The 119,213-nt window shown below is 33.6% G+C and overlaps 4 protein-coding genes across 4 annotated transcripts; 1 reads left to right on the plus strand and 3 right to left on the minus strand.

Annotated features, from left to right (window-relative positions):
* The first annotated feature begins 12,639 nt into the window (after positions 1-12,639).
* On the plus strand, positions 12,640-43,028 carry LOC128986618 (nose resistant to fluoxetine protein 6-like). The gene is made up of 14 exons (XM_054407073.1): positions 12,640-12,749; positions 16,685-16,859; positions 21,279-21,430; positions 24,282-24,463; positions 31,497-31,588; positions 31,989-32,185; positions 33,050-33,210; positions 33,713-33,881; positions 34,642-34,835; positions 35,358-35,493; positions 37,752-37,941; positions 38,870-39,012; positions 40,389-40,494; positions 41,978-43,028. The coding sequence occupies exons 1-14, from the start codon at positions 12,747-12,749 to the stop codon at positions 42,070-42,072; spliced, it is 1,995 nt and encodes a 664-aa protein (XP_054263048.1). The 5' UTR covers positions 12,640-12,746; the 3' UTR covers positions 42,073-43,028.
* Positions 43,029-44,675: 1,647 nt separating this feature from the next.
* LOC128985039 (protein croquemort-like) lies at positions 44,676-82,421 on the minus strand. The gene is made up of 12 exons (XM_054404415.1): positions 82,301-82,421; positions 67,558-67,708; positions 61,143-61,303; positions 60,752-60,896; positions 60,127-60,336; positions 54,755-54,820; positions 52,638-52,783; positions 49,043-49,196; positions 48,885-49,009; positions 48,082-48,199; positions 47,360-47,433; positions 44,676-46,783 (listed from the first exon to the last, which is right to left on the minus strand). The coding sequence occupies exons 1-12, from the start codon at positions 82,342-82,344 to the stop codon at positions 46,555-46,557; spliced, it is 1,623 nt and encodes a 540-aa protein (XP_054260390.1). The 5' UTR covers positions 82,345-82,421; the 3' UTR covers positions 44,676-46,554.
* LOC128986017 (vacuolar protein sorting-associated protein 53 homolog) lies at positions 72,832-79,543 on the minus strand. The gene is made up of 2 exons (XM_054406094.1): positions 79,169-79,543; positions 72,832-75,498 (listed from the first exon to the last, which is right to left on the minus strand). The coding sequence occupies exon 2, from the start codon at positions 75,486-75,488 to the stop codon at positions 72,954-72,956; it is 2,535 nt and encodes an 844-aa protein (XP_054262069.1). The 5' UTR covers positions 75,489-75,498; positions 79,169-79,543; the 3' UTR covers positions 72,832-72,953.
* Positions 82,422-83,377: 956 nt separating the features above from the next.
* LOC128985685 (ribonucleoside-diphosphate reductase large subunit) lies at positions 83,378-107,803 on the minus strand. Its single transcript, XM_054405457.1, has 14 exons — positions 107,603-107,803; positions 105,284-105,372; positions 104,749-104,926; positions 102,190-102,350; positions 100,046-100,248; positions 99,152-99,377; positions 97,128-97,369; positions 95,594-95,795; positions 95,244-95,393; positions 89,299-89,520; positions 85,891-86,103; positions 85,248-85,343; positions 84,778-84,966; positions 83,378-84,074 (listed from the first exon to the last, which is right to left on the minus strand). Exons 1-14 carry the CDS (start codon positions 107,664-107,666, stop codon positions 83,844-83,846), a joined length of 2,466 nt encoding a protein of 821 aa, XP_054261432.1. The 5' UTR covers positions 107,667-107,803; the 3' UTR covers positions 83,378-83,843.
* Between the last annotated feature and the right edge of the window lie 11,410 nt (positions 107,804-119,213).

Below are 119,213 nucleotides of genomic sequence, written 5' to 3' on the forward strand. Positions count from 1 at the left end.
AGTGTTAATCTAAAAATGTTAAAATTTACTATTAATAAGGCTCTATGATAATGTCAATGAAAATTAATAAATGTTTTTAATTAATCATGGCCCTTTTCCGTTAAATTACCGTCATTATTACAGTGTTCGTGCTTATAAAGGCTCAGAAATAAAATCAATAAATAGTTTATTTGTTTCTTATAACATTTTAGGTTTGAAACCATACTGTAACAAGTAAAAAGAAATTTCTGTGTTCACCCTAATTGCAAACGTCAAACTAAAACTTATTGCAATAGAAAATAGGAAAATTCCCTAGTTATTTGCCAGTTGTTTCAAGGTAACTACCTACCAGCATTACAAGTGCAAATGCTGGAAATAACTCATTTAAATGAAAACTAGTTTCATCACATGATAGTAACTATATTGCATAATGTTATGCAGGCAATTAGCAAAAACAATATTGTAGGATACAGGATAGGTCAGAAATAATTATTGTTATTGACGAAAGTTGTTCTGAAAAACAGTTGTACTGAGAAACGTTTGATAAATATAGACATTTGTATTTATTATTTATTTAAGTAAAAATATTCAATCAAATATGAAATTACAGTTGAGCATTAGCTGATATTGGCGTAAAATACTGTCTAAGACTATAAAGTAGTTTGGTATTATTAACATTTCGCATTTTTCGATATATTAAAAATCAGTGTTGATATGCATTTTCCAGTTTTCTAGCCAACAAACAAATCAATTCCAAGATATTTTCACTATATGAAACAGTTTTAAAATCAACCAATTTACATACTGTATAATTACAATGGTGATACACATTTTGGTAAGCAAACATAGGCATTGTGTTTGTGTGATGCATTTACTATTGTTAAGACTAAGGGTAAAACAAATACAACACGTACATATATTGTTATATTGTTTTTAACAAAATTTACGTGTGAATTAGTAAGGCCAAAGTAGTAGTACCCTTCTGTTTAACGATGAATGATAATGCTTTTACAAAATAAATACGCACTTCAAAACTCATGCTTAGTATAAATATTATAGCTTTGACTTTTCTTGTATTATTTACCATAATTAATTGCATTTGCTGTCCACAAAATAATTTGCCTGATTATTAAACAACTAAATAAAATAGGAGTATTATTTGTCCATAGCTACGCAATCACATTTTGCCTTATTTTACCTTATTGTATTGACATAAGGCTTATGTGTCAAACTACGAGGTTTAAATGCACAATAATGACATTACTAGACTAAAATATTTTTAGCATTTGTCGCTTTACATCTTTTAACATAATCTTAAAGTTAATTTTTCCTTTTACAACTCATTCAAAGAGTATGTAGTACTTTAAAATATTGCATCTAAGAGAGGATACAAGACAATATTACATTTGCTATTATGTCAGCAGTAACAATACCATGCCTTTTCGTTATTATCAAAATTTGATTTAATTTGGGCTTAGAAAAAGAATGACAGTGATATCGACAAATTTAAATGAATCGACGAAAATAATATTGCATTTATATACAAACCTGAATGGTGGTAGTGTTCAGATCACCCAGCAAACGAACATTATATCCTAAACAATGGTGTAAATACCTGCATTTATGTGATCAATTTGTTGCTAAATTGCAACCGGTTTCGACTCACAAAGGAGTCATCGTCGGGCCAGTACAGATGTCTTCTTGCTTCGTTTTTAGCCCTAAATGTTTGTTTTTACGTTCGTGTACGTGTGCGTGTTAAATGTATTTATTTATTATGAATTGACGACCTTCAAATGAAGCAAGAAGTCATCTCTGTACTGGCCCGACGATGACTCCTTTGTGATTCGAAACCGGTTGCAATTTAGCAACAAATTGATCACATAAATGCAGGTATTTACACCATTATTTAGTATTTAACTGTGATCAGGAGGCTAAAGTTCAATATAATGAACATTATATCTTAATCAAATGGTAAATTTGTTTACCCTTATAACACACACTATAAAGATTCTATCCACAAAATGTTTTGAAAATCACTTTTACTTCTTTGTAGATTAATCAACGTCCTAAGATTTGTTCAGTAGTACATTCCTGACCAGTTTACAATGGCTCATAAAATTGCATCCTTGCGTAGGCCTATCTTTTGTCTTTCTTACCGCACTTCTCGAAGCTATAAAGTAATCGGTTAGGCACTAACAATGAAGTCTCACACGATAGATTCTAAGTTTCGTTAAGGGTCTTGTTAAAGTTTTTCTTTCGGTAGACGTTAATTGACATTTTCTGGAATATTTTTAATTTTTTTACACTTAGGTTGCAAATAGAGTTTGCATAACATGTAGTAATGCTATGCTTGCAGTTGGCCAAGTGAATAGGTTATAGCTTTTAAAAAAAAATAAATTAAATATTTCACTGATTTATGAATCAAGTTTACTCGTGGAAACTGTTTGTAAGGTTAAATCTACACGGATCCTACTACAAAGACTATAGTTGTAACACTTTTGGTACTATCAAAAACAATGTAATATGAAAGCTGTTCTCTTTCTCCGCCACATTTAACACTTTTGATAAGAAATGGAATATCCATAGAAATTTTAGTATAGTTTTACTAATATTTTTACTCTTTGAAACCACTCTAAAACAAACTCTTAAAACAAACACTTTAAAACATTCAAGTATCGTGTTGCTTTTAGAAGTAAACAAATAACAACTTATTTCTGTAGTTACATATATCGGAAATCGTTTGCATTTTCTTGCAAGAATGCTGTTCTTTACTAAGAATATATATTTTACTGGCAAAGTACGCGTATGTAATCAGACATTCTATAGAATTACTAGGAGATCTAGACAATGTCAGAAATGAATCAGGAAAAGTATATAAAAAATCTCATTATATACTTTGCTTTGTCATTCTATGGAATGCCTGGCAAACCTTACGCTGGTGTAAGACTTTTAAGACTTCAGTTTTCTTGTTTGCCATTAGCCTATCTAATCTAAAATAAACTAACCCCTAACCATACACAAAATATTTCAATGTTGTACAAAATAGTTGTTTACAAATAGCTTTATTTTATTGCCTTACACAACTGTAGACGTTACACAGAGTGCTATATACAAGGTGCATAATCATGTATAAATCCTATCCTTATTACTCCATTTTATACTGTGTCTAAAAACAAAATGCAATGTATAAGCTTCAGTATCCAAGAGTGGTATAAGTTATAGTATCTATATACACCAAAGTAGCTATGTTGGCTTATTACCATGTAGATTTACTTTATCGACTTGCTCTTCGTGTAAGCTCTGCGTTAACCTGATCTGTGTTATTGTTTACTATATTGTAGCTGTTTTACCATTTACCTGGTGGCTGTGAGCATTTGTTTACAAAACAGCTTTTGTCCAAAGTAGCGTCTTCTTTATCCGAGACCACCGATATAAATTCACCATGACGAAAATTGTTTACAGTTAAACATCTTTTCAGACAAAAGAAGCTAAGCTATGAGCTACCATTTTGTATTAATGCAACCTAAATTGTAAATCACCAAAATAAGGGTAAAACTAGATATTTACCTTGGTATATTGAAGTAGACATCCATTCTATTTGGACCATTTGTAGCAATGAACTTAGTTGAATCAGGCACTCATAGAGTATGATACAAAGTGAGTTCATTTATCCTTAGTTTTACTGTCTTTAGTTACCCTGTCACTTGGTGTGACATAAAAGATGCCTTAGTATCAACATAGACAAAAACATAAACATTAAATAAAAAAATAATATAAAATACAATAAAAATATAAAATATGAAAGAGTAATATAAGATATAAAATATAATTCTTTGTCTGTTGTATAAATAATAAGCCCCGTTGGTAAAAATTGCTATATTTGGCAGAAATCAGTAAATTACATTGGCGCTCTCTAGTTTTGGCTGAACATTGTTATTCTAGAATTGACTACCTTTAGCCTGGGAATGGAGCATGTGTATATCCATAAAAAATTCTATAAAGTAATGCGAGAAAGCTTGTATGAGTTTAACGTATGGTTTTGGTAATAAGGTATTGGCTTGTTTTCTAAGGTCATACATGGATGGAAGTAAAGAAAAATGTTTGTCATCATTTCATGTAGGTATAGTTAAATAAGGCAATTTAAAACATGTTATGCCAAAAGTTATAATTTTGTCCTTTTACGCAACTGATTCATAACCGTGTCTACGTCAACTATACACGCACAACTATACCAGCCTATTCATCATAGTTATTCAAATCTATTTCAGTATTTACACCTACAGCAGTCTAGGATAATACGGCGGTATGTAAAAAAACAAGTTGCGCAAAGTACTGACGCACGACGGCTACTCCAGGTCTTATCGGTAAACTGTTTGTGTTACAAAAAATGAGTTTTTGTTGTTTATTATTTTTTTTAATCTTTTGGTATAACACATTTATATTTAATTACAACTGAAAATGGAAACATGTAGATTTTTGTTTGATTTTGTTGTGACCTTGCTTGGTCAACGGATCTTCACATTTACCGTTGTCTTTTTTTCAAACCAGTGAAATAAACTAAACAGAATATTGTTAATCGGTAAAACTTGTTGTACACTTGATTGGGTCTCAATTTAGCTACCATCTTGTGCAGACATGCTATTGTTTTCGCCTAATATCATATTCGTAGGTATTTGGTGATTTTAAAGCTTTGACTGGTTTTCTTTACTAATCTTGTTAATGTAGTTTTTACAGGTTAAACATAAGTAAAGACGAAGAGGTTTTAGCTTTGCCTCTCATTTTTTAGTATATTATTTCACACATGAGAGCGGGATCACATTCCAGATCCCGAACACTGTATTTTCTTTTTAAATACCGTAACAATTAATTTATTTAGTACTTAAATTTGCTGCGACAGAGAAGGTAATAAATTGTGTTTTTTATGTTAATATTTTAGTATGAAATAAATTTTCGAGATTTTATCAAATTGTATACCTCTAAAACAAGCAAACTACAAATATATATCTATCCGTAAAAATGACATGGGAATATTTAATTTAAATTTTTGTGGGTTAAAAATGGGAAAACACCATTTTTACCCCATAAAACCCCGTCCCCATAGAACAATCATAATGGTCCACGAACTCGTTTGAGTAAAATGTAGTTTTACACATTTGTAGGCCTACCGAATTCACCAAAATCGATTTTTAATCCAGTTATCGTGTCCGTTGAATAAGTGAATTTAACGTATAGTGTTTTTTTTTTTTTTTATCTCTGGGGATATCAAAACGAAAAGTAAATCGGTCTCGGGTGTATGTATACTATGCATTACACCTACGGTGATAGTTTATTCCCTGTAAGGAATAGAATATAAAAATAGAATATCAAGGAGAAATAAACAGGTGACTAATTTTCGATACTGTAAAACAGGCACACATACACCTACACAATATGTTAACCTATTCATTTTCTAAGTAACGATCATACTAGCACAGATTTATACAAATGTTGTTCACTGTTTGTTTTCGTAACGCTACACCTACATTACGCACAAAAAACTGTTAGAAACCTTGGACTTGAACCAGGTGTCTTGCCCTTCACACTAGCTTGAGTGAACTTAATTGCATCACACAACTACTCATAATTGCATGATGCAAACGCCGCGAAGCACTGGACTTTATATAATACGTGTCGTGTGTTAAAGGAGAAATTTACCTCCGACCTGGGACCCACGCAAGGTCAAATGACAACTCCAGCTTAACAGTAAGGCAACCGCCCAAGTAAGTAACTTCCTGAGTATGTTATTAAAATGTCAAAAGGAAGTATGTTTGGTGGAAATTCGACCTGAATTAATCGCTATGGTTTATAAAATTGGTTTAGTTTGTATCTTTGAATATTGAAAAAAATTTACATTCCATTCCCATGTTAAAGTTTGTCACTAGATTTTAAATCAAAGTCGTCGTATTTGATGTGAGCCACCGACATATTGTGCGGATGTAAACTACTTCTGTCGAATACACCAACATTTTTACCAAGTTAACGATTTATTGTGAGATATAGCTACACAATAGCTATGTCAGGGACAAGGTATAAGATAGAAAATATAATGTCTGACACTAGCGCATTCTATGACTGGCTCACTCAACTACATTGTTTTTTTTTGTTTTTTTTTTAATGGCTTCAGCTGGACCATATACAATAATTTTGGAAATCTACTTTAGTATCCTATACGGTTTGGAACAAATCGTTAGTTCGAAGCTTGACTATTTAGGTCTTGAGAAATTATCCTCTTATGTTTTTAAATATTTTGGTAAATACTAAAATTAGCCCATATTAAAGGTAATAATCGGGGGTTGTTAGGATAAAAATGTGAATTTCTTATACAAGTAGAAGTACACAATCAATTGGCAGTTGAATGATTAGCAATGCAGTCTGAAATGTCTAGAGTATTTGGTGCGTGTTTAGTGCCGTCTGCAAAAACAACCAAGCTACAAAAATTTTTTTCGGTTAACTTGTAAAACTTCCATACTTTAGAATCGTGTATCTTCTCTTGCTGTTAGCTTTCTCAAAATTAGGGTTAATCTCTGTTCAAGATTGCAGGAAACCACATTTTATTTCGTGAACTGTACAACCATAAGTATATTTGAATAATTGATTCAAGATCCCAAGAATAACAGGAAACAATTCTACATCCACAAAAGCGCCAAGTAATTAATTTCTGTCACAAAAGAGCTGTGATAAAATTGGTACTAAAATTAAAATTAACCTAAATAAAAACCTACTGACACGAGCGTAATATATCACAAAGAATTGATTGAAATCTTTCTCATCGATGGTCATTAGGCCTAATGAGATAAACAAAGGACATTAAAGGTAAAGGAGCAGTCAGTCGTTAACCTGATTGAGGCTGTTTTGACATATCTTAAAGCACTTTCTATTATGTTTTTGATACATTATACATCATGAGGTATTCGCAATCTGATCTAGGAAGAACGGAAGACCCGGAAACTCGTTACCTATCCTGAGACACAAATATTAAATCTAATCCAAAATATTTTGGGGACCCTGTTAAAAACACAATAGCAACATTTTGATTGATCACAGATAATTTACTTTGATCTGCTTTTCACGTCGCAGACCATATACAAATCTCAAACAGTAATTCTGAGATTGTTTTTATGTTTAAAATATATAAAAAACTTTACCAACATTTTATTAATAAAATAATGGGGAAGTTTTTATTTGAAATGTTATTGAAACCAATGTTACCAGTTCTTTGTGAAGAAAGTGTGTAGTTCTGAGACCGCTGGAGTCACAGTCATTTCATCGACAATTAGTTGTATAAATAGAAATGGGGTGACTAAGTGTATTTTCATGTGTTGTGGTAAAAAAAACTCTGTAATATTTTTAGTGAATGCACGGAGGCATTATTTTCCATTAACCGTTGAGTCCCAAGTGATTGAAGAGTTTTATGATATTCCAAGATTTTTACTCTTTCACAGTATGGAAGTCCTTTCCGATTCACTGACTGTATATATTAGTACAAAGGTCAATATTTATTGTTAACCTTTTTTCTGTAGAACATACTTACATGTTACAAAGAAGACACAAATAGAAAAGACCACGCATCAAGGTTAAAAGTAAAGTCAAGTTTACAGTAGGAAGTACATAGTTTTCCGACAGTAGGAAGTATCCATCGTGTTTGCCAATGTCTGTATTCCACAATGTTTGTTTTAAGTACCTTAACACCGACATAGGCTTTTCATTTCACCTTGAACGGCACTCCATTAACAGAATCTTTCATTTAATTAAAGGAATATTTCACTTATTTAACAGCACATAACTTACTCAATCTTACCAATTAACAGTACATCTCAATTCATTAACATAATATTACAAACAATTAACAGTATATCTCAATCAATTAACAGAATATTACACACAATTAACAGTATATCTCAATCAATTACCAGAATATTACACACAATTAACAGTATATCTCAATCAATTAACAGAATATTACACACAATTATCAGTATATCTCAATCAATTAACAGAATATTACTCACAATTAACAGTATATCTCAATCAATTAACAGAATATTACACACAATTAACAGTATATCTCAATGAATTGACTGAATATTACACACAATTAACAGTATATCTCAATGAATTAACTGAATATTACACACAATTAACAGTATATATCAATCAATTAACATAATATTACACACAATATTACACACAATTAACAGCATATCTCAATCAATTAACAGAATATTACACACAATTAACAGCATACCGGTATCTCAATCAATTAACAGAATATTACACAAAACAACATGTCTCAATCAATTAACAGATTATCACACCCAATTAACAGCATATCTCAATCAATTAACAGAATATTGCACACAATTTACAGAATATATCAATCAATTATCAGAATATCACAGTCAATTACCATAATATCATACTCAATTAGTAAATATCACTCAATAACCAGGATCGCACTCAGTCAACGAAAAATTGCATTCATTAGAAGGTTACACTTAATTGCCAGAAAATCACACTTTATACTATAATACATCACTCGATTACCAGAATATCAAACAAAAATCAAAAGTATTCACTCTATTAACAGAAGATTCCACTTAGTTGACAGAAGTTTATGATCAATTAATTCTAAAATATAATCACACTTTATACTCTCAATTTTACCAGAGTATATCACCATTGACTATTGGCTCAACTACGAATATATCAAACTTAATTACGTAATGCACCATTCGGCCAATAGAGGCTCAAATACTCAAGAAACGGAATACCACACACCCAAAACACAGAAGTTCACACTAAAAAACAGAAGTTTACAATCAATTGACAAAAGTTCACACAAATCAACAGAGGTTCACACTCAGTCAATAGAATAGCCCACTCAATTAGGAAGGTAAGTAAACCTTCTAAATAATAACTTATTATTCAAAGAGACTTCTCGGCCAGCAGCCTCTCCAAGAATATTCTCACAATATTGAAACTGTTCCAAACCTACCTTTGGATGTGGAGACACTATCACTATTATGCCACCCAAAGACATAAGATAAGAAATTACCCCCGAGAACAGTGATTAGTCCCCGTTAAGTGTCACCAAACTATGGAAACGCTGTTATGCTCGTCATGCTTGTTTATGTTTTCTTACATAAGTGGCTGAGGATAAGATTCTGATCGTAGACATGTCACCCTGACGCAGCAAGCCTTTAGACTCAATGGAATGTGTTCATCTAATTTAATTTGTAGATATGAATGGTGATTTTTACTTTGACGTAACGTGAATTTCCGTGTGATATGGTTAGTAGATTTAGATGACATGGCGTAAATTATGAAAAGCGATAAGTAAACTGGGATATAGTTAGAGGTTTCCTAAAAATCATTCAATGAACCCTATAGGAATAAACATAGGGTATGCTATTGATGTATGGGAATAAACTTAATATATTATCAATTGCGCTCAAATTTTGATTAGTATCATTTTAAGTCTAGTTTAAAGAATTTACTAAGGTATAAAATAAAATATATTTCTCCAAATTACTGCAAGTACTTAATTTATACTTAGGATTTTACAGAGATTTAAAAAGTTGACTCTAATATTTAACGCTTACAAAATACTTTAAAATAGACCAATGCAACAGAGCATACAAGGACACTTGGACATAAGTTTCCGCTGTCGACGTTGAATGGAAAATCTTGGTCTTCGTGTCGTTGAACCCGTGAAAATATCGGTCAACGTGTCGAATGCGTTGTAGCGATTCACCTTTTGAAACACGCTACAATTAAACTGAATTTTTCTAATGTACTGATTGAAACTGAAACTTTAGTTAGTATTTTCGCCACTTCTAAAGGGTCACCTTCCGAGGACCATAACCCGATAACACTATGTTCAATATGACTGCTATTATAAGAGCAATATTTTGGTGTATTTAAAACGGCATTTCTATAGTTTAACATGCTCAACTAACAAAACAAAATATATAAACAACACTTTTTGTAATAAAAAATGTCCCTAATATTTTATCGTTCAATTCTCATCCAAGCCAGAAAATGTCTAAAATCGTACTATTATTGAACAGCTTAGTTTAAAGAGTCAATGGGACAGTTTCAACTTATGAGTTTTCATACCAAAGAATATAAAACCAAAATTAAGTTCACTATACTTAAAACTTTTACTCGTCCTTGAATCGCTAGATTGGCTACCGTTGCATGTATTATGGAATGACCCGGTTTTATTCTTAACATCTCAGCGTCACATGGTGATACATCCGCTGAGGTGTTTTGTAACGGAAGTAGCCAATAGCAAGGTTTGTTTGCGAAGTGGGTGGATCTGCACGGGCAAGGCCGCGGATGCCCAGAAGCTCGGTTGCGAATTACCCGGGCACTAGGACAGCCTTGGAACCGGGCAAACAACGGGAAACCCAAGCATTCCACCGACCCCGATTTTTTGACACCGATTCTCAAATGTTTGCCGGATTGTTTTTATCGCTTGTTATTTTGTATTACCAGATTTGAAAGCAGATTCTTGTTAGCATTGCGATTACTTAGATGGCAATCGTGTTGAAAGGGAAACCTATTTTGAGAGGGTATTACAAGTGTATAGAAATATAAACCTGTACATAACATTGTTGAAGATGAAGTTTGTTCTATTGAGTTGTTTTAGAGAAAGGTTTTAAAATATTGTCTTTTCAATATGTATTAAAAAAATACAACCTAATTTGTAAACATATTTTAACATTATTTTAGTGCTACTAGTTTTAAAATATTATGTGGTAGCTATAACTAATTAAACTTAAAAATAATTAAAATAACATTCACAAATGTATATACATGGAGGATCAAATACAAAATAATATTATCTGATCGTAAACTTAATTACTGACACATCAATACATGGGATATTATATCAGTTTTGGCAATTTCAAAATCTTCAAAATGTACGTAGTAAAATTACAATCCTAAGGCGTCTCGTTTTCTTAGCCAGATTCTTTACCACACTGGTATTTTTGTCAAATTGTGAAACAGAAAATAGCTTTAATTCTATATCTTTGATAGTATTTTGTATAGGTAAGATAGTATTGCTGATGAAATTTTAACCGTTTTCCAGTCCCAGCAGACTGGGCCTACCTTGTAACTTTTGAGTCTTAAGTAATTTTTCAGAGGAATTTCAAAAAACCAAATAAGTGTATAAATGATCAATAATAACCTTGTTTTACCTTATTAGCGTTATATTTATTCATTTTAAGATTATGCCCCTATACACAGCACTATTATTATTATTAACGAATGAGGTCATAGATTATTTGAGAGATTTTTGAACTCTTGATAAACTCATCGATTGCTATGAAATTTGTTAGTGAAAAATATGCATGTTTAATGAAACTTTATTTCATTAAAAATTGACACAATATTGCAGTAAAATATCAATATAAAATTACATAACGTGACTATTTATGACAAGAGCTCAAGTTTAAGATACGAGGCGACTTCGAGGTCAAAAGTTGATCGAGGATCGATAATACACTAGTGTTTACATACGGAACATTCTTTTTGAAAAAAGTAATGCTTACAACTTAAATTTCGTACATTGTTGATCTTTATATATCTGTTTCTAAAATGGTTTCTGTATTCATAATACACGAACTGTTGTTGCCATGATTTAGATGTATTATTGCGTATTTATATTAAATGAATACGTGTTATTCCGCAAACAGATAAATAAACTCATATTTAATAATATCTTTTACATTTCAATCGGTCTGAGTATCGATAGTGAATACGATAGTATTTTTCTCAATCAAGACTACATTCATTCTTCGACAAAACCAAGAGACTAAATTTGCAAAAGATAATAGTTCCGATTGATAAAAATATTATCAAAACGTTTTGTGGTTATTATCGTGTCACATTGTACAGTGTGTTAAAATACAATACAAAACAATTGTAAATAAATAATATTTCAATGTATTATCATGCTGGTGGAGTATATTTTGTTATTTCTAAACAACGGTAAAAGCTGTTCGCATACAATAGCAAACAAGACAACAATAATCACATGAGATAAATGTAAAAATTGATGAAAAATAATAGTTTTGAGATTTAGTTAGCTTAAATTATGTATCAGTATTGTTTTTCGCACGGGCCAGAAATTATTTCCAGCCTTCACTCATATTCCGACCTCGGCTTCACCTCGTTCCTTGAACTTCATCTCGTGTCGAAAAAGAGTCACTGTACGCCCCAGTGATTAAATATATTTCGCTGCGATATAACGAAAATATTTTTAAATGTTGACAGCTTAACTATCCCTCTTTTAAATCAGGACCTAAACTATAATATTGAATAAATAAATAAATAAACTTAGGCCATTTTATAAAAATAACCTCAAACTTCTTTAAGGCATCAACGTATCTAATATTAAATTTGAGATCACAACATTGCAACTTCCAATTAAACTTCCACCTCTCTGTAACGAAACCAAACGAATTCGCTGGCAAATTTGCATACGAGCAAAACCCCTTGGCAAGCCGTTCCATAAAGTAAATCAGACGACACTTGTTGATATATGACCCGGTTAAAATGGCTGCCATAATTACGTATACACCAGAGGCGATGCCTGTAGACTCTGGAAGAGTAGAACTAGTGTCAGTCGGTGTTCGGGGTTGCTACGGTAAACACTGTGAACTGGACACCATCTCGCTCACACACAAGCATACGGTAGACGGAATCAGCTGTTTAGAATGGTGAGTCGTGTATGAAGCTGTTTTTATCTACTAATGTTTTTAATTAATGTGTGGCCTTTTTTAATGTTTAGAACAGATGTTTTAAAGGGTTTTTACGTTTCTCATTTTATTCATGATGTTTTTAATTCGATGTTGGACTTTTTCGTATTTATTTAATTTGTGTATACATTTTATATACTTGTGAATTTTGTAGATTATTAACTTGTGTGTCTTTGGTTGGGGTTTTAAATTTTTGTTTATGTTTTTTTTTTACTACATTGTGGTATACGTTTTTGTTTTTACTTCATTGGTATATACATGGTACAAACCTATGACTTTTGGAGATTAAATTATAAACTTGTGCGTATGGTTTGTGAGTTTTCGATTTTCGTACATTTTTTTTGTGTACCTACTTAAATTTTATTAGACATTTTAGTAGTTTAGATATTTTAGTTTTTTTTATTCCATTGTTATTCTGATTTTGTAAAACTATTACTTTTGCAGATAAAACTACTACCTTATGTAATGTTTGCATGTTTACGATCTTTATCCAAATTTCAATACAAATTTCAGTAATAATTTTCGAAAATGATTTAAATAAGTCGGTATAATTTTTGAACGTAGTAAAAAATATACATGGCTAAAATTAGTGAGAAAATTAGTTTTTAAAGCTTATAAATTACTTGTTACCTAAACTTTTGGTATAAAAAGCAGTGTTTAAATCTAAGGCTTAAATACCTTACAATCCAATTTGTTTACTTTGGAGACCTAGGTTTCAACGTCGTAACGTTATCATCAGTCCTTTTTTCCTAGGTTTAGTTTAACTGTTACTTTTAGAAAACTTATGAATCTATTTCTAAAAGTAACAGTTTAGCCTAGGACCAAAAAGTTTTCCTAAGGACTGATGAAACCTAGGTCTCCAAAGTAAACAAATTGGATCGTAAGGTAAGCCTTAGATATTAACAGTGTTCAATAACAATCCAAAGGCTATATCTCCAAAATACTGTAAATAGTATACTAACTATTTTTTATTTGTGTTCGACATTTTCATCACGAAACTAAAACTACAAGTAGAATGTATTTACTCTTCTCTATGAATCATAGTGTTATAATTTTCCAAATGACATGTTATAGACCTTATCATCGATTTATTTACAAAAACACATTTCTTTTGTTAACCATTTCACTTTTAAAATAAAGTAAACAATGTTAAGAGAATTTAATTTTCATGAATATTAAAACATTACATTTTTCGTATACTAGCTTTCTGATAGAATCTACCGTAAACAGTTTTGTTATTTTATAATAATAACTTCTTTGTTCCGGTTGGCCCAGTTTTCCTGAGAGTAAAAGTGCTAAAGATTTTAAATATGGAAAATCTATGGAAAGTTAGGAAGTTTAATCTGGAAATAGAATACATCACAGATTTGGAAAACAAACAAGGCTAATTCGTCTCAACGGTTATCTACCTGAGCTTAACTTGGGTAAGGCTTGCATCACATATGTTGTGTACTTAACTTTTACCAAATTAACACTGTAACTTTTAATGAAAAATATCACACGGCAAGCGTATACAGGCGAATAAAATTTTGTTTTTCGTAACAGGGAGGGAACTGTCTAGTAGAACACGGGGCTTCGGTCCTCTAGGTCCCGGGTTCAAACACAGTAAATCACCAATGTAATTTATCTAAGTGGTGATTCTGCGACCTCTAACATAATGCTTGGAATATAACAAATCAAGCAAAGAATTGTCTTTCCGTTTTACAAAGTAAAAAAAATTAATACCACCGTGGGTTTAGTTTATTTTGTTTAAATTAATTCGAACAAAATACCTATAGCCTAATAATAGACGGACAAGAGCTATTTCAATTTATAGAAAAAATGTAAAAAAGAAAAATGTATAGTGCGATCGCGGATCACAAAACCACCCTTTTTTAAGACGTATGAAATCAAATACTTCTCATTGCTGTTTATGTAATATACGTTTTATACTTTTAATACTTTTCTTTCTTTTAATACTTTCTTACTAAATGGCGACCATACAAAGTAGGTATTTTCATATACGGAATACTACCGTTGACCTTTGAACTTAACCGTTTAAAAGTGGTTCATGCGTTTTAAACATAGGCCTGATATAATTTAAGATTTATAAAATAAACTAACTTCAATTGAGATTTACTGATATTTATTCAGAGGCATTTATTTATAATCTATAATTATTTATTCAAAATTAGAAACAAAAAGGACGTGAATGAAAGAACATAACTTATACTATAAAATAAATAAATGTTAGAGTTCAAGATCGCACAGAGAAAAAAAGGTTATGGCAATGATTTGAAACGATTAATCTAACTGTATTATTTAATAACTAGCGTTTCACAACTGTATTTCTAACGGTTCAGGCGATTGGAGGTGAATGCGGGAGAAGGCATTTAAATCTTAAAACAGTTATATAAATCATTACAATATAGTCTTAAAACTATAACATAACTATTAAAACATATAATTTTATCATAATTACAGTTCATCCAGTAAGATAAAAAATGTATTCTAATTCAAATTTACATGTTTAGAATGTACATGACAAATTTAACTCTTACAACGTAAAAGATTTTTTTTTAATTTTTATAATATGAAATCAGTTGAATTCTAGAAACACTAATTTAGTAGAGCTATAGGAAGAGTCATAAAAGCTCGCCTAAGCCCAGCTCCCTGAAAGGCCTTTAGCTAGAACCTAAAAGGAGCAAAATCAAACTATTTTTTCACTGACTTCTTGTCCAGGTTTTTACAATGAAAAACTCTAAAATAGCACATTACATGGGATTAAAATATAGTGTTATCGAGAGGATCTTGCTGCAATCGTTTGTTGAGTTACCACACTACATTATTCCTGCAGTCTCTGCCTATAAAAACTGCCTGTTCATTTTCCTAATCAGGATATGATGTCAAGGTCTTTTTTCGTCGCAAGATGTTTTGTCGTACGATACAATGTCGGACCAATTATCGAACTCTTTGTAGGGTCAACATGACCTAAACCGGTAGATGGCAACTGGTCTGGTGGGGAAATCGTTTCATATCAGCCTGCGTGTCTCCTTGTTTCATTATTATTCATAGACTTGTCCCATTTTAACCATCCTGGTTATCGAAGATCAAGGTAATTTCGCCTCCAACGGTTATTCTGGCTGCATATTAACATCTGACAGGATACCGCGATTTTATTAGTTTTGCAAGTGAGCTTTTGATTGTAAGTAGAGGTTTAATACACAGAGAATATAAATTGATGTATATTCAAGTGGTTTGAAAGTCAAGATAAAGGACGACTACGAGATAAAAGCGAATTGTAGAAATTTATTTAGCTTGATAACTTTATATCCAGGATTATCTGCTGCTATCTCAAAATATGTACTTAAACAATTTGTAAAAGTATTTTGTAGAAAAAAACAAATATCCGATTGCAAGCCACTCTTGAAACTGTATTAGAAGTGATGGCCATGAGTAAAGGTATTGTTTTATTCCTCCTTTAATCGAAGGTTCTTAAAACTATCCCGGGTGAAATTCATATTCTTCAACTTTATTCAAATATGCTGCTATTCTTTTGTAAAATTTACACTCACAATCATGTATACGTGGTCACTTAAAACTTTGGAGGGTCAAATTTACCACAATTCCTTCAAAAGATAGTTAATTATGAATTTCTATCCACAAACGAAAGCCACATCAAACTTTTCTGTAAATAATTTTTAATGTTCAATTTTAAAATGCAATTTATGGTTTTAAATCATTCCTGAAAGTGATAACAAAGCTAATTTAGTTTTTAAACTAGCATGAGTGAGCGTTTACTTCATTTAATACTATAGTCCTAGATACTATTTTTGCACAATCAATCACAGAGCTCGCCTAAGTGTATATCACTTGTTATGCTCAAATTATCTGACTGATCAATTTGGACCTTCCAGATGAAGTTACCAGCCTACCTACTGTTGGTGGTGGTGTCTTGTGCGTCGGCTTCCTTCGGGCCTCTGCCCCCCTCGCTGGACATCGCCCGTCTGGAGTCCCTGGAGCCGGGATGCCAGGAGGATCTAGAGAAGTTACGGAGAGGGCTGGACACTGGGCAGAGGTGGGCGCAGACCAGTGAGTATTGCAGAAACCTCTACTTTGGTTTAGATTCATACCATTACCCTCAATACTGCTTATTTTAAGGCGAGCGTGAATGGAGTATTATAGTTCGGCCGCTTAGAAAGCGACCTCCTTCAGCATTGGTTTAGCATTAGCGCGCGGGTTGTTTTCTAAGCGGCCGAACTATAGTGTTAATGAAGGTGACTTTGTTACTTACTGACCAAAATCAGCTGATTTTTTGGGACCATTTCTCTAAAGTACATCAAGGTCAGATGGGTTCAGTTTTCCAGCTGGGGTTCAGGACCAAAAATAAACTTCTGACTTTTCTCAGGATCGAGCCGGCAACGCTATGAGTATTCTACCATAGACAAAAATAATTGAATATAGACTGTCAGCCGTGCTGCGGTTACCATGGTTACTAAAGGTTCTGGCGCACACCGCTGGGAGCGCCGTGTAGTTTCGTAGCGCGTACGCCGTAACTACATGGCCCTCCCAGTGGTGTGCGCCAGAATCTATGATAACCGCAGCACAGCTGACGGTATGTATTCTACCTATTCTACTCAAGTTATTTCTTAGGTACCGGTAGTAGTGGGATTAGCCCACTATTTTTGGTGGAGTCTCATAAGAAGATTGTATATACTTAACCCTTAGGTAACTTGAAGTGTAGAGAAACCAACATATATTTACGTAGAATATAAACCAATCATAGAATATAAAACATAGAGAAACACGCCAAAACCCCTAAACAACCTCTTTAACTGACCCCACACTTTTTGATTTTCAGAGTTTACTCAGGAAAAAATCTGTCATTTTTACTCAAATCAATTTTTGTCATAAGTTTTTCTCAAAAAAATACTCTAAATTTCATACAATTCAATTCAATTCAATTCAAATGTAGGTTATCAATGGCACTGATAGGTTTACCGCGGGGTTTCCATTGACGTAAGTTTACATAATATTACAGACACCGACTAGAAGATTCACCGCCAGACATTTGATGACAGTCATTTGGAGAAGTATTTTCACATCTTTCGATTCCTCTGATAACATAGAGGTTGCTATTGTTTTCGTTGAGCGTGTGTCAACTGAATGGTGCTGTGTTGTTGGTTTCAAGTCCTAAACGGTGGTTTTAGCTCGTTAAAAAAGTAATAAAATTTACTTGTTTAGCAGAATTAACTATTTGTTTTGTTGTTGACAACCCAAATTACTACAAAAAACTAGCGCAAAATGTGTGAAAATAGTAGGCTAAATAAATAATGAATTAACAAAAAGTAATAATTTCCCTATTATTATGCTCCCTACAAAGCTTCTTCGTAAAACAACTACAAAGATATGGGGACATAAATTCACTTGAACCCCATATCGTTTGGTTAATAATTACTGCGTTATAGTTTGGTTCAAAAAATTTCATTTCCTAACATATATCTGTATTTTTTTAGTGTAAAATAGTTACTGAGAGAATAGGCCTACACAGTTTGTAGGAACATAATTACAATCTTGATTTGTGAAGTTAGTTCTTTGATTTAATAAATAGCTAGGGCTCATTTTGGTAGTTTACACATTCTTAGTGTATTTTTGCGCTGCTTTACATAAAATTCTTAAAATTCCTATTTAGTTAGATTTGGAATATTAAAAAGAATTAATAATGATCCAGGCTGTTACACATTTTTCATCGTAAACACAGTCATCCTTTTACAACATTCTCATGACAAAAAGTACTTACCAATGGTAAATATCTACAATATTTGACATTTACTTACAATATTATAAAGTTACAATATAATCTTACAATATACAGGGTGTCCCGTAACTCTCTGGACACATGTATATAGCGTTATTGCTTAGGTAAAGACAAACAAATTTCACCATAAGAACATGGGTCTGTGGTGTCTAGTTTACCGACTGTCGGCATTTATGTGTTCTAAACATAAACATTAATAACTCCTAAACGGTTTGAGATACAGCCTTGAGATTTTGCAGAAATGTTAATCTGATTAAGGCCTATTATCGTTAGAAATTATGCTAAAAAATCATTAACCGTTGGTTCAAAATGGTGGCCATTTAAAATATTTTATGCCTAATTTCACGAAAACCGTTAACTTAACGAAAAACTTGCATGAGACAAAAGTTTTAGTAAATTTTATGTAGTTTTCAATGATACCTTATTTGTTAAGAATGGATCAACAATAACAGATAAATGTCTTCTTTTCCAAATGCATGACCACTTTTCTCCATTCAAACAATGCTAAACAACGTAAAAAGAGTGTCCCTTCAACGATGGTTGAATCCAACCCGATATAATAACTTCGTAACCATGCTCTCCCTCACGCTGTTTGCGATGTTTGACAACAACACGGGTGAGTAACCCCATCAACATCTGCCAGGACAAGGTGAAAGTCGCCCGAGACCTTGGGTCGCCGACGTTGGTCCTTGAAGGAGTTCTCGGTCTAGGATGTCAAGAGTTTATAAAACTGTCATAACAATGTCAGTAATACTTTTGCGCGTGGAAACTCCGGGCCTTGGCAATTATTGCAGCTTGAAATAACTGTTATTGACGTTTGTCTGGGTGTTTTTATCTTTGTAAAGAATGGTCATCGCAATAGCATTTCAAGTAGAAGATTGTTTAATTAGTACAAACCAGTGTCATAATTGGCTTACTAGAGTTAATGTTTGGTTTAGTTGGTATTTAGTATTTACGTTTGCATCAATAAATAGCAGGCAGTGTCTTTTGAGGTGTTTCAAAATCAAATCGTTAGAATGTTTTAATATGATTTAACGCTGACAAGCAAGATCATAAAGCTTTAAATCGCCAAGATTTAAAAAATACTATACAAAATAAATATTGGATTAGCTTGATAAATGTTGATTAATAATAGTTAACATTACAAAAAGTTGGGGTTTTATTAAATTGTTGAGGTGATTTACGCATAAGCCTATATGTAGAGATGCATGAAATTAATTGAAAACTACAAGATTTATCTTAAAGAGACAGCTGTTTCGTGGTTCACTAACCATCATTTATATCGTAAACATCAGTGAACACTGTGTAATAATAATTCAATAAAGTAGTTTAAATACCTGCATAAAAGTTATCCACAATGTTGCTCACGGTTTTATGCAGGTATTTAAACCACTTTATTGAAATATTGGTTATCCGGAGGCTAAATCACAATGTAATAATAATTGCTTACCGATACCGAAGCTATACATTATACAACATGCAACCTATCTGAGCATGACACTTAATATAAAACAAAAACCTCGACCACCATTTCGAATTTGCCCTTGGATTGTGTTTATTTCCGTAGAAAGAATCTGCCTCCGGGAAATTCCAAGTAATATTTGTAAGGGTTTAAAACGAGTTAAAAGAATTGTTACATGAAAACAAATATTGTACGTGGTATTTCTAACGTACCGTACCTATTTTGTTCACTTCACAAAAACAACCGAAAATCAAATAAAAATGGTAATTGGTTTAATTTCATAATACAGATCGACACGTAAACGGTATGCATTATATTACGAGTGCTAATTATAGGACCGATTCAAAAGCTTTTGGAAAGTTATTATGTAAATTAGGAGAATTACTAGAGGTGTCAAATTCAAAGTGGTCAAAAGATGATTCATTGCTTCAAGGCTTAAGAGGTTTGATATATGAAAACGATCAATATACGATAGTTTGGGATTTACCGCTGACTTCTTAATACCGAAGGTTACCCGTTTGATTCTAAAAGACGACAAATTCTTATTGACAGTAATGTCAGTTCAAAATACAACTTAAGTGTCCTCAGTTGACTCATTAGATATGTAGGTTGAAGAATCAGCTGGTTTTTAGTCAGTAAAAAAAAGCTTATTTCTTTAATTTCTACACTCGTCCCTCATTCATCTTCACCCTAAATTGCGCACTATAGTATCGTGGTTCCACACCAATAATTCGGTACCGGTGACAAAAATGTTTAACTGGCGTTTATAGAACGATACAATGATAGCTGGGGTTAGGTTTTGGGTTAGCTGTAGGATTTCCCAACTTTGTAAGATTCGTAGTATATGGTAAATGATTTCAATGCCATAGTGAGGTTAAATTTTATTTAACAACTTGATATCGTAACAATGACATTGATGATTTTTTAACTGGTGGTCTGGTTCATTTCGAGGTCCAGATTTCTATGGTTCAAAATACTACCAGAGGGGTGGGGCTTGGTTAAAACACGGGACCTCTGTATTTAAGGCGTAAGTTCAAATTCCGCCAATATCCAAACACTTTTAGATATTCGATGATTCCGTGACTTATTGACTGAAGGGTACCTAAACAAAAAATAACATGAATCTCATCTAAGGGAATGTTTCAGTAATGAATAACTCCCTGCAAAAAACCATATGATAAATAATAAGTAGCATGCGTTTTACCCCTGATGTAGTCATTTCTTGTTTCAGTGTGGGACGCTTCGGTCAAATCTCCTGTAGGAATTCTGTCACAGACAGCTGTACAGTTCGGAGACTTTGACGAGTGTTTGACTGTAGAATCTCCAGTGGCCGCTCAGTTCTGTATGGCTGATGTAGCTCCGGGAAGAACTAACATCACTTTGGTAAGTGTATCAAAACATGTTGTATACAGCTGTTGGTCAGTCATTCTACTCCTAACCAGAATACGAAATACGTTCAACACCATGAATATATTACTTTAAAAACACAATTAACTAACCTTAATGGTTTCATTGCCTTCCTTCAAAGTGCTTGGAGAAGTATGCCGTTTAATTGGTAGTTTATTTCCATCATCCGGTGATAAGTCTCAACTTAAACTACTATATTTCAAAAGGATAGGTTGATTTATTTTTCTAATAAAAGTTTTTCCCGAGCGGAGAGCGGGTCAATCAGCTAGCTCAAAGTTAGTTAGCTGAATTCTATGAAAATACTAGAAGTTTTTTGTATTTTACCCATTGATTGTTACTTTTGAACCTTTCTGTTAAAACTCTGCAACATGGGTTTTGCTACAAAACCAATGAATCAACAGTAGTTTCTTTTATAAAGCAGTCGACATTGCTACACAATTTCTACGAACGCGTTGCAAGTTCTATACATCCCACTTACACAGATAATTTTCATCCTGCGCAACTCGTAGTATTCCATTGTTAACCTATAAAAAAATTAAAAGGAAGTGAACTGTGAGTTAGTTTCAACTGATGTTTTCCTATGTTGCATGACGATAATGTTTGAGAAACCCCTTCAGTTGTATGTAAAAGAAAATCTCACGTAAAGAATAATATCCGTTCTTATGAATAGTAATTAAAATTCCAGTTTGTTGCAAAACCTGATGCGTCGACATTGAAGCTAAAACTAGTCACGGTACGTTATACAACCAAGATGCACAATTGCCATTAATTAAATAGTGGATTTAAATTGCGTAAAGCATAAATAACTAGTTGGTCATGTAACAGCTTTATTATAGAATCCCCAGAGGGTTAAAATATGGAAGAGTTTGCATAGATCATAGAGATAATTTATCGCTTCCTCTATTCTGCATACTCTATTCTTTGGTGCTGTGTGAAAAGTGCGCTTTAGGAATCAAAAAAGATGTCATGTAATTTATGTTAAAAAAAGTCCATCTAGATTATTAAACTGCCTTTTTTGATGATTGTTTTAACAGCAAACTCAAAACCGATCGTGAAACATGCTCCAAGACATGCTTCAGATTGTAAAGCAGGATGAGAAGTATACACGCTGTGTTATTAATAGTAAAAATCTGGCTTCATCTAGTTGATATAGATGGGGTGGCTACTTTAAAGTCAATGATAGAACATTAAACAGTTACAGCCAAAATACAAGAGGTTGGCCACAGTCGCCTTCGAGGACAAATCTGGAGAATGTCCTTGAAGTTTGAATATCCCAGTAAGATTAGCATCGGAATAGTACGTAATTTATTTGAAATGTTTATTGCTGTAAGATTTACTAGTCAGGTATTCACATCACGATGGGGAAGTAATTACACAGTATCATCGTTTAGAATAATTTAATTGATAATTATGATATAGTGACTGAGGATTGTCAATTATACGGTATCAGTATTATATAAAATGGGAGGCACGATTTAAGAATTAAGAAAGGATGGCTTCTTACCTTGAGACTAAAGTTCAAATTTCTCAAATCGCCAATGGATCTATACTGAGTTGTGTATTTTAGGCCTATGTATGTTTACGTAAGTGTAAAGAAGAGAGTAATATTCTCTGCATTGAAGATCACCCCCAAAAAATCAAATGGTTAACATAAAGATTAACTTGATAAGTAATATAAGCCTGAGTTCCCCTCGGGTATAAAATTAAAAATTGATTTTTGTTACTATTTTGAGTTCAGCTACTATCTTGAACGTCACAAAGTAAGCACGTAAATGAACGCCCTACTCTGAAATTGTTAAACGTAATTTGGAATATTAAAACCTGAAGGTTGTTATTTTTTTAACAGTTATTGACTTGTTTACGGAACTCTATGAGCAGTATTTTGGCAACCTATGCCTTGCTAGCCTTGGAATTTATTTGGATTTTGTGATTTATTTCATTGAGGATAACATCAACCATCTCTATTTCTTTGTAACACCTTGTTGTGTAGTTGTTTACTGTCCGTTACGTAAGAGAGACAATTTTGTGTGAATTATGCAATTCCAGTTTCACTTTGTGATCCAAGCTGGTCCAATCCTAACCTTCAAAGCTTGCCTATTTAGTCCTGCATGCTTCAGCTAAACAACCTTGTTTGTAACGTGAAACCTTCAGTATCATCAAGAAACAAACTTCCTATGTGCAAATTAGGAAGAATACCTCCCATTAAAGATTACCATACATCGGTAAAATTTCAAAGGCTTTAAGACTTAAGGGACAGAAAAGTATTTCACGTTTAAGACTTTTTGCATTCTATCAAAATTCTAAATCCTCCAACTATTCCCTTAACATTTTTCTCCAATGAATTTCCAGACGTTCAATTTGAAGTTTGTTTCTACTAACTACCTCAAGAGCATAAACTCCCTATACTATATTTATTTTGCCCAAATCTCAAAAAGTTCAGTAATTTGTGTCTACGATATCAATAACCTATACTTCCTCATATTCTAAATTTTCGACTTTGGTCTGATTGTACCCACATGAACTTCTAAAGGTTGAGTTTGGATTTGTTTCTTCAATATCAAGGAACTAAATCTTATCGTTAATATTCTTTAATTCTTTACCATAAAGATCAAGGCGTAACCATAAAAAAAAACTTGAATGTCTTTTTTCTACATCTTTAAGACTTTCTCACCACTGTTTAGTGTATCGAACTCCGGAGCAAGATAAACCACAGTGCATCTATTCGACACCAAAACATATTAAAAATGTTTAAGACACCAAAGTGCTAAAATCTTACAAACAAAACATCTGTAACACCATACAGTCATAACCTAAATATGTTGTACAGTGGGCACCGTTCAAGATGGGTGTGTGTGTGCCTGCATCGTGCTCAGCTCGTGGACTACAAGACTCACTACAGATTCTATTGGCCAATGGCAGCTCTGACGTCACAGTGCACGTCATCCCAGAGGCTTGCACTACCAAGGAAACAGTGTCGAGACCAACCACCACTAACGATCTGATATTCATGTAAGCAATTTTCAATAATTTTTTTTAAGTTTCGCCATAATTGACTCAATCTTTGTAAAAAGAATTGCCTTTTATGGAAATGGTTAATTAGCTCAGCAATAAGATTATAGGAAACCGTGACCTGTTTTAGTCAGAACCGCTTCAGTAAGATCCTGTACTACTGCTATGTAGATATGTAAGAATTTAATTTAGGCTTATGTCAATCAAATGTGTTGCCTCCAAGGCATTGCCGTACTGAAATTATAGGATGCAATCGGGCTGGTAAATCTCGAGACAGATTTCCCAGAAGCATGGATTGCTTTTTGCTTTGAGATAAAGCCGAGGACTGTTAGAAATTGGAGCAACTTTAGATGGGATATGTAAAAAAAACTATGTTAAATATTTATTTTTTATCCGCTCCTGGAATCAAAAAGATTACTTATACAAATGAGAAGTATGAGAGTATTAAGTCTTCACGGCAACAAATGAAAAATGCAATGTTTAAATTTTCCCATATTAAAATTTTATTTTATTTTGAATTCAACACGAGCTTAATACACCAATAACAGAAATAGAAAGTGTATCAATGTTAAATACAAGTTTAAAAATAAATTTGAGGAGTTTTATAGTGCTGTGTTATACCATTAGACTACTACTGGTAAAAAAAATTAAACAACGAATTATAGTTAACTTCATCCCGTTACGTTTATTTATACTCAAAGCTGTTACCATTAAGACTTTATCAACCGACCAAAAATGCATTAATACGAATTAAGGACAACCGATATTTTATACCTGTATCAATCCCAGATTAAACTTAACACGAAACTGGTTTTAAAACGCATTAATTGATATATCTCGTCCGATCTGACATAATAAATAGCTTCTGGATTTGATTAGAGACTATTGTGTGATTTTAAAATGTTTGTTTCTTCTTTGTTCTATGAAAGCGTTGCGTATTCCCAGAAAAAGTCATTTTGTAAAAATTAGTAGAAATACTTATCTTCAGACTGATCTTTTAATAACAAAGATTGAACCTACAAATATTTAGTTTGAAGAATCATTTGCCAAAGTAACCAATGGAGGCTACAATAATAGCACTAGTAACCAAGAGTCAAATGATCGTAATAAAGTGCTTAGTACCTACCAACACATTCCGGAGAGCTGCCCAAGTATACAGAGTACACTTTACGAAATTAATGTCACTTCCAAGCTTTTTAAATTATTCTTCAATGCAAGCAGTAGGCACCGGTGATACTGCTCAACGCTTTGGCACTGAGGTGGTAGTTGGATAAATGTATTTACAGTATTGGAGGTTAAAATGGGGAATGAAAGGCGGTGTTAAGGTGTACCATAATTTTATATCTGTAGCACGGCGTTTCATACCATGAAATACATAGTCAATTATTGCCTTTTGATGACTCTTTACAGGTGAATTAATTGCCTACTGGGCTTCCAGTAGCTTAGCTTTGTAAAAGTGGAATTTTAATTTTGTTTTGTTTTATTTTAACACAAATGTGTGATTACACTTTCCATCGAAACTGAAACAATTTCAATTAATAATTCTCGTTTGATTACTTTAATGATCAATATTTACAAAATAAATTAAGGAGAAGCGTTGCTTCTAATATTAACTCTCTTAAACAACAGGGACATTCCAGGTTGCAACACAACCGTATCCGTGATAATGGGATGCGCCGGAAGCAGTAATCATACACGTATGTAATGACAGTTATCTAACGTGTCTAGGGTATGACCTTGACATTGATATAGCGCAGGCGCGGTGTCGACGCATCTATTGCGTAAGCGCTCTTCCCCGGCCACACCTGTCGTATGTTGACAGTGCAAATTACGGTGCGAGTCGTGATTATCGTACAGTTTGCCAAATGTAGGATAATTCTACTGCTACGATAATTTTTTGTTTATCTTGAAACGTTTTTGAATGGGGATGTCGCAATTATATGACTGTTTTTTTTTCAACTAAGTTCACGTGCATCTTTTATTTTTTGATTTGCAATATTCAAGTTGGTGTTTTATCTATGACATAATTTACTCTAATTAGGCAATTTCATGGTTAAAATCATTAACCGAGTAGATAATGGGTTTAGAGTAACAAATAGGTGAAATATCCATATCCGGGAGATTTAAAATTAGGGAAATGAAGCGCACCCTGAGCCCAGACCAGCTATGCCTTACTTTGTCTTAATCTACAACTAAGAATTGTAATATTTCAGCTACTTGTTATCCGATGTTTTTGGACTTGGTTTAATTTGATAAGATATTTAAATTCCAAATAAAAGAGTTCTTGATACTTTTTCATAAAATCTATTATTTTTTGTAATTTAACTTATAAAACTAAATAGCTACCATTTTGGAATGTTAACTTGAACCAAGTTAATTTTTTACTAACATATGTATCTTTTACCTTAAAATACATACCAAGTTTCATAAAGATTGGGTCAAAATGTTTATTCAAAAAATACAAAATGGCAGATATCTGGTTAAAAAGAAGTGTTTTAGGAAATAACTATTATTTATTTTCTCTTTTTATTGATTCATAAACCAATTCCAGGAGATAAGCTAGTTTTTTTTTGTACAGCCTGTATACCAGTTCTTTTTTTACCTATACATACAGGGTGGTAAAAAAGTCCCAGGACAGTTAAATATTTTTAAAAATAATGTAGATAGAGCTACAATACTTGGTACAAAGTTACAGGGCATAAAACTCTATTTTAACACATATTCAGGGATCCAATAACTCTTCAGGGGGACGGCCCACAAGGAGTCGGAAGGAAATCTTAAATGAAAGCATAGGACAATATGCACATCAAATTAAAGGTCGTTTTTAGTAGAATACAATGCCGCAAACCGCACTTAAAAAGGTTGATCCTGCGCAAAATGGCAGATGTTCAAAGATTTCTTGAATCCGCCATTTTGAATCTTTGAACAACTGTCATTTTGCGCAGGATCAACCTTTTGAAGTGCGGTTTGTGGCATTGTATTCTACTAAAAAAGACCTTTAATTTAATGTGCATATTGACCTATGCTTCTATTTAAGATTTTCTTCCGACTCCTTGTGGGCCGTCCCCCTGAAGAGTTATTGGATCACTGAATATGTGTTAAAATAGAGTTTTATGCCCTGTAACTTTGTACTAAGTATTGTAGCTCTATCTGCATTATTTTTTAAAATATTTAACTGTCCTGTGACTTTTTTACCACCCTGTATAGCTTTGTATATTCTAGCCACCTTTCCCTAAGGTTATTTCCTTTCTTATAAGGAAATAAGAAGTTATATAATGAACATAATATGAAATTACACAACGGCCTAACCATCAATATTAACCACCGCTACTGCGCTTTCCATGATTCATTTTTTGTTGAGGAATCAGTAATCAATGCTAAAGTTAATTGTAGGCCTATTCTTGACACATAGCATTTTACTCAGTTTTCCCTAACATGAACTGTTTCCATTCACAGTTTTCCCCAAGCACTTAATGAATGGGCATTTACCACTTTAATAAAGTGGTAAAAGGGTGTTTGAGAGATCGTAATCCGATAAGTGATAATTTACCTATGATAACAGCAATAGCCATTATAGACATGGAATTACATAATTAACCTTTAATTACATAATTCTAGCTCAGATTATATAAACAGTTGTCAGTTGCAATTTTTCCAATTCCAGAATACATCAACAAATCAACAAATGCTTAAAACAACAAAAGTTCTAAAAACAAGTACTATTCCGTTTTATTTTTAGATTTTAATAAATGTAAAGCTCCTAAGAGCTTAGAAATATGAAAACTTAACAAACAAGTATGAGAAAAGTACCAACATATTTACTGAAAACCTCAGTTTTTAAATTCTGTTTATCTCATTGGATACAGAAAAATACCCCCGCCGCAGCAAACCTGCAGACTAAGCGAATTTCCATTTGACTGATTGGATTTACACTGAAATGTCTACTTAAAAATATAACATTTATTCCTGATTGAATAGAATTAGTTTAACAAGTACTTAGGTTTGCTGCATCAGGGAGGGTAAAGCTGTATTTTTTTTTTTTTTTTTTTTTTTTTGTAAAATGGTAATAGTTAGTAAGAAATTAAAACATTTTCCAAATTTGATCAAAATATGTTCATAAACAAGCAAACTACAACAGTTTACTTATTCTCCATAAGAATAACATGGGAATTTTAAATTTACAATTTTTTTGAATTTTCTCCGTAACCATTAGGCGCATAATAACGCTTCAATATACTAAATTATTTGTTTTTTTAAGCTCTACAAAATGGTTTGGAAATAAATTGCTAAATTTTATGTTTTTTTGGGTCAAAAATGGGAAAAACCTATTTTTACCCCATAAAACCCCCCGTAAACACCTGTTCCCATGGTCCGATCATGCTGGATCGCGAACTCGTTCGAATAAACGTAGGTTTACACGTTTGTACCAAATTTCATCAAAATCGGATCATTTTTGCTCGAGTTATCGTGCTGACGGACACATATATATATATATATGAATTTGAACGGATGGTGTTTTTGGCCTCTAGGGACCTCAAAACAAAAAAAAAATCGGTCCCACGTCCAGGTCTTACCATGAGTACTACGGTAATAGCTTATTCCCTATATGGGAAATTCGCTAAAACACATATTTCATCATAATATATTGCTGCTTTGACATTTTTGTTGTTTAAAAAGGCTTTAAATCCAGCTAATTATTCCACAAACATTTTTTACATTGTATTATTGCAGTTAAATTATTTTGATGATTTTCTTCCTGTGTCCTGCAAAATGAATGCTATGTAAATTCAAACTTGATCAACCGACTCGGTTTTAAAACAATAATTATACCTTTTCCAAATGAAAAACTTATTCCTACGTTTGTTGTTGTTTTTGTTGCCTCAGGACTCTATTTTAGAACCTGTATTTTTTTCTATTTACATAAATGACCTACTTAAAAAAATTAGCTTGAATTGGGGTTTCTTTATAGATTAGATTTTTCTAGCTTATATTTATTTTTTTAAATCCAACATATTCTTAGATTGTAAACAAAAGTGTCAAAACAATGAAAGAAGCAATATATAGCAAAAGTTATTGCCAAGGACAACAAAGATGTAAATACCAATGATTGCAGCAAAACTTGCTTGTCAGGTCAGTTAACAACATTGTATAATCTTTATTCTTTGTGATCAAAGTTATAGCAAGTCACTACATATTCATTGTTGAAACACAATATGACAATAATCAATTGTTGCAATGTAACTAAACCAATTTGACTTAACTTTAACAAGGTCAGTCTCAATCATTTTCTACAAGTGTACATTCAAGGTCTTTGAACAATACTACTGTAACAACATTACATTGACATTCAACTATAACACGTTGGATTATAATGTTTTAACCTGTTTACTTTTAGTATATTAGATACTAGTACTGAAAATAGGTGTTTGGGACAAGTGTGGTCGTCCAATGGGAGACAAAGTCAAGTGGGGATTAAGGCTGAAGAGGTCCTGGTCCTATAGCAGCACTGTCGGGGGGGAGGGGGGGGGTTGTTTCGGCTCTCTGGACTGAATATCACAATATTTTTCTCCCAAACAGCTCTTTTCTGGACTAAATCCTTGCGTGGGAAGCTCGTCAAACAGTGTAGTGTGGTGCAAACAATTTTACCAATTTAGATGTTTGTTCTGGGCTCCTGCGAGGGATCTTAGGACTAGAACGAATTTTGTAAAATGCTTATTAGTATATCCTGTACCATGAACAATACAGGATCAAACAAATTACCTATAAAATCTATTTTGATACTGCTAGTTTAATTTAAAGCAACGTCAATTATGAAACTAGCACATAATTCGACATTGGGCTATCAATGGACAATGATGTTGGGTAGGTAACAAGGACAGGGTCCCCTTTGGAAATCTGAAGAGTGAAAATGAGATTGAAAAAACACATAAAGAGTGAAAACTCAATCAATTGAAAAATTGTGGGAAGCATTTCAAAATATGTAACCTTTAATAATGAGTATGAAATTTTCAAACTTTTTGTATGAAATAAATTTGAATTAAATTATAATAACTGATTCCGGAAGGAGGATTAAAAAATTTAAAATTCCAAGATTAAGAACAGTTGAGTCTAGTTTCAATAAACTTCCTGGCTTTACTTAAAATCACACTGGCAAATTTCCTGGTTGAAAGGCAAGCATTTAACCATCTGACTGTAAGCCTTTGTAATTAAGTCAGCTAAAATGGCATCCAAGCTGTAGACAGTTTTATAGTTTGTTTAAATCAAGACCATCTTATTTTGTTCCCAGCTTCATGGTTTAATTTGACTTGAGTTGTGTTCCTCTCAACTTCCAACACATTTTATAGTTCAACATTTTTGTGGCTGATGCTTCATTCACAGGTGGTCGGGTTCATTTCAATAATATAATGCTAGCAAGCAATTTCTGTATCCTGTTAGTCTTTCCTGAAGAAGTCGTCATGCTAGGTGTTTAGCCTTTAATATTTTGTTACCTTGACATTTTGAAAACATTGGAGTTTCCAACAATATGACACGAGTACAGAATACAGAGTAAAATTATTTCCTCCTGTCCTGGCATTCAGATGTATTAAAACAAATAAATCTTCAGTACAAAATCAATTAAAAAATTGTTTCTTAAAATTAACGTTTTTTTATATAGCCTACATTTTGGAAAATGAAAAACTATTTTTGAAACAAAAAATAGTGTATTGGGCATAAGCAGTATTTTTTCTTCTTCTGCAACTTCTGGAAATTTAAGATTGAAAACCTCATTTTTACCTACAACATGGGGTTTTCAATTCATTTTAAACCTGATAGGAACTTTTTTATATCAACCGAAAAATTAAAAGCCATACATTGCTTCAAAATTAACATGACAAGATTTTATGTTGATACAATTTACAGTAATATAAGTATTATTCTTGTTTCCATGTCTTTCATTGAAAGTGGTTTAGCTTTTGTTTTAATATATCCAACAACAATATGCATGTTATTCTTGGTTCCATGTATTCTTGTAACAATGTATATTTGATTGCAGCCTAATCGTCACTGGTGCAATACTGATTGTCTCTGCTGCCACTGTTCATGACATCATTCTCAACCCAGACTATGACAAAGTTTCTCCTCCTCGTAAGTATGAAGATTAATGTTGTATTTTGTATATTTTCCTCAAGTTTGGTGGATTACAAAGGTTATAGGCACCTTCATCTTTGGTTTTAAATAAAGAACTGTTTGGAATAAATTTTTCTTTCAGATATGTCTGTGGCTAACCGCGACATGGAGATGGGCTAATGTGATTAAGAAGTTGTACAAAATTCTTACAGATTACATCAGTGTCAGAGTGTCTGTAGGGGTTCATAAATTAGGACAAAATATCATCAGTGCTATGTTTTGTGTATCTATTAGCGCCTTGACTCTCATTTACTCAGGCAAGCTAAATGAACTCTATCCCTTAAAAATCTTCAATCACTTTGGCCTTTAGTAGTTTATAGTAACCCTATATTGATCTATATTCACCCTCTCCCCGCAGGTCGGCTGGTGGAGTGTCTCTCAGCACGTAGGGGATGGTACAGTCTGTTCCGAGCTGACCCTGACATGGTACCAGGGGTCAACCTTGGGTCACTCTACGGCCTCCACGCATGTGCCTTCTTTTTCGTCGTGCTCGGACACCGGTTTGGAGTTCACTTCTTCTTCATGAGTCTTACAAACTATAGAGGCGTTGAACATGTAAGTGTTAGGATGGTATTTGAAAAATTACAGACATAAACTGTATCTACCAACCACAGAAGATGTTGTATCTAACTGTGAAGCAAGTGCCAGCTCAATTCAAAGGATTCTACACAAACTTTAATGCCAAGAATAAAATTGTCCAGTTGAAGAATCTGCTAATTCTACGGATTTTAAGCTTCATTAAAACCAACATGATGTATCATTCAATTCATACACTCCTAGGGTATCTTTCTTGAGGTTAATACCTAAGGAAGTAGATGTGCTTGATTAAACATGCAAAATAATAATTCTGTACACGTTTTAAAGAGTTGTTCTGGTGTGCGATTAATTTTTCTATTTGAATTTGTCTCTATTCTATCCAGCTAAACTTCATAAGTAATTTAATTATACAAAAGTATAAAATATATATATTTTTTAATTTTGCAGTTTATAGTTGTTTGTCTATTGATAGGAGAGAGTATCACAAAGTAATTTCCATTATTTTAAATGAAATAGTTTTGTGCTTGATAAGGAGCAAATTTTTCAACTCATTTTTGCAAAGTATATTTTTTGTTCTACAGTGATTAAGATATTTAACTACCCTGACTATTAAAATGTTATGATATGCGATTCCAAAAAAGTAACAGCTCTCATATTTTGGTAGATAGAGGTTCTGATTCACATTAATTTTTCACACTACTCTTTCTGCGAAAAGAACAGTTTTATAATAGCAAAGTTGTAACTTTCTTATTGTCAAATTTAAAAAAATACTGTGAAAACTTTGACTTAGTTTTCTGTATTATTTATTACATAGTACTAGTTTATCAGTACAAAATCAATGTGAAAAGCTTGCATAGCATTTATAAATTACTTTGTTTGCAGATGTTTGTTGGTTCCTGGTTCTCAATGTGGGTGGGTCACATGGATCTCTTTGTTGACATCTTCTTCTTCATGTCTGCCTTCCTCTTGTCCCTTGTTTACTATTCCGAGCTCCACAAACGCTTCATCAGTCCAGTCATGGTCTACTTCCACAGGCTCTGCAGGTACATTACAGCATTCTAATTAATTGAATATGGTTGATCCCATCAATTAACTTTTGTTGAACACCTCACATTTTGATTGGATGCTCAATATCACCTAGAAAAATACAATTGAAATACCATTACTTGGACAACATAAACTTGAAAGTTTTTAAAATAACTAATCTAAAAAAAAGTTCAGAGAGTCACTGCTTAAAAACAATAGAAAGTCAAACGTTGGCAACCCAGATTCCTTCACTTCATTACCAATCAGCTGATATGGACAATGTATTCTTGTCTTCTTGTTCATTGGGAATTTTGTGACAAAAAGATATGCAGCATATTTTTATCTAAAAGCAACTCATGTTTAAGATTGATAGTGTTTATAGAAGGGAAAAAAGTATTGTATTATTGTTCTTTACCCTTAAACAATGAATCTCTGTACTAGTAATACTATTTGGGTTGTGGTTTACAAAAATACCCTGCATAAGCTGTAACTTAATGCCACGTTTACTGCTGTTTACAGGTTAGTACCAGCATACGCTCTGGTGGTTTTCTTCTACGCCACTCTGCTGCGACAACTCGGCGATGGACCAATGTGGAACATGTTCATGGATGTTGAACAAAGCAAATGCAGAGATTACTGGTGGACAAACCTGCTGTTCATCAACACCTACGTCGAGAGTGAAAATATGGTAAATGGTTGAAAAATTACCTTCTTGTGCCTATACTTGATTCAACTATGATGATTTTTTTAATCAAAAGCTTTAATTTATTTATTGATTTCATAACAGTTGTCTTGTGTCATGTAAGTACATGGAACTTCTCAATGTCGTTGAAAATCTTGCAAGATAATGTTCCATTGCTTTTCAAGTTCTATCTAGCTTATATTAGATTAAACGTGGTAAATAGTGTTGAAAATTATTTACAGATTTTTCAACTCCTTAAATTAAATATTTGATCCTTCCTAAGTCCGATATAGTTTCATTATGAATACTATTAGCAATCTGAATTAATAGTTTATGGGCCCTTCACACTATGAGCAAGCAGAACATTATTTTGTAAGTTGTAGATTTGTTTGGTTAAACTTGTTAACATCATTCCATTGTCAAAATTTGTTTAAAGGGGTAATAAGCACTGTTATGATTTTGTGTGACAGCTGTTAAAGTTCAGCCACTACTTAACAACAATCGTTCATTAAACACCACCATTGACTATATACCTTAGGGTTATAATCATAATGACACCGTCCAGGGAATACATTTAACCTAACAATTTTTTTTTGTGACAGAAGCGAACAAGGGAGTATGTTTAATCTATGGTTTATACTTGATGGGAGTAACTAACAGTTAGAACAGTTTTAAATTTGAACAACACAATTCAGCGGGTTGAAAACAAGACCAGCATAACACCTCACCATAGTTTTGATCTGACCAATGTTGTGTTTTGTTCCAGTGCCTCCTACAGTCATGGTACATCTCCTGTGACTTCCAGCTGTTTGTGGTCGGCACCATCTTAGTGTTCATGCTCCACCAGAGTCCCAAGGCGGGTGCAGTGACTACAGGATTGGTGTTTCTAGCATCAACCATCACTCCCTTCTTGGGTACCTACCTGTACGACAGACCTGCACTACTGCTCTTCTACAAGGAGTATGTACCTGATTACAAACTTACCTACTTACATGAATGTTTATACCCAAGAAGGTCCTCACAAACTATTTTATTTACCTATTGTGCTCATGTGATTCTTCTTCATTCTTGGCTATCATTCTTATGTTTTTGATTGCTTCCATATTTTCTCTTGGTGTCAAAAATTTCTTTTTCCGTTCTAATTTTCTTCTACATTTTATCATAGTTTTATATAATAATAATTAGCTTATTAACATAATCTTGACTGGGTCGTTGTCGTTGTGTAACCCTTTGTTGCCATAGTAGGTTTTATATTGACATGATTGTTATGCCTGTTTGAAAAATCAACCACGTCTCGGTGCTGGAAACAGAATTTACCTCCCTACTAGGCTTGATTCTCCATTTCCTTTATTCGGTCCAACAACTTTCCTTTCAACAAGTACTTCATTTTCTTTTTTCTTCTCTACCTTTGATGACTTGCTAGGTGGAATTTTACCCATAGTTAATGTCTATAAACATTTCTAAAGTGGATGTTTTGTTCAGTTTCTGGGCTGATCCTCGCCATCATGACCTCTTCACCTCTATCTACTCCCAGGGGCATTACCGAGGCACCTCCTACCTGATGGGTCTGTTTGCTGGTCTCTACATCTACAAGCACAGAAAGGAACCTCTGTCTCAGGTAGCGTACTACTTTCTTTATAATATGATCAGGTGTTTTGAATACATTTGAAAGCATTATAAATATGTGCTGGAGCAATTTCAGTCGTAAGAAGATGTTAACCCTCCAGTATACATGCCGCGGACTCAGAGTCCGCACATTTTAAAAAGCGTCCTGAAAGAAGTGAATCCGCAAGCAAATTACATGATGTGCCATCTACCTTCCCCCGCTACCTTTCCAAGGTCAACGGCGGTGTTTTGACCGTCTTAGTGTCAGTTGACCTTGAGCTATGAGGGTGTAAAGTTAGGCGCGTCATGTTTCAAGAGGATGAAGAAGAGGCCAGCGATTGACTGATTGGTTTTCAACAGGATATTTTCAATTTACAATATTTGTAATTATTTTGAAATTTATCTATTTACCTATGTTATTATAGATAATAATCTACTTACGTATCACGTGTGCCAGTAGGTGTCAATTGTAGTTGATTATGCTGTACATGTTTCGAGCCTAATAATACGGCTCATCTTCAGCAGCATTTTTGTATGTAAAATTTTCACATCGAGAGACGATTGTCGACTATATATACAGGAACCACATATATACACAATCACAGAACATTTTAGCATGCTATTTTTATTTACATGTGGTTTCGTAGCGTACGCTCATTTAGATAATACCCGACCGGACGACAATAGTAGTAAAATAAAAAAATATTAATAAATAATAGTAAAATAAAAATAGCATGCTAAAATGTTCTGTGTTTGTGTATATATGTGGTTCCTGTATATAGTCGACAATCATCTCTCAATGTGAAAATTTTACATACAAAAATGCTGCTGAAGATGAGCCGTATTATTAGGCTCGAAACATGTACAGCATAATCAACTACAATTGACACCTAATGGCATACGTGATACGTAAGTAGATTATTATCTATAATAACATATTAAAGGTGTCAAGGCTGATTAAATTAATACTATTTACCTTTATTTGGATTATTTCAAATTTTGATGCTATATGAACTTTATTAGGTATATAAGAGAGCGTTTCCAGTAAGAAATAAGACACGGAATGTCAGTCCGCGCCTTGTGTACTGGGGTTACTATTAGCTGCGCGTGTACTGGAGGGTTGATAAATAAATGTAATTTTTTTAGAGGCAGAGAAAAGTGCTCAACTATTCTTAGAGTGATTTTTTATAGCAGGTATTCCGACAGATATCTCATCCTGAATTTTAGTAAAGTCAATAATATTACTATACACTCAATAAAAACTGTGCATTAAATAAAATGGGAGTAGCTAGTGAAAATCCTCCTTAACCACCCTACGATCAATGTATGCCTATGTAGTATATGGGAAAAAACAATGTCACAAAAAACGAATAACATAAGAACCAAATTAAATAATACATAGCTTGAAATATGAGGAATATATATTTTATTTTTCTTTAAATACAAAAATAAATTTAAACATTCACATCTGCGCTGCTGCAGAGCAAAATCAGTGCTTTCTGATAATTGTTCATAATAAATTTGAAATGAGACAGTCATACTAAGATAATTTTTATCTTTTACTCATGATCAAATAAATAACCTATATCATCACTAAACCATAAAGACACAAATAAACAGAAAATGTGTGGTTTTAATTCAAATCAGATATTAAACAAACAGAACTGATTACTGTAACTGTGCACCTACTTCAAACTCAAACTAATTGAAACCGTTGGTTGTACTGTAATAGGATGTGTACATTGTCATTGTTAGAACATTATTATTGTTTAACTTGACCTATCAGATAATTATGTTACTAGATATGCCTATCCTTAGAATTCAAACACATTTTACTGACTATTGTTGCAATTTTCTGAATTATTAATTTGTGGTAGTGGACTCCCATAATTTTTCTTTTAATCTTACATTTGTGTTTCTCTCTTAAGACTTAAAACTTGTGAAGGGAACATAGCTGTATCATTGACGAAGTACCTCAATAAAAATACTTGGCAAAAAAGCACTAAGCAATACTCTTTGAATAGTACTCAATTCAAATGTTCTTAAGTCAGTGAAATAAAATGTGTAGACTTAGAGGAGGAAACCCCCATGGTTATTATATTATCTTTGTATATATAGAAATAGTAAGGAGAAAGTATTGTTTACCCAAAAAAGTGTTTTTGAAGTAATGTCTGTCGAACTTGGAATCAAAATTAGTGACCTTCAGATTTGAAAGTTAACATAACCACTACTGCTACTGAATTTACTTACAGTAACTGTGGTGGTTTACAGGCTCGTAACCGGGCGCTGCAGATTGCTGGATTCGCTTGCTGCTTGTCTGTTTTCTGGAGTGGTTCACTGTTCTACAACACGTCGGCTCCGATAAGTCCCCTCATTGCAGCAACCTACGCTGCACTACATCACTCTGTGTTCGGCCTAGGGTTGGCTCTTCTTCTGGTCTCTTATACCCTTGGCACCTCTAGTGAGTAAAGTACCTATATTGACAGCAATTATTGATTTTAGTAAACAATAGAGTTTACCCAAATAATAGAGAACAACTCATAGTTATAATTATTGTACACTGTGTCCAAGTAATTAAATTGGGCCCTGAAACCTCTTAAGAAGACTAAAAAATTCTTTTAGATAAAATTATCAATGTGAGAAACTAACTTGCATTGTAATTTTTTAACTTTATCTCTTATTTGGACTCTATTTAGAAGTACGCCAGAACCTTTAACACAGAAAATATGTTACAGTATTGAAATGCATTTGTATTGTTCTCTAACTAGTGTATATGATTCTCATTTTGGTTTGGTTTGAATAAGGGTGTCAATTTAATTTTATCATAAATACGGGTTCAAAGTGTTTGAGAGATTACTGCGATCATTTTCCATCACTATTAGTTTACAATTATTAGTTACAGTTATTAGTTTTTACAATTAACGTTTTGGGATATTTTTGTTTTTTACATGTTGTTCTGACTACTATACAGTTTTCTGTGTGGTGATTCTAGCTTAAGCTGGGTTGGTTTGCCAATCTTGTTATGTTTTATGTGCTTTCTTATCTGAGGACGGCATCAGATTTCATATCCCATGAAAATTTGTTTTTTTTTTACTAACCGTTATGGAAAATGTAATCACTCAAACACTATAAGCCCATCATGACCAAAAATGAACTTCAAACAATAACTGTTCAGAATGTTGCAATGATTGTTTACTTGGGCTTGGCTCACTCCGCTTTGCTATAAATAAGTTCCTCAAACAGGCCTTTGAGACCCATCTAATAGGGCAAAATTTTGGTTAAAAGGCCATACTGACCTTTTTCCAAAAAAATATACAAAAAACCTAAACTGATTTTAAAAATAATAGGACTAATGTATACTAAATCACTATATCCTGCTTGTTTTACAGCGTACATGTCCCAATTCTTCTCCTGGAGAGGGTTTGTACCGTTCAGTAAGTTGTCTTACTGTGTCTACCTGATCCACAACATCCCACAGTTTGTGTGGATCGCTTCATCCAGAACTGCAGTGACCCTCAACACTCTTGAGTTGGTAAGTTTATCAAATTAACAGTGAATTTATATTTAATTTAAATATAAATTAACAAGGATTCCTTGATCATTAGTAATTTAATACGAGGTACATTCAGAAAGTAAGTTCCGTTTCCCCTACTCTCCGGGGTAGCGCTGCGATTGCAGTTTAGCGCATGCACAGTAGTTACTCTGTGTCAACCGGAAGGAAATGACGCCATTTTGAACTAGCTATTGTTGTCCTACACTTCTTAGCGCTTGTTCCTAATGGCTGCGTTAATTGAGAATCCCGCCCATTGTGAAATTTGATCAATCACTGAGAATGTAATGAGTGATGTGAGTGGTGAGAAGATGGGTTCAACAGTTCAAAGAAGGGCGAGGTACAGTGCATCATGAGGAACGAAGTGGAAGTCCATCTGTGGTAAACGATGAACTGATTAGTGCAGCCAATGATGGAAAATGATCGCAGTAATCTCTCAAACACTTTGAACAGTAATAATGAGAAGATTAAAGAAAATCGTAAGTTTATGATAAGTGCTCTTTCACGTGAATTTCCACAAGTTTCACAAACAGTAATTTTCATTTGTTTTGCAATCTAAAGTCTTTTCTTGGCGGTCAGCGATTAATCTGTGATGAAGAACCGAAAGAATGTATTACCTCATGGTTAACTACACAGGCGGCAACATTCTATGAGGAGGGTATACTTAAACTCGTACGACGCTATGAAAAATGCCTCGAAAATCGCGGGATTTATGTCGAAATACAGCATAAGAGTTGTAGACTTTTTAAAATACATTTATTTCCTGTATCTGTACTCGTTATTCTTTTATTTCAAAACGGAACTTACTTTTCGAACTTACCTTGTAGATGGTCTCTTGCCTAAACAATTATGTGATCTTAGTCAGTAACAAGGCTGTCTCATTAACTCAACATTCATCCTTCACTTATCTTTACCCTGGTTAGCTAGATTGTCCTAATCAACCCTTTAAAACTGCAGCGCACACAAATGTGAACATGAATGCAAGGTGAGTGTAGAATGGTGTGTGTGTGTGTGAGATGATCTGTGTAGCTATTGCTGACTAAGAACAGGTGTGTCTTAGCCAGGACCATTTATTAAAAGTCCAAAGATAATTTACAGCTTGGTTCAGTTTCAAAGTATCAAAAAGCTACTCTTTCCTTAGAGCAGAACCAGCAGCCTTTTGATTTGCAATATTTCTTTTCTTTATTCAAATTTTTTGTTCCAACTTCTCTTTAAAAAATTCAAATCTTAATTTTGATAAGATTAGCATTGAAATAACTAACTATTTACTTATTAAGGTGAGTAATAGCAATACTTACCTTGATGTTGACTAACAGTATATTTCTGAGTAGTTGTTGTATAGTTTGATATTTTTGCAGGTCAGCTGGAGCATTGCGGATGTTGTCATCAGTTTATTGTTCTCTCTCGTTCTTTTTCTCACAATTGAAACACCTGTTAGATACTTCATCAAGTTCATGGTCACAGGTAAATTAGTTAACATACATAGCTACATAACTTACATATTGTTAAACTATCTATAATTTGATAAAAACAAGTTTTATTGCATTGTTAAGTCATATGACTGAGGAGATGGCATTCTGACCAATGAGTCAGCTTACCAATGAATACAAAACCTATAAGAAGCGCCTATAAGAAGCCTTCCCCATTTTTAATTAATAACAATATAAATATAAATCTGTTATTCTGTTTGTGTATTTTTAAGACGTGATGAAATATATCTTTAATCAGTGGTGTAAATAACACCCCCGCAGTGCGCGGGGGGGGGCACCGAGGTCCAGGGGGCGCTGAGGTCTGATTTTCACCAACCACCGCAATCGCGAAAAAATGTGACGTTTCCGTGACCGCAGGAAACAAAGATGATGTATTCAAGACATTAGAATATATGAACTTGCCGCAATCACGGAAAAAGTTGACGTCGTTTCCGCGACTATGGGAGATGAAGATGATGTCTAAAAAACAAAAGAATATATTTATGATTTTACCGCAATCACAGGAAAATATTACGTTGTTTCCGTGACTGTGGGAAGTGAAGATCATTTCTTCAAGACCAAAGAATGAATTCAGGATTTTGCTGCAATTGCGGAAAAAGATTACGTTGTTTGAGTACTGCGGGAGACGACGTCTACATGAACGCAGAAGATATTCAAAATTTGTCAGTGATCACGGAAAACGATGATGATGTTTCCATGACCAATGGAGGCAATGAAAAAACCTACGCGAGAGTTTTTGTGTTTTGCTATGACTACGGCTTTTGCTGAGAAAAACAAATAACAAATAAGTGGTGACGTTTTGGAAGGGGGGGGGGCACTATCCACATGTACTGCGGGGAGGCTCATTGTACTTACGCCACTATCGTCAATACAGTATCTTGCACCCAAAAGAGATATCTGGTACTTTCTCCAATTATTCCTATCCTCAGCCTCACCTCGGCGTGAAAGATTAGGTGCTCCTGTGATTGGCTTTGCCACAAAAATGAAACTTGAGCGTGTATCAGCCTCGAAAATGCCACTTTCATTTCAGTACTTGTAATGAAACATACTAGCCTATTACTTTATTACAAAGTTTTGCAAAATAAATTATGCTAGGCAGTTAAATTATGGATGTTAATTGGGAGCAAACTCATAATATTTAGGTTGTAAATTGAAAACAACTGTGCACCCTGAAATTAAATTATTTTCTTAAAGTTACAAGTTTTGGAACTTAGTCCATTTTGAATTTACAACCTAATATAAAAGCAGCCTATTTTGTGAAAATCAAGAGCATTACTTTTAATTAAAAAAAAAAGTAATTTCTTTAGTTTTAGATGTTTTCTTTTGCTAAATTTTCATCAAAACATTTCACATTGTCCATTACCTGAAGTTAGTTTGTTTTGTATCTAAGTATTGGCAAAATTGTAAATGTTATTTTTGCAAAAACATATTTTTTATAGTTGTCTTATAATTTTCAGCCCCTGCACCTCCAAAGTCCCAAGTTCTTCCTCAGACTGCTGAACCACAAGAGAGGTATATCAATCAAGATCCTTTCGGCTTCCAAAAGAGGTGATACATCAACTTTTAAACATCAACATCGCCACTATCTTGTACATACAGCATTTTTCATTCTTTGAGCTTTATTACACTGTGTAAAATTTTTATTGTCTATTTTTAAGTTAGTTTTATCTATTTTACTTTTTTATATTGAAAAATTAATGTATATTTTTTTACTGAAATGTCTTTTATTCATTATAGTTTCAGTATATCAAATTAAACAAGTGCATGGTAAAAACATTACAATCCTGTTGTTAAGAAGTAGACAAAAAAAGATTGTTTCCAAAATACTATGGTAGGATAATTTATATACATTTCAGAATTGAATAGAATAGTGAAAAACATTAATCACAATTATTAATTCTAGATTATAATATAGCTAGACATTTTCTAGTCATTTGTTGTTGTTCTTTATAACTGAAGAAACTTTTGATTTTTTACCCGATATACTTTTAAATTATCTGGTTGTTACTGTATGTGGTTAAATTAGCTCAAATCACACTTAGTTGTTAGCCTACAAATTGGTGTTTAATTACATAAACTTATTAGTTTGAATCGCCAACTAACAGAACTTTGATCTCCAACTTTGAAATGACCATTTCAAATGAACATACAGAGTTTCTCTCCCAATTTAAACGATATACCAATTTTAAATTGTTTAGTTGTAATTTTATTCTCCCTGAGTAATAGTTTTACTTCCTGAGTTGCTAATAGATTTTTTATGAATTCCAAAGAAATATGTTTATTATTTGCCTTTAAAATTTATGTTTTATCGTATTGGTAAATCATGTAGTGTATGTAGATACCACTTATGCAAAAAGCTAAATTTGGAATGCTTTTAAATTTATCCATTCTAGAGCTATTGTACTGTAGAAATGAAATTATTTGTTGTTTGTTCAATCATAAGATACACAGTTGCATAGTGTTTACAAATTCTAAAAAAAATTGAATAAACTAATTTTTATTTTGGTATTTCTGTTATTTTATTTAAAACTAAGCCTGTAATTTTAAATTTTAGTTTAATAGTTTACAACCAAAATCTAAGTCAAGAATAAACGCTATGGCATATAACACCAAAGTTTATTGAGTATAAGCATAGACTAATGATTTATCCATGGTATAAGTTCTATTTTAACCTTAATTTTTAACTGTTAGTGGCATTTCGTGTATTTTTAAACTTAAATAAAAACAAAAGTCAATTATGTGAACACAGAATTGAAATTGCTAAGAGAAAGACTACCCACATATGGTGTGCCTCCATTTCGTTCTGGCTGTGAACTTGTCGCGAAGGAATAAACAACTATGTTTAACAATAGTCGACTAGTATTTTATACTTTTTTTAATCTTTCAACACACCTCTTTAGGCAAGAATAGTTCTTATTAGGATCAGACAATGGCGTACGCGCCACTATGCGCATAATCCAATAGGGTAAAATTGTACCACAAGGCGACAAGAGGTAATTTAAGCTTAGAATACATTTTCATTAGTAAGAACTCAAAACAAATTTACTTGTTTTCCCTACTGCATTTAATTTTTTTGTTTTAAAAACAGGTGGATAAGGGGCAAGATACAATAAGAGGGTGGATAAAACCCTAACAAAATTGTTTACAATTTACAAATGCATTCCAAATAGATAATCTGATTTTAAAATGTCCACTGTTACAAAACGTGACTTCTCTTCTTTTTGCACATTAGTGAAATCAGCTAAGTAAATAAGAAACACATATCTACTAAAAACCAAATATACTAACTGCCAACTTCCCGGGTACAGAATCGTAATATTATTGTGAAAATATATCGTTAGTCTAGAATTGTTCCTGAAGATGAGAACCTAAAGCTCCACTTATGGTCAAGTACAATTGGAATGTATTGTCTATATCAATGGGACAATACCTTGGCAATGGATATCAAATGGCATCAGACATTGTTAGCAACAACATTACAAGTAGGTATTAGGGGTTACATAGATCAAATATCTCTCAATATCGGCAACAATGCTTTGTACATGTAATCACCTTGATATCCTCATAAGCTGTTATGCTGGAACTCATTGACCAAAGAATACCCTCAGGGTAGCAAACCTGCAGACTGAGCTTATTGTAAAGTGGACGCTAGAGGTATTGTAGTATGTCTTTTTTAAGTAAGGGGATATATCAAATTTTATTAATATCTAATAGACAAAGAAATAGAAACAATTATTTAATTTTTATAATATTTCAGATAGGTATTACCATAATATTTAAAACCATACTGATTAAAAGTAAATTGTTGTGCTAAATTGTTTAGCTTTTTAGTTCAATCGGTTGGAGGAAAGAATCTTTTATTTTTTAGTAAAAATTTGATTCAAAATATTTTTTTAGAAAAGAAACTCTTCTAAAAACCACATTCCAGTGGTTAATTAATTCAGACTGTTTTACAAACCTATTTTGATTTAAGTCTCATTTAAAAAATTTAAGAAAGTTAGAATTTTCTAATGAGGAAACTATGCAACCGACATACGTAAAAATTAACTTGTACATTTCAAAATTAATATAACACGTTTTTTTTTACCTAAGAAGATAATGGAAACCAAATAATAATTGTAAAACAAGAACTACTTTCAATTCTATATTTCTTAAAGAAATTAGAAATAAAGGTTTGTCTGTTGTCTATTAAATTCAGGTACACCGTTAGGTACAAGAACACACAATTACATTTTTTTACAAAAATATATATAAGTTTATATTTATTTGCAACAGTTTTTGCTTATTAGTAAAAGGCAATGTTACAAAGTATCTTAAAACTAGGATTAATATCACTTTATTAAAAAGTTATAAACAATATGTACAATGTTTTGACTATAGATACACTTTGTAAGTACTGCAAGCTAATGGTTGAATATAAATGTTATGAAGATGGAAACACAGTGAAATACGACCCAATACTTTATACGATTTTAAGGCCTATTGAAATATTATCGGTACACAATTTTTGATCTACCGTCTCAGTTTTGTACTTACTAAATTTGTGTCAGAAAATTAAATCATGTAATTTACTTACAAGTTGCATTTATAGTCTAAGAGAATGATAACTTTGGTTTACTAAGCTAAATTAAAAATAAATATTGCTTTATAGCTGCACGTTAATTGCACTTAGAACTAAATGTTTTAACTACACATTACATGATGTTTAACACATATCACATATTAGAAATTATTGTATTTAAGTGAAATTGTGTAAAATAACCTACACACGGATTAACAGTTTTACAACAGTAAGGCCCATTGATGATGTTAGGCACTTCATTATTGCAATACATTTTATAATTTGTGTGATGTTGAAAACTTACTCATATTGTAAAATAGTAAACACACAGTGATAGTAAATGAATAAATTGTCACTTAACAACAAAGCTTTAAGACAGAGATTAGTGTTTAGCTGCACATTATCTTTCCTTTGCTGAGTAATGCATTAATCTTTTAACATATAGTGATACCATAGATAGACAAATAGAATAAATATAGACTGACAGGCAGTGCCGTGTAGTTACTAAGGTTTATAGTTTATAAGGTTTGGTAAGAGCACAGGTAGTCTACAACAAGGGCAAGAATTGTTTGTTGTAAAAAAAACTACCGAATATTATGAATTTTTTAAATCCATCTTATTTATACCGTTGGAGGGATTGGTGGGTTATGAATGTTAATCTACCCTGATCCCATCCTTGACACAAAAAAGCATGAGTTGATCTTGGAATGCAAATCTTTTCCCAAGGGTAAATCTGTTTCCCCGAGGGATTGGCTGTTCATTCTACCTATTTTAGCATTACAAATACCTTTGTTTTGATGTATAGCCTACCCAACAACCAAGTTATTTAGGCACTGTCAGATAATTTATAAATATCCAAACTGAGAAATGTGAATACCTTAGTTTTGTAAAGCATTAATAAACAATATAGGCTATTGATGTAAAAGTTTAGAAAGAAAATTTAATTTGAGTCAAACTATTTAAGCATACTCTACCATATTTGAATTTAGAGGGAATAGCAACCTGGGCTTCAATAGATTTGCCCCCCTCCCCCCCCCACATTAGAAAGGGGGTCTAGAATATTGTGACGTAAAAGTAGGATTACCTTTGCTAATTGATTACAAATTGCTTGCAAATTGTTTTGTTTGCTTTTTTTTATGAATCATTACAACAAAACTAATATTGTTTAAAATAATTGGAAACTTCGTGCCCCTAAACATATTGCGCTGCTAAGGCCCAAAAACATACAAATAGGGTCTATACTTCCTCATTCCACCAAAAGGCTTAGTTAAAACTCTAGAGTGAGTAAAAACACTACAAATTACATTGGAATGTATGATTTGATGTAAAAATCACAAGACTTACGATAATGACTACACAGTATATAAAGATAAAGGCAAGTTTCAACCACTAGAACCATTCATCTTAAACCAAAAGGTAACTCGGCACCTTACTGCTAGGGTAACAAGGAACAGTAGAGAGACACAAGTTTCGTCAGTGGAGCAGTTGTTCGTCTGAATCTCCAAAGCAACTGCGGGACTGACAGACGACGGCCAGTGTTATCAACACGGCACCGACACCACCCATGGCCAGCAGCAGCCAGCGACCCCACTGTACCAGGGTTACCAACACGCTGATCTGTGACGACAACTCAGGTGTCAGTGTTGCCACCTGCTCGAACCACAACATTGGCATCACTGTGCGCTTGATGCCTTTGTACAAACTGTAAAACAAACATTCATTAAGGCTAGGTCAAGGTTAGGCAAATGTTAGGGGAGTGATCAGGTCTAGTAGTGTTCGGTCCCCGAGATCTTGAAAGAATTTTGTCTAAGTGATTATGCCTCAAACCTCTAGCCCTAAACTGAACAAATTTCAAAATTGTTTCAGGCTAGAGCCTAGCATCCTTAGATATATTTATGGGACAAAAAAAACCTAGCTAAAATGTTAAAATATGTTTTTTTTTAAAGCAATGGGATGTAAAATTTTGTAAAATAGGGATGCATAACTAAGCTATGGAATGTAACTTATATTTGTAGGATTTGTTTGTTTAGAGTAGTAAATTAGGAGTTAGAATACCCGAATCCGATTAACTTTGGAACATATTCACGATTAGACATCCAGTTGTATCACAACTTGCTGTGTCACTACTTTGGTTAGTTAACTTCAGAATAATAGAAAAAGAAACTTTAAAATATTGTACGGTTAGTTTATTTATGGTAAACAGTTAAGAGCTAATCACAAGTAAATTTTCAAAAATATGCAACTATAAAACTTATACTATAAATAATTATAAACTCACTTCATGCCAGGTATAGATTGCATCAACATGTTAAGTTGCATCCGTCCTCTAACATCCAAAGTAACTGAAGTCACCTGTAAATAAAATATTGCGTAAAACAGTGTGTTATCAAAGATTAGACAATAGACAATAGACAAGAATCTTAAGTAGTAATTTCATCAAGAAATACAATGGCATCATGTTTGTTTGGATCTCTCGGTTTACAATTATTTTCTGGCCATCTATCTTTATAAGAGATTAAAGAATCCTTTGATTGAGTAAACAGGTCGTTCCACCAGCCAGTCTCACGAGTTCTTGTTTTGAGGTCTTGGAGCAGTGCATTGCAGGTATGGACATTAACAAAACACAATTAAAACAATAATATATCAAATTTAAAAATAATATTGACATGACAAGTATGTATGCCAACATGTAAAGACAAAGTAAGGAGGGCCCTTTAAGTTTGAAATCTCAAGACTGTGCGGAAGATTTAATGGCAAAAAACAAGTAGGAAAATTACTCGGATTGATTGTGCAAGACAAAAAGAAATAACCTGAATGTGCCTCCCTTTAGTGGACTTGATTTTTGTTCACTGCAAGGACCAAGATTAAGATAGCATGATTAAAAAAGACGAAGAGGAAATTTAGAGGAGAAGTTGATGTAGTGGAAGATGGAGATGAATTGTTTGTCAGGTAAATAATTGATTGGGATTCAAGTATTGGCAGGACTATGTAATCACATACCTCAGCCAGGTTCATGTAGAACTCATGTTTCTCCTGTTCAGGTGACATCCCCACCACAGCCTCCCTGTAGCTTGGATCTGCCAGGTAGAAGTGGGGCCATGACACCATGGCAGGCGAACTGTATCATACAGTAACACATTAAACAGACAATTTTGTACTATTTATATTTAAAAAGTATGTATATGGGTTTCAAACTACTTCTTGAGCCGCATGGGTTCTCTAGTAAGTAAGACTAGGTGAAATCCGTTGATTTTGAAGGTTACTGTTTAGGTTTCAAGCAAAATCATTTAACTATCAATTGATGATAGATAACTCAATTTTGGAACAATTTGGGTTGTTTGTGATTCAGCAGCGAGCTTTAAGTACATCCGATCTTAATAACTTAATCAATGACTCAAATTAAATCTGGTAAAAAATGGAGTGGTGTAAAAATGTAAAAGACCTCCAGAGATGCAATGGAATTGTTAACTTACTTGAAATCACAGCAACGCACGACGGGTAAGCTAGTTAGTAATAAAACAATAAGTAAGTATCAATCTGATATTGTTGCATTACTATAGATGCCACTAATCTAGCTGTTTAAGGATCTATAAATTCTACAGCCTAGTTTTGGGATGGCCAACTGGTTCAAAATAAGTATCATGGCTAGGTTTTGAGATCTCAGACAAATGCCGCCACAACAATAAATGCAAGATTTTGCCACTAATTATCTGATCAGGACAAAAAGAATTTTTTTTGCATTATTTATTAAGAACAAAATTATAGAAGAGATAGTTTAAATAAGCAAACTGAGCTTCACTCACCTATTACACATAGACAGGTCCCTCGCACCACTGGCTGGACATGTAGTGTTAGAGCGACAATAACACAATGTCTTGTTGCTGAACACATCCTCTCCTCCAGCAAACTTGACCATAGGGATACCAAACTGTGAGGTACTGAGCTTCACTCACCTATTACACATAGACAGGTCCCTCGCACCACTGGCTGGACATGTAGTGTTAGAGCGACAATAACACAATGTCTTGTTGCTGAACACATCCTCTCCTCCAGCAAACTTGACCATAGGGATACCAAACTGTTTGGACGACTCCCTCCGACTTAGATTGATCACACTATAACAAATATAACACCTTAAATACACAAAACACAAAACACAAAACAACAGAGCAGTGAATGGTTATCATTTTGTTTACTTAATACTTAAGCCAATTTACTGAGAGGGAAACAGTTTTGATAAGTTTCTATCTAGACCATATAATAATCTAGTACCTTACTGAAAGTTTGAAATAGCTATGCTCAATCACTCATGTAAACTCACCTTACAATATTCATTTAGGCTAGGCCTATTCTATAAATGTTTAAAGTTAATAAGTTGACAAAGATATATGAATTACAAAAGGTGTTTTATTTAAACAAATGAACAAACATGCAATGAGAAAAGGCTTAACGTTACAATGCAGGACTGACAATCGTGTGTGGGGTTGAAATTAAAATGAAATAAAATATAAATTTGAATAATAAAGGTTCAAATAATTTAGATGTGATATATCTCAGGGTAGGGTGTCTTGCTGGCTTGAATGCTAAGAATTAATAAATTTAACAGTGTCCAAATAGGCCTAAGTTTAATTAAGGTGTTCAGCTCTGAAAAGATAAGTTAGGATCAGTATTTTTTTGTTTTTTATCACTTATGTAATAATATTTCGTTCTCTCTTATATCTTTTCTCTTATGTCTTTATTTCAGAAATATTAATAAATCTTTTTAGTGCTCAATAGGCCTACTATTCTAATCTTAAGTAATGGAACAACTCTAGTGCCAACAAAACAGACGGTTATTAACCATTGTTTTTATGTGTCTGTGAAAAAAATGTATTTATGTTCTAAATTGTACAATAAAGCACATTTTCATTTCATTTCATTTCATTAATTAAGGTGTTAATTTTACAAATCCCAACAATGAAAAATCTAATTTTGATGTTGTCCAAAAGGTAAGTCCAATTAGCACTGAGTTTAAAAGAGTTTAAAAGAAAGTTTATACTTAATTTTGAAGATAACAATGATGGAGTTGAGTCCTCTTGAGGTTTAGGCTACTGTGATATAACTTGATATAAACTGGTTTTCTTGATGATATTAATGAATTTGATTTAGATAAAATTTGGACTCCTTCTTCTAACTAACAGTTTCAACTTCTGCAATGGCTTCCTTCTCTTTCAATTTCAATGTTCACATCATTCATTGTTGAACACACGGATCACTTTCACTGCTTCTTAAATTTTGATTCCTTAAGGACTAATTTTGAAATGATATAAGAAATTTTGATATATTGCAATTCTCTTACATATTTAGTAAATAATTAAGTTGTGGGCTTTGTAAAAATAAATATATATATATATATATACAGGGTTAGTAAAAGAGACCCCCTGTTATTTTTTTAACGGCCCATACTAGAAAAACTAAACTCGGCACACCATTATGGCATGTTATGAAGTACTTTTTGGGCATAACCGCCACTTGGCGTTCATCCCCAAAATGGGGGATTTTGGGGGAAACTAAAAATTTTCAAATACAAAGACCCATCGAGTGACCCCTCATTTTGAAGGTCCTGGTAAAAGAAAACCAACAACGCAAATTAGAGGGGTCTATCTCAGTTCAGTAAAAAATGGCAGCCAATTGAAATTCTCATAAGTTTCCAAACCCAAAATGGGGGATTTTGGGGGAAACTCAAAAATTTTAATTGATAAGCCCCATCGAGTGACCCCTCATTTTGAAGGTCATAATAAAAGAAAAGTAACAACGCAAACTATAGGTCTTACTACGCAAACTATCTTAACACAGTAAAATATGGCAGCTAATTGAATATAAAATTGCAAGTTATTTCCAATTTCTAAAGATTTCAATCAGCTTCCATTTTTTACTGGATTGAGATAGAAACCTCTAGTTTGCGTTGTTAGTTTTCGTTTACCAGGACCTTCAAAATAAGGGGTCACTCGATGGGGCTTATCTCTTAAAACTTTTGAGTTTCCCCCAAAATCCCCCATTTTGGGTTTGGTAAGCAAGTGGCTATTAGGCTTAAAAAGTGCTTCATAACATGCCAAAAAGGCGTGTAGAGTTTAGTTTTCCTAGTGTGAGCCGCTACAAAATTTACAACAGGTCTCCAGACTTGGAAAGCTGTAAGTTAAATTGAACTTCTGAGAATTTCAATTGGCTGCCATTTTTTACTGGATAGAGATAAAGACCTCTAGTTTGCGTTGTTGGTTTTCTTTTACCAGGACCTTCAAAATGAGGGGTCACACCATGGGTCTTTGTATTTGAAATTTTTGAGTTCACCCCAAAATCCCCCATTTTGGGGATGTACATCAAGTGATGGTTATGCCCAAAAAGTACTTTATAACATGTCATAAAGGTGTGCCGAGTTTAGTTTTTCTAGTATGGGCCGTTAAAAAAATAACAGGGGGTCTCCACACTTTTTACTAACCCTGTATATATATATAGGCTATGGAATGAATATTATTAATGATTAATTGAACAGATTAATGGAATTATATAAATTAGTAAATACCCCCGCCGCAGCAAACCTGCCGACTAAGCGAATTTCCATTTGTCTGAATTGATTTTCAGTTAAATATATTTTAATAACATTAGGTTTAACGAGTACCTAGGTTTGCTGCTACAAGGAAACTAATTAAGTGTGTTTTTGAGTAAAATATTGATAGCTTAGTACAAAATAAATAAATTTGCCAAGTTTGATCAAAATGTATCCATAAACAAGCAAACTACAACATTTGACAATATTCTCCATAAGAATAACATGGGAATTTTAAATTTAGAATTTTTTAAATTTTCTCCGTTACTAATAATCGAACAAAAATACTTTTACATACTAAATTATTTGTTTTTTTAAGCTCTTTAAAAAGGTCTAAAGAGAAATCGGGAAATTTTGTGTTTTGAGGGTCAAAAGTGAGAAAAACCAATTTTTACCCCATAAAACCCCCCGTAAAGCCCCGTTCCCATGGTCCGATCGTGCTGGTTCGCGAACTCATTCAAGTTTATCCCGCTTTACACCTTTAAACCAAATTTCATCAAAATCGGACAAAAATTACTCAAGTTATCGCGTTCACGGACGTATATATATATAAGTCTATATATATATATATATATATATATATATATATATACATATATAAAAATTTGAACGAACGGTGTTTTTGGCCTCTGGGGACATCAAAATGAAAAAGTAAATCGGTCCCGGGTCTAGGTTTTACCGTGCCACCTACGGTAATAGCTACTTCAAATTCGCTAAAAGGAATGAATATTAGGCCAGCCTTTCTGAGGAGTGATTATTAACAAAGGTGTATGAACAAAAGTTAAGATTTTAAGAAACTTAATACTAAAAAATTAATTAAATGAAATGAAATATTACACTCATTGATACTGCAATAGGATTTCCATGTGTTTTAATTTATATTCAGGATTTTGTGATGCCTTGCCTTCTGGATACTCTATTTAATTATGATTACAATGTTACTTATTACTAACCACTAAAGTGGTTTACTAACCTGCACAGGTCGTTAGCAAAGACAGTAATGACATCCTTATCAACATAGTCCGGTGGGAACTCCTCCCCATAACTCCCATGAACCCGTCCACACTCTCCCGGATACTTGGTCTGATTACTGTAGTCCCAGGAACTCAACAACCCCAGCTGCACCACAAAACATTAGTAGAACGCAAAATTAAACATCCCAAAATAAATTACGCAGCAACTCAAAAGACAATATATATTTTTAGCACAAATATATTATGAACAAATATAGGTTTGGTTTTTATCATTTTTATATGTTCGGTTAGGCATTTTTAATTCCAATGTAGACAACTATTTTTATTTACGGGTCACTGGTGATTGGTTTAGAGTATTTTAACTAGTGGAAGTGGGCTTAACCTTCCGTCAGGCGCATTGATTTTCAAACACCAAAGAGCGGTCACGGAAGCTATCTCTGGGAATACAAAAACTATACAATGAAGAGTAAAAAACATTTTAATATCAATAAAACTGTAAGAAAAACATTTTTTATGAGTTATTACAATAGTGTAATAACTCATAAAAAATATTTTTACACACATTACAATGTTGTGTTAGTAATTAGAGTCGGGACCACATAAGTTTGCTGTTGAGGGAGGAGCCTATTTACCATATGTTTTGAATGAACCAATGAGAACCGTGCGGTGTTGCCAAATCTAATAATACCAGCTGATTTGAAAATATTGCTTAGTATATTTTAATTAGTGTTGTCAACGGGTGATGTGGCAACGTCGCACTAGCCTTGTCTTGTGATTGGCTGCCACCAACTGCAAACTTACGTGGTCCCGACTTTAGGTATATGGTTTGGTTATAGAACTTAAGTTGTATATAAAATAGAAAATTTTATGATAAACAATCAAAATATTTAAGTTCTGTGGATAAAAAAAGACTTACTTTTTGTAGATTACAGTAACTTACTATCATATAAAATTTGAAAAAATGCATTAGTGTATGACATAAAAACACCTATGGTCTAATGAAAAAAATCATTTGTTACAAGGACAACTCATTTTGTAGGCTAAAATTGTTGAAATTCAACAAACTGTACATGGAGTTCAGTATCAAGACAATTGACAGTGAATAGAGGAGTGCCACAGGGCTATGTCCTGGGACCTTTTCTTTTCATCCTTTTTACCAATGACTTTCCTGGTTTCATAAATGACAACAATATCAAAACCATTATGTACACAGATGACACAACACTACTGTTTAGAACACAATCACACAGCACAAGAACTACATTCAGATATTCTGTTATCAACAGAAAAAGCTTATAATATTGACTAAAAAATTACTTGGCTATAAACCCCTCTAAGACGATACAGATTAATTTTAGCAGAAGACTGGAGCAAATACCTAAAACACCTGATATTTCAGCTGAAAAAAGTTCAAACTCCTGGGTGTGACTATTGATGCTGATCTTTCCTGGACAGACCATATAAACAACTTAAGAAAGAATCTTTTATCTGGGATCCATGTGGCTAAAAAGATGAAATGGGCTGCAGGCATGCAAGCAGCAAAGACAGCATATTTTGCTTTGGTTGAGTCCCATCTCAGGTATGGATTGATATCATGAGGAGGGACATCTGAAACCAACCTAAACAAAATCCTGGTAATGCAGAGAAGGCCATTAGGGCTCTCATGGACCTTGACCTCACAGATAGCTGCAGAGAAGTCTTTAAATCGCTAAAGCTTCCAACCGTCATAGCACTTTACATCAGTGCAGTTGTTCTATACACTGACCAGATGGACCTTCCCAGGAATGGAGATTTTCACCCATGCCAGACCAGAAGAGCAACAGACTTCAGCCTTCCTGCACACCGTACAACACAGTTCAGTAAGAAACCATCATATATCGGCTGAAAGACCTCAAGTCTATGAGAGGAAACACTAAAACAGGGACTGCAAGACTAGCTGGTGGAACAACCTATTTACTCAACCAAAGAATTTTTTAATCTCTTACAAAGATAGAAGACCAGAAAATACCTGTAAAGCAAGAGATCTAAACAAACATGATCTATTGTATTTCTTGAAGAAAATAATAAAGAAATTTGTATATATTGTCTACAAAGAGAAATACAAAAACATAATTACCTGGTCAATGTCCCCTTTGCCACTGCCCATTGTAAATACTCCATCTCCATAAGAAGACATGTTGCGCTGGAAGAAAATATTAAATACTTGGTTCAACAAAATATTAAACATACATCTATTGATCTATTATGACAGAGGTTTAACTAAGGTTGTATTACACTAGAAACTAGTGGTAGTATGCCCTCATTCACTCGAATTATAGTTTTCACTAACAAAAACGTTCCACAATCGACTTGATAATTGAACAACTAACAAGAGTCAAGAGTCAAGAGATTTATTGGTCTAAGAACACAAAATTTACAGTGCATACGACCTTGTCAAGTACAATTATTAACCCTAGCAGTGGCCAATGTTAGAAGTGAGGAATGGCCAACCCATTTTGGCGATTTTGCAGACCATTTTTTGAAAATTCGTAAAAATTCAACCGTACAAGTAAACCTAGCCAACCTCATATTCATTTTGTTCGGAAAGAATAGGAGAATCTAGAAATAGTAATATCATAATGATTTAGACAGTGTATTTTATCGGTAAAGTGAAAAAAATAAAAAAAATTGAATTTTTTTTTTGAAATTTCAAAAGCGGCCTCTGCATTTTTTTTCTACGGATTTTTTTATAGGAAATTCATTATATACATTTTGTAGACAATCTAATTCCCTACATAGAAATATATAACATGTTAGGAAAATATTTTTTTTTATAAGTTTTTGGGGCGAAATATAATGACAAACGGAGAACCGAAAAAATTGAAAACCGTACAGTGTTAGTTTATGTTGTAAAAAGTTCTATAATATATGTGTATACTAATAATGATATATACATGTTTGTAAAGCTAATGAAGTAAGGAATCAAAAAAAGTCATAAAGTTTATGGTAAAAATAATTTTTTACCTATAAACATACGTATATAAAATAATGTTTTTATATTTTAGCGATTTCTCGAGAAAAAAATTCACAGTACTTAGTATACAACTTTTGTACCAAATTTGTTTACTTCAAACCAACATAATAATCTTGTAGTGTATTCAATTACCTACATAAAAATGTATAACATGTTAGAAATATTTTTTTTTGTAGGTACGTAATAGGGACATAATAATACAATAACCGCAAAACCGCAAATAAGTGTAAACTATAGCCTACAGTGTTTGCTTGTGTTGTGAAACATTATGTAGGCTGATGATATGTAGCCTACATATTTGTAAAGCTAATGAAGTAAGGAATCCAAAAAAGTCATAAGTATGATGGTAAAAAGTTATTTTTACCTATGATTATGTATCAATTTGAGAACGTTTTGAATTTTTTGCGCATTTCCAGAAAATGGAGTGTACAGTATTTAGTAGCCTATATAATTTTTTTACCAAATTTTTTACACCCAAACCAATATAAACATGTTGTAGTGTATTCATTTACCTTTATAAAAATGTATAACACCTTGGGTAAATCATTATATAGCATATATAGCACCTCTGAATGTCAGAATCGTCATTTTTGAACATGATGCTAACAAAATACAGTAGTAGGCCTATTTAGTATAGGCTATAACTTTTTTACAAAATTTTTTACCCCCAAACAATTATAAACATGTTGTAGTGTATTCATTTACCTTTATAAAAATGTATAACACCTTGGGTATATCATTATATAGGTACAACAATCTCTGAATGTCAGAATCGTCATTTTAGGACATGATGCTAACAAAATACAACCTTTTATGAACACTATTTCACACAATTCAGTAATATTTATGCATGAAGATTACTGTTATACACACACACAACACTTCACTAACACTAACACTACGAAACTAATAACATATTTAGTAATAAATCGCGGATAAAACTATTACGGCAACAACACAAACAAACAATGGCAATACAAGACAGCTGACAGACTGTAGCAGTAATGACTCACTTGTCGTCTACATGCGAGCATACAGAAATAACCCTGAGTGCAGGGCTGCCACTCTCTGAATCTAAATTTCTTCCTCTTCAAAATGATATACTATATGACTAGTAATAATAACTTTCACTGTATATAATTCGTATTTTCCATACTGTCACCAGACGACTGTTGGCCATTTGTTAGAAATTTCGAAAACAGCTGTTTTCATAAAATCGTACCGATTGTGCAATCAATATTGAGTTATAAATATCACTACCACAATGAAGATAAAATCAATGGCTATCCAGTGGTACCACCCGCAATATCCCAAGACGAAAATTACCCGAGCAGGGTAATGCCAAACAAGACGTGTTTTGCCAGTTCCCAAGTGTCGGCTGCAAAAGTCGTACCGCGCCAAAATTTCATTTGATTTCTAATCGTCGTGACATTGTTATATACCTGCTACAGGGTTTGTTTATGTAATCAAATGAAAGTTCAGAATGTGATCTTTCGAATGGTATATATATTATTCTCATCTGAGTTGATTGTAAGTGTTTTTTTTACCGTTAAAAAAATTTCGGCCCATACCGTCACCAGACGACATTGGCCATTCTAAGCATCAACGTCATACCGTCACCAGGCGACGGTTGGCCACTGCTAGGGTTAAAATAACATCATTTCTACTAAACTAAGCCAATAGAAAATTATTTTTATTCATACTAGCTGTTACCCACGGGCTTCATCCCGTTTGACTTTATAAGTATTAATAAAACTATTGATTGGTTAAGTTAACCTGAAATTAACAAAATACAGTAAAACAAACAAATAATCCCACCTGATTTTAATAAGGTAATAAATTGAAAGAATAACAAACAAATAAGTAGGCCTACAGCTGAGGTATTTTTTAACATTAGATATATGGAATGTTCCATTTAGAAAGGAATTACGACCTTAAAGGGCAATTTATGAAATAATGGATAGTTTTGCGCAAGGTTTCTCGTCATGACGAACATTTTAAGTATATGGTTTATGGGGGTGTGACTTGTAGTTTTCTCAAAAGTTCATGGGTACTTTGGGCTGTATATATAGATCTAACAAAAAACCACTAAGTGGTAACACTTCCCCCGCCAAGTCAGCAACCCAAAAAAGACAATAAATCACCACTTTTCCGCCAAGTAAAACAATGTAATGTATGTAAGTTTGGCAACTTGGCGGCAGACTTTTGCTTGTTTTTTTTTCATTAAAGTTACGTTGGTGGATAATTTCACAAATCAACTTCTCTAATTAATTAGTCCAACTAAGTATAATAATTTCGAGGTAATCAGTAAATATAAAACCATCAATATTATGATTTTATGAAATTTGACACAAATAAGGTCAAATTTTGTAAAATAAGCTCTCATCTAGCAATGTACTATTGGGAGAGATACTTGCTCAATGAAACTAATTTTATGGTATTTTTTAAAGGGATCAAGCAAAAGTCTGCCGCCAAGTGGCCAAACTTACATACATTACATTGTTTTACTTGGCGGAAAAGTGGTGATTTATTGTCTTTTTTGGGTTGCTGACTTGGCGGGGGAAGTGTTACCACTTAGTGGTTTTTTGTTAGATTGTATTTATTTTTGTAGAAAATTAACAGTTAAAATAAAAATCCTCTTTTCTCTTATATATAGACCAGGGCACAACTACACATAAAATGCATTGGTGTTACATAAGTGTTCCGATAATTAAACCCGTATATCTAAAGACTAGTGTAAATTGAGCCCTTATTAGAGAAGTAAAAATGTAATCAAACAGATTAGGTTTGTTAGAAATAGCATAAGGCAAAACAAATATTGAAAAACTCATTTTTATCATAAATTTACATATCACTTTTTACATTCACTTTTTTGCTTGTTTAACATACGTAGACGGATTTTCCCGATTGTTTTATTTGTTTTAGTGTATCAAAACATAAAACTAACCTTATTTAGTTAAATAAATTTTGGCAATATTATGAAGAAACAATGTTAAAACTAACCTTAGTACTAGTACTAAGTTTCAAGTTCCTAGGTTTCATATGTTTTGATAAGTAGTATTAAACTGTTAAAAATGACGAGCTGCTGTACCAGTGTACCATCGGTACACTGCATTTTTCAATGGAAAGTATCGGGGAATATCACTGCTCTAAGTAATTTTATATAGTAAGTAGCTCAAATCATTCAGTATACCTGAAAAAAATACTTTATAAAAGTTTTAAAATAATTTTTCAGCTGATCCTATGAATTTCTCTAACATTTTAAATTAATTGAGATTTAATCGCAGCTGATCCTTCTTTTGTTTTGATTTTAATCCCATGTTATTTAAATGGGCCAAAATCGTACTTTGAGGGCTTGCCAAGGGTTTATGGGTCAACGCACCGACTTGTGACCCTCAAAAGGCACATCTACACGCTAAGGGCTTTCAAACAACATAAAAAACATTAAAATTGAGCCAGTGGTTTGGGCTGTAGGTCCGTCAACATTTAAGGAGAAGAAGGAGAACACGGAAAATTTGTGAATTTTCAAACTAGTTTTTCTTGGCTCAAACACAACCTTTTTTTAAATTCTTTTTTTTATTTTGCCAAGAATGATTGCCCCTATCCAGTGGATGAACAATTATTTTAATAGCTTTTGTTTCTTCAGAGCTATAGACAAGTAAAAAAGCCACTTTGTCACGTCATGTATATATACACTGCAGCAGCTGTGTACCGCTGGGGGACTTGGCGGGGCGGAACGCTGCCGCGTTCCTTAATACCACGATTACTAGAAAAATACCGGTATGGATCATAAACATAAACAAATGACGTTGTTGGCCCGGATCCTATACTAATAGCATTGAACATATGTTTTGGCAGTTCCATTTAAGCAATGTTAAATAATGTTTATTTTCGGGCAAAAAACGTCATTTGTTTATGTTTATTATCCATACCAGTATTTTTCTAGTAATCGTGATAGATACTATAGGAACATTTACACCCACAATACTCCAGTCAATACTGTTTAACTGGTATGATCTAGTCCTGCACCACACAGCTCTACTATACATTAGTCTTAAATATCCAACCTAAATCGGCTTTGGGTTGAAAAAGCAAAAAGGTCAGATAACACAGAAATTGTCAAATAATGAAAAACCATTTTGAACAAATAAAAAAACTATTAAACTAATAAGGTTTTTTCATAAGCAAATCCTATCAAAGGCTTTAAGTTTGTAAATTGCTACTTCGAAGCCACCAGCACAAATAACTAAAAATTTAACCTATGAAGTAAAAACACCATTACTCTAACTGTAAAATATAAGATAAAGTGATACTCGTCTGCTTGATTTAAACCAAATACAGATAGGTGGCCGAAAAAAGTTGTCTTGACATGTTCAATACAGAAATATCTTGTTCAGTTGTATACAGAAATATCTTGCGATTTCTAGGTACTCCCTCAGCACATTGAATTTTCAAGACTCTCACAGTGTTCTTACCTTATAGAACCAGGCAAACTTGTCCATATCAGGAAGAGACTTGATGTACCTGCGCAGCAGGTGAGCGATGGTCAGGAGGTAGTCGTCACTGCCGTAGAACAGAAGGTTGCCTACAGTGTCTGTCTTCACTAGCTTCTCATCTATAGTGATCAGAGTGTTGAGCGCCAACTTGGCCAAGGTAGGTACTGACATACAGTGCCAGCCTACTGTCTGTGTGTTGGCAGTGGATTAGAATAGTACAAAGCAGTGTTTTTGTTGAGGATAGCAATCTCGCACTAATACTGCTGAAAGATGTCTGCAGTGTTTACACAGTTAAAAACTCACAATTCCAAGCCCATTTATTTTTAGACAAATCGTTGTTATGGCGTGGGATGATCATCAAAGCCACAATTAAAGGAAATGATTACCACAAATATAGGACATCAAGAAATTACTAGGAATGTGGGAGATGACCACGACAGTTGGATAAACTGCAACCATGCCACGATCATGGGTTACAGTCAAGATTGTGATTGTAATAAACGCACAATACAACATATGTTCAGTACGTCGTGTTAACTTTGTAAATTAACTACAGGATTGTTTATCAAAGATTTTTAAACACAATATATGAACTGCAACTTACCATTGCCACTGGATTGAGATTGGTCACTTGGTCATTCAGAGTTCCGTTGGACATTTCCGGTACAAAGTGCCACTGCTTCTGGTTCAGGTACGTGATTGTATCGTTATTGTCATTCCATTGAACATTTTTCTTAGAATGGTGTTCTCTGCAAGGTAAGAAATAACATTAGATTAACATAAATCAAATATAACTAATGATAAACTATATAGAGTAGAACTCAGGAATTATTATGACTTGGGAGTTAATAATGGAAAAATTTGGTTCAAAAGATATTCCAGCATTTGTGATTTTAGATGTGGTTATATATTAAACATTTACAGAGAGGGTTTCCCTAACACATAGAACGAGAATTCACAAAAAAGTCTCATGAGCCCCCTGGGCCATAGCTCACCTGAACACATAAGGTCCCATCTGGGTAAAGGCGGGTTTGTCAGGTCCCTTTAATGAAGAGCCAGGGTTGGTCCAGTTGAACATGTAAATGTGGAAGTATATAGGGATGGGAGTCTCTGCCCACATGTTGTAAGACCTGGAGCCTGGAGACAAGGCCAGTTGCTGCAAACATCATCACATTTAGTCACAGATAACACAATAGATGGATAATGGATAACCTATAATAAATGAGAACCTACACAAACAACAGTGACAATACGAGGGGACCTGTGCGCTAATTGTACATTTTTACAGGTTTTGAATCCGAGGCAAAATGAATAATGCAATACCTGTCCCTTTTACATTTCAAAGACTTTATTCTTTATTGACAGTTATTAGGTGAATAAAACTAATTATTTACAATAGATTAAATTTGATGCTTCTAGTTCATTCAGATCTACAAAATTTTTAATAAACCTTAGCTCAAGTTTTGCTAGTATAACAAAAATTTAAAATCCACAATTTTTAATGAACAAAAGCGATTTAAATGTTTAAAAAATAAGTAATTTTTACATTCACAAGACCTTCTCAAGATTCTTCTCATGAGTGTGAAGTTCAAAAGATGAGATTTAATCTCACCCACTTGTAAAGTCGAATGACCTTTTGGTAGCTCTATGAGGTCAGGTTGAACTCTATTACTCCTTGTTATAGTTTAATACAAGAAATTACGTGGGAAGGCAGAAATTACAGGCACCTAATAAAGGGTCGGATTGAATTGAACTTTAGAATGTAGCTTGAAACTTTTTAACATGTTCAATTAAACAGTGTACATTTTGGAATGTTTTGTTTCGTTTTTCTGATAAATCATACCATTAAACACCATTGAATGCAAGGCAAACATTGAAGAGATATATTATATTGTAAATAACCATTACTAGTTTTAAGTTTTTAAGTGAACATATTTTTATCACATGCTTAAGGATGTCATTGCCCCTTTCATAGTTTGGGTTTTGCTAGACTTCTTCGCATGATTTGGTTCTTGAACCAAAGCCAGTGTAGTTTAGTTTGCTCAACTTATACTGAGGTCAAGAATCTTGCTTGGTCGACACTTCCAAATCTAATGCTGGCCTACTTTCTCCGTGCTCTGACACAAAAACTACAAGTGTTTCTAAATTGTTTTGGAACAGCAGTATATCAATGGAACTCATAGTTATAAACTTATACTCGTAGTTATATTTAAAAGCAGGAATTTTACTATCACAACTTTCTATCCATAACAGATTTTCTTCTGCTAGTAATCTTAGAAAAATCCATAGGGAAATTACATTATTTGTTTTTTCTCCGGAATGAGTTTATACCCTTTTTGTTAACAATGACATTTGTTTTGATACTGTAATTTAGTTTATACTGTAATAAAAACATATTACGATTTTGTCCACATAAAACCACAGAATGGTGGATCACATACTGAACATGAAAACTATTAGGCTATGCATGCATTACCATTATACAATACTGCATACAAAGCTGAATCATCGGGTTTTTAACAGAATCATCTATTTGAGCGATGAATCAATCTCATGCAAAGCGACTGGTATTTATCTACGTCATGTCATAATCAACAATAATCATAGGGTGCAAAGGTTAAAGTATGGGTTATACTTCTTGACTCATGATCACAACAGTAGTTAACAAAGAGAGGTGTAATCTCATCTAGGTGATTTGGACCTGTGGCATTGATTTGAAACAGAAACTGTTTTATAAGAAATGTTGACATTTTTTAAAGCAAATAATGATTAGACAACTTGACCTTTCTGCATATTCCCTTTTCATCCCGTACACAAAGTACGGTAGCTATTTTTAATGACAGCTGATACCAAAGAAAACAATTGTTTTCATAACTCAATAGAGAAAGTAGCTATTTTCGATAACAGCTCATATCAAAGAAAGTAATTGGTTACCAAGCTCTAATTATTTAGAGCAAGGGAAAAACAATCAGCTTGTTTTTCCCTTACTCTAAATTTACTTTACCTTGTTAATTGCATTCTTATTGGAAACAGATAATGTTGTGTACGTGAAAAGACATGCTCGGCTAAACCTCGTAATTAATTAACTATGAACACCTGAACCTTGAGTACGCCCAGGAAAATGGCACTTTCGTACCAATAATGTTACATACTATTATTTTGTTACAATACTATGCTACAAACAATACTTTTCCTGTCCTAACGATTGGAGCCCCGGTTTGCTTAACAGCAATGCTATTGTTAAAACACACCTGGGTGATTTATGTTTGTTTTAAAAATTCTTTGTTGAAGCAGTTGAATTTCAAACCAATTAATTGTAAAACTTTTGTATTAACTTTTAGGTAATGAAAGTTCCCATAGCTTTCATCAACATATTTTGGAATTGAACTGGTTGAGTAGTTAAAGCATGGATGCTAGAGTGCTTAAGTGTAAAATTGATAGTTTAATTTATCAAGCATTGACATACATGAAACAGTTATTTTGACGAATAATAATAATAATCATAATAATCATAATCGTGTTTATTGGTACAAAGTTTACAGGTAAATGTACAGGTGCTTCGTCATCTTCTTATAACATTAAAAAACAGTCCTTTCTTAACCCTCCAAGTGTTATGTGTTGAAAAATCGACACATAACACACTTTGTGTAGTGTTTTGTGTCGATTTTTCGACTCACAAACACTGTTTACGGCGAAGGCTCTATGACTGACAAAATCAGATTGAATTGGATCGAGTTAGGTATCGTTTAATTTGGCAGATTCTAAGCTTTCTCCCGAGGTCTGTCTCTAAGCGCTTTTTTTTCTCGAGCCGATCATAATTGTAGCAGACAGCTGACGTGCGTATTTGTAAACAGCTTGGTTAACCTCGCACCGATGACTGATGTGATTTATTACGTTTATCATTGTTTTAGTGTTAAAAATCAAAAGTAGTGATATACGTGGTGCATTATAAGAAGATTTAAGTGATTTTGAAGGGCTGGTTGATGATCCTGAAGAAGTAGGTAGTGATATTGATGTAAATTATCAGCCAGATTCCTAGCTATGGTTAGGCTATGCATTCTCAGCTAAACGCTATGTACTGAAATCTGTTTTTTGCCCATAACTTATTTATTTGCAAATCTACTTTCCTTATATTATTATATATTTGTAATCCTCATAAAATTTAGAACAAAGTGGCTGTTTTCAAATATTTATAGACCTATAATTTATACAATTTCATTGAGCGCAAACTAATTTTTTTTTTAATTTTCCAAAATATTTTTTTTACCTAAAAATTTTTTTGAAACAAATGTTCCTTATGTTTTATGTATAATATTGAAGCCCATGATTTTCCAAACAAAATAGTATATAGAACAGTATAATTAACATTGTTTTTAAGCTTCTCAGATCCGTTTTAATAAAACCTTGCAAATGCGCAAAAAATAGGCAAACATTAAGGCCAAAACTAGGGACACTCGGAGGGTTAAAACTAAATAACAGTCTTAAACGTATTTAGTATTAATAACCAAAAATTTTGTAACATCTAAAAAACATTCCATAGTCTATCTGAAAATTTATAAATATTGTCAAGCTTAAAACTAAATAACAGGATTTATATAATTTAATAATAAAACATATCTGTAAAACATAAAAAATGTACAACAAATTTATGTAGTCAATAAAATATTTGTAAAATTGCATAACAAAAAAAATATATATCTATCTTTGTAGGCTAAATTCGACTAAATGTGAGACCAAAATATTTTCATTGAAAAAACATACATTGCCACATGAAATTCAAATATATGGTAACTTTCTACCTTGGAACCCTGATGACCAGGCCATAAAATATCTTGGAGTATGGCTGGACAATAAACTTAATTGGAACTACCACGTTAATCAAAAACTGTCCCAAGGTTATGCACGCCTTGCAAAGCTTTTCCCTTTAACACATTTGCTGCTGAAAACCTTTAAACAGGCGCTCGCCAATTGCGGCGAGGCCCGGGCGGAGCCCCGACGCGCTAACTGAATCAGCGATCGCTATTGGTATTGAAATATCTCAGTAAGACGAATCACAAAAGAGCAGTGGTGATTGTTCTGCGTTACTCCGAAAGTGGACGTAGTTCACTGAAACACCCAAAGGTAGCAGCACTGCCTGGATCAATAACCAGAGTCTTTGTAATACGGCTCGAACTGAGAAAATCCCCGAAAACGGGACAAAAGCATTGCCAGGCGGGATTTTACGGGAAATCTTTGTACCAACCTACACTAGAATAAAGCTCGCATTATAAGCTACAGGCTGGTAAAGATTACAACGTTCCCCCGACAATGGCTGAACCACACTGATCCGGCAAACAATGCAATGCGCGCTCCCCCACCGGTGGACCCCCCGCATCGAATGTGTTAATCAATAGGAAATGTACTCTGAAGCCAGCTTGTACAGTTCTAATCTATAAATCAATAATTCGGCCCTTGATTACATATGCATCTCCTATCTGGGGATTAGCTATATCAAAAAACAAACTCTTCAAAATTCAAGTGATTCAAAACAAAATTCTAAGAATAGCGGTGAATGCTCCCTGGTTTGTTAGAAACAGATATATACATGAAGAACTAGGAGTGGGGTCTATCTCGGCCTTTATTGAAAAAACCACCTCAAAATTTCTAAAATCTTTAAACAATGTTCCTGGTGCATTAACTTTTCATCTTGGTGAAGCAACTGGGAACAGGAGGCTACGTCGAAGGCTCCCTCAAGATCTATTGGAGGAATGAAGCCTAAAGAAGATTAAATTATTTCCCTAAATTAATGTTACAGGGTATCTCAGGTTTGGGCGAACCCACGATGTTATTATAGTTAATTTCTTTTAATTTTGTTAACACTTCTGTGTATAATGTCTACATTGAACCAGAAATAAATGATGCTATAAAAAAAATCTTTGTAGGCTAACATTAAAAAATCAACAAGGTTAATATTGAAAAATCAATTTTTACCTATCATCAAATGTTATGGCGAGTAACAGGACCAGCTTATAATATTTGAGATAATAAATATATTTAATATCATGGTATGAATTTTGTCACAAGTATTTTGTCTTTGTACATTTTTTAATATTTATATAGCAATAAGATAATACTAAAGTCATATTTCTCTTACATGTCTCATATATAGTGATGAAACTTAATGACTTTAAAAAGAGATGGTATCTAAATAACTCTCCACCCTCATTTTGCATTTGGTTATTTTACTAAATATTGCTAGTAAATTGCCCTCTATATGGAATATTGTTATTTGTATTGTATGTCAAATGGTTTAAGATATTTTGAAACTAAAAATTCAAAATTGACTAGATTTGTTCCGTTAAGGTTTCTTTAAATAGGTATTCCACACTAAGCTAATTTCAGTGGCCTCTTGAAAAATTGTGTTATCTGTATATGTTGGCCTAATAAAGTTAAAAACACACACACACAGTTTGAGAAAGGAAACAATAGTACTTGACCAAATGTAGGCCGATTGTTATCAAATGCAAAGGTTAAAAGTTACAATGTCCCGGTTAAAATAGTTCATTCAACCAAGATTTTAGGATTCGGCGTTTCCTTTGAAATTTCATGGTTATTGGTTATTATGTTTTTTTTTTTTCAAAAGTCACATTAAAAAAATCAGGTGTTATCTGTGAAACTACAGTTAAAGAGTTGAGTAATACAAATACTTAACTTCTTCAACATTAATTAGGCCCATTACATTTTTCTTACAAAAATAGTATTGGTTAAGAATAAAATCCGAGTTTAGTTAAAATTTAACATTACAGTATATGTTAACCAGATAGTTTTCATTTAAGGAAAAAGAAATTGCATGTGTGTTAACACAGTTTCTATTACTTATGTATGTACGGTATTTTTAAAAACTTAAATGAATTTACTCATTGATTTGCCTGTCATGTTGAAAACAACCGAATCCACAAAAACTAAATTAGTTTTGTGATTCTTATAGGCCATTTTTATTCTCCATAGAGAGTATTTTTAACTACAATTCACTACAATTCTTAATTTATTATTTAAAAAATTAAACACTTTTCTTATTCCATCATTTTTGTAGGTAGGTATTTGATTTAATTATTGTAACTTTGAAGAAAACGAAACATTATTTCTTTTTAGAAGCAAACTTTATAGAGTGTTAGTATTTTTTTTAAGTTAAATCAATACTTTAATACTTTTAATTGAAATTTTGTTCATCTAATTCTAAATTAGAATTGTTTTACTATCATGCTGTTTTACTATTACTGGTTTCATTGAGTAGTCTAATCTGAAATCTGTAGCAGCTCTTTTGTCAAATCTGTATTGATCTTTCATAGAAATAGAGTAATTTAATAACTTACTTTTGATCTATAAGTATCTACTTAAATCTTAACTGTATCAGAAGAAGTAAATACTTACAGAAGCAATGAGCCTGTTGACTAGGAAGGGCCATACTATGAACAGCACCAATCCAACAGTGGCGATGACAGATCCTAACCCAACCAGACAAGCCTTGGCACAACATGAGCCGACTGAACGAGAGTTGAGAGACTCCCTTGTCAATCCTGGCCTGGAAAACAAAATTAATTTGTTATTTTAGGCATTACTGAGAACATTTTACATATAATACCACCGTCTACCATCCACGTCAAGCAGGAAATTAGCCTATATTCTGTCAGGCTTTTAGGAATTCATAGATTCAAAATTAAGTTGCCCAATTCACATTGAGACAGTTTGCAAAAAGTTATCTAGAGTAGATTACTCATTATGGAAAATAAAAAAAAATTAAACCAAGAATATTTGAGACTGTTATATTTTGGTCTGTTTCAGTGCCACATACTCTATGGCATTCTTTTTTGGGGATATTTCTCTCATGTAGCTGATATTCTGTTGATTAAAAAAAGGCAGTGCTCAATATTTCTAAATCTAATTCCCTAGCTCATTGTAAGCCTCTTTTCATAGAATAAAAAATCCCAACAGTAGTAAATTTGTACATTTTTCAAGTAGCCTATTACTTGCATTTTCAAACTACTTGCATTAGATTGCATTCTTTCCCCTTTAGAGCTGACACTAATGATTACAACACTATACTTTGGGCAAAGATTTGTGGCGGTTGAGGCATTAATCGGGTGATGTACCTACCCCTAAATTAGCCCTCGCTCGCCCACTCTGGGTTTTGGCCATGAATCACCTACTGGGTTCAATGATAGTTGGTCAAACTAAAAGTGTATTAAAAACATCATTTTTATAACCTGTGTCAAATAACAAGAACATTGAGTCCAAACACAAAATAATTGTGATGATATTAAGTATACACTTGGTTTTAAAATAAAAGACAGTTTTCAGAACAAGGTATATATTTAAGGTTACTGTATTTACAAACTATATGCACTACTGTTCACTAACTATTTACTATTTACAATTATGAGAATAGTTCAGTTCATAAAATGTTGTCCGGTTTATCGCAGGAGCTGAATGTGAAACCAAATAGTCCAGTAAATAGAGACAAAAATAGGGGGGTTAACTTACAAATGGTCCGGTAAGTCTAAATTTTGTATATGTTGTCTAGGATGGTAAGTAGGTGTTTAAAATGAAAAATGCACAATTCTCCACTCTCCGCGCCCGCCGCCATATTGAAAAAATCTGTACTTTCTAGAGATTTTTGCCTATATCTCCGTTTTGGTGCGTTTTAGCAAAAGATATGTAAGACAATTAAATTTCTTATAGTATAAGTATAAAAATTTGGTTCTAAGACTTATGGATACGAAAATATTTAAATTTTTGTACAATAAAACATCAAGTTTTTTGTTATTTTGACAAATCTCTATTGGTCCAATCAAACTAAAAAAACTGACACAGGGAACATTAAAAAAATTCCAAGAAAACGTTTTATGGTTTTATTTTGTAGTGTTGGGTCGGCAGAGTGGCAGTGACATACTAAAAGTTGCCAAAAGTCGGTCTACAGAAAACCTCCTAAAAACCTCCCTATTTAAAATGGCGACTTTTCCCAACATTGGACAAATTTGAAAAAAATATACCACATGCATATTTTATTCAAAATGTTTTGAGGTATTGACTTGGGACAACCACCGAAGTTTATTAGGTGGTTAGTACTTAATTTACAGAGGGAACTCATTTTTGGCCGCCATCTTGGATCCGCCATATTGGATATAAATAAAAAATATTTAATGTAATGATAATGTTGTGACACATCATTATAAACCAGATTTTCACGCTGATTTCAATGTCGAAATCCATTTTTAAATATCTGTTTACGTTTTGAAGATATATTCAAACGAAAACTCTCCCCCATACATTTCTTATGGACGTTTCGTACTTTGAAGGTTTTTAAATACCATTTTCTTATATCTCCAGTTCTTATCAACGCTTGCAGTTCAGTCTAGCCTTTAAATATTCTGGGATGTAAGCGCTTTCATTTGACCTATTGATCATTCAAATCGAACGAGTAAGCAACAAGCTACAATCCCCAAAACAATATGAAATTTAACTTTTTTTAATATTTTTTTTATTAAAAGATGTATATCTCCCGTTGTTAATACGTTAATACTTGTTCGAAATAAAACCATAAAACGTTTTCTTGCAATTTTTTAAACGTTCCCTGTGTCAGTTTTTTTAGTTTGATTAGACTAATAGAGATTTGTCAAAATAATAAAAATTTGACGTTTTATTCTACAAAAATTTTAATATTTTCGTATTCATAAGTCTTAAAACCAAATTGTTATATTAATATTATAGGAAATTTAATTGTCTACAACATTGACATTACATATCTTTTGCTAAAACGCACCAAAACAAAGTATAGGCGAAAATCTCTAAAAAGTACAGATTTTTTCGATTTTTCAATATGGTGGCGGGAGAATTGTGCATTTTTCATTTTAAACACCTACTTACCATCCTAGACAACATATAAAAAATTTAGACTTACCGGACCGTTTGTAAGTTAACATACCTCTATTCACTGGACTACAAATAATTGTGGTATTGGGTATTGTTAAGTACAGGCATACTCTTTGTTTTAGAATAGTAATACTGTTCACACACTTTTTACTATATTTACAGTAGTGTAAATGGTTTGTAAATACAAGTAACCTTATAGATATAATTTGTTCTGAAAACACTCTTTTTTTCAATTTATTCATACAGAGGTTAATAAAAATTGTTACTGTAAAGAAACTAGGGGGAGTTTTAGAATTTACTTAATCAGTAATAATAATGCAGAACTTTATTTTCATCAAGATTCAAGATAGATGTAGACCCCAATAAAAGCAGGGCATCAATATTCAAACAAAAAATGATAAGGTTAAACTTATCTAGACATGACACATGTCTCATGAGATTTGTTATCCCAACAACAACTGATTCATAATTTATTATCATAATTATTTATCATAACTATGACTGATTCATAAGCTATTATCATAATTACATAGTTATTCATAACTATTATTTAAAAAATTATGCCTTTTGTAATCTAGTTTCCTCTTAACAAATAGGTACTGGGTTGAATTTACAGTGACAGTTCATAATTATTAAGAACCTAATCTATCATGATTAGGTTTTGTGTTTTGAAGTTTTGTGAAAAATGGAAAACTAGTTCCAGTTCCATAACAATTTTTAACATAGGGGAAGCATAATGCTCAAATCCAGATTGGAACATATAAATGTTTTATATAATCAGGGTAATTGACTTGAGTACCTACATGATCTATGTGGCCACCTAAAAAACATATAGTTCAGGTGCATTCTAAATAATGGTTCTAAATAATGGGTAAATAAATACTCGTAGTTTAGGAGAAGATACAAATTTAAAAATTGTCCTGTTGAAAATTTCAAAAATAAATAATTATAACAAATTGTAAAATAGGAGAGGCCTAGCTCTCTTTGTTTTGTGATTTCTTGAACAAATACAATGTTGCTAAAAGTAAAATAATTGAATTTGAACTGAAAATCCAGGTCAATATGCAATGCAAACAAAATTTAGATATATTATGAGTAATGACGGTAGAAAATAATATAAGTAGCCTACTATAGTAAGTGAATTAGGATTTTCTTTCAATATTTAGTAAAAATGAATTTACTTGTCAAAAACAAAAATTGTGTCTAAAAAACTATTATAAATACATAAACAAATTAAACCACTATTAAATCCAAACCTAAAACGATTTGGTACCTATCATTAACCCAAAACCAAATTTAAAAACACGGTTTTCAACTTTATAGCAGAGCTAGTCAACAGAGGAATGTACATAAATGTTGTATAACAATTTAGTCTTGCTTTCTACAATTGTGTTTTACTAGACTTACTTGTCATCTAGCACCATTGTGTTGAGGTTTTAAAACTTTCACTAACAGACACAGAGATCAATCCAGCCAGTCAGACTACAAACAACTGGCTACTGGCTAATGTCAACTGGTACTTGCAGTACTCGCTATTGGCTGATGTCACTACGATCATTTAACATCTTCCTGACTAAGCATACTTATGTTGTGGGTAATATCACTGAGATAACCAGTGCTAAGTATGCTTATGATGACAGTGTGTTGCTATTATGAAGAAAATGTATAATATAACATTGACAAAAATTGAGAAAGATTATTAAATAACATTTTTAAATATAGGAAAAACTCTCCTTGATTAAGACAAAGAGATTCTTATTTTATTACAACAACAATGAGAGTAATGAGATTCGTATTACACAGTAGGCTTAAAATTATAAAAATAATCTTTGATCGTGTTGAGTGCCAACTTTTACAAAAGATGTCTTTGATAGATTTATTTTTTGTCATACTGCAGCAAAAACAGCTGTTTTTAATACATGGGTTGCAGATCTAAAGTGGCACTTTTATTCCCTAAGGAGTAAAAATCAGCTGTTGTAAACTTGGATTGTTAGCAATTGCCTGTATCAAAATTATTTATCGATTGATTTAATCCCTTGAAGCGTATTGTTGAATTCTTGTCAATAATTTGACATATCGATAGTCCAAAATAGACGAAATAATCAAATCACTTACTAAACAGCTGCTTTCTTTGTAAAAATCAACAACTGTTGCATTGTACAAGGATTACAGGTTTTGGAATCTATGAGAATTAATCAGGCCTAAAGACAAGTTGCTTGTATGAGACAACATCATACTTCAAAGTTCATTTTTGATGATGGTAAATTTATGTTATTTAAGAAGGTTCTACTCGGTCAGTTCAAGATGGTGGCTAAACATGCTAATGTCTCATCTAGGGCATAGTCTTGATCATTGTGATTATTTTAAAGTTTATTTCAACTCAATAAACACTTTAATAATGCAACGAGGTTCTTTTTTGTAGGACCATGTTTACATGGTAACCAGCCGGTGGGTGGGACCCTCTTAAGGAATTGTTGCACCGATTAGAAAAAATAAAGTTTTTACAATGTTAAAATCTTAACAAGATGCTAACCTGATCATTTAACTACCAACATGAAGAGACTTCTTCCAATTTTAAAAACTATTCATACAAAATAAAACAAAACTTCGAACAAAAAAATAATCAAACCAACTCAATTTCCTGATTAAATAGTTAATCCCTCTCCCATTCCTCTTTCTACATCTACACTGTCAGGCAAAGTTAAGGCTTCAAAATTAAGTGCACAAGATATCTTCTAAAATTGAGATTTTATAAAATTAAGTTTATTCATATAGAATTTTGTTTACAATAACTGTACAATGTACAAGTATATTACAAAATCTTACTTTGATAATGGTAGAGATGATTAATTAACAAAAAATATCCACTCTCTTTAGCCACAGTATCCTTAACCGTTTTATTCCCCATTTATGACGACGACATTCTTCTTAATTAAGTTGTTGAGTTTCCAAACACTGCTGCTTGTATCCTGTTTCGGACTAGTTCCTAAGCCTGAGGGATTTTTGAGCCGGAAAATGGACAACAAATTATTTTTCTCACCACCTTTCAAACCCTTCATGTCCAAGACTTTCTGAAATTCTTGAATATCAAAATCAGGCAGGAGCTTGAGGAACTGGTCTACAAACACAGTGGCAGGTTCTATTGGAGCCATCACCAACTTCAAAATCATTTCTCCTCTAGTCATTCCTGTCAAAATGACTTTAATATAGCTTGCAGGTGCTTTCATATCAACATGAGATCCCAGGGACGGAATGTCAAGTAAAACAGTTTTAAGCATGTGAGTATCCAACAATAGCTGTTCTGCCCCTACTGTACTCAGCGGCTTGCACTTGAACAGGGTCTTGATGAACTTGGAAATTATTGAGTTTGCAAATCTAACACAAAACTGAGTAAAGTATTTTCTTGATGATGAAAGACTATCTTTTATGAAAGGTATGGATGTCTTGAGGTGCGAAGTTATTTTAGTCACATAGGCACTTTGGTCCCCAACAGTTTCTAGAGTCATCCAATCAATCTTACTCATTGCACTTAAAGCAGGTTCACATGCCATTTCCAAATCTTGAACAAGAAGCTGTGTACAGTTAGAAATGACACTATGGAAAATGTCATGCTCTTGAGTAAAGTTGATTTTTTCATATAATGATGGGTCAATTTTTTCTTTCACCTTTTCTTCCAATTGGCGAGTCATCTCGAGGCAGTACTCAGATGTTATTACGATGCAGCATATCCTACCAACATCGGCCTTGGAAAATCTAGATATTTCACCTTCTTTGAGAAAGTTCTGAATGATAGAAGATGCGGAGGGAAAATCTCTTGCAATGCCGTTAACACTAGAGGACATTGAGACACTATTTAAACCTCCAAATACGGGTAAATTGGATTGAAGAATCTTAACAGCATATTCCATTAGATACTTCTTAAATATTTCACAGAGACTAAGCATAGGTAGGCCATTACTTAGCTGGTTACATTGCACCAGGAACTTCTTATAGAAGACAAAAAGATCACCACTTGAAGGAAGGACTCCTTGAATTGTTTTTCTCACTGGCTGCTCATTGTTAAAGTCTTGCTTTGATTCCGTCACAAATCTCTCAAACAAATCATATAAATTTAAGTCAATACTATCAATGTAGATGTAGAGGTATGGGAGAAAACATTCTCCGATGATGTTTTGAAACTCCGAGATTTCTTGTTCTCTAAAAGAGATGGGTTGGTTGTCCTCTTGATTTTTTATGTCAACAAGAATGGGGGCTGATTTTTGTTTCAATGTTTTCTCAATATTTATTTTACTACAGATATATCGGTCCTTCTTTTCTAGAAGTATTTTTTCTGTGAACCTAGCAGAAAGTAAATGTTCAAAAATGGAAGTTCTTTGGATTGCATATAGGAGTAATTTAACGTCAATTTCTTTTGCTCTTTTGTGCATAATTTTGGTCAGTTCTGCTCTGGTAGTTAAGCAAAACTTGATAGTAATCTGTTCAAAAACTTCCCAATGTGGAGGAAATAAAGAACCAAACTTATCCTCACACTGAATTAAGTATTTCTTAAACCATGTGTATCTTTTGTCTATCTTATCCAACCAAGCATTTTCTTCACTATCACAGAACAACACTAAGTATTCATCAAACTGAATTGTGACAAACCACTTTAAAAACTCTTGCTTGACTTTTGGTTCCAAAATATCAATAACCAAACACGCTTCAGCAAGACTTCTTGTTGGGGTAAACTTACTCGCACCAATCCCTGTGAACGCTTTGTGAAAATCATGTTTTATTTGTTCAGCTAAATAATTTTTTATTTCTTGCACATCATCGGTCAATGTCTTTATTTGTGGAATGTCAGTGTACTTAAAGAAATGTTTGACTACATCTACAACACCTTGCAAAGGCATCACAATCTCACCATACTGACGTTTGCCAGCCAGCATCTTAAGAGTGTTCACTCCTCCAACGAGAAAATGAAGATGGTTTATTGTAGTTATTGACGCTGTAAGATTTATTTTGGCACAGTCTAGTTGTTTTATTTCCCTTGTGATTTCTTTCACAGTTTCTTCAGATTGTTCGGCCTTTGTTTTTATCTCTAATGTTTGATTAAACAGTTGCTTTATAACTAGTTGAGCATCTACAAGTGCCCTTCTACCATCCTTTTTTAGGTCAGTTTGACGCCCTACTACAGTACTTATTTGGTTATTGATACCATGGAACTTACATTCAAGCTCTGCTATCACATCATCTATATTAGACAGGGACTGCTCTGAAGGAAATAATGAATTTATATAATCTGTAGGGTTAAAGTCTGGATCATCAAGAGGATCGATACTTGGGATAACCTTGTCAATGGCTTTCTTAACCTCAGGAGGGATAAGCAAGGTACTAGATTCATTAGAAAACTCTTCATCTTCTATACTGGCATTTTTGGATGAATTAGTCATTTTCCTGTAACTGATTATTTTATATTAGGCAATAAACTAATTTACATCTACCTTATAATTATATCAAAGAAGGTAGGCCTAATGTAACGCAATTAAACAAAGAATGAAGCCTGTATTTTCAAACTTCTTGAACTTTCTGTACGGTAGTGGTTTCCGACCCTCCCTAAAATGCTGTTTAAGAGCATTATTATTTTAATGGCAAACTGTTCACTATAGCTGGTATTTTGAGACAATCCCATTGCCACTTTTGTCTGTGCTCGACAGATTTACATCAAGCTTAAGGGCTTGGGTACGATACGAGCGGCGAGCGGCAAGCGGGGAGTGGTAACCTTCGAGCGGCACGTAAGCGGTGGTGGTGGCTACGATACAAGCGGCACATTTACATCCCTCATCAAATTTCCCCAGTTTTATGAGTCAGTTTATACGAAAACGGTATGCTTACCTGCAAGCCGTATTGCAACTATTTTTGCTATCTGACAACTGTTTGCCTTTAAAGAAAAACTTAGTTTTTAGAAAAACCTTAACCCTAATTTGGTCTCATACTTTTCTGGTGACTGAAGTGTCTTAGAACTTCCTCTTTTACTTAACCGTATGCTGTTTGCGAAGATGGCTTTGGAGAAGAAAACGGTTATTTTAGGCCTACCGCACATGAGAGACTTTTTGACGGCCGACTGTCTGGCTGGAGTCGGGTGGACAATCGAAAGGTCGTAAAGACTGCACAAGCCACGACTGTTTAGTCGTCTTTCGAATCTCAAAAGGATGGATATGACAGAAACTGCTGTCATATGTGCGTTACTGATCATATTTTGTGTAAGAAAACGTGAAAGAAAATATTGGTTGTATCCAATATAAATAGTCAAAGAACCTTGAAAGGCCAGTTTTACCTCTTATCCTTGGATTTTAAGGGAAATATTCGGGGACAAATATTTCACGTAGGCCTACTCACGAATGAGTGTTGTATGTCTGAATCAAACTTCAAAGACTTTTTATAAAGAGGGGGCCGTGCCTTCAATCCATCAATAAGTTTATCAACTTTTTCGTCTCGCAAAACACTTGCACTTGTCACAGCCATAACGCACTTGACTGTCTGTGTAGAACACACAACAAAACTTTGTCAGACTGACAGACTTTTTAGTCGTCAGTGTGCGCGTTCAAACTTGTCTCTATGCCTTTATCAATACGACACGACAGTTGAGTCGGGAGCAGTCAGCGGGAAAATCGGTCAGCCCCAAAATGTCCCTACTGTCTTGCTGCGATCGGCCCGTGTGTGCGCTCAGATTTACCACTATGGGGCCGGCTTTGACTACAACAAAATAGTCGGCCGAAAAAAGTCCCTCGTGTGCAGTAGGCCTTAATGGAAGTTAAAGCCTTGGAGACTATTAATTAGGCCACCAAAACATTATACCTACCTACTTTTAGGACAGCAACACACACCTAGGCACAAACGGTATTTTATGTTTAACTAGCTGATGCCTGTCGGCTTCATCCGACTACTTTTGAATTTCATACAAAAACTTTTGATTTTTATTATGAACCGGCTGTAGTTGTGACTTCACTACGGGCTAACGTGGCCTTTTAGATTATTTTTCCATATAGACCTAGTAACAGTTATTAAGGATTAATTGCATTCTTATACCTAGGCTATAGCCTAATCCTCTAAGCTAAATAGACATATGGGACTACTTAAGTCAAACTAAGGGAAAATTCTTCATTAGCCTACAAAAATTAACTGCCTTATGCAAGCATATTTGAAATAGTAATTTAAAGTGTTTTTCTCGGGAATTTAATTTTACAAAACAGTCTGCAGGTGACATAAACTAACAACTCGATTAGGGGATAACCTAAACTTTACCTTCCTAATGTAACCTAACTTCAAAACCCTTAATGCAGTCATGAATTCACATAAAGCACGACCTACCACCCTGACATGCCTAAATAAGAACCAAGATACATGTAATTAGTCCACCAGTACATCTATATCTTTATAATGTGACAAAATACCTTTTACCTATAGAAAACATTATTGACTAGAGAATCACTTTAAATGTTTCTATATATAGTCAACAGTGTTATTATGTTTAATCAACAATGTTATTCTTCTTATCAGCCATGTTACTCTCTTCACTTAACTTTAACTTGAGACGGCGTAGCAAACTAGCACTACGCAGCACTGAGTACCTATGAGTATGAGTAGGCCTACGGTATTTTTGTTTTGTTTTCTAGTTGAAGTGAAGTAAAATTACGTCATTAGGCCTATTTCCAATGGCAGAATCAGAGTGAGTTAATATTGCTTAAAAGTTGTTTCTTCCAGAGCTGTAATTATTAGGCTTAGTTAACCCTTAGAGTGCCAGGCGAGAAATAAAAGTAACGCAAAAAAATGCCGATGATTTTTCCCGAAGGTCGCGCTAAAAATGCCGAGCGCGATCTGGCGATTTTTAGGTTAAAATTTCGTAAAAATCGAATTTTCGATATTTCGACCAACGAAAATCGATGTATCGCATCTAGTAACTTTCGACTCAATGTTAATATATGGGTTAAAAGAATCCGAGTATCCATTCGGTTGTTATGACAACTGTTCGATCATTACGAAACGTCCGGTCAGCCGGACGTTGGCACTTTTGGCTCGTTCTAAAAACGTCCGGTCGGCCGGACGTCGGCACTTTTGGCTCGTTTTAAAAACGTCCGGTTCCCCGGACGTTGGCACTCAGAGGGTTAACCCACAGTTCATTCCACAAGTAAATGTTAATTATCATAGACCAAAATAATTAAATATAGACCGTCAGCTGTGCTACGATTACCATAGGTTCTGGCGCACACTGATGGGAGCGCCATGTAGATACAGCTTTAGCGCTACGTAACTACACGGCACTTCCAGCAGTGAGAACCTATGGTAACCGCAGCATGGCTGACAGTCTATATTTAATTCTTTTTGTCTATTATGTCATCCATCCTACCTTGTTTAACTTAAATATTGTAATGTTGTATATTTTTAGAAATATTCATCGATATCTTGAGAAATATTCATCAGTGGAGGAAAATAATGCTATATTTGGATTCAGGAGGTAAAAACTATAAAGTAAGATAAGTTATCTAAATTAAAAATTCGGTTGGAGGCACCTATTACTAAATAAATAGGCCTACTAAGTTACCTAGGGTACAGTTTCTTAACTAAGCTATGCTAATATCGATTGAAACTATCGATTCGATTAGTAAACCTTCATGCGATTTTTCACCATCAGCAAGTTTGGTTGGTTAGGTTAGGTTATGATGGTTTAATTTGATAATAAATATGTTTAAAAATATCGATTATTAATCAATATTTTCAATTCGATAGTTTCAATCGATATTACCATAGCCCAGTTAAGAACCTGTACCCGTTACCTAAGTTAATGAAGAAAAGTTATGGACACACATGCATTATTGGGGTACAATTTCAAAACTGGGCGGCTATGCTAATATCGATTGAAACTATATGGAATTGAAAATATTAATTAATAATCGATATTTTTAAATATATCTATTATAAGTAGAATGAAACTGTCATAACCTAACCTAACTAACCAAACTTGCTGATAATGAAAAAATCCATTGCCCAGTACAAACTGTACCCCATTATTGTATAGTTTTAATCAATTGCCATGCATAACTTTACATTTAGACAAACTCATAAGGCTACTTACATTATGCTTCTTCAGTCTCTTTGACACACAATAAATCCAAGCAAAACAATGTAAATTAGGTTATGTATGAAGCAAAGCGAAGTAAAATTTTTGAGCGAAATCTTTATTGAATTAGTTCTCTCGAGAGATTACACATTTCTTTCACTATGCCTATGCCTGCCACAGAATAATACAGGAGTTGATGAAATAAAATCGGAAGGGAATCCTTACAGATGCAACGTCGTGATCATTTACATAACCTAGGCCTACACCTAACACAGTTCTTTACTGGTAAGGTAATGGTATCAGCTGTAAGTAAAGAAAGTAATGTAATGTGAAGGTAGCACAAAGCACAAAGGCACAACAATGAAAAACAGCAATACCTACAATCACAATGACCAATGACCAAACTTACAACAGTGAGTGACAACACTGACAACAACAAACAGCTGAGCTGTGGAGTGTGGATAATGTAAACAAATTATATCTCAGCTTTTCTTCATCTGTGTATTGGGCAGCATCATATTATTCCATGTAGCTGTATTAGCATTATACAGAACTATTATAGTTAATTAAATACCGTGTCTCTCAAAAGTTCCACACCCACTGTTATTTCTTTTTTATTAATAGATATATTATAATATTGAGGAAATGTTTATATGATATAGGTTTATATTATATACATGTATTATATGTATATATGTTTTGGTGTATGTAAATTTTCACCCTCTCCCACCAAAAGGGGTAAGTTGAAGTGTTCAAATGTAACCCCCAATGAAGTTGTACATAATTGTAAATATCATAATGAAAGAAAAAGAATGGCGTAAACTAGAGGTATCTACGTCAATTTATCAACAGTTGCGCAATTTCTAATTTTTTTTAATTTTTTTTTATCAAATAAAATATTTATGTAAATAAATGAAGAAAGGATACTTATTTATGGTTGTGAAACCAAACAAGTGAATATTAGTACCTTGATTAAAATTGAATTAACTGTTCAAGTCAGTTTCCAATCGCAGGTTAAATACTGTCCCATGACGGGGCAAGGGTAGCGACCCTGCTTGACCTCATTTGCCAGGCGCTCACTACGAGATAACAGCTATGTTAGCTCCCGACCGCGACACTTTCCAAATTGTAATAAAGCTTTTTTTATAAAACTTTATTAATTTTCGAAAGTTTAAAAAAATAAAATTTGAACTGCCTTAGATTTTAATTGTTTGGATTGACTTTTGTCTTTTTAAAGGGAATTTTCCATTAATAGTACTGTAAGTATTAGTTTGTCTTTTATTGCGACCTTTGCAATTATGTATAACTTGATAGGGGTTTACATTTGAAAATTTAGACTTACCCCCAAACTACCACTTTAGAGGGGGAGGGGATGACAATAATGTACATACACCAAAAACTTCATTTTTAATCATATAAACATATTCCTTGAATATTATAATGTTATCTCTATAAAAAATAACGGGGGGGGAGACTTATGAGACACACAGTATAAATTTTATTGTTCAACATTTCCACCATGTATTTCTTATTATGATTAAAATATTGAGTTAAAAACAATAAATATCTCCTGAGTTGATAAGGTTTAGGAATAAAAAAATGAATAAGGCTTTTCACTCTTGAGGCAGCCCTATAGTTAAACTCCAGTGAGCTTGCAGGCCATGGAATATTTTTATTTCTCCATACTCGGAAATCAATCGCCCTGAGAACATTTCTCTTAGAACAGCCATGGAGTTCATAACTGCATGTGCACATTATACTGGGTATTTACTCAGGGGAGGTATAGAAGAGGCTACGATGACAGCTGAGGGCTTCTTATTAGCTGAGGGAACGCCATTACCGTAAAAAAACGTTCGTTAGCCATCGGCCTCGGTGGTCTAATGATTAGCGTGCCGGGCTGATATACTGTAGGTCCCGGGTTCGAATCCCGCTGGTAGCATTAACTTTTTGCCCAAGATTTTTTTATTATCAGCAAGTTTGGTTGGTTTGGTTATTACAGTTTAATTTTATTACTAAGTCATTATAACATTTTAATTGAGCAATTTCTAGTTTTATTTAATAAACAGAATTATTTTTCCGATTACTAAACTGTTGTTATATTATTTCTTTATCAGCAAGTTTGGTTAGTTCGGTTAGGTTATTATAGTTTAATTTTATAATTAAAAAATAGTAAAATTGAATTTGAGGCATTTATAATTTTATTTTATGAACAGAACTATTTTTGAGATTAGTAAACCTTTATTGCCAAAGTGCTCTCTACTACAGCGCTGTTCACGGAGGAATTTTGAACTAAATGCCTCATTTGTACCTCCCCTAAGTCAGACCCATTATACTGAGACCACACTTGTTTACAAATATTTTGTTGCAACTGTGGTTCAAGAAATTGTTGGAGTATGTTTACATATCGCTCTGAATTTATACTAACAAACTATTGTCCTCTTCGAAGAAATAAATCCCAAATTATACTTTCACTGCTGATTGCATTACAAAACCATCACTTCTTCACTGTGTAGAGGCCACCCTGAACTACCCTATGGTTAGCATTTAGAAACACCCCAATAACCCATATCCTCATCCTGCTCATTTCGAGTTTGCAGCTCAGCAACAATGGACTGATTTTGAGAAAAATATGTCTTGGCTGCAAGTGTGTTGCTCACTCTACCAAGACGTGTCTACTACTGACAGTACTCATGGACAATACTATTAATAGAAAATTTCAAAGCAACAATGTCCTTTGAGCCTACCCATCCTTCGGCAAATCCCCACAACTCATAGCGCCATTATAAAAGTGAAGTGCAAATAAAACTCATTATTAATTGACCTAAGGGACACTTCCCTGCCCAACCCTTAAAAGAATTTGTAAATGAAAAATAATTGAGTATTTTAAAATTCCATACAGCCGAGGGTTACAAGTTACAGCATATATATCATACTCACTAACTTGATTTCCCCAACTAGTCGAAGAACAGGGGTCTCTCTTAGTTTATCTTGATAAAACACCTTTCTTCGTTTCCAATCATCGAAGTTGATTTCAAAACACTGATTGGATTCCCTGAACATCACTTACTAGTTACTACTGATCAAGAAATTCAATAGGTAACAATTGTATTGTTTTTCTAGATAACAACTGTATTATTTAGTACTCACCCTTCAGGTTCTGTAAGAGGCTGCTCATCACTTATCTCTGGCATGTCTCGAGTTTTCCGGTGTAAAAATAAAATGCAACATAATCCCAGTTCCTATAAATCACCCACTGCCAGCCTTCCTTCAATCTTATCTTTAAAGATAAGACACATGTTTGATTTCTGACACATTGGACTTGTCATAATGATAAATTGACTTTTTTAGAATTTAACTTGTGGATTAAAAATCATTACCTATTAAATTTGATTTTGTTCTACTATTCAAACAAAAATATCCAAAGAGAATTTTCTTTTTTTAGGAACAATGTTTTCGTGCTTGAATTTTAAAAGCTGACACATTCATTTTGGAATCTCCCATATTTTATAAAGGTAAGTCTATTAAAAAGACATCTTCAGTAATGAATTAATCTTCTGAAATGATAGTATTGAAGACATTTTACCAAAACTAACCCTTTTATAATCCTTGTTACCTGTAATGATAGGTGTTCTGTAGAAATGTAATATAACAAACTGTTGCTCTTTGTAAGTTGGTTTTACAGTGAATATAGTTATAACATTTTGGTACAGTACCTCAAAAATAAGTCTCTCATGGGGATTATTAAATGAGGCATGTTATCAAGGTTTGCAATACCAAGGAATTAAGAGTAATATAAAATCAAGGGTGATGTATTTGAAAATGATACTTGAGGGGTTTGTTTATGATGTTCTACTGTAATAGGACTTTCCTGAAGGAAAGTTTGCAAACCATTTGAAAACGCATGATAATACTGTATCTCTTAACAGTACGAGTAATATGTTTACTTACGTCCTTATTGTGAAAGAATCAGCAATCAGATGACAGATACAGATAACAATTACGATCAATCAGCAAAGGCATTTCCGTGGTGTACAATGGATGATAAAATAAGACAATGTTTCATTTATGTAAAATCATTATTTCATATCAAAAAGGTACCTATTGAAAATGAAATTGAAAACTTTAAACTTGTATGAAAACAAAATTACATGGGTGAATGAATACATTTTCTATATGAGCTTAGAACATACAGATTTGTTAAAAGTTAACTTTATAGAACATCAATGAACATGAATACTTTATTAGATATAAGAAATTCTAAAGACACATAACTGGTTCCAGTATTTATATGCAATAAAAACACGCTAAGTTTACATTTCCTACGTGTGCTAGCTTTTGGTAATAAATCACAGCAATAAAAAAACACACATTTGGGACAAAACACTGTGTAAAACTAAAAATTGCAGCTATTACAGCGAGGTATTGCATACTCCTACAGTTACATAGTTTAACAACCAGACATTTTAGCCACATCTGTTCAATTTTACACACATAACATGTTTCAATTTCCGATTTATCCTTCACATATCTTAAACATAAACAAATTTACTTTAGACACAAAAAAATTCCAAAAGCTAAAAAAATATGCTTTAGAAATCATGGAGAGTCCAAGCAATTTTCTGGACAGGCACTTATGTGAAAATGTGTGGGAAATTATGGTATTTACATTTTTACACAGATTTACAAGTGTTTATGATCCACACATTAGGCACTCGTCCTTGTTATCGAGGGAGCAGACCATCCCACTCATGTTGTACGCTTTAGAGTCTTCTTCTTCTTTCTTGCTCGAGTTGCTGTCTCCATTGGTCGAACCGTTTGCTTCAGCACCAACAGATTTCTTCATTTTTGATTTGTCGATTGAAAATTGGATGGCGTTAGCAGCTGGCTTGGTTCTCAAGTAGTACATTCCAGTCTTCAAACCCTGAGGAGACAAACATTATGTTTTAAAGTATTCTTGGTTAAATACTTTTATCAGGAATTTCACTACCTCATTATCACTATCACCTGGGTTCTCAATTTTATGGGAAATGGTGTTAATGAGTTCGATGAAATTAAAATGTGTGCAAGGGCTTTTTTTTAAGAAGGTACATGATTAAATTTATGGCATTTTTAGATGGGTAGCATTTTATAAATGTAACATTGTAGTGTTTCTTTTTGTAACTTTGGAGACGAATCAATATTCTCCACTCAAAACTTCATCATTGAACTTTGAAAGATTAGGAGTAGAGCCCTAGATCAATTATGAAACGGAAACATACAAAAAGTAATATTGAGTACAAACTTTTTTATTAAGCTAACTTTCTCTGTTTACGTGATGGTAAGACATACAGGTAAAAATACACTTCATTATGATTAGTAGGTTACCACAAGAAGTAAGGTACAGAGGAAACTTTCAATGGTGTCTTGGACAGAGTGCAACTCAACCCCCCTTGCCCTCATATACTACAATGCTCACGGTGGAGGAAGACCCTGTACCCTGTGCGATAGGAATTTTCGCACAGTGCTTGCCGCTCAAGCTCTTCCTTGCTTGTCACAAGTATATTTCTGGCACAACATACCAGAGCTGAAAGCGTACGGATGTCCTTAAGCGTGTTTCCTCTGTACCTCACTGAGAAGTTACTTACTGCTTTCCAGCCATAGAAATGCATGGACGTTAGCTTGGCGTAGGAGGGTTCAGCGATGTGCACATTGAGAGACTGTGATTGGTCAATGAATGCTCCACGGTCGGCGGCCATCTTGAGTACCGTCTTCTGGGAGATCTCCCACACTGTTTTGTATAGGTCCTTGAGCTCTTGAGGGATACCCTCAATTTTCTGTTTAAATAACAAGCATAAATCAGAAGGTAGAAAAATGAGATTTATTAACAGAATTAATCACACATTTTAAAGAATTCTTCAAAGCTCAGCCTAACAGTAAACAATAATTACTGACTGCACGTTGGACATCAGTGTGTAATAATAGTTTCTCTCTCTATCATTCAGCAAAGAATAAAATTACAAGGATAAATATCATTAGTTAAAGCAACCCTATCTATCTCATTACATAATATGGTGAATTTGTCTATGAATAATTTCTTGTTGGTTTATATACTAACCTGAATGGAGCCATTTTCTTGTATCAGTTGATTTTTCATGTCTTCGTCCCACAAACCAAGCTCCACGAGATCCCTCAATAAATGGTGATTCACCACCTGAAAACAAGTCATATTAAATTGTTATATGGTTACTGATTTTTACTAGTAAATTTTTCCAAAGAGGTGCTTGGCCGAAGCCCAGAGGTCCATCCACCACCCCTTAAGATTAAGTCTGGTTTAAGTCAGACTTATTCAGGCTGCTTTCCTGAAAAATCTTCTGATTCCACTTCCTGCTGTTGGCTTCAATTTATGTCTTTCCAGGAACAGTCTGTGCTGGAAAAAAATCTTTCAAAAGAGAAAATGTTACACATAGTAATAATTGTTCTCGTTTTAAAACATGTTATACTGAAAGAGCCCTGAAATGCAAGTTTCCAGCTCAGAGAGGAGGTTAGGACTGTTCTCTTAGAAAAAATATGAAAAACGATAACTTACAATTGTAAAAATATTTAAATTATGAAGACTTCTTAAGTTCACTCTCTCGTTATTTTTCAGTCAGGATAGCTGTTTGTATAATCCTGAATAGCTATTTGAATTCTACCTCTGACTGTGGTTGGAACTGGACTTCCTATTAGTTATCTAAACAAATATTTCATAACCAACCCACCTGGAACTCCCCAGAGAGCACTCGTCTCGTGTAGATGTTGCTGGTGTAAGGCTCAAAGCTCTCATTGTTGCCGAGGATCTGCGCAGTAGATGCGGTCGGCATCGGAGCCAACAGCAGAGAGTTGCGTACTCCATGTTGGGCTATCTTAGCCTTCAGTTCGCCCCAGTTCCACAGATCTGTGGGTGTCACACCCCACATGTCGTATTGGAGGATCTGTAAGTAGAAGTAGAGATAAAGTTAAGGAGAGAGATAAAGTTTTTAAATTATTTAAGAACCATCCAAATGACATTCATTACAAAGAAAGATACACCAGATTAAGAAACCAAGTGAACAAAGAAATATACAAAGAAAAGAGAAATTTTTATCACAATTTTTTTGATAATAATAGGAAAAACATAAGAAACACATGGCAGAAAATTAACTCCTTATTAGGTAAACAGAAAAAAGAGAGAATAGATGGTATTGTGATGAAATACATGGCAAGAACATCGACAGAGCAAGAAATATGTGATAAATTTGCAAAAAGTTTCACTGATGGCATTAATAATGTTATTCACGACTGCCCAATTATAACGATTAACAGTATGCCAGCAAAAGAATGTAGTTCAACATTTTATATACCATTAATAAACAAGGAAAGATTAATGAAATTACTGAATAATATGACTAGGAAGGGACCAGGGCTGGATGGTATTAGAATTACAGATTTGAAAAAGTATGCAAACTTATTAGGTGGCCCAATTACAAAATTTGTTAACTCATCTCTCAGATATGCAGAAGTACCAGAATCTTTAAAAAAAGCAATAATTAGACCGGTATATAAATCTGGAAGCCACTTTGATTATTCAAATTATCGTCTAATATCAATCTTGTTATCAGTAGATAAAATACTGGAACGTTATGTTGCAAATTGCTTGACAACGCACTTAGAGAATAATAACATAATAAGTCCCTACCAGTATGCATACCAGAAAAACAAAGGTACAAATGAACTGTTGGCAGATTTTTCAGATTATTTAAATGGTGAATTGAGCAGTGGAAATCAAATTTTAGTGATTTTTATAGATTTTTCAAAGGCGTTTGACACTTTAAAACATGAAAGAATTGGAGTTGCACTGAACAAGGCTGGCATCACAGGCCAAACCAAGAATTGGTTTATGAATTATTTAAGCAATAGGGAAATTATGGTCAAAATAAATAACTCATTTAGCAATTCAGAAAAATTGAAATATGGCGTTCCGCAAGGAAGTATATTAGGGCCACTCATATATTTAATTTATGTAAATGAAATGTCAGAGATAATCAAAAATAGTAAGATATACATGTTTGCTGATGATACAGTTCTGCTAAACAAAAATTTAGAATATGCAATAAGAGATATACAATCAGATTTTTTAGAAATAACAAAATGGTGCCATGACAATGGATTAAGTGTAAACTGTAAGAAATCTAAAATAATGCATGTCCATTCACCTTTCTACAGTTGCAAAGAACCTAAAGTGAAAGCACACTCACACAACTGTCTGCATAGTAAATCATACTTAAAAGAAAAATGTGAATGTCAATTATTGGAAAGTGTTAAAAGTTTTAAATATCTAGGGGTATTTGTTGATCATAATTTAAAATGGGACTCTCATATTGCATATATAAAAGATAAACTTAAGTGTGTGCCTCAAAACTTTATTACTTACGAGACTACCTACCGTTTAAAACAATGAAACTAATTTATGCATCTATGTGCGAGTCACTTCTTAGGTATGGATTAAGATCATGGGGAAATGCATCAATTTCAGAATTACAGAAACTACAGACTGTTCAAACAAGAATATTAAAGATTATCACTAAGCTTGGTTCTGCTGTTGTCAGTGAAACTCCAATGTTGTGTTATCAGTTAACAGGGGTTTTACCAGTGGAAAAGCTGTTCACTTATTTGTTAATAATAGATTATTATTTTTCAAACAGGTTCAAAGTAAAAAACGTGCATAGATACAACTCTAGGAAAGAATTTCTCATTGTTCCTACTATTAATAATAAATACACAAAGCGTACAAGAAACTATTTGGTTCCTACATTGTTTAATAGTTTGCCACAATGTATGAAAGAAATAAAAAAATATAAATTATTGAAGGTAAAACTAAAAAAATGGTATATGACCGAGTAGTTAACGTTTTTAGAGAACTCTTATTTGTTGTTGTTGTTAAATCATAGTATAATACAAGTTGTGTCTTTTGTTGTTTTTCAGTTGCTGTTATTCTTTACAGAATTTTATATATACATATATCTTTTATCAACTGTTAAAAATATAGTTCCTGTTTTATTGTATGTTATAAAGTTCGTTTCAGCTGTTATTATTCCTTGTTAGATATTTATTTGTTTGTTGAATGTTTGTAATCTGAAAGTATATACTCATGTTAAATAATTTTAAGAATATTCCTTGCATTTACACTTGTTCTTATTTTTTAATTTAATTATTTTTCTAATGTTTCTGTACAGTAATAGTTCACACTGACTCAAGATCAAGATAAATATGGAAAAGACAATAGTATTATAAGAAACGCTGCGGACAAGCCTCTTTTAAGGCTTATGCAGTTTTGTATTATATAGATTCATTGTATATGTGCTGTACCAAGTAATAAATAAATAAATAAAAAAGTAGAATTGTATTTAAACGAGGTAATGTTATATGTATCTACTTACGGACAAAATAGATTTACAGCTGAGTTAACTTATGTTTTGTCTCTGATTGCTTGTCTGATGGTTCTTGCAAAAAGATGTAAAGGATTTTGACTTTGTGTATAGTGTAAAATATTTTGTATCTTGAACAAGAGTGGTCTCTTTACCATTCAGGTAAGCCTTTTATTCTAACAAAAATCCTTGAACATAAGCCATAAGCTCGTTGCAACCATGTCTTCAAATAGAGTTTTTCAATAACTTATTCCTTTATATATTTTAGCAATATTTTTCCATAGTATAAAATTACAGGATGTCCCTGAACTCTCAACCAACCTTTTAAAGTATCATTCCAGGACTTAATAAAATATCACGTTAAAAAATTTCCAAAGCTCACAAGTTACCTGTACAACCACAAATTGTTTATTTTGTTTTGTGACAATTTTGTATATTTAACTACTGTAACCAAAACACCAATGAAATGGTGTTTCAGAACCAACTCAAATTTTAAAATTCTGTTTATTTCTTCTGATGAAGCTCCTTGTAAACTTTCTTTGTGCTTTCAACTATGTGTAACTCTTTTCTTAGGTAGGCCTAACTAATTTGTTATGAATACATTTTATATACATAATCGTACTATCTTCAAGAAGAACTGTTAACATTGGATTCAATAAAATTTAAAACAGAAACTACACCAGATGGTATGGTAAAAATTTGCATGCAAAAAGTTTAACTTACCCCTTTGCTAACCGGACATCCTGGATATGTTTCATAGGTTCCAAGTTTTTCAGCCAACTCACAAGAGGCCTCTAAAGCTCCATAGTAAATTGTCTCAAATATCTGGGTGTTCAGTTTCTGAGCGGCTTCACTTTCAAACGGCAGCCTCATCAGGATGAAGGCATCGGCCAAACCTTGAATTCCAATACCAATGGGGCGGTGACGCATGTTGGAGTTCTTAGCCTAAACACCAGAAAGAATAATATAATAATACTCAAACACAGGGAGAGGTAAAATTATTTATTACTATACACACACAGTGGCAACTGGTGACCATTTAGTTGGGAGGTTCACAGGCCTTGCAGAAGGGAAAATGCCGACGTGGAGGGGGTAGTAGGCATATGGGTTAAACAATACAACTTTTCTGACTCTTCGTAGCAGCAAAGATAAAACATACTCCCTTAGTAGATTTTTCATCCTTACAGAACAGCTGAAGCCAATTTTATTGTTAGTTCTGTACGTCCTACTGTAGAGGTCATGTTTTGTTTAGAATCTGTTTCTTGTTATTTCAGTCATTTAAATCTCATTTGACCAAATAAAATGATAATCATAAAACAATAACTGGTCTCCTAGTTATATACCCAAATAGTACACAAATCATAAACAAATCCCTAAAATAATAGAAACAAAATTGAACTAGACACTTAAAACAAGCTTCAAAATATACAATGGGATGAGGAATCTACTTGTGTTGCTTAATCTATGGTAGCAGTTTATTGATGCCAAGTATTTTTGTCATTAAAAAGGTTTCATCAAACCCTTTCTGAAACAATATTACACAATTTTGCTGTTTTAAGAGATTTCCAAATAATATTTGTTTTACGTTTTTAATCGTACATTTCTGTAAACTATAAAATTGAAATATAACTGAACACAATAATTATTTTAAAACATGAACACTGCTGGTTACATTTTGACGTTTCATAGCCCTAACACGTTATTCAAAGCAGACAACTACTGACACTGACTGACGTAGTATAGTGAGTGACTCAGTGAACTCTAGTGAAGTAAAGTGACGACCAACAAGTGACTAATACATGTCACGTATGCATCTATCAGCCAATGAGAGCACTCGGAGCTGCTTCTAAGGCAGCTCCCCATGAGCTATGCAGGGATTTCCCCCTCCACCGGCACAACATTGACCTGTCCAATTGTATGGCAAGGTAGGAGCTGCGTAGCCAACAGCTCAGCTCCTATGTTTGTGATTGACTGACACACTCAGATTGCAGGCGCTACAGTTACGCAGACATATCTTGTTTTGGTGTTTCTTGATAAAACTTACTAATTAATAGACCATGATATATTGAGTATATACAGGTGTTATCATTGTTGCTTGTGCTCTATTTCATGTGCTCATGTGCTCCTATTAATCCAGTAACCTAACGCATTTTACCTTGCATGAAATGGGGTAGTAGGTTTCTTTTTTTTATGTTGTTTGTAATAGTACCGAGTTGCTAAATCCAAATTTTCGACCTCGGCGACCTTCCGGATCACCTCCAAAAAGCTTAAAAATCGGCAGAATTACGCACTATTTTTACGTTTGTCCGATTTTGACACTGAAGCATCACTTTTTCATCAAGAACAACCATAATCATTTTTAAAGTATATTAAATTACCTATCATATAAGACCAAAATGGTTATTACAGGCCTAATAGTTTTCAAGATATGACTCCGCAAACAACGGCTAAAATTACCAAATTTTGATTTTTTTTTAAGTTTGGCTAACGTTAACCCTAAAGCATAACTTTATCGTTATTTTTCATTAAAAACAACCATAATTACTTTGAAACTGCATTAAATTACTCACAATTTAAGACCAAAACGGTAATTATAGGCCTAACACATTGAGAGATATGCCTCTTCAAGGTTCATAAAATCTTCCATAAATGTTTGTATTTTAAGATTCAAGTTGTTCAATTTGATCAAATTTTATAAAAGAACCATAATAAGAATATAAACAAATTTATTTCATTTCAACAACATATTATGCGTTTTTTATGGAAGAAATCTATTGTAATTAAAATGTTTATACAGTACTATCAAGAGGAATTGAAATAAAGAATGAAGATGCAACAGTGAAAAAAGGTTTCAACTTTGCTGTCGTTCTGCCATGCAATATATTACTTCTTTTATGCCAGGATTTACTGGCATTCCTCAGGACCTCCTGTCCTGTCTGTGCTGTATGAATTGAGCAGTAGTGGGGGGAAGGACCAACTTGTTCAAACTACAGCACTGACACTAGAAGGACATGGGTATAGGTATCCTTACATGAACCTGATAAGGAACTCTTACACTGGATCTGCCTGCCTGCATGCCTATGAATTTTCACAATTTCTTGATAAGGAATAAGATTAAACAACCTTTAGGTATGCTTTACCTTTAAGCATTAAATCAAGAGGACAAATTGTAACAAATTTCGAGAATTTAATTGAAATTAAGACCAATAATATGATTTTTTGGGTGAAAAAAGTTGTCTCAATTTGAAATTTCAAAGTCCTATAACTTTTGAACGCTTCAACCCATCAGTATGGGATTAACTGCAGGATGTATATGATTCAAATATCTACAATATCTGACCAAAAAAAAAACTATATGTCATCATGAGTCATATCATGGTTGTTTGTAGGTAATAGCACAGAAAACGTACTACTATAACCCAGAATGCCAACTGCATGGTAAAAAGCATTAAGCGGTTTGAGAGAGCTTTGCCTGTCAATCCGTAGGCAGCCAACAATAGCAATAGCATAGCAACGCTGGTGGCGCTGCCTACCGATTAACAGGCAAAGCTCTCTCAAAACACTTAATGCTTTTTACCATGCGGTTGGCATTCTGGGTTATAGTAGTACGTTTTCTGTGGTAATAGTGACCACAGGTGTCCATAGTCCCCTTGGCACTGTGGGTGGTCTTTAGCTCTTTCCTATGTTAAAACTTAATTCTTGCGTAAACCATAGGTTTTTATTGGTATTTCTTAGTTTCTTACCTTGCTCCAACTAGTACTCTTTTGATATATGAGGTTTTAAAAAGTCAATCATGAATAATTTGAAAAATATTAACAAATAATGTATGGTTTGCACAACAAAACTCGCTTAAATTCTTGTAAATCTGACTTTGTTTTTGAATTATGAAGCAAACTATTGACTTTTTATAGTCTAAATTGGTTCTATACCATTAAGTATATAGTCCTTCAGTAATAAAGCATTTTCAAGCGTTAAAAATATACGAACTGCAAGGAAATAAACAAATAAAGTAAAATGTTAGCAAAAATAATTTGAGTATTTTGTTTACGTGATGTTTTGTACTCATTAAATATGATTTTTTGTTTAAGTTAGAATTGTATTCCATTTATATACTCTTTGTGTAATTTATAATACCATTATCCTATTCAAAATTATTAAATTTAAGCTTTTTTACCATTTTAAAGTTGAAATCAGAAAATCTGTTACGCAAAATCTGTTACGTAATGTTTTTCACCTATTAAATGAGCTTTATTTGTATACCTTTTAGTTGTATTTATTTTATACACTTTTTATGCAATTAAAAAAAACCATAATTGTATTAAAAATTATAATATTTAAGCCAATTTTAAGCATTTCAAAGTTTAAGACACAAAATGTGTTAGGCCAAATTAATGAATTTACGTAATGTTTTTGACCCCTTAAATGGGGTTTATTTGGAAAAAATATGATTGTAATCCTTTTATACTTTCTTTATGCTATTACAGAAGCCATATCTGTATTCAAAATCATAGTATTTAAGCCATTATTAGGTATTTCTATGTTGTAAACAGTTTAATTTAAAATCAAAACTACGTAAAAATGAATATCGTTCGTCACAGGCCTGTCCGAGAACCAATTATTGTAACAATGTACGTGTGTGTTTATGTAGATAGATACAATAGATTTATTTCAATTTATAATAAATTAATTTTAAATTACTATTTTAAATTAATTTAAAAATAAATTGTTATAACACAATCTGTACTTGAAATGAAATAAATTTGTTTATTTATTGTTATGGTTCATTTATAAAACTTGACCAAATTGAATAAATTGAAAGTTGAATCTTAAAATACAAACATTTATGGAAGATTTTATAAACCTTGAAGAGGCATATCTCTCAATGTGTTAGGCCTATAATCACCATTTTGGTCTTAAATTGTGAGTAATTTAATGCAGTTTCAAAGTAATTATGGTTGTTTAATGAAAAATAACGATAAAGTTATGCTTAAGGGTTAACGTTAGCCAAACTTAAAAAAAATTCAAAATTTGGTAATTTTAGCCGTTGTTTGCGGAGTCATATCTTGAAAACTATTAGGCCTGTAATAACCATTTTGGTCTTATATGATAGGTAATTTAATATACTTTAAAAATGATTATGGTTGTTCTTTATGAAAAAGTGATGCTTAAGGGTCAAAATCGGACAAACGTAAAAATAGTGTGTAATTCTGCCGATTTTTAAGCTTTTTGGAGGTGATCCGGAAGGTCACCGAGGTCGAAAATTTGGATTTAGCAACTCGGTACTATTACAAACAACATAAAAAAAAGAAACCTACTACCCCATTTCATGCAAGGTAGACCCTGATTTTTATAACAAGGTTACTGGGTTATATGGACGAGCCGCCACTGTACACAATAGATGACGTAAAAGGGTTTTTGAGGTTGACCCTTTAACCTCTTAATCTTCAACAAGAATTAGCCTAGATGTTGAATATTGTGTGTTTGAGTTAGAGAACCTAAGTGTATTCTTTTCAATTAGCTATAAGAAATTTGTTTTCAATATATTTTTATATTTTACATTCACCTATTTGCTAGAACTCTAACCAAATCAAGACTGCAAATGTAGGGCACTTAGGTATTTAGTAATTACTCGACATTTAAAAAGTACTCAAGCTTGACTTGAGTGGTTCTTATTTAGAAAATTTGAGTTCAGTAAAATTGCCAAAAGATTCCACTTTATTCTCATAGGATGATTGAATTTATTACACTAGTATTTGACAAAAGAAATAACCCATGTTTGTAAAAAACAATATGCCTACTCCATTCATGGTACAAATACAACTCAATAATGAACAATAACCATCCTAAATTTTTTTGTCAAGGTGACCACCAGGTCAACAAAAAATTCATGAGTAAAAAAAAAATCCAGCTAGTTCAGGTTGTACTTTTCATACTAAACTTTCCAACTTGTTTTGCGCCATCTCCCGCAATGCTGTTTTAGCACTAACACAGCTCGCTATTTTAGTTATCGGAAAAAACATTCTCAGTTAAAGAAACAAAATTTATGATTACTGTAATATTGTCTGACACAAGTATTAAATTTTTAAATATTACTGATTAAATAATCCGAAAATTAAAAACTAATTCTTAAACCTACAATTTATCAATAACATCTTAAAGATAGTGATATGTTGATACCAAAAGTTATCGAATCTCCGTACAGACACCTGAAAATAGATTCTTAATACTGATGATTTCAATTACAACATTTTCTGTAAGGATTACTACACCAAACCCTGTCTTTATGTACTTTCATATAGTATGTAATTTTGGAGTTATGGGTTGTTTTTCAAGTGGCCTACGGAAATAATTAATGCAGAAATTACCAAAATTTCACGTAGCCAGTTTAAGTTTGAAACGTCATGTTTGTCTCTCGTGGTCCCGTGGAAACATCATCTTCATGGGTGATTGCGGCAAATTAAAGATTCCCGGTAAAATACAAATGCACGCATAATTCCCGTTTTTCCAGGTTGATGGACACCCTGTTTGTACTTGCTATAAGCTATTGAGAGGAATAATGCATTTATTCCAACAGTTTTCAATTCAAATATAACTTACCCACTACCTTCGTGCCCCAATATTACTTTTTTTTTTAAGTCCATGAAGGAATGGGCAAACAACTGGTTTACCTCTTGGATTGGGTAGTAGTTGACGTCGATGACCTTGTTAAGATTCTTGGTCACCACTTTAGTGATTTCCTTCAGCTTGGCAAAGTCGTAAGTTTTATCAGGCTTAACGAACATGTTGACAGCAATTGAGGCCAAGTTGCAAACTGCCACCTGTACAAAAACACAAACATTAGACAAGTGTCCAGCCAATAATTAGAACAAAAGCTAGATCAAAATCATATGTAAACGTAACGTTAAAGTTGTAGGCCTACTGAGAGGTCATAAAACTTTAATTGCAAAGAAACTACAGGTAAGCAAACTTACTTTTAGAAACTATTAAAACAACTATATAAAAATAGTGAAGTCCATACCTCGTCTTTGCTGGTGTATTCCACAATCTCTGTACACAGGTTGCTACACTTGATTGTGCCAAGGTTCTGCTGGTTGCTTTTACGGTTGCAAGCGTCTTTATACAACATGTAAGGCACACCAGTCTCAACCTGCGCGTCCAAGATGGCGAAGAACAGCTGGCGAGCCTGCACCTGCCTCACGTAGCGGCCCTCACTTTCATACCTTCACAACACAAAACCAGTTAACACACTATTTTGATTTAAACTCATTTGTTTGACCCTGATATCATGATAATTAAGGGGGTGAGAAAAGGCTAATAACAGGTTGAATTAAAGATAACAATAGACTAGCACTGGCTACTTGCAGTCTAGAATAAATTTTGGCTGGGTTTGTCTCCTGAAATTAGCGGATATGTGTAATCTGTACAAAGTGCTATGTTGTGATATGTTAGTGCATTAATATTAATGTACTTTTAGATAGAAGTGATGCTCATAGGCAGAATATAAATTAAGATATGCATGTCTAAGTAATTCAATGTTTGATTTTACAACTAGATCTAATCATGTTTAAATTAAGTTTAGGCAATGATTTATTGTGTTTTGGAGTAATGATAGAACGCAAAAACTTTAGCCCTTAAAACGTTAACCCTTATAATATTTAGTTTTATAAATTTACATTTCAATTTTATATCAGACAATGTAAAACGCATCATCTTAGTATTCCCAAGGACAAATTAAAATCTTGAGAATATCCCTGAGAATAATTCCCTGAGAATAATCTTCAGAATATCCCGTCGTACTTCTTGCAAGCCTCTCTTCAAGGAATACAATATTCTCACATTTCCATCGATATACATACTCAGTTGTCTATCGTTTTTAAAAAGAAATTATCATCTGTATCAACCGCAGTTCCATTCAATGCAGTACACTCTCAGACAAAAAAACAATATTAAGCTACCTAAGCACAGGACAAGTTTCTTTGAGAGACACCTATTTTATAATAGTATCAGGTTTTTCAATGTGTTGCCTGAACCCCTGAAAGTGGAGCAAGACAAAGACAAATTTGGGAGAGCGGTCAAACGCATACTCTTGGAACAAGCTCCCTACACTGTGAAAGATTTTTTAAGTTACCGATCGAATTAAGATACTGTTCAGTTACGTTTTAGTTCTAACAGCATTTATAATTTAGTTTTATTACATATTCTTGTGACGCTATTATACAGTTTTTTTCTGTGCAAAAATAAAGATGATTTGATTTGATTTCATTTCATTTCATTTGATTTGAGTCTAGCCTGTAGATAGCACCACTTTGATGCCTAAACTGGTTACTTAATAACATTTGTATAACCAGAAATATATTATAATAATTAAAATTATTTACAAAACCATCACTACTTATTGTAATTTCTTCACTATTTTATCCCACACTAGAAATTGTGAAAAACGAGATTATATTAATTTTCAATTAGATATGTTCAGTTATGTGAATACGAGAGTTACATGCATAGATGCTATAAATAATACAAACAAGAAAGTATGAATTAAATCCACTTACTTCTCGTAAAGTTTGTCAAACTCCTCCCCCCAGCAATCGGAGAGTCCAGGACACTTATGTGGACACATAAGACTCCATGTTGTGTCACTCTCTACTCTCCTCATGAACAGGTCAGGGATCCACAGAGCATAGAACAAGTCTCGCGCACGCACCTCTTCTGCACCGTGGTTCTTGCGAAGCGCAATGAACTCAAACACGTCCGCGTGCCATGGCTCCAGATATATAGCGAATGCTCCAGGTCGCTGGAACAGGTGTGAGTGTTATGTAAGCTGCAAGACTAACGTGGTTGTGGGGGAAATGTAACATTTACTAGGGAAAGTGGTTGATGGAGGGCAGGAGACCTAGAGGAAGAAGAGGGTGTATGAATGAGTTGAAGAGGAAAGTGGAGAAGAGCGAAATGGCAGACGACAGATGGTGGAGGAGGAAGAGTAAGATGAAACAAACTTAGTTTTTTTATGCAGGATAGGATGAAGCCAAATGGTTCTTTCTTTATTACACTAAAACCTGAAGAGAGATAGGAAAGGTCAGTTAATGCTCAGACCCAGGAAGAATCGGAACGGAAGATGGTAGGTAAAAATGTACAGTAGGACTCCAACTATCCGAATCGCCGAAAGAATGTAACATAGGCCTACCTAAAACTAATGAAATAAAAATCACAAAGAAGGCAGAAGCCAGGACAGCGATAAAAATCTACCACGGTCTTGTAGACTTTGTCATCGTCTTCCGCAGTTACGAAAACATTGTCTCTTCTGTAATCGCAACAAAATCTTCGATATCCCCTACGGTTGTGTAGATATCATCATATCTGGCAGTCACGGATCGTTTTCCACATTAACGGCAATATCAGGAACATCTTCCGCAGTTTTGTAAACATCACCATTGAAACATCAAAGTAAATGTGAATTTTACGATTGCAAAAATCTAACTGCAAAATCTAAATAGCTTTTTGATAAAAATCCAACTATCTGAATTTTAGATTGTCTTAAAGTGGCAGGCCTAAGGTCCCAATTGATTCCTATAATCAGAGTTCAACTGTCTTAAAATTGCAGAGATAGTTGGTATGTAAGGATGTATTAAGATAGCACAGATGTGTAGCATAGTTATGTGTTACTTTACTTGAGTTGTTATAATATACCTATCAAGTTTTGAATTATACAGGGTGAGGCAGTAAAACGGCACGATAAAAAAAAAAATCATCAATAATTTATTTAGAAACAAGGGATGATTATTTTAACATAAATCTTAAGTACATCAGTGGAAATAAAATGGCGTCATTGGTTTTGCACACTTTTTTTTAATTCTGAGACAAAATCTATCCATGATGTTTTGTAACATTTGCATCGTTTTGTAGCGCTTAGTCCTGCTAGCAGTGGCCTCAAAGTTATTCAATCAAAGGAGGAAAGCTTCCCTTAATGGCATGGAGGCAGTGACAGTTAACTGAACTCACAACGGAAAGTGCGCTGAGCATAAACCATACTTTCCAAGTTTTTTTTTATATGCCTACTTAGCAAACGCACGTTTTTCACTCGTCCAACGGTACATAGCTACTGAAATTTCCACTTGTCTAGACGCTTATGGTAATTTCTCCGTGCTCGCATAACCGATTACCCGTAAGGCGTAAACTGGAGTAAGAATCGTGCCGTTTCACTGCCTCACCCTTTAATTACCAAAAAAGGCCAAACTCCAACTAAGAATATTGAAATACTATTCATAGGCTTGAGTGGCACAAGACATTCAACTCATTATAATCCAGTAGTTTTAAGAACAGATGGTGTAAATGCAACAAAATGCTTAGTAAATTTAGTTAAGTATATTTTATAAATTATTTCATCAAGGATTATAACTGTCTCAAAATGAAGTATCATTAATTGTAAATTGAGAGTTAAGTTTTTTTAGTGTGACACTTCATGTCAAATAATCACATATTTTAAATTTGTTTTCTGCTAAACCAAATTGATGAACACATGTCTAGACCATAATAGCTACTGATCATTAATTCTGATTTCCAATTGTATTTTATTTACCTTGTTGCCTCCTTGGTCAACGTAGCGAGCAGTGTTGTTAAAGACTCGTAACATGGGCAACAATCCGTTCGACATTCCGTTAGTGCCCGCGATGTACGTTCCCTTGGCCCTGATGCAGTGGACATGGACACCAATACCACCAGCAGATTTTGAGATTAGCGCACACTGCTTCAGAGTGTCGTAGATGCCATCTATACTGTCCTCCCTCATGGCCAGTAGAAAACAGCTGTTGAAATTCAAATTAAGGTTAGATTCAATTTTGAACATACTGTGTTTATTATTACTTCATTGTTTAATTCAACACAATCATTGCCATTGTAACAATTTTTATGCCTTTTAATTCCAACATTTTGATTTTGGCTGAGTGACTTTGAATTTTCCCCTTCTAGGCTTTTAATACAAAAAATGTTCAATATAAAGAGTTTTTACATTTTTTTAAATATGTTTTTCCATCGGCAGCCTAGCAAATATCCATCAAATGTACTTTAAAAAAATTAAAATTGGTGTGTTTTGTTAGATGCCTTTGACTCAGCCTCAAGTTTTATATTAACCCTACTGGTACACTTGTTTGCTCTTTCATGACACAAAAAAACCTATTTAATTTTTGAGTGATCCAAGAGATAGTGGATATCAATTATTAAGATAACGTTATTACAATAACTTTTTTCCACAAATATGCTGACTAGAACTATTATTTTAGCACACTCCTGTGAAAGATATTTAAAATTTTAATATCCCACTATCAAAATAATTATACCATAGAATTATTTGTAAATTAAACATTCTTAGCACTGGAAGATATACGATTGCACGCCCTTGTTGGCCCAAGAATGAGTGATATTTCAAGTTATATTCAAATACATCTTAAGTCATAAGTACAATAAGCCAACAAACCTTGAAAGCTGAGGACGAGGAGTGCCGGCACTGAAGAGAGTGGGGGAAGCGTGGGTGAAATATCTCTCGGAGAGAAAATTGTAAGTCTCAACGGCTGCTTGGATGTCTCGGCCGTGGATGCCAACGGCAACTCTCATCAACATGTGTTGCGGCCTCTCAACCACCTTGCCATTGATTTTGAGCAGGTACGAGCGTTCTAGCGTCTGCAGCAAGCAACAAACTATGTTTAGTAATTTTTAATAAATAACGTATTTGTATCATATGTTAGACTCAGAGTTGAATCTGTGATCAAAATACACAAATAAAGACCTCGTAGTTTTTGACACAGAAAAACACTCCATTTAACTGTCGGAAAAATGTCCATAGCTCATACTAAAAAGAGCAAAAAGGCACAAACTAGATTGAATCAGTGTTCTTCATAGCTGATACAGGGTGGCAGGACTATGTTAAAACACCATACCTTGGGTACCAATAAATATTTTCTAGCGACTTGAGATAGTTGGGCATAGGCCTACACTATTTTGGGCCATAACAATTTGAGCTGGTTGACCTGCTTCCAAAATATGCCCACTTTCACTGATTCGGATTATGAATTTTATCATTGCCTGCAGCAAGGTGCAACACTAAAGTCAGGTTTGGAGAATTTAATTTATTTAGGACCTAAAGATAAAAATCTGTGTCTTCCGTGACCGGCAGACACCCCCGTAAGACTGTCTAATGTTTAATTTTTACAACCTATTGTGCCATTAAGTTCTAATAACCCCTTTATGTCTTAGAACTTGGAAGGGGACTAAAACCCGTCACCGGAAAGACACAAGCACGAGACTCATCGTCATTCCACAACTAAAAATCTAATTGCAGAACTAACTTATAGAGACATTGTCCAATGACTTAATTTAGCGTGTCTGTGTTGGTCTAATAAATATTTATTAAACTATGAATTATGACAGAGTATCTCAAGTTAAGTTAGAAGGGAAACTCTTAATTACTGCCAATTGGAGTATATTTTCAAAAGATTTGCGGATTTATTTATTTTATTGTAGGTTTTTTAAATTTAATCAGATACAACAATTCTTTGAGCTCCACAAGCTAGCACACCTAAGTAGGCTACTCATAGGCAATGTTAATATAATGGGTCAGAGTACGTAGGTTTCCTTTTGTTATGGCGTTTTTGAATAAAAACTGTAAAAAAGCAACTAGAAATCTGCAGGTTTTTTTTTTTGTAACATTTGTGTTAAAAATGTTTGGTAAATTTAATTAACAATGATTGGTTTGGTAAATTATTGAATTCTGTGTCATGGTATTAGTTTACTTACAGAAAAACAAGGTAAACAAAAGACTGATTGAATAACAAAAGATTGATTGAATAAAAAAGCACAGTGAAATAACAATTAAAATAATAATTGCTGCAGATAAACCTGTAGCTTAATTGTATGAGTTTTGTAAATTTTTATTTTTTTTATATAAATCAAAGTGAATTGATTTTAAAGATTTTACAGGGTTTAGTGTTAAATATTCTAGTTATTGTTCATGTCCACCAATTTTAAACTAATTAATTAGATTTAATTTTTTAAACCAATTCCATAGGCATATTTAAGTTAGGGCTACTAACTACTAGGGTCTATTTCTATGACATGATTATGAAATTTACAATGCATATTTGTTATTATTTTTTCAAATCAAAAGAGTGAGTAACAGAATGATGAATGATGTGATGAACAATGCATTACACTAATCTCTTACTACAACAGATTATCTCTAGCAATTATCAAGTTAAAATAGCTGTTATGAAACTAGGTTTTGGTTAATAATTTGAATATGAAAACAAATCTTGAAACTTATATAATGTTACAACCATCAAAATATTAAATGCCCACTAATAAAATTAAAATAAACTAGCCTAATAAAACCACTAATAAAATTATGGCTATTTTTTCAAATTACAATGTACACAATAGTTTGATTAGGCGCATCAATATCATGAAAAACAGGATGGAAATATGTACCAAACTTTCCCCCCGGGCCTCCAGCGAAAAAGAAATAATCTAATAACTGGTAAAAGTTTATACAATCATAATTTAGAACATCATGTAGGCCTATAACAATAAAATCAAAGTACAGTATTTTGAGTTAAAAAAAATTACCTTAAAACCAAAGTAGTTGTAGTTAAAATCTCTGTCATAGATTATGGAAGAATTGAGAACATCAGCATTCTCCATGACTATTTTGTGCGTTTCATCAGAAATCATTGGTGTCTTAAGTCCTGTGAGCTCTTGAACCATGTTGTAGAGGTCGTCAATCACATCTAATTTCAAAATAGAGATAGTAAATAAACATGATTAAAATAAGGTAAAACGAAACAAATTTAAATTGTGTATGTCACTGATAAAAAAATCAACAAACAAAGCCTTTTTAGTATTTTTTATTTTGTTGCATTAAAACAACTGTTTTCAAAAAAATTAAGGCTGCTAAAGTAGGTAGTTAAAAAATGGAGTTGAGGACATTAGCTGTAGTACTATTCTAGAGGTTAAATACTTTTTTGCCAACATAATCCATTGGACGTCTGGATAGTGACCGGTTTCGACATTGTCAAGCCTTTAAGACGTGTTGTCGCTCCTAGGAGGTCGTCAAGAAGTCTTAAAAACATAAACACTAGACACGAACAAACATGTTCACAAATAAATCAAACATTATGGCAATACAAAAACACTAATGATCACGGCCATATTGTTTTATTTTTTGTGAAAATGTTTATTCGTTTAATCGTGTTTTAAAGACTTCTTGAGAACATGTCTTAAAGGCTTGACAATGACACCTTTGAGTGTCGAAACCGGTCGCTATCCAGACAACCAATGGATTAGGTACGTTGGTAACAAAAAAAACCTTTATAATAGAATTATTGTTAAAAAGTAATCCGGAAGGCAACACCTCAAAAATAAAATTAGCTGTAGACTACTGTTTACTGATAAAAAGTTGTTTTTCTGAATAAAATAAGAGTTCTGATTATAAAATATCATATTATTATTTAATGTCAAATGTTTATCACCAAAAACATTGCAGGCCTATGCTACATTTAAATCTAAACATATCTGATCATCAATAAATAAGCAAGCGCAATTCAAATATTAAAACAAATAGAAATGCGGGAATCTGTCAGTACGGTAACTTTAATGTGTTTTGTTATTATTATCCTATTATTAATAACGGATTCTTTAAAAATGGTTAACTACCTACTATACAGAAAAACTAGATGGAAACCATTTTGTCACCAAAATTTACAAGGATTTACAATGTTAAAATGTTTAGCTTTGTAAGTTAATTATTAGCTGAAAGAATGTGACAGTGTGATAGCAAATATATACACTCTAGACCTATAAACTGAACGTGCAGTCACGCTGTGGTAATTACTTGTATGTCCAATTTTTGTCCATACAGTAATTTTCATTAAATGTTTGCCAGTGTTAGTTTTTGGTTTATAATTTTAAAAGACTTCCCGATGACCTCCTAGGAGTGACAACTTCACGTCCAAGGGTGTGACAATGAAACTTCAAAGCCCCTGTCACACGGAGCTGGTTTTCTCCCTGCTAGTAACTAGCAGCTAGAACCAACAGAAAACCAGCATCGTGTGACTGATTCTCCAGCAGCTAGAAACACTAGCATGAGCTGGTATCTCCAGCCGCTGGAGGTATTAAACAGTTTAATATTACAAGCGCTTGAAGAGTCACTAGGAGGTCATGTGACCACCCAGCTATGGTCTCTAGGACCATTCCTATAGTACTATGTCTGACAGTATCACGCTAGTTCTCGCAATAAGAAAAATGAATTTTAATCAATTGAACACGTTTAAACTAATTAAGAATAAATTTAAACTTTCATGTTTAGAATTTGTTTCACGCATTGCCATAATTTTCTTGTTGTTACGATTGCTACATCTCACATATTATATTAATTAAATGAATGTGTTTTTTTTTTTTTTGTTTATGAAAGATAAAGTCCTTTTATTATACGCCTACCACAACTTATTCGATTTTAATTACCGCCTAGTTAATTTACATGCCCGTAGTAGATACAAAATAATAGTGTTTATATATTAAAATTTTATTTTTTCCTTGGACTTTTTAATTCTATGATGGCTGATCATAGACAAAACATCAATTCTTTGTTAACTAATAACCACACACTCAGTTCCAATTACATCACCAAACTTGTAAGCTGTATCGCTAGTTCTCCAGCTTCGTCTGACAGGACTTCTAGCGCGCTGGAGAACTAGCAACTAAAGCTGCTGGATCTCGCAGCGAGAACTAGCTGCTGCAACAAGCTCTGTGTGACAGGGGCTTAAGTGTGTCAAAACCGGCGACATTCAGATGACCAAGGATTATTTTGGCAACCAGATATTTAACCTATTTTATAGCATAGTTCTAAAGTAATCCGTGAGACAATGGATACCTCAAAAATGAAGACAACTAAGTTTAAAACAACTTTAAATTTTATTTAAATCATTTATTCAATATTTTAAAAGTATTATTCAGTAGGCTATACTTTAAATAGAAGCAATAAACTAATACTTAGGAAAAATAAACATAGTATCAACAACTAAAAATGTAGCCTATAGGCAATAAGCATTTGCATCCTACATTAAGTGAAAAGCGATAACTTAAGTGAAAAATCCACAAAAAACTAGAATCAGTGATAAGGAGGCCTACCTGAGAAGGTTTTTTTGGTTTCCTTGTGTAGATTGGACACAGCGATGCGAGCAGCAAGGATGGCATAGTCAGGATGTCGGGTGGTCAACGTAGCGGCCGTCTCGGCTGCCAGGTTGTCCAACTCAACAGTTGTCACACCTGGGTAGAGCCCCGATATCACCTTCATTGCAATCTCCGCCTACAAACATTTTAAATTTCAGAAATCAAATGGTTTTAAAATGCATCAATGGCTAGCATACTGAGCCTCATTAAAGCAGTGATCATTTTTCAATCCGCATAGGCCTGCCACAATGAGGTCAAAACTGTTTATTAACTTATGTATGATTACCAATCTTCTAGATACTTATAAAAGTCAATTCTCTTATAATTACTTAAATGTGGAATAAAATATAATATAGTTTAAGACTAATAGCTCAATTTGCTTCGCAGGTACTTGACTTTAAATAAATAATTATGTTTCATCTTCAATTGTTTAGCTAAAAGAAAACTGAGTTTTTAGAAACTTGCTAAGTATGTAGATCAAATCAAAGCTTACTGGATCAATGAAGTCTTGGTTCAGCCCATAGCATAGCTTCTGGATCCGAGACGTTATTTTGTCAAAATGAACCACTTCTTTTCGGCCATCTGAAATACAAAAGATTATATTGGCCTATTTCCCAACCATCCTTTCCTGTGCATAGCCTACTGCAAGAAAACATGTTTTCCCTTGAAGTCTGTTTTTCTTTTTAACCCTACAATATTTGGACGGTCAACGTCACAAACATACCAACAGATACTAGGCTGGATAAAAAACCACACCTTAGATTACAAAACTGACCCCTAGACAACAGAAAAGCATTCAGTTGGGAAAATTTGAGGAAGTTTTAGTTGTAACCCCAGGGGTTTCCTACATAGCCTAAAAATTAGAGGCAAGAAGATCTCCAAGTTGTCTACAGTTGGGCAGCATTGTGAATCAAACTAAGGGGTTTTTGGGGAAGTCTCGGCTACTGGTACGTGGCACACAAAATTAACGAGGTAATCGTGGCTGTTAAAAAACTTGTAAATGTTACCTAGCCGCGACAAGTGCTCTGGAGAACACCTTCCACGTCCTAGCATACTTCATGCGCACATCATAGAGGACCACCTGTCGTTCTGCATTCTCATTTACGAGACTGGTGCTGCTCAAGGACCCATACTCGGTCTGGACCTCTGGGAGCGTTGCTACAGCAGCATCTTGAGGGAACCATCCTAGTTAGGCACTTAATAGCTGCACGTAATGTTGAGCTTGCCCAGCTCAAATTGAATAGAGACAACGTTCTCTTCTTCGCTCTGAGCAAAGCTGAAATTGTGATTCTGTCCAAAAAGAGGATTGAAACCATTATGCCATTGTGGGTGGGGAATGTTGAAGTTCAAACCACTCGTGCCACCAAGTAGGCCTACTTTGGGGTCATGGTGGACAGCAAGCTTAGCTGGAGGTTAGCAGTCCACTCACAGAAGGCTGTTGATGTCTGCGGTCCAGTCCGTACTCTTGTACGGTGGGGAAGTGGATACCATAAAGGATACACTCAGGGCAGCATCCGCCTACCAAACAGTGTCTGAAACCGCTGTCCTGGTGGTTGCTGGAGTCATCCTCATCAAACTGTAGGTGGAGGAGAGGAACGTAATTTATCAGCAGCGCGGAGAAGACAAGGCAAGAAGAGAGGAGCGCACACGCACCTACCGGCTCTGGCAGGAGAGCTGGGAAGAGGAGACACGGGGACACTGGACCAGGCGACTGATTCAGCAAGCCCAGCCTTGGGTTCTGGCATGTCACAGATCCTTTCGATCTCCTGTTCAGGATGGGCCTTGGCCGACAGCATTCTGTTGCCTGATTAGCCTATATCATACTGCCAAGGCAATCCAACAACGGGGAACACACTTGATCCGCTGCCCGCGTTGGGAAATGAATACAATGTAGGACTGCTGTCGGTTGACACGGTTAACCCGATGATGACGGAGGTTGAGGTCAATTGGACCTATCTGTCACATGTGATCCAGGTCAATATCCATGCCAAAAAGCATGACCTTGATCATGATGCGGTCTAGGTCATAAAAGAACAGAATGCCAAAAACAGTGCATAGGTCGCCTAGAAGAAATGTGACAAATAATCCCAGGTCTGTGTCCAACAGAGAAGAGGGGTTTCGTGGAGAGTAGTCTGATCCTCTAAGGAGTCACAGTACAGTACAGACTGGCTACCTGTGAATGTAGAAACATTTTCCCTAATTAAAAAAAAAAAAAAAACAAGCCGGATGCTTAGCTTACAGCCTTATTTGAGATATTTCATTGATCGTTGATCCACGCTTAATGATGTTCATCTCCTGCAATGAAGTAAATTTAAACTGATTCTTCCATCACAATCAAAAACAAGGTTAAACGGGCGGATAAGTGTAATGGTGTAGGTAGGTAACTTAACAGATTGCAAATTGAGCACAATGGAATATTGTCAGCACCACAGCCTTTAGAAAACTTGGGAAGAATAAGAAATGGCACTTAACTTTAACTAGCCTAGAAGGCCTATCAAATTAAAAAAAAAAATTTCAAGGGAATAGCCTAGTTTTCCTGTTCAAGCCCGTTTCGGATCATCAGTGTCCTACAAAGTTATTTCAAACCGAATAACTTTGCTTAGGCCTAGGCCTAGCTACCTAGTTCCAAGGACAGGGTAGCAAAATGTAAGTTAACCGAAAATAAAAGTAGGCCAAGTGTTTGGTGACTGAAAAAGTGATTATAGCCTATCGGGTGAACAAATCATGTTAAATCGAACTAACTGAGGAAACAAAAAATAGGCCTACTACATTTCCAATTTGACTATGACGTGATCATTAAGTTAGGGCCTACCTCTTTTGTGAACGAACATTCTTCCCTTGGGCTTTTCAGGAGTCTTGACGCCTGGAACTCCCATTTTACAATTCTTCCAACGAAAACAACAAACTTGAGTCAATATAATTAAAATGAGGTAATGTCTTAATATAAAGACGAGACAGAATCAAGATAAAAGCGACCGGCACTTCGGGGACTTACGTTACGTTACGACTTAGGCAATCGGCAGTTTCGTTTCGGCACAGCCACAAATACAAATCACAAATAGTGTTTGGTATCGATATCCGATATATCGGAAATATCGATATTTTGGTTCCGATATATCGATATTTTTATATCGATATTAGACTTCCGATATTATCGGGATATCGATATTTTACTTCGATATTATCGTTAGAATTAATTTTAGCAATTTTTCAAAGAATAATGCAAGAATAAAATACAGTTTAATCTTTTCTGAACTTGTTTAGCAGTTATTAAATATTATTAATAACAAATTTATTTGTAGGCCTACACACAAACTATTTCATGTACCTATCTAGTTAAAAATATATTTTTAATCTGGTTGCCTCTGCCTGCATTTGAATAGTGAGTTGGCACGGTTGGCAGAAGTGGAGTGCCAAAATGAGGTGACGGCAGTGAAAACCAAACAAAACCATTAAATTCTCATGTGTTGTATATTTTTTTGTACACAAGCCTAAAAAATTATAAATTGTAAACAATTTAACGTCATATGTGTGCAGCTAACTGCTGTTCATATGGTGGTACTTTCCTGTTAAAGGGAACATTCATTATTATCGATTATTTCTTTTTGAATATCGATATTTTATTTTTCTATCCGATATATTGATTCATTATAACAAATTAAAACATATCAGCTGACAACTTCGATAAGGATAGGCTAATATTGTTCAGTATTAACAAAGGTACTTTCCTTCTAAAGGGACATTTTTATATCAATGATTTCTTTTGATGACATATCGATATTTTTTTTACCAAACCGTCTGTATATATTCCTTTGTTTTAATATCTTCAAACGCATTTTTTTTTAAATTGTTTGTTAAGGTAATTTCCTGTTAAAGGGAAGCATTGCGTTAGCATTCCAATTCCATTAATTTTTAACGATATTTTTCCGATATATCGATATTTTTGGTCCGATATTATCGGAATATCGATATTGAGGCTCCGATATTATCGCCGATATAAATATCGATATTTTCTTTCGATATCCCAACACTAATCACAAATGGAAATAAAGAATTGAAACGCGGGAAAGCACGAGCAAAGACCTCTAACATGGCATCGCCATTATGTGAAATGGCGGCAAATTTGCAATTGAAAAAATCAAATCATATCATATGTTACACAGAGTACAGTCACGTCCCGCCACCCTTACCTAGTAACCTTGTGAACCATTGATTATATCTAACTGTAAGTATTTTTTTTTATAAAAAACTTAAACTCTTTTAAGGAAAAGCGGTCCAAACCGGAAACCCTCAAATTTATAGCTTTGGAGTTGTAATGGGGTTTAAATTAATTAGTTGCTGATAATAGCAACGGAGGAATGGAGGTGGACTAACTAGAAGCATAGATAAAACATACTCTATGCTAGAAGTGTGAGATTGGAGTGAAACCGCGTAAAACTCATTAGGCAGTGGCTATTCTTACGTCAGACGTGCGCCGCTACCACGCACGTCTGCTCCAAATGACGTCACATTACGTTCCTAATCTAGTAACTGTTATAGCTGTTTGGGAACAGGTTGCACACAAAGATATCCTAGTATTAGGAACGGTAACGGTAGTACCTAGTACCTCATATTGGCCGAAATCGAAATGGATGGGATCAACTTCGTAAAGAGAAAGGTAAAAGAGTTTAACAGAGCCAAAGAGGTTATAAGCAATAAAAAATATAGGTACTGGCCAGTAATAAAATGTTTATTAGAAATACACATTAGGAGATTCAATATAGGAATCGTAAAAAACTTAAGCCTAGGCCTGATGTTAGCCTACTTTACCTTTACCATATCAAAGGCTAGGCCTATAAAAGGTAGGGCCTAATATTGGTAGGCCTAGATAGCCCAGAAGTAGGCTAGGCATTAAGGATAAAATATTAGTAAATCACCAGGCTGTCATCGGCTTAAAGCTTTAACATTTTACAGTGTAAGCTTACAAGTAAAATCTTAATTGGCCTACTTAAATTCTTATTATTATTTTTGATTTGGCCGCTTTCCCGAGCTTGTACTTTTACTAGTACCACTGTGTATGCATCTTATTAGTTGCAGAATGCATTTTATTAAGTTACATTTTACTAAGTTACATTTTTTATTAAGTTACATTTCACTGTGAAACTGCTTGGTTTTTGGCTGGATGGCAAGTTGACTTGGGATAAACACATAGGTGAGTTAGATGCCAGACTTTCCAGAACAGTTTTCCTTCTAAGGAAGCTAAAAAACTTGGTCACTGATACCTACTTAAAATTAGCCTATTATGGCCTCTTCCACAGCCTAATGAGCTACGGTGTCATTGTCTGGGGGCACGCTTCGGAAACAAGAACCATTCTGAAAACTCAAAAGGCTGCTATAAGAGCCATAACATCCAGCGCAAAAGGCATGAACATTGCAAACCACTGTTCCGTGACTTAGGAGTTACGACGTTACCAAAATTTACCGCCGTAATAATAATATAATAGGCCTACTCAATTAACCAAATTTAGATTACTATCAAGCTTTCTAATAGGCTCAAACAATAACCAATGAAAGACGTTATTCCAAATAGCCTAGGTTGTTGCACAGTTGCAATAAACACCGATCCTCTTGATGCTTTGTAATTTCAAGGTAATAATAAATAAAATTCTAATAAATACCTCTCTAATTAATAGCAGATTTAAGTCAAATTTCATTAATGAATAACTTGAGATAACCTACAATACGTACACTTACCGTTTCGATATCATAACGTCTGCCGATACAACTTTTACTTTCATCAAAGGCCATAATTAAATTAGACTCCGACTAATCATTCTTTTATTTAAATTATCCTATAACTGTGATTTGTTTTAATTACTGTAAGATTGTTTAAATTCATATTAAGAATAACCTTATACGGATGCCTATTTACAATCATCACTAACATAACCTCCAGGACATGACATTTGACAGACATCGGCACCCGGCCCGGTTTGAGAATTGAGTGAGAGGAAGTAAAACAATCACATTACGTCATATAGTTTTTTCTGCGCGGTACGTACTCCGGTATCATGGCAGGGCGGGATTTTTGAAAGAATGAAGACTTCTCTCTTGCTAACTCGGCTTTTTAGCTGGAAGAGTAGAGTCCTCAAAGCTACATTCGGCAAACACTACACTCGGCTTTGTGCTGGAGTTGGTAAGAGCTGAAAGTTGGCAACTTAAACTACAGATTAGGTTTTCTTTATTAACAAAATTAAATTTCTTTCTCAGGGGTTACATTATTGCGAGTTAGGGAATTCTTGAGTCATTAATATTTTGTGATATAATTTAAAGTAGATTTTTTTTTTTTTTTCAATTTCAAGTTAAATATTTATGAATTGTTAAATATTTGCGAATTGTTAAGTGAGAAAGATCACTGTGATAATTATTTAATAAGACTGAATGTTAGATTTAATAGATTTGTTGAATAAATATTTAATTGTTACAGCATAAACTCTTGACTTATTATTGTAGGGACACGCTCTCATCTCTCTAGATAAAAATAAAGAGAATACAATATAAGCTTTGATTAGAAACAACCCCACTCATTAAATCGGCTGGCAAAGAACCTCTCCCTGAAGGTAGCTCATTGCTCTACAAAAAATAGCTAGGGTAACCAAAATAACCAATATTTTGAGTTGGAGTGTTGTAAAATGGCGCCCAACGTAGCAGCCGATTAACCAACGTAGTAACCGTACGGAGTAACCAACATAGAAACTTAATTAAACTAACATACTTTGAATGTCTAGAATCAGATAAATAGGTTTAAAAATAATAATGGAAGACAACACCAGTCAGTATAACTTGCGTTCGAATATCAAACCGAGTAATAAACTATTAGAAAGTAATGAAGCTTTTGAATTTTTAACAAGACGAAATCCAGAGGAAAATCAAACCATCACACAAAAACATAGCGAAATTATAGGTCAGGAAACACACCCAAACTATGAAAATTCAATCCACGATAGTGACAGCACTAGCAGTGAGATCTTACAAATAGAGGGGACAGATGGGACGATAAATAAAACACAAAGAATAACAGAAAAAACACCATCAAACAGAGAAAACGACAGTAAACCATCCCAATCTCAAACTATAACTATGGACAAGATCTTGTTAATACTAAATGAAATGAGAGGCGAAATGAGGGAAACTAGAGATGAGATTAAAAAACTAAATGCAAAAGTAGATGAGACTAAATATGAACTTAGCTTTACCATAGATAGAACAATTGAACTATTAAAGAGACAAGTAGAAAACCAATTGGAAAAGGTAACTTACACAATTGATCAAAAAATAAATTATATTGATGATGATTTAAGGAGGGTAAAATCAGAAGGTGAACTAAGGGAGATAAAAATTATGCGCCGGGTGGAAGAACTTGTAGAATCCCAAAATGCTAACGTAACACAAATGATAGAGACAATAAAAAGTGACTTAATAGGAATCACTAATGACACCATTAGGGAACAAAAATCAAAAGAAAGGTATATTGAGGCTACAAACAGTAAGGAAATAATTATCACATACCAAGGGTCCCCAGAACAGTCGTTAAAACACTTGCAATTTGACGGACGACAAACAAACCCAATGATATTTCTAAACAAACTAAAAGCATACCTTAGTCGTGAAGAGAAAAAACGAACTAACATGATAGGAGTCGAGGATTCTGATCTAAAGGAAGTACTTGAAGGAATTTTTATTGGTACCGCAGCTTCTTGGTGGCAAATCATAAAGGATAGTATATGTAACATTGACGACTTTGAAAAAGCGTTCATAAATAAATACTGGAGTAAGGAGACTCAACGTGGATTAAAACAGAGAATAGAGATGGAAGAGTATAGGCCAGGAGGTAGATTAAGTCGTACCGAATACTTTATGGAAAAGGCGGTTCTTTTACGCTCAATGTCAGCCAATACTTTGGACGAGGAGGAAATAATAAGCTTGTTGTCAGGTCATTTTGGACAAAAGATTCAGGATGCTTGTAGTGTCCAGGGCATAACCACTATCAGTGCTATGGAAAAATTGTTAGACCGTGAGGACAACGAAGAGAAAAATAAAAGCTTAAAATTTAAAAATAACAGCTCTAAGTCAAACCAAAACTACAATCAACAACGCAGTAAAACACACCTCGTAGGAAATGAAGACTACAGACAAGAGATAGAACGTCGAGACAGATACAACAACAGAAACCGAACAGAACAAAACTATCACCATAGATATGATAGGCCACAAGCACACAAAGATAACATCAATGGCGAAAGACCAAACTACAGACCGAGAAATAATGAAACAAGACCTAACTATCCACAAAAGGAGCCATATAGATATCCTAGTGAGGAGCAAAGAAGAATATGCTCTATGGTGTACCAGGGAAATTCTCAACCAGTGCCTTTAAACGAGAAAGCACCGAGACTTTCAGAGAATCGGGCCCCAACACAAAACTGTTAGGAAATCTAAGAGAATGTGTAGAAGCCTCGGTGCACAACATAACCACACCGCCCGAAATTCAAATCAAACCCGAAAAGGAACCAGACATAAAGAATACTAACTTTGAAAAAATATTAATAGGAAATGTATATTGTGATAGAGAATTTCTATTAACAGAAGATTTAGAAGTCCCTGAAAATTTAAATAGTAAAATTGTAAGATGTCCCGAAATAAAATTGAAATTACAGAACATAGAAGTTAATGCACTGATTGACTCTGGTAGTAACGTAACTTGTGTACAAACTGAGTGGTTGGAAGCAAATCAAGATAAGATTAGTATAATAGGTCAATTACCTCTAACAAACGTAAATATTACTACTGCTACAGGTCAGAAAAGTAAACGTATAAATAAAATAGTTTTACTTGAAGCCACAATTTTAAATACAACTGTTATGCTCCAATGCTTAGTAATACCAAGACTAATAAGAGAAATTATACTTGGAATGGATACAATCAAAGAGTTGAAGATGAACCTTGACTTTGGAAAAAATAAGATCTCAATTTACCATGGGAATCAAAGCATATCTGTAAACTTAGAGGAGGCCAGTAGTAGAGTTATTGAGTGCAAATTAATACATAACAATGATAATCTTTACAAAGATTGGGATGAAATAGAAACTAAGAAAAACACAGCTAACAATAATGAGATCATGATGACAAGTATAAATACACAGGAAAACTTAACAAATGAACAGAAAGACAAGTTAACTGAACTGTTTTCAAAGTACAATGAAGTATTTTCCAACCAACCTGGCCGTTGCACAAAATATAAACATGAGATTAAGGTGAAACATGACAAAGCATTTAAGCAACAAACTTACCCAATCCCATACAAATATCTAGATTCTGTAAAAAAGGAAATAGCTAGAATGGAAGAAGATGGAATCATAGAAAGATGTGATAGTCCATATATAAATCCCATTGTACCAGTTATAAAAAAATCTGGAGAAGTGAGAGTATGTTTAGATGCTAGGAGAATAAATGAAATTATTACCCCAGACTATGAATGTAATAGAGGCATAAACGAACTGTTATTTAAAGGAAGAAAAACAAAATGGTTAACCACTTTAGATCTGTCTAGTGCATTTTGGCAAATTGAGCTAGCACTAGAATCAAGAAAGTATACAGCATTTCAATTTATGGGTAAAACTTACCAGTACTGTGTTACTCCATTCGGTTTGAATACTTCTTCTGCGGCTTTGGTTCGTGCTCTAAGTTTCGTATTTGACGATGAGGTAGATGATTTTACCATGGTTTACGCAGATGACATTCTTTGCTATTCACCTGATTTTGAAACTCATTTAAAACACTTAGAAACTATTTTCCTTAAGCTGAAGGGAGCTAACATGACAATAAAATTTGAAAAATCATTGTTCTGTAGAGATAAAGTCCCATTTCTAGGATATATAGTAACAGGCGAAGGATTGGAGGCAGACCCAAGAAAAACTGAAGCAATTTTGAATTTAAGAACACCAAGAAATCAGAAAGAACTCAGAGGATTCTTAGGCACAATAAATTATTATAACAGATTCGTCGAGAGGTACTCAGAGACATTACAACCACTTCTGGCACTAACTTCAAAGAAAAATAAATTTATTTGGACAAGTAAAGAACAGGAAGCTTTTGAAAACACTAAGGAACTTTTCTTAAAAACAAATACCTTAATTCACCCAGATTTGAATAAAGAATTTATATTACAATGTGATGCATCAGATAAAGCTATTGGTGGACACCTATACCAGATAAAGGACGATGGAACAAAAGGGGCTATCGCTTTCTTGAGTCGAGTTCTGAGGGGACATGAGCTAAATTTATTTACTACTGAAAAGGAGTTTCTGTCTATACTTTTCTGTCTTCAGAAGACCAGACAAATTGTGTTGGGAGCTAAGGTGCGCATAATAACCGACCATAAGGCACTAACTTTCATAAAAACTTGCAAATTGCTCAATTCACGATTAACTAGATGGGTCCTTGCTTTACAAGAATACCAATACACAATAGAGGGATGTCCGGGTAAAGATAATATAGTGGCAGATTCTTTAAGCCGCTACTGTAAAAGTGATATGTCACAGGAAAGAAATGGTGATGATGAACCAAAAATAGTGGTTGCAACTGTGAAAAGACAAGCAAATACTCAAACAATGTTAGACTTAGAAAATTTAAAAGAACATCAACATTTGGACCCACAATATAACAACATAATACAACAAAAGTTAAGAGAGAAGGATGGTGAAGTTTTACCAAAACCTTTGTTAAATTATGAAATAGAAGATGGACTTTTACTAAAGAAAAACAACAATGATGTATGGAAGGTTGTAATACCAGAAGCATTAGTAGAAAGTTTGATATGGAGTTGTCACTTTTATTATTTACATTGTGGTCCTCAGAAGTGTTACCAAATCTTAAATGAGAGCTTTATATTCAAGAATATGACCAGGAAAATCAGAGTTATATTAAAGCGATGTGAAACATGCCAAAAATGCAAGCCAAATAATAAAACTAACTTTGGAGAAACAAGTGGTGTCAGTGTGACTGAAAAGAACAAACTTTTGGCCGTAGACTTTCTAGGACCTTTACCAATGGGAAGATCTGGCTTACAATATGTGTTTGTTGTAGTTGATGTGTTTACAAAATTTACTAAACTATTTCCTACTAAAAGAGCAACTAGTCAGATTGCACTAAACAAAATATTTTTAGAATACGTCCCTAATTATGGAAAACCAAAGAAAATACAAAGTGACAATGCTACACAGTTTCATAGCAAGCTCTGGCTAAACAAATTAAAGGTAGAAGGCATTACTCCAGTGTTTTCCCCAATTAGACATCCACAACCCAACTTAGCAGAGCGTATAATAAAAGAGACAAAGCGATGCTTAAGAAGTTATTGCCACAATAATCAGAAAACTTGGCCTGAGTACATCAGCATAATTAATGAGTTTCTAAATGAAGTACGAAACGAAACTACAGGTTTCACCCCAAACGAACTGCATTTAAATAAAAGGAATGTTAGATTTTGGAGCAATGTCTTAGGGTTACATAGAGAAGATGACCAGAATTGGGTAGTTAAGCTAGAGTTAGCAAAAACTAGAGCCGAAAGAAAGAAAGAAAACAGAGCTAGAAAATTGAATACGCAACACAAGATAACAGAATTTGAAGTTGGAGAGAAGGTTTTGTTAAAAGCTGCACCGATATCTAGAGCAATATTAGGTGAAACAAAGAGCCTTTGCCAAATTTTTGAAGGTCCATACAAAATTCATCAAAAGATTGGAAAATCAACTTACATTTTAAGTGACTTGAGTGGTTTAAATTTAAAGGGTCCATATCACACAGAAAGTCTGAAGAAATATTTTTAAAAAACAAAACCTGCCAAAGATACAAAGGAGGATGAGGGTAGTAAAAAAAAATAATAATAATAAAACACAACAAATAAAATAAAACAATCAAAACAAAATCATTTAAATTAACATATAATCTTAAAAGAAAACAATAACAATAAAAGCCAAAATTAAAAAAATACATATAAAATAATGAATAATAAAAAAAAAGTGTATGAAATGTATTATTATAAACACAACACTAATCTTCTTTTGAATTTGCAAAACAGATGATGGCAGCAGCTAGTTTCTACATTCCAAAGAAAGGAGGAAAGCGTCACCACGAAGCCTTCCGAAAGTGGCTGGCCAAGCTCCCACTTGACGACCCGAGACGAGTGCAGCTTGCTTCAGGCGTCAAGCCGAGAACGAAACTAGCGAATCTCCTGGAGATCAACAACAGGAAGCTGGAGGCTCAGAAGCAGCGAGAGGTGCTCGGTAGACGGTGTGAGCAGCTATCTGAGGAGGCGGACATCACTAAGTACGCCGATGTCCAAGCCAAGAAGAGGCTTACAGAAATGGAGAGGGTGCTGGGCTACCCTATCGTCGCCCGGAAGTATGTCTTGCATCCTTGCGACATACCACCAAAGGGACCCCCAACTGAAGACTCCAGCGACCGGGAGGTGCTGCGCATCCTGCACGAGATGAAGGTCCAGGAGCCCATTCAAAGGATTGATCCGGTGACCAGCATCTTCAGCCCGCCTAGAGCCCATCCTGAGGAGGACGTCCTGGAGATGGAATTAGAAGAGGATTTCACCCTGGAGTTTTAGAGGACTCTTCAAGACTCCAACCTAAAGACTGTTATGTATTATTAGTTGTAAGATTTCATGTTCCTATTAGTTATTTTATTTTTTGCTCATTTCAAGACTGATTTATCTAAAATTTTAAAAATTTTCTGTGATATTAGAATTTTGTGAAACTCGCAATAACAATTAGCTTCGTCACAAAATTGAGGGGACAATTACGACGTTACCAAAATTTACCGCCGTAATAATAATATAATAGGCCTACTCAATTAACCAAATTTAGATTACTATCAAGCTTTCTAATAGGCTCAAACAATAACCAATGAAAGACGTTATTCCAAATAGCCTAGGTTGTTGCACAGTTGCAATAAACACCGATCCTCTTGATGCTTTGTAATTTCAAGGTAATAATAAATAAAATTCTAATAAATACCTCTCTAATTAATAGCAGATTTAAGTCAAATTTCATTAATGAATAACTTGAGATAACCTACAATACGTACACTTACCGTTTCGATATCATAACGTCTGCCGATACAACTTTTACTTTCATCAAAGGCCATAATTAAATTAGACTCCGACTAATCATTCTTTTATTTAAATTATCCTATAACTGTGATTTGTTTTAATTACTGTAAGATTGTTTAAATTCATATTAAGAATAACCTTATACGGATGCCTATTTACAATCATCACTAACATAACCTCCAGGACATGACATTTGACAGACATCGGCACCCGGCCCGGTTTGAGAATTGAGTGAGAGGAAGTAAAACAATCACATTACGTCATATAGTTTTTTCTGCGCGGTACGTACTCCGGTATCATGGCAGGGCGGGATTTTTGAAAGAATGAAGACTTCTCTCTTGCTAACTCGGCTTTTTAGCTGGAAGAGTAGAGTCCTCAAAGCTACATTCGGCAAACACTACACTCGGCTTTGTGCTGGAGTTGGTAAGAGCTGAAAGTTGGCAACTTAAACTACAGATTAGGTTTTCTTTATTAACAAAATTAAATTTCTTTCTCAGGGGTTACATTATTGCGAGTTAGGGAATTCTTGAGTCATTAATATTTTGTGATATAATTTAAAGTAGATTTTTTTTTTTTTTCAATTTCAAGTTAAATATTTATGAATTGTTAAATATTTGCGAATTGTTAAGTGAGAAAGATCACTGTGATAATTATTTAATAAGACTGAATGTTAGATTTAATAGATTTGTTGAATAAATATTTAATTGTTACAGCATAAACTCTTGACTTATTATTGTAGGGACACGCTCTCATCTCTCTAGATAAAAATAAAGAGAATACAATATAAGCTTTGATTAGAAACAACCCCACTCATTAAATCGGCTGGCAAAGAACCTCTCCCTGAAGGTAGCTCATTGCTCTACAAAAAATAGCTAGGGTAACCAAAATAACCAATATTTTGAGTTGGAGTGTTGTAAAATGGCGCCCAACGTAGCAGCCGATTAACCAACGTAGTAACCGTACGGAGTAACCAACATAGAAACTTAATTAAACTAACATACTTTGAATGTCTAGAATCAGATAAATAGGTTTAAAAATAATAATGGAAGACAACACCAGTCAGTATAACTTGCGTTCGAATATCAAACCGAGTAATAAACTATTAGAAAGTAATGAAGCTTTTGAATTTTTAACAAGACGAAATCCAGAGGAAAATCAAACCATCACACAAAAACATAGCGAAATTATAGGTCAGGAAACACACCCAAACTATGAAAATTCAATCCACGATAGTGACAGCACTAGCAGTGAGATCTTACAAATAGAGGGG

The sequence above is a fragment of the Macrosteles quadrilineatus genome, unplaced genomic scaffold (genome assembly GCF_028750875.1).
Source record: "Macrosteles quadrilineatus isolate MER2022 unplaced genomic scaffold, UCM_ALF_1.0 Scaffold_2__2_contigs__length_208266976, whole genome shotgun sequence".
In the NCBI taxonomy this organism is placed as follows: Eukaryota; Metazoa; Arthropoda; class Insecta; order Hemiptera; family Cicadellidae; genus Macrosteles; species Macrosteles quadrilineatus.

Bases quoted from the DNA above. Each gene is read 5' to 3' on its own strand.
- LOC128986017 (XM_054406094.1), bottom strand. From the start codon at position 75,488: ATGACTAATTCATCCAAAAATGCCAGTATAGAAGATGAAGAGTTTTCT.
- LOC128986618 (XM_054407073.1), top strand. The intron at 32,186-33,049 runs GTAAGTGTTAGG...CTTTGTTTGCAG, and splicing joins ACTATAGAGGCGTTGAACAT to ATGTTTGTTGGTTCCTGGTT. The intron at 35,494-37,751 runs GTAGCGTACTAC...GGTGGTTTACAG, and splicing joins GAAAGGAACCTCTGTCTCAG to GCTCGTAACCGGGCGCTGCA.
- LOC128985685 (XM_054405457.1), bottom strand. From the start codon at position 107,666: ATGGGAGTTCCAGGCGTCAAGACTCCTGAAAAGCCCAAGGGAAGAATG. The intron at 102,351-104,748 runs GTAGGCCTCCTT...TTTTGAAATTAG, and splicing joins AACCAAAAAAACCTTCTCAG to ATGTGATTGACGACCTCTAC. The intron at 85,344-85,890 runs GTGGGTTGGTTA...ACTTGTTTTCAG, and splicing joins TGCTCTCTGGGGAGTTCCAG to GTGGTGAATCACCATTTATT.
- LOC128985039 (XM_054404415.1), bottom strand. From the start codon at position 82,344: ATGCCAGAGATAAGTGATGAGCAGCCTCTTACAGAACCTGAAGG. The intron at 49,197-52,637 runs GTTAGTAAACCA...TATTTGTTATAG, and splicing joins TTTGCTAACGACCTGTGCAG to TGTGATCAATCTAAGTCGGA. The intron at 47,434-48,081 runs GTATGTGATTAC...TTTTATTTACAG, and splicing joins TCTACATGAACCTGGCTGAG to GTGACTTCAGTTACTTTGGA.